The following is a 111,157-nucleotide window of genomic DNA, read 5'->3' on the forward strand; positions in this document are numbered from 1 at the left end:
CTAGAAAAGTACAGAGATCCTGGAGTAGTTGACAAACAACAACAACAACAACAAAACCACAAGAAAGAATAGGTGAAGAAAGTTCTGTAACAAATCTAATGCTTTCTGTGCATCCTTGAGTGATGTTTCTCCTCTTCTGCTTTCACAGCTGCTGATTTTCCAGATGTTCTCTCCTATGAAGCTCTATCTTTTAAGGGATACGTGTTCGTTCCATGAAAAGTCAGTCTTTTCCTTTCCCTGAAGCATTACTTGCTCAGAGAAAGCCATTTTTCTAATCCTTCTGCAACCTTTCTTAAATTTAGGACATCTCTTCCAAACACCAAAATTGATAAAGGTTAAGCTTTGGTGGAAGGCAGAATTTGGCTGTCCACTGTGGATGCCAAATGGACCAATCTTCCCTCTCAGTGCATTCAGTAAAATGCTCCTGCTTGAGTCTTTGAACCCAGGGGAACCAAGGTAAAGAACAGGGATAGTAGAGCGGTGCCTGGAGGGCTCAGTCAGTTAAGCATCGACTCTTGATTTGGCTCAGGTCATGATCTCATGGTTCATGAGTTTGAACCCTGCGTCGGGTTCCGTGCTGCCAGTGCAGAGCCTGCTTGGGATTCTCTCTCTCGCTCTGTCCCTCCCCTGCTCATTCTCTCAAAATAAATAAATAAACTAAAAAGAAAAAGAAAGATAGGCATAGTAGAGACAGTCTTCCCGGAGGCAGTGCTGGGAGTCCAGCTGCAGTGACAACATCGAGAACTCAGTGGCTGTGACCATTGCTGTTGGCATCAGCCGTCTCGCGGTGATGGCGCTGGTACCGTGACCTTGAACCAGGTTGCCCCGAAATGTGATATTCTTTGGGTTTTCCTACCGCCTAACTTCTGGTTCCTGACTACTTTCTGAGACTAGGTGTTTAGCGTTTCCGGCATTTCGGTGAGTTCACCAATATCTTTACGGTAAAGGATTTTGCCGCCGCCAGATTTGACTTCTACTACGTCAGCCAAGGCTGCTTTGTAATCTACAAAACAATTCTTTGAATGAAGTTTTGGCTTGTGTGAGTGGGACCCTTCTTGAGTTGCTGTTGACGACACAAAGCTAGGTATGTACTTATCCACGAGTCATTGTATAGATCAGTTAGCGATGGGAACACCTCCGGGCAAGAATGCCACGTTCACCGTTGTTCTAGCAGGTACAGGAGCACTTCTCCAGGAGGCACATCTTCATAATTTGTTGTCTTCACCATCATTTTCACTTAAAATCGTTGTCTTGAGCAATTTTATCCAGTTTTATACTTGTTTTCTGTGAAGGAGAATTATCTGCTCTGTGAAGCTTTTATTGGAAGTAACTTACAGTCGCTCTTTGGCTTATGAAACAGGACAAATGAATTTCCACGTGACTTCAAGCTCTCATATACCACTGTCGACGCTTTGGACAGAAAATATAAAGTTTCTTAATAGAATGTCGTCATTATGGAAGTATTTTCTTATCTATCTACAAGGGCAATTTAGTTTCCCCTTTGTTTTGTGGAATGTTCCAGGCGGATACAGCTCACTCTCCCAGAGGTCTTTTGCAGCTGCAGTATTTTCAAGTGTTCCTTTGTTGTGAAATCTGGCTGGCCAGATTAGATGAATTCCTTTGAGATACAGCTGCAGCCATTTTTAATGATGAAAAATTGTTCCGTTCCCTTGTAAGCCCATTTGCACAAATGGTGTATCATTTTATGTGTGCCTCCATTTTTATCCTTCCGTTTCCTTCTCCTACTGTGTATTTTCTTGGTATTCTGGGTTTTCTTGGTTGTTCTAGCTTTTCTGTTCTTTTACCCTTATCCTAATAGTCTGATTGCATTTTGTTTAGTGTAAGCAATCTCAACTCCTTTTATCGGTGTGAGATGGTGTGAAAAATAAGTAATAATGCTTGAGAATATGATATTCAACAATTCAGTCGTTTTCTTCTGAAAGTTTTGGACATTTAAGAGGCACATTCATTACACGGGTCACTAAAATGTGTTAAATACGGGCATTATGCTTCCTGCATCTGATACGAACCAAAATCTCAACAGCACATATCACTGACAAGGAACAAGTAACCTGTCTTTCAGAGTCTTTTAAAACGAAGTTCCCCTCTTTTTTTTTTTTAATGTTTATTTATTTATTGAGGGACAGAAAGAGAGAGAGAGAGAGAATCCGAAGCAGGCTCCACACTGTCGGTATAGAGCCCTACTCGGGGCTCAATCCCATGACCTTGGGATCATGACCTGAGCCAAAATCAAGAGTTGGACACTTAACCAACTGAAGCCTGCTTCGGATTCTGTGTCTCCCTGTCTCTCTGCTCCTTCTCCACTCTCACTCTCTCTTTCTGTCTCAAAAATAAATAAGTGTTACAAAAAAAAATTAAAAAAAAATCTTGTCTAATTTGAGGATACATCTGTCTACCAGGTTAAATATCTTTGAACCCCAGTGGAGGAGATAGAGTTTTAATATTCTGTTAGAACACTTCTCAGCTTCTATTTTAATTTACAAATGTAATTAGATGCTCTGAGAAAAAAAAAAATTAGCGAATTAACTTCATAGCATCAAAGGTCTAAATGTAACATGAATCCATGGGGAAGGGCAGACAGCCCAGATCCCCACCTGCTCAAATGACCTGTGACATTATTGCTATTAACTGTATAATCACCTCTTACTGCAACCAGAAGGTATGGGAACAGTATCTGACCAAGCCCTTCTAAAATTCTTGCCCAGAAGTTTAGAGCATACAATTGAGCAGTATTTAATAAAAATAAAAACAAAAGCAGTGTTATTTTTGAAGTTCTGGTAGTCAGAGGTAGCTTGCAAAGTGGCTTTGAGTATGAAAATAATGCTAACATAGTTTTATCTTGAATGAAGATATTTGTGTTAATTGCTGTTTCTCACTAGTCTTTTTTTTTAATTTTTAAAAAAATGTTTATTCATTTTTGAGAGAGAGACAGAGCAGAGACATGAGCAGGGGAAGGGCAGAGAGAAAGGGAGGCACAGAATGTGAAGCAGGCTCCAGGCTCCGAGCTGTCAGCACAGAGCCCGACGTGGGGCTTGAACCCACGAACTGTGAGATCATGACCTGAGGCAAAGTTGGACGCTTAACCAACTGAGCCACCCAGGGCCCCAATCTTGTATTTGAGAATCTTCAGAGGAAATAAAGGAAATGGCCATTTATAAGGGGATCTACAGAGTCCCCAACAAGCACAGAGTCAATGTGTCACTGCTTAGACAGCTATCACAAAACGCCCAGCTGCTGCAGTTGGCAGGCAGAAAATACATTGAATGGCCACAGACCATGGCCATGGCCATGATACAAAAAATAGTCAAAAGGACCTTGGGTTCAGGGCTCAGGTCTGAAAAAAGTGGCTCTCAGAACTTTTTTGGTCTCCCCTTCTCGATTGCCCTCCTTCAATTCTCTAGGCACCAAAACAATTATCTTACAGGTTATTGGGCTTGGTCTTCTCCAAATTGGAATGGCACCTGGCTGAGTCACCTTCATGACTCCCTACCACTCCACCTGCTTTTTATCCTCCCCCTTGAAACTTGGCATAGACCTACCTCCTCATCCATTAGGACCTCACTTCAAGGAAACCTTGAAGTTTTCCTTGCTTCCGACTTTAAACTCACTACCAGGAAGGCCCAAGAGTCAATTGCCCTCCTCTGCTACCATTTTGGTTTTCAGTAATTATGTTTGCATGGCATCTGTCAGATTCTGTTTGCATTCTAGATACACTGGAACGGGGGCTTTGGAACCAGAAAAACTTGGGTCCGAATTCCAGCTCTACCAAACCGTGTGATTATAGGTGATTTACTCCCACTGCCGATCAGTTTCCTTACTGTAAAACGGTAATAATCAGCCTCTTAAGATTGTAGCCTGAAACAAACAAAACAAAACAAAACAAAAAAGAAAGAAAAGATTGTAGCCTGAGTGTCTGGCATAGGAAAGATGATTAATTAATATAAATCCTCTTTCTTCCCTTTCCTGATGGTATTTTACTTATTGTGCTTTTCCTAGAAGTGTGTCAGTCAGTGTTTGGCACATAAGGAGCTCGTAAGTATCCAGCATTGGAGACATGACTCAGACCTCTCTATGAGAATAGATTGTACGTCGTGTATTTTTCATCTTGACAGAAGCAAACCACTCATCTCAACTTTGATCTATTTTTCCTGGCCAGTAATTTTGTCATTTTCATTTGTTATTCAATTTTCAAGTGGTTTGGGTCTCAGAAGCTCACAGGTCATAAATAACGAAAAGAATCAGTGACTATTGCTCAAATGTCCATAGCCCTTGGGTCCAGCAATGTTCAGGTTATTTTCAGCCACATATCTTATTCTGAAGTAGGAACAATTTGTCTCCAATAATCTTTCCCTTCCTCTCTCAGATATTCTCTGCTCTTGGAGTACTCATCTGACATTTACTGAGCATCCACTATGTATCAGGAACTGGGGATACCACGACAAACGAGACGTGGCCCTTCCCCTTTGTCAGGGAGCAACATAAACTACCCCAAAATATGCCTTTGTAATGTAGGGATTATTTTGAGCTGCTCATTTTTAAGAAAGAGCTGACACAGAAAAATCTCTGAAAACTAAGAAGTTAGCCTTCCTTTCGTAAGGGAAATTTACATTTATAAGGGACATTTCCATGTGTAAGGGTGTCTCCCTTACTGTACCGGGAAGGTACTCTAAATCTATAGAAACTGTTGTCAGTGGAGAAGACATGGGCTTAAAGCTACACAACTCCAACCTTCTTTACTGTGCTTTTCCTGAAAATCTCCCATACCTGGCTCTCCCTCACCACCCAACATCTTTTGTTTTTAGCTGGAAATGGCACTTAGGGTGATGGCTTGGGCCATTTCAGGGAGTTACTCAGTTTTTCTGGGTATTTCTCTCTCTCTCTCTCTTTAATATAAGAGATACAGATGTTATGTTTATTTTTCTCCCATGAATCTGTCTTTTTATTACAGAGGGATCTCAGCCAAGAACCTAGAAAGGTAGAGGAAAAATTATTTTTCTTCCCCCACACCTCAAAAAGTGATAGTTTGATGGAAAAAAAAGTTGTGACCGATGATCACATTTCACAGTAGTAAATGCTAGAACAGAGAAATGGGACCTCTATTTAGTTAACGAACCCAATAATTGTTTAGTGGTGGCTTATTATGGTATGAGCACGGTTCCAGTCCACGGGGAAACAAGGGTTAACAAGACAGATAAGATGCCTACACTTACACAGATTGTCTTTAATTGGTGGGAGGAGGGTAGGGAGGAAGGGTGGCGGGTCATCTACAAATAAATAAACAAGCTACCTAATTTCTGAAGAATAGAGCAGGGCAAGTAGTGAGAGTGACTGGGAACTACTTTAGATTGGGTGGTCAGGGTGATATTTTAGAAGAGGAGACATTTGAGCTGAGGCCCGAAGGACAGTCATGAGCCAAGCAGGTGAATGTCTGGGGGAAGGAAGTTTGGCAGAGGAAAAAGTAGATGCAAAGGTCCTGAAGTAGGCACAATTGTTGGGGGAGCAGAATTCTTGTCCCTTCAAAGGTGTTTATAGCTAGAATAAGAATCGAACTGACACGAGGCAGAGTATGAGGAGAAAATGGAATTTAATAGGCATACGTACTGGGAATCCACATAGACATGGAAATTCCAAAGACAGGCCAGCAAAATGAGGTATATAGGTCATTCTGAACTGGGGAGAAGGTGGGTAGGGGTCTGGGACTTTGGAGGAAAGAAATGCACCTCACAGGACAATAAGAAGACCAGATGTTTGGTAATTAGACATTTGTCCTGCCAAACAGATGGGTCACTCAGATGAAATTTATCTCTGTTAATAACCCTTGTTCTTGGAAAGACCCCCAGTTTAGATTCTTCTGTGTGGTTAAGGGGAGACAAAATTTCTCTTGAGCCCATGGGGACGCAAGCGTCTCCAGTTCAAAACAATCCACATTCCGACGTGGCCCATTCGGGGAAGAGGGCACATCTGTCCCAAGCCCCACTGTAATCTCGATGTGTATATGGAACAGAAAGTCTCCATGTGGCTGGAGTCTCAGAGTGGTGGGCAGAGGCCACGTCATACGAGGATCTGTAGGTCTGAACGGGGAGTCTGAATTTTATTTGAGTGTGGTGGTGGGTTATAAAAGATGGGGACATGATAGAAATTGTAGCCACTGTGCAGAAAATGAAATATGGGACGCAAGGCCAGATGCGGGAATGACAACCGGAGGCCAATGCAGAACGTTGGGCGAGAGGCAATGGCAGCTCGTGCGGTGGTTGTAGCAGCACAAGGAAAGAAGAGGATGGACTGGGGTGCAATTTGGGGCTAGAGTCAATAGAACCACCAGCTCAACTGACCCGAAGGAGGACACAGAGCAGTCAAGGGTGGCCCTCCAGGTTGGCAACTGAGATGTTGCTACTATTGAGATGGAGAAGTCCAAGGGAAATGCTAGGAGTTCTGTTTTGGACACATTTTGAGTTTCCAACTGGACACTCAACTGGTTCGTACGTTTATAAGTTCTCAAAGGAAAGGTGTGGGTGGAGACATTGGAGCGTTTCATTGCATTTGATAGACTGGATTCCAACATCGACTCCACTCTCCTTCCTGGGCACATTCCAGTATCGTAAAGGCTGGAGATCTAAACTGCTATGGCCCCTTGACCTTCCCTTCAGGGCCACCCTGACCAGTGCAGGGAGTCCGATTTCAACTAATTAGGACAATAAGAAATTTGGGCCATTTGTATGCTCTGTCCTCATGAGTTCTCTGACAACACAGCAGCATCGACCTATTTAGAACCCGGGTACAAGCTACCTCTCTCAATCTCCAAAGCGAGACGGAGATCACTCGGGCTTCCACGGGCTAAGACCTCAACTCTAGAATCTCTATTTAATTGAGGTCTCGTGTATTTCTTTTCTTGGATGTGAAGCGTAGGATGAAGACACGAATTGTAAATCACTGGAAAAACAGGGACATTTTGGAATTTATAAGAAGAATATGAAGGCTCCCCCCCCTTCAAAATGTTGCCATTTCCTGTGTGTGACGTGATGATTCTGCATTAGTCTATCCCTCCAACCCTTTCACAGCTGTGTGTGTTCTCCACGGGTCAAGTAGACAAAGGATGTCTCCTGAGACACTTGGTTCCCACCATCTTCAAGTCGTCGTCTATTTTTCCTGATGCCTTTATCATTTGTTGCTCAATATAATATATCACTTGACCTCTCTGGGATCTTGGAAGACTGTACATTTTGTTTTTTTTAATAGTGGGAAAAATTCTCCCCCCTCCCAGTTTTACTTCAACATCTCAGGAAAGGCTTTGAAAGTGGCATAGATCTGAGGCACCTGGGTGGCTCGGTCAGTTAAGCGTCTGACATTGGCCCAGGTCACGATCTCACAGTTTGTGAGTTCGAGCCCTGCATTGGGCTGTCTGCTGTTGGCACGGAGCCTGCCTCAGATCCTCTGTCCTCCTCTCTCTCTGCCCCTCTCCTGCTTGCGCTCTTTCTCTGTCTCTCTCAAAATAAACAAACAACCTTAAAAGAAAACAGGTGTGGAAAACCCTGCAGATCACTAGAGGAGGCGTGGATGCAGGAAAATATATTAAATAAATAAATAAATAAATAAATAAGTAGGCATAGACCTGGATAGAAGGAGAGGAAACCAACAAGTGAGCAGGAAAGCAATCAAGCATGGAAACTGGATTAAGACAGAGCCTGGGGCAGGAAGCCATGTCCCCTCGACCTCGTACATCTGATTGGAAAATAGCGATATTGGTCCACTAGCTGGGGTATTGTTTCCACTGTGCCAATCAATTTCCTTGAACTGAATGTTTTTCCCTTGAATATGATTTCGTAGGATCTCTACACAACCAAAAGAGAGGCAAAAAACCCAACCCCCCCCAACCCAAACCAAAGGAGGTTAGAAGACTATTAGAGGATACTAATGAGATTAGAAAAAGGATGGGTAGGGTAAGACTGACGGTAAGAAACAAAGAGAATTACTTTTAGCACAGCAATGCTCCGTGTCCTCTGGGGCCTGTGGATGTAAGGGGCTGTTACAGGTTGGGGGTAAAATGCGCAGAGCTAGTCTGTGACTTTAGGTTCCCTCGATGGCTTCCGAAATGTCAACATCCGCCACGTGGTCATCAGACCCTTCACAGTTCACCAGGCGCCGGGCAGCACCCTGCTGGCGATACGTTGGGTTTCCTCTGCAGATGGATCAGGGGAAGCCAACGCCACACGTGGGTCCCACATGAAGCCACGTGAAGAGCGGGCAGGCTTTTCCTGGCAGAATCCGAAGCAGAGTCCAGGCTCCCAGCTGTCAGCGCAGACAAGAGCCCGACGTGGGGCTCAAACCCACGAACCGCGAGATCATGCCCTTAGTGGATGGAGGACGCTTAACTGACTGAGCCCCCCACCCCCACCCCCAGGCACCCCTGCGTTACTCCTCTGGGCTGCAGCATGAAGTCCTCCGTGCCCAGAAGTCTGTTCAGGGATTATTTACAGACGCCTCGGCTGGCCCTTAGGAAACAAGGTGACACAGGAGCAGGTTGATATGCCCCGGAGAACCCAGGGGATAAAAACAAGAGGGAGCCCCCTGGAGTGCACCGGATGCTGGTCACAGCCAGCAGCTCAGGACTGTTGTTGACTTTTGGTGGTCACGGCAACCCTCGGAGGCGGGCTCTGCTGTCTCGAAGCGAGGGGCGCGCGGACAGTAAATGGTAGAACCCACATTGAACTTAGGCCAAGCTCCAGACTAGTGGTCTGGACACGCAGCAACGGGTTGCTGAAGGCAGGCGCGGAGTTGCGTTCACCCAGTGGCTCCCAGCCGTGGCTCTGTAGACTCTAAGCGGAGGGTGGGAGAGGGCCCAGCGAGGCCGAAGAAATGACCGGAGACAGCGGTGGAGGTGGTTGGTTGGGGGAACTTACGTACCAGGCGTCCAGGAGTGGGGACCGGATCCCCCTGCGTGCGGGGCTCCACACGCAGCAGGTGGACAGAGTAGCAACCGGCCTGGTGACTACCCGTAGCCTCTCCCCTTTCTTGCGCGGCCAGCGGTCCAAGGGGATCCGGGCCTGTCACGTGGACCTTCATGGTTACAAAGGACGCGCTCCAGGTTGGCCGCCCCCAGAGCCCCTGACCCGGAACGCTGAGCAGCACGTTTTCTTTACGTTATCTTGCTTCATGGGAATGCAGAGGGGGAATGCGAGCCCTGTCTTCTCAAGACAGTGACTGGCAGGGGACTCGGGGTGTGTTTGCACCGACCGGCCTTCCGGCACATCCCGCGCACCAGAACAAGATGAACAAACGGACCTTGGGAAGGGAGGGGAGGGGGTGCCGCCTGGAACAGAACTTTCCGGGCTGCTAAAAAGGATCTGAGTCTGGGAGGGTCAGGGCTTTCCGAGGGAAGAAAAGATAAGGCAGAGAGAACTGGCAGGGAAATCTGCTCAGGGAAGCCTCTCCACAGCTCAGAAAAATCTTGTTTAACTACATGTTATGCATGGTGGCCATACCTGGGATTTTTTTTTTTTTTTTAATTTTTTTTAATGCTTATTCATTTTTGAGAGACAGAGAGAGACAGAGCATGAATGGGGAAGGGGCAGAGAGGGAGACGCAGAATCCAAAGCAGGCTCCAGGCTCTGAGCCATCAGCACAGAGCCCAACGCAGGGCTCGAACTCACGGACTGCGAGATCGTGACCTGAGCCGAAGTCGGACGCTCAACCGACTGAGCCACCCAGGCGCCCCACCATACCCGGGATTTTTAAAAAAGATTGTTCTAGGAGATGTTTGCCACCACCGTTTACTTCCTTAACCACGGTGTGTTTTTTCTTTCTTTGCATTTAGCAACACGTTGATTATAGCACACCAGCTCTTACGATAGAATTTTTTTTCAATTTGATTTCAATGAATTTGTAAATAGGCCACTTAGTCAAGAAAGAGACACGCGAGAATCCTTGAAGTAGAAAACATATTTCAGGGCACTTGGGTGGCTCAGTCACTTGAGCGTCCGACTTCGGCTCAGGTCGTGATCTCACGGTTGGTGACTTCGAGCCCTGCGTCGGGCTCGCTGCCGACAACCTGCTTCGGATCCTCTGTCCCTTTCTCTCTCTGCCCCTCCCTTGCTCGTGCTCTCTCAAAAAATAAATTAATTAAAAAAATAAATTAATTAAAAAAAATTCAAAACGGCACATATGAGATTTATTTTATATTTTCCACCAACTTGGTCATTTATCAACTTTCTCAGACCAGGCGGCAAATATCCACGAACGATCCGTGGCAAAACGGGCAACTCTGAAGCCTCGATTTTAAAATACAGTGAAAAGGGGACTTCAATGGTTTACCGGCATTTAAAAAGTTCAGTAAACTGCTAATCACACGTACGTGTGTATGCTACTCATAGCATTACCAGGGGATGTGTTCTCAAATATGTTGGTATCAGATATTAGAACGAATGATGCCGTCATATTTTTAGCCATAAGAATATACAAAAAAAAAAGTATTTCGAAAAGTATGACACCTTTGACATGGGCACTTAAATTCTTATTAAAATATCAGCTTCACAAAGTCTACGTGAGAGGGTATTTTAAGGTTTTGATAAACAAACAAACAATTGAACCCAATGTGTTTATTATACTCAGAAAAGGAAACAGTCTTGTAAGAGTGAGTTTGCTTATTCAGTATTATGCAGAAATAGGGAATCAGGGCCACCTGCAGAGACACAGAGGCTGTGACCAGGAGGCGGGCTCAGCCATGTGCTTCTGTCCACGCGGTCACTGCAATTGCCCAGCGCTTGCTTCTTCTCTACACCACAGGAAGAATCATGTTGTGTTTACAATATAGTTTCTAGAAATCTGACATTGAAGCTATAAAAATAAATGTCTCAAAAAAGCACAACTGCAGGCTTGAAAGGAAATAGAGGTTTTGGCGCGTCAAGGGTCCTCCTGGGGGAGGAGCTTCCATCTAACTGAGGGGTCAAGTTCTTCGTCAAAGTCATCCAGCTCCTGCTCCTTGGAGAGCTCCAGGAACACCTGAGAGGGGCAAGAAATGAAGAGACGGGGAGGTCACGCTGCCTCCCGCAGCTCCGAACGAGTGCAAAGCACGGGCACAGCTTGTACACTTCTGTCCCACGGATGGAACAAAGTCCCTAAAACGGACCCACCTGCTCCAGGCTGGACTGCGAGAGGCTGTACTCCTCCAGGTCGAAGCTCTGTTTAACTGCAGAAGGATGGGTGCACGTGAGGAGTTCATAGATAACATATTTTAATGTTTACTTATTTTGGAGAGAAACAGAGAGACAGAGTTTGAGCAGGGGAGGGGCAGAGAGAGAGAGGGAGCCACAGAATCCAAAGCAGGCTCCAGGCTCCGAGCCGTCGGCACAGAGCCCGACGCGGGGCTCGTACTCACGAGCTGCGAGATCATGACCGGAGCTGAAGTTGATCACTTAACCGACTGAGGCACCCAAGGCGCCCCAGGAGTTCATGTATTTTTATATCTGGACAGTTCAGCATCCAGTACAAACAACAACTTTTAAAAACTTGTTGAATAAAAAAGTTTCAATGACAACGTTCCTAGTTTAAGGATTGCATTCAGTTAAAAATACGCCAATGCCGGGGCGCCTGGGTGGCTCAGTCGGCTGAGCGTCCGACTTCAGCTCAGGTCACGATCTGGTGGCTCGTGGGTTCGAGCCCCGCGTCGGGCTCTGTGCCGACGGCTCGGAGCCTGGAGCCTGCTTCGGATTCTGTGTCTCCCTCTCTCTCTCCGCTCCTCCCCCGCTCGCACTCTCTCTCTCTCAAAAATAAACATTAAAAAAAAAAAATTAAAAATAAAATACACCAATGCATTCACTTGGCTCTGGGGAGAAAAGTGCTCACGCAATGCTCATTTAGCACAGTGTTCGCAATGTCTGTTTAATGGAGGAAACGGTGCTGCAAAGGCCTCCTTCCCTGTGTGTGATCCAAGGCTTTTGCACACTCAGCACAGGAAGAAGTGGAAGGAAGACACATTTGGCAAAGGGAAGCATCAGAAGATGATATGGAAAGATGTTTGAGGGTTTCTGGGGAGCAGATATCTTTTGTGGGCCTCTCTCTCCAGGGACAGCTTGCTCCTAATTGAGTTGAAAACCCTTGTCCTTAACCAAAATGGGACTAGTCCCAGCCCCGATGGGAGGGCAGTAGACTGGAAATAGGTCACCAGCAGAACCTCCAGGCCAGTACTGGGCACAGTGTCAATCCGGAAGTGACTGCACGAACACATGGTCCAGAGAGTTGGGGTCCTCAGCTCGGAGAATGGAAAGGGGGCACTGCTGTGACCATGAATGTTATCGGTAGGAGTAAAAAAAGTCTTCTCGAAGGAGCCTTAAATGTCTTCCCTAGGGAAGGTGGCAAGCCAGCAAAAAGATCACTGAGCCGTGACAATGGAAAGAGCAGAGGGAGGGAGTTGCGGCTAGCACAGTTCAGAGAAGCAGAGCTAATGAGCTCTGATGGCAAGAAAAAGATGGGGCGGTGATGACAGACGCAGCGTGGTCACTTTCGAAGTGCAACAGACAAGGGAAGATTGTTCTAATGACCAAACGGGAGCCAGTTTCTTAATCCCCAGCCTAAGGCAATAAAATAAGATGTAAGTCCATATAAAAATTGAATTGTAAATATGCATGCGTCAATGTTCCCAAAGAAAGCATCCTCCTTGAATGCATACACAACTGAATTTTGCCTTAGGTTGTTCCTGTGTGTGTGTGTGTGTGTGTGTGTATACACACACAGAAAAACCCCACCAAAGGTAAAATCACTCCCATTAACCCCCTGCCCCTCCTCCAACACCCAACACACACAGAATCTGTCCACCTCTTTGATCCCGTGCCCATAAGATTCAACTGGAGATTTGAACTTTGAAAACGAACACCTTAGGTCACATTCCGTTCTTGACGTGCCGATGGATTCATCTAGGATCTGGAATTACCTGCTTTCCGGGGGATCTTATTTCAAAGTGTGTCGCTCTTACCCTTCTCTAACATGAAGAAAGCTCGTGCTAAAGGTCGAACATCTTCCACTGGCACTTTATAGATCATCACCGAAGAGAACCTGGGGGGAGAGGGGCGGGGCTGAGGCCGGTACCACCTGCGCAGGTGCAAGCTGGCTGCGACCCTCTCTCTGGTCGCTGTCCTCCTAAGAGTCAGTTTGGGCCAGCGAAATGCCCAGGCTGAGGCCGTCCACAAGGACAAGTGGGAGGCAGGAGGGCGTCGTGCCCTTGGCTTCTGGGATGAAGGGGTGCAGTGCAGGTAAAAGGTGGACATGTGCCAGAGTCGCCTGTCACCTTATCTTTTCAGCTGAACACTGGCTCCTCAAACATCACCTTCCAGCCAGGGACTGACGCCTGGTAGTTGCTTGACATCATCCAATTCACGTGGGGACTCTGGGTCTTTTCTCCAGAGAACTCATCTCTCTCTGACCTTGCCCCATGTTCTCCTAATTTGGGATAATATAATTGAATCCTGAATCTAAAACTGCAAATATAATCGAAATTGAATTGAATCGCATTTTTTAAAAATAATTTGTTTCTCAGACGAACACTTGTCTTTTTACCATTTGAAAATCAGGAGGATTTAGATTTCATTTTGTTAAGATACTATTTGCGCGGGGCACCTGGGTGGCTCAGTCAGTTGAGCGTCCGACCTCGGCTCAGGGCATGATCTCACGGTTCGCGAGTTCGAGCCCTGCGTGGGGCTCTGTGCTGACAGCTCGGAGCCTGGAGCCTGCTTCGGATTCTGTGTCTCCCTCTCTCTCTCTCTCTCTCAAAATAAATATTTAAAAATTTTTAATTTTTAATAGCTAATGCTATTAGCTCGCTTTATGGGGCAATCGTTCTCATCTATTCTCATTCCTTGTGACTTTATGACCTATTTCTATTCAGTCGTGGGCTGCACACAAGGTACAGCATTGCTGTGATACTTATACTCCACTGTAGAAATAGTATTTTCCCACCGTATTGTTGTGACTTATCACCCTTTCCTGTTTTCTCCCCCAACTCCTAAATCATCTGTCTTCTGTCATCATGTCTAGCTGATAAAAATGCCCCTAAAGTTAATCTCTTGATTTTTACTGTATTATGCTCCTGAGAACTGTGCCATTACTAGACTGTTTATAAAATAGATTTGAAGCGAAATAATTAGGTTTATATTCTTGTGCCACTTGTTAGCTGTCATGTGACCTCACTTACCAGTTTCCTATTCTTTTTTTTTAATGTGCATTTATTTTTGAAAGACAGAGAGACAGAGAGAGAGAGAGAGAGAGAGAGAGAAAGCAGGGGAGGGGCAGAGACAGAGGGAGACACAGAATCCGAAGCAGGCTCCAGGCTCCGAGCTGTCGGCGCAAAACCCGACATGGGGCTCGAACCCATGGACGGTGAGATCATGAGCCGAGTTGAAGTCGGATGCTTAACCCTGAGCCACCCAGGCGTCCCTCAGTTTCCTATTCTTAAAGGTAACAATCAATTCCACTCATTAAGGTCCTTGTAGTGGCCAGACTCTCACAACGCTCTTTTGAAACCATCCCAGGAAAAATGGAAAAACGGCGTCTTCCTTGGCAAGTCTCGGGGCGGATGAAGTAGAATAACGCAAGATCAGGACAGTACCGGGCACTTAGCACTTAGTCCCTCTGATTTTACACCAGCCCTTCTCTTCTCCAATTTAGGTTCTTGGGTGTCCAGCAAATAACTTCTTGGAGGTTTCCTTTGGGGCTCACTGTGGACTCCGAGGGCCATAAATCAATGAAACCGGCAAGGAAACGTTTGGTATCAGATCAAAACCCGCAAGCGCCCAGCTTTACCTTTCCTGCCGAGCAGCCTGGGGGAAAACCCTGAGGATTTCGCGGTGGAGGCTTTCCCTTTGCTCGAGGGCCTTCAGTTTCATCTCCAGCAGGTAATTCTTGCCAAATTTGCTCTTCAGGTGCTGGATGGAACCGATACACCTGGAGGTGGGAGGAGGATGAGGTCGTAAGAGACAGGGGAACGGGACAGAAAACACCACGCTTGAGACCCTTGGTGTCCAAAGGACCTCACTGGTGGACCCAGATGCAGTAGCTACAGCCGCGCGGAGACCTCCCTCTGTCCACAGACTCCTCCGGCCGTGCACCTGGGTGCCCAGCGCGGGCGTGGACGGGCACCCACCTCAGCCTTCCAGACACCATGATGGCCACGCGGTCACACACGGCCTCCGCCTCTGCCATGTAGTGGGTCGTCAGGAGGGCGCCTCTCTCCGTGTTCTTGAAGGTGGCCCGGATTGCCTGCCTGCAGCGTCAAAGGACCATGTGCAATTGCAAAAGGCTTCTCATGAATCGTAAGCGGGCAGAGAGAAGAATTTGTAACTGGCACGAAGGTGGAGTCATTTGCAAAAAGAGCTTAAGCAAGGGAGGGACCCGTACGGGGTGGGGTTGGGGGTGGTGTGGGGAGGCAGGTGGGAGGAGGGGGGGGAGCCAGGCGTTGGAAGAGGAGCGGGCACAGAACACCGTGTCGATCACGAGGTGGCATTGAAAGAGAAATGCTGAGCAGGAGACTGGTTACGAAAAGGCTGCGCGAAGGAGCAGGGAGAATCCAGCAACAGAGGTGTCACAGCCTCGTAGGAGGAAATACATCCCTAAGAAATATACAAGGCGACACAGAGGACCCGATCCCACCTCGACAACCTAATACTGGGCCCTCGCTCTAAAACACCAGCCTGGCGTGGTTATCACCGCGGCGATCAACGATGCCTACTCTTTCTTCAGTGATGGACTATCATCGGGGAGAGGTTTCCTTTTTGGTTTGCCAAATATCGGTGGCCCTAACGATCCTGAGAGGTGTCTCCTTTAAGAGACAGTTTAAGGGGCCATTCTTTCAGCAGGAAAGCAATTTGCAGATTTCCTACGGGGCACTGGAGCTGGCCCAGACGGGGTCGTGCCTCCTCACCACATGTGCTGCTGCCCCTCGGGGTCTATCCCCGTGGACGGCTCGTCCAGAAGCACCACCGATGGGTTTCCCAGGATGCTCAGCGCGAAGCACAGCTGGAACGAGAGGAACAGTGTGTCTGGGGCCGACATGTGGGGTGTGCAGAGGAACGCTGAGCCCCCCCTCTTACCTTCCTCTTTATTCCCTCGGATAAGGTCTTCACGGGCAGCTTCAGCTGGTCCTGAAGCTTGAGTGCATCCACCAGCCTGAAGGAGGGAAACACGATGGGGCATCACAGTGAGGAAGGTGGAAGGAGGGCAGACCCGCAGCCCAAGGATGCAGAGCGGAGCTCAGAAATGCGGTTCTGAAAATAGACGCCAGGCGATCTTTTCTTTTTTTTTTAATTTTTAAAAATGTTTTAATTTATTTCTGAGAGCGAGAGAGAGAGAGAGAGGCCCAGAGTGTGAGCAGGGGGAGAGGCAGAGAGAGAGAGGGAGACACGGAATCTGCGGCACGCTCCAGGCTCTGAGCCATCAGCACAGAGCCCGATGCGGGGCTCGAACTCACAGACCGCGAGATCATGACCTGAGCCGAAGTCGGATGCCCAACCGACTGAGCCACTCAGGCGGCCCTACGTGCTAGGCATTTTTAAACTGGTTGGTCTGATCCCCTCAGAGAGACAGTTTTCTCTTTTAAAAGAATAGAAGCACATTTCATGATTTCTAAATAGTTGTGCCAAAATAAATACTTTATACTGAATTGTACTTATATTTTGCTTTTTAAAAAATATTTATTAAAAATTTTTTTTTAATGTTTATCTATTTTTGAGAGAGACAGAGACAGAATGCGAGTGGGTTGGGGCAGAGAGAGAGGGAGGCACAGAATCCGAAGCAGGGTCCCGGCTCCGAGCTGTCAGCACAGAGCCTGATGCGGGGCTCGAACCCACGAGCTGGGAGATCATTACCTGAGCTGAAGTCAGACACTCAACCAACTGAGCCACCCAGGCGCCCCCAAAAAATGTTTATTTATTTTTGAGAGAGAGAGAGAGAGAGAAAGAGAGAGAAGCCTAAGCAGGATCCGTGCTGTCAGCAGAGTCTGATACCGGGCTCGAACTCACGAACCGTGAGATCATGATCTGAGCCGAAGTTGGGCGCTTAACTGAGGCAGGTGCCCTATGCTTAATTTTAGTATTTTTGGTAACTTTCACTGATGGTTACTTTTTAATTTTCATATTCAGTATGAGAGGAAAATGAACACTTTGAAATACAGGCAACGGGTTTCTAGTGGGGAATCCACCCAGTGTGGTCTGGGTCAGGGGTTGATCGCTCGCTCTCCCTCTCGCTCTCCCTCTTTCTCTCTTCCTCTCGAGAGAGGAGTCTTCCGTCCAGAATGACAGTGAAGCTCGTGGCTCCCAACTGTCCCGCGCCCTCAGGCATAGAACACCTGTGGCTCCCGCCTACCTTGTGATGGTGACTGCCGCATCGGCTTTCCTGAGCCCTTTCACAGCAGCGAACACCTCCAAGTGTTCCTTCGTGGTCAGGTTGGGCCACAGCACGTTCTCCTGAGGACAGTACCCTAGGAAACCCAGGGAGTCCTCTTCACGACTCCCTTTTAGTAACACCTGCAGAGGAAAGTTCACGCTCAGAGCCTACCCTCTGGGTTTGTTTGCTTCCCCTGCATATTTCAATGGCATCTTTCTCTTACAAACCTAGAAAAACTAGAGACTCTCTAAGTCCTAATCGGGTTGACCAATCTGTCCTCAATCTGCGTTGGAGAAAGGTCGTCAGAGAGCAAGCCCATGAAAACAAGTTGAGTGCCCCACCTAACCGGAGCCGAAAAATCAAAAATTTCACCAACGGGACCGTCTTGCCATCGTGGCCAACAGTTTATATACAATTTCCTCGTCGCAGTCAGGAAGAAAGTATATGAATTGGTGAATTTAATTACTCACTATTGGATCCGGGATCCAATGTTTTTTGAGAGTCACCCATGTAACAGCCAGCACCCCTCTTGTTTTGGGGGGTTTTCCTTCTACCAAGTGAATCGGGCAATAAAGAAGTAGCAAAATGAATGGATGGAATACAGGCAGCTCGTAAGGGGTGCCGTAGCGGGAGCAGTCCGGAAGCTGGGTTGGGGAATACCAGCGGAGATGAGTAGGTAGGGTCATCAGAGAAAGCCTGTTTGCTGAGGGGCCATTGTGGGGGGAGAGCAAGAGGGCACCTGCCGTGGAAAAGCCCAGAGGAAAGGAATCTAGAGCAGAGGAAAGAGCCAGAGCAAAGCCCTGCGCCATAATGAAGCTTGATATGTTCTTCGACCCTAGACAAAGCTGGGAGCCTGGGGCCGAGTGAGAAAGCAAAGAAAGGCGAACGGAGAAGGAACATGATAATCGGTCCCTGCAGCTGCCAGCAGGTGGGGGGTCCGGGGTGGGGGTGGGGGGGGGGTCCTTCAGCCTTAGTGCAGTAAGAGGTTGTTGAAAATATTTAAGTAGGACAATGACATTGTTTATAAAGATCACACTGGCTGATCTGATGACAGCTAGTTTCATGACACCCAAATAGCTGACTTTGTAACTCAGATCTTACTTTAAAAAAAAAAATGCTTAGTATGTTTTATTCTCAGGATTTTTATTTTATTATACTTTTTAAAGTTTATTTATTTATTTATTTGGAGAGCGCGGGAGAGCGAGAGCAGGGAAGGGGCAGAGAGAGAGGGAGAAAGAATCCCAGGCAGGCTCCGCACTGTCAGCACAGAGCCTGATGCGGGGCTCGAACCCATGAACCGCGAGATCATGACCTGAACTGAAATCAAGAGTCAGATGCTTAACCGACTGAGCCACCCAGACGCCCCTATCCTTTTTAAGTAATCTCTACACCCAACATGGGGCTCGAACTCACAACCTGAGATCAAGAGTTGCACGCTCTACCAACTGAGCCAGCCAGGTGCCCCAGAACGTACCTACCTTTGAAAATATTTCATCGCCATGTATCTACGAACAGTTACTTCCTCCTTTTGTACTCATGTGTGATGAGAAATAAAATAATGATTTAGGGTCCAGGTGGTGACTGAATTGAAGCATGGTCTCAACTGAAGGAGTCCAGTTAGAGTTGACCAAGCCACCAACCTCCCTGAGTGGCCCCCTTCACAGACACCTGCTCTCAGCTCAGCTTCAGAGGGATTGTGGATATGTTTTCTCTTCCGTCTTTAGTGGGTTGTCAATCACTTTACAGGAGGTCTTTTCCCTTCAGGCTTACCACCAACCCCTTTCCCACGGTGCAATCCCCTAGACCTCTGCGTTATATTCTGTTCTCCACAACCCTGGACATACTTTCCAAAGGAGCGAGCTCTTAAAGTTTTCTTTTTTTCTGCCAAGGAGTTTGGGGGGAAATGTTTTCTCTATACGTCATGTTGTCTCTCTCTTTGATAAATCTGAGCCCCTTTGTTTTTTCAGACCACTTTATACGGTTCAATTGCATGTACAATTCAAGTTGACTTCATATCCCTCAACTTTGAGCCATTCCTTACAAATACTCCCAAGAAATAGTGGATCTGTACAAAAATATACGTTCCAGTGTCCAAGCACGTTGTGTAGGACAATGAATATAATTACTTAATAAAGGTGTTTTTTTTTTTAACATTTTAATTTGATGTTAAAGCATTACATGCAGGGAAAACAATGATCATTGAATGTGCAAATCCTGTATGTCTACTATATTTCAATTTAAGAAAGTCTAAAACAGGGGCACCTCGGATGGCTCAGCCAGTTGGGCATCTGACTTGGGCTAAGGTCATGATCTTGCGGTTTGTGGGTTCAAGCCCCACATCGGGCTCACTGCTGTCAGCGCAGAGCCCTCTTGGGATCCTTTGTCCCCCTCTCTCTGCCCCTCCCCTGCTCGTGCTCTCTCAAAAATAAATAAAACATGAAAAATAAATACATAAATTTTTAAAACTCTAAAACAAAAAAGTAATGTGTTACACTGCACTCACTGTTAGTAAATGGAAGCAAATAGTTTGTCAAGAAAAACAAAGTGTAAATGCGTGTGTTCTATGGTATTGTAAATAAGACTTGTACGGATTCTGATATTGATTTCTGATCGGATACTGAACATTCCCTCTAAATGTCTTTGAAGGCATAAGTAATTGCTCCCTGGCAGCGATTAATTTTTCTGTGTATGAACACATTAATTTGTGAATGTACTTTTCTGCTACTTTACTTCAATCATCTAATGATTAAATGATATTTGCTGTTTACAAAGTTTTAACATCTTATTAAAAAAAAATTAATGTTTGTTTATTTTTGGGAGAGAGAGACAGAAGGCAAGCAGGGGGAAGGCAGATAGAGAGGGAGACACAGAATCTACAGCAGGCTCTAGGCTCTGAGCTGTCAGCACGGAGCGTGATGCGGGGCTCGAACTCATGAGATCGTGACCCGAGCCAAAGTCGGATACTTAATCGACTGAGCCACCCACGCACCCCAACATCTTATAAATTTATTAGCATAATTATATTATAATTATAACATATTATAATTATATAAGATATAATACGTTATAATTATATGTGATATATAACCATTTAATTATATTAAAATATGATACATTAAAGTATATCATAATTATAACTATAATATATATTAAAATTAATGTAAATTATTAGCCTAATTCACTTACCTGTCCAGCAGTTGGTTTTGTGTCTCCAGTTATCACCTTAATGGATGTACTTTTACCAGCTCCATTGTGTCCTAATAATCCTAAAACCTCACCTGAAAAAAAATGGTTACACTTAATATTGACTTTCTCTCTCAAAATAAATAAATAAACAAAAAAATTAAAAAAAAACGTAACAGAGCCTGAAGTCTTGCCATGTGACAAGTATCGTGCTATGTGCTTTATACACAGTATCTCATTGACTTGTCAACCCTGAGAAGTTGTTACCATAATCCCTTCTTACGTATCTGGGGCCGGCTCTCAGAGATTAGGTTAGCTGCCCACGGTCACACTGATGGGAAGGGGTAAAGCCACTCTTGGAAACCAGCGTGTCATACTCTTGTCTCCTGCGACCCTAAGCACTCCATGATAATGACACACAATGAGGTCCTCTGACAGCGGCTGGTCAAATCTTCTGGCTGGATGGGTACAACCCCAGTTAGTTCTCTTGTGAAGAAGAACGCTAGGAAATCAATCATGTTCATTACATAGAAATGTCACAGCTCCAGTGGTTCATTTTAATAGACTGCTCATGGTTTCCACGTAGATGTGACTGTGCCCCCTCCGTGGGGTGAGTTAATTAATTTCACTTAGAAATGGAACAGGTCAAAGGAGCTGTCACAGTCACCTGCTGATGAGTCTGTGTGTGAAACTAAGAGGTGATGCATCAGATTCTCATCAGGAACCATAAAGCTAATGAGGGCCCCAAGCCAACAGGGGATGAGCCATTGGGGGCAAACCTTTTCTAACACAGAAAGAGACATTTCTCGTGGCGATTTTCTTCTTCCTCTTGGAAAAGCAGTGCCTCCTCTTCTCTGCATACTCCTTGCGCAGACAGCTGGCAATAATGACCGGTCTCTGTAAAGAACAAATAAATCACATCAGACCTTAATTCTCTCCGTTAACTTTGAAGAAACTCTGTCTTCCCGCTGGGTTGGTGCCTCATGGAACAAGCCACGCATCACAGAAGACCTTCTCCTAAGTGACATGTTTACTGGCCAGTCTCCAATCCTAGTCCTTATTTTTGGTCACGTGAACCCCCGACAAAGGCGGTTACTCAGCAGCACGTTATTTTGTGCAGAACAGGAGCAAAGAAACTTGGAGAAGTACGGAGTCGTCCTTAAGCATCCAAAACAACAGGCTGTGGACCAGACTTTGCCTTGAAGCCCGCACCGTGCACTTTCTCCAAGACGCATTGCCACCCTATCGCTTTCTTCCGGTTCTAAAGTTCACTAGGTCTTTCTTGGCTTTTGCAATTTTAATTGTTCCCTACTTGTTCTTTAAACCGTGAATGACAAACTGAGGTGACATGACTCTTAATCTGCTTCTTTAGACGTAATCATATGACCACTTCCTAAACTGGAGTTGTGGTCTTTGCCTGTATGTATTAGAGAAACTCAAAATTCTATGAGCATTAGACTCGTAGCCTGACCACTTTGACTGACAGATGTTTGTGGTTTTGACGGAATCATTACCACGTATGTTTTACCTCATCAAAGTTCGTGGAATTCAAGGCATCTGCTGTCCTCACTCTTTCCATTTGGACATCTTCATCCTCCCCTTCTGGATCTTCTGGATTTTGGTACACGTTGTTGCTTCTTGGAGAAATTCTGGAGTCGAAAGCCACCCATTAATCACTGATTTGCAGCTTCATTCTTGTATTCAGAATACTGCATTCTTTAAACCTGATGCTTTGAGTAGTAGGCTGGGTACTTAATAAATTGTCACTCTCTCCTTTTAGTGCCGTGCCTCCTCCACCTTTCCTCACCTTATTCCTGTCCATGGTACTGCTATACTTAGTGACCATTGCTTCTCACGTATCTTTCGCTCTGCTTACCTATGGGACGTTATTTTTTCATTATCGCTGGGCAACTTAGTATCTATTGTCTAACATAGGACTTTAGTATCCTAGTTTAGTGATGCAATTTTTCTAGAAACCCTATCTTTACCACCACCTCCATGTTGGCATTATTGCATTTCCGTGGGGAGAATGAGTTGACATATTTGGAGTCAGGATGGTCTCAGAAAATACAAGTTCGATGCTTGGTCTCCTACTGAGCCTGGCCATTTCTTGGGAATCTGTGCCAGATTCACTTTCTCCTCTATTTTAAGTCTGGTCCTTCATAGCTAGCCAGCTAGCTAGCTAGTTATGTCATTTTAGTCTCTCTTACCTCTGCCCTAATCCCACATACCGATCTTAGATTTCTTTTTTTTTAAGCATATTTATTTATTATTTATTTTGAGAGAGAGCATGAGCGGGGGAGGGGCAGAGAGAGAGGGAGAGACAGAATCCCAAGCAGGCTCCATGTTATCTGTGCAGAGCCCGACTCGGGGCTCGAACTCATGAACCATGAGATCGTGACCTGAGCCAAAGCAAAGTGGGATGCTTAACTGACAGGGCCACCCAGGCGCCTCGACCTTAGATTTCCTAAAGGTCATCTTTTACCTTGTGAGTCACCCACTCAACTGTCTGTCATAGTTAAAGATGAAACCAAGGTGGCATGGAAGACAGGGAATAAGATGCTTATGGACGTGTCCTTGTATGCCACAAAAAGACAATCTCAGCTTCTAAGTCCCATTATGACCGGACCAGTCTGCAATCTACCAGCTGGGCTTCTCGGCACCACAGGAAAAGAGCATAATTATTGCGGTCTTTGGCTTATTCATCATTCTAGTCTTCCTCCCTAGACTGGTAGCATTCCTTCAACTACCAATCTATTTAAACCGATTGTTGTTTAAACTGAACCAGTGGCGGAGCCCCTGGGTGGCTCGGGTGGTTAAGCACCTAGCTTCTGATTTCAGTTCAGGTCATGATCTCGCTGGTTCATGAGTTTGAATCCTGCATCAAGCTCTGTGCTGACAGTGCAGATCCTACTTGGGGTTCTCTCTCCCTCTCACCCTCTGCCCCTCCCCTGCTCGTTGTTTCTGTCTGTCTGTCTCTCTCTCTCAAAATAAAGAAATAAACATTAAAAAGCAAACAAAAAAACCTGAACTAGCAGCATATAACTTTTCCCACCCTCTCACTTCACATCACGTCAGACAGAGCCCTTAACAGTGAGTGTTTCAGATCTCTTTTCCTCCTCTACTTATAAGCCTCTGATTTAGGTACTCAGATCTCTATATTTTGTCTTGGCATATAGCTGCGACCCCAGCCTGTTCCAGGACTTGGCCGTTCTTTGCTAAATCGTTACTTTATGCATGAAAAAAATTAACCACTGATAACTGAAGTGAAAGAATCCAATTTGATTTCTCCCAACCTAAAGAAAGGATCTTTCCTCATTGACGTCTTTCCGAACTTCCATTCCAGACACCGAAGAATAAAAAGGAAGATGATAAAATGAAGGAAAGGCTAGGAATAAAGAGAGAGATGCATGGTTAGAAGCACTCAAAGAGAAATGTTTCACATCAGAAGTGAACTAGGAATGGTCGGACTTCTCCAAAGGTATGGTTGGAAAAACCATTTCAAATTTCCAATAATCTATTTGTCAAATCGTGCCACTATCAAGCTCCTTTTCAATCTTGTTTATGGAAACATTAGAAGCAAATACAATTAGGTAATACCATTACTTTATGTCATTTCGTCTAAATACTGGTATAGTGTTTTCAAAATTTGGGAAGCAGATTATCTAATCAGTGAGTCTTTATAGAAAAATTTGTTCCATATTTTACTAATATTTTATCTCCATGGGCTACACATACCCATACATCTACCTTAATAAAAAGCTTCACCCTGTATACAGGAATTAAAATGGTTCGTATAGGAAAAGACAACAATTTTGAAAGACAGGTGTGTTCTTACAATTAAGAATACCAGAAATGGCTCTGCACTTGTCAGTTCTTGAGTCCAAAGAGAAGACTCGACTTGCTGCAAAAGGAAAAACAATGGTTACATAGGAAGGTTTTTGGTTTTGTGCATTTTTATCCATATAAACGTGAATTTGCCCACTGAACAGCCCTACTGGTATGTCCCCTGATTTCGCCATGAGTATTGGGTAGGTGTCCATTCCAAAATGTGTATCAAAGGGTTGTATTCCTTCCTCCCAAGGTCTAAGAGGCACTGTGCTTTTATTTGAAGCAATAGGATTTAGCAAGTACTCACCACCTGGTGAGAGGAACTTGGGCATGCGTTAGCCTCTCCAAGGAAGGAGAGAGAAACAGGGTTTATCCTTATCCCGCAGAGCTTCACACACCTTCCTGTGCCCGTTGATCCTTCATAAGCCCCTCCCCTCCCCTCCCTTCCCTTCCCCTCCCCTCCCCCCTCCCCTCCCCCCTCCCCTCCCTTCCCCTTCCCTCCCATTCTCTTCCCTTCCCTTTCCCCATCTTCACGCATGCACTGTATCTTTCTTCCTTTTGTAGAAGTCGATTAGCTAGAAGAAAAGGATTTTATTCCTATGGAGTGCCTCTCGAGAATCGCAAGATCCCAAAGATCGGGGGTATTTCATTTGCCTTCTTCTAAAGCTGAGCATGCCTACGAGTACATAGAGACTGCTCTGTTTCCCACCACCTGTTACCCCCCCCTCCCGATGCACGGACCAGGGGCAGGTTTTCTAATGCAGTTCAGCTGGAGCACATGGGCCTATCTGGGAGGAATTCAGCTGGTATCCATGCGGTAGAAATATTTCAATGTCATGTATACTCAACATGATGTAGAACCCCAACCCCCAGCATAACATTCACAATTGGCCAAGAGTTCTAGGACACTGGGGCAGATGGTGGCACTACTTACGTAAAGAAACAAGAACATGCAGCCAATTAAGGTGGCTTGTGGTATTAAAAAGGTGATGTAATACAGCACACCATATCCAAAGTGATCCAATAGCATAAATAAAAACAAAGAGAAGGTGGCGATCTAAAGAAGATAACAGACATGCATATTAACACTTCGAATTTCAACATATATTCCAAATTGAGATGGCTCATCTTGAAGATAACCCTAATTTCAGCCCCAGCTTCAGAAACCCAACTGAAATCAGCATTATTGCTATTGACCTGTTCTCTTAGTGACTTAGCCAAATTCCTTTCACCTAGAGTATCATGAGTGAGACACGACTGGGTAAATCTAACATATGGAATATTTTCGTTACGGAAAAGTAAAAAAGTTGGCCTTCTTTTCAGAGGTAAAACGGGTAGAAAAGCAATGATCATGGGGAACACAAACTGATATCTAGTAGGAATGACATAACAACAACAGAGAGAGAGAGAGAGACTTCTGTTAGTTATACTGATGGAGAAACAGAGGCACAGAAAAACCCAGAGCGGCTTCAGGAGAATTCAGGGATAAGAGATGGTGAGAGGTCCAACAGAGACATTCAGACTTTTTCTTCCAGAACACTGCAATGATAAAAGTTCCCTAAAAGTTTTTGTACTTCCGGCTTCTTTGTGTTACAAGCTACCATTTTTATGGCACTGGGCATGTTCCTCCTAAAAGTATATTTCGGACCACGTTTCATGTCTACACTAGAAGCTTCCATAGCTTCCCACAGCCTGTAGAATCAATTCTGGAGCACATCACCAAAGGCCAGCATGGTTCCAACCAATATTTTTACCATAACTAAGGCCACGCCCATGGTGCACGGTGTTTTTTTTCCCTTCCCTAAGCCAGATGATTACCAGTTCTTAGGATAAGCCTGGACTTTCTCCCCTCTGGGTTTCTCTTTCTTCACTGCATCATTCTTCTTCAGCTAGTAAAATCTTATTCTCCAGGTTTCAATTCCTAAAGGAAATTTCTGCTCTCATTTTCACGAGTTAATCTTTCCCTTCTCTGGTTTTCATAGAGGCAATCTTTTAAAAAGAGATCATCTTGAGTATAGTAAAAGAGGTGAGGTCTGAGCTGCTATTTGTCATTTGATTTTAGCTAATGCCAAGGATTTTAGTGCTCACTTAACAGACCTATGCCCATCATGAAATAGACAAAATATGAATTCCTTTAAAATACCTTGGAATTTTGTCAACAGTGGTTATTACGAAAACCCTAAAAAAAAGGCAATAAATAAAATTTGTAAATTAAAAAAAAAAAAAGAGATCATCTTTTCCTTGTCACTTTGTTCTCGTAAGTGGCTGTTTACTTCTCTTTTACTCTCTGAGTGCCCTTTCAGGGTTGAAACTATTTTTTATTTATTATCAGTCTTACTTTTTTTTTTTTAATTTTTTTTTTTAACGTTTATTTATTTTTTGAGACAGAGAGAGACAGAGCATGAAAGGGGGAGGGGCAGAGAGAGAGGGAGACACAGAATCGGAAACAGGCTCCAGGCTCTGAGCCATCAGCCCAGAGCCCGACGCGGGGCTCGAACTCACGGACCGCGAGATCGTGACCTGAGCTGAAGTCAGACGCTTAACCGACTGCGCCACCCAGGCGCCCCCAGTCTTACTTTTTGACATATTGTTGGAAGGCAACTAATACACATTTTTTTAAAGCTGATTTATTTATTTTGAGATAGAGAGAGTGAGCAGGGGAGGGGCAGAGAGAGAAAGAGAGACAGAGAATCCTAAGCAAGCTCTGCACTCTTAGTGCAGAGCCTGACATTGGGCTCAAATTCACGAACTGTGAGATTATGACCTGAGCCGAAATTAAGAATAGGACGCTTAACTGACTGAGCTACCCAGGTGTCCTGAAGTCAACTAGTCTTTGTTGAATTAATAATTTACTTTTTGGCAACCAGAATGACAGGAAATTAGAATAGGTGATAGGAGATAACATGTACTTTTCCTTCCTAATTTAGATAAAATAAATGTTGCTTTTGTGGAATTAATTCTAGTAGAATTTGGAGAAGTAGTTTCTAGTTTTAACCAGGCTAGCAACAACATTCGTGATGTAGTGGAGGTCTGTGGGCTTCTTTGTTTCTCAGTAAAGAAGATACAAATGGATTCCTGGTTTCCTTCTAGCAAATACTTTATGGTTCTAGAAACAATTTGGCTACTTTTAAAAGAGAGGAGGGTAGGGGTGCCTGCGTGGCTCAGTTGGTTAATCATCTTGACTTCGGCTCAGGTCACGATCTCACGGTTTGTGAGTTCGAGCCCCGTGTTGGGCTCTGTGCTGACGGCGTGGAGCCTGGAGCCTGCTTTGGATTCTGGGTCTCCCTCTCTCTCTGCCGCCCTCCCCCTGCTCTCTCTCAAAAATAAATAAACATTAAAAAGAGAGAGAGAGAGAGAGAGACAAGGGTAGGAATTAGGAAGAGAAAAACACACAGAGTTTGAAAAGGATCATGCATAAGGAAAACAAAATATTTTAGATTATGATATTAATTTATCATTCTACTGAGGGCAAACTTTAAGTACTGGCTCAGAATTGTACACAAAAATATACTTACCATAAAGAAGGAAAAAGACCAAATGCCACTATTTTTCCTCCCCTTGCGAAAAATGAACGAAATCACGTATGTCAAGAAGATAAGTGAGAAGGCATAGCCAATAGAACAGGGGATCTGAAATCAACAGGAATGTGACGTTCAGCCAAAGGCAAATGCAATCCGAGAAACACATCAGGAGCCAAAAGAGTGCTGTAGCACAGAGTTTTACAGCGATTTAATTGATGACAATACAAATATCATTTGCGTCTTCAATTTTTCTCATGAAATCATTCAACGGTATTTGTTCTATGAATATCGTCACTTACTTGTATAGTCTGATTTACAGTTACAAACGCAGAATCTTCGAAGTTTAAGCCGTAGTCTAATAAATACATAAGAAGTAAGATCAGGGAGTACATTGGGACATCCACCAGCGCCTGCCCAAACCAGTAAGCAGAAGGGAAGAGGCCTGAAATCCGGAGCTGGGACTGAGCTTTGTTCTGATTACAAAACAGCAAAGACACAAAGAGCTAGTTCAGTTGGAGCTTTCAGAAAACGTGGATTATGTAAGAAAACATTTGATCAGAATTTTCCTTTGTAATAATTCTGCATCATGGCCAGAAGCATTATGGGGACCAAGGGATACGGATAGTTCCAAACACAGATGGTCAATTTGTTGCTTTCATTAACAATGTTGATGTTCGTCACGCACCCAGTGGAAATACGTGTAAGAAGGTCTCAGTGTAATTAAGGTATTAACACTGCAGTAAACAAAACAGTGATTAACAATCTATGGGAACAGGGTGGTTTATTTAAGCAGCTAGCCTTCCATCAGGGTGATTCTGCTTTGACTCACTGTGAAGTCTTGTGCTGTCTCTCTCTACACATGTCTATATACATATAAAGATTATACGTAAAATATTATGTTTCATTTACAATTATACATAAATACATAACACGATATGTACCTTATATACATATGAAATGGCTTTATTCCTTTCATTCTAACTAAAGGATACATTAGGGTAGTTTTGGCATAGCACACATTCAAATATTTATTACCCATCCAAATATTTATGCACCCGTACATGAATATTATCACATTCATAAATACTACGTGTCTTGCCTTCCTGCCCGTCTCTGAATAAGCATACTAAATTACATATTTTAAAACTACTTATCAAGTGATGAGGGGTTGGGCACCAATGAAGCAATCACAATAAACCGTTAAGCAATTTTGAATATGTTTCTTTTCTTTCAAAAATAGTTCATTTGCTGATGGTCTCTGGTTGGCTAAAATAGGCCCCTGTCAGACATGGAATTTGACCTAAGGACGCGTGTCAAAATCTCTGAGCACCGGCCCAGTCAGTTGGCACGACTGAAAAGGATTTGGCGATGGACGGATCTGTGGTGAAGCCCGGAGAGGGGTGAATGGTGGTTTTAGGTTGCTGACCGAGTGAGTGCCCAGCACTGCCAGCTCTGGAGGGCAGGAAATGCAGAAAGGGGGTACACGTTCAACAATATCATAAATTCAGCTTTGGAGATGTGGTTACGTTGGAGAGTCTGTGATTCTCCCAGTGGCAACCCCGGAGAAGGGGGTTTGGATCCGCACTGGAGGTAACATGAGAAATTAGAGATCTTGGGGCGCCTGGGTGACTCCGTCAGTTAAGCGTCTGACTCTTGATTTCGGCTCCGGTCATGATCCTACGGCGGTGGGACTGGCCCTGCACTGGGCTCTGTGCTGATAGCACTGGGCCTGCTTGGGATTCTCTCTCTTCTCTCTGTCCCCTTCCCCCACCCCCGCACAGGCACACTCTTTCTCTCTCTCTCTCAAACTAAAAAAAAAAAAAAAAAAAAAGAAGAAGAAAGACATTAGAGATCAAGTCTGTTGAGTGATGGGTAGGTAAAAGGGGTTTGAAGCCATAAGGTTAGATGAGTTTGCCTAGGACAGAATGACATCAAGAATGATGAGAGAGCCTAGGACTGAGATGTAAGGAGTTCAGAATTTAGAGACAATGGAGAAGAATGAGGAGTTCCAAAGGAGACAGACAGTGGCCAAAGGGTTGGGAGGAACATGGTGGGATTGAGGCGTTTCACAGACCAGAGAAAGAAAACGTCCGCATTTCCTACGGGAGGCATTTTTTTTTTTAAGTTTATTTATTTATTTTGAGAGGGAGAGAGAGAGAGAGAGTGAATCCCAAGCAGGCTCTGTTCAGGGCAGAGCCCGATGTGGGGCTCCATCCCACAAAACGGGAGATCAGGACCTGAGCCGATACCAAGAGTCTGAGGCTTAACTGACTGAGCCACCCAGGTGCTCCTGGGAGTCATTTTAAGTTAGGACAATGTTAAGTACAAGATGTCTGACAGTTACCTCAGGCCAGCAAATGGTGTTTCCCAAGATTCCCCGGAGGTTCTACACTAGGAAGAGAACAGAACAGCCAGTGCTCCCTTCCCTTGGACAACAGAATCACTTTGGAGAGGAACAGATCAAGACCCTTATGCACGGTCACTCTGTGCAGTCAAGTTACAAAAATGGAGCCATTAAAAGACATTCTATTGAGATTTGCAAGTAAAGCTAACGCGAGTTGGCCTGGGTTGATGAGTCATATGAATCCATCCCCCATGACTGCCACTCAAAATCTGTCTCTACTCCAGAACTACTGAATCAGTCTTCATCTTAAAAGATGCTCCAAATATCTGTAGATACATCAAAAATTCATGGCAATTAACGAAAGAGTGTCTGTGAATGAAAATGTATAGTCAGTTAAACATGAAATTTTTTTTGTTCTCACGTTTTCAACATACCACGTTCCTTTATTTCAATTCTAATTAACTTTTTTGAAATGTGATTTTGAAACCATAAAAAATGTCCCTATGAAGTATTCAGTTGTACAGGGTTTGACACATGTATGGATTCCTGTATCACAATCATAATCAGAGTATAGACCATTTACATTACCCCCCCCCCCCAATTTCCCATGCTCCTTTGCAGTTAATAGCCTTTATCAGGGGTTACAAGAAACCACAGGTCTCCTTTCTGTCACTGCGAATTTATTTTACCTTTCCGAGAATTTCATATAAATGAAATCATTCAGTATTGACTCTTTCCTGTCTTCATTGCCTCAGTGTAATGGTTGTGACCCGTATCCATGCTGATGCATTTGTCAGTTGTTCCTTCTTTTGTACTGCTCAGTAACATCCCCTGGTCTGGCCACCCAAGAATTTCTATCAATTCACAGCTTGATGGAAATCTGGGCTGTTTCAGAGAGTTGGCTGTCATGAATAAAGCTGCCAAGAACGTGAATGTACCAGTCTGTATGTGGAAAGAGGTTTTCTTTTCTCCCTGGTAAATACTTAGGAGAGACATTCCGGGCCACACCATAAGTGTATTTTTCACTTTGTAAGACAGCGCCGAATGGCTTAGCAAAGTGACTGTGCATTTTATGTTCCTGCTGATGACGCATTACAGTTCCAGTTTCTCCATATCCTCCCAAACGTGGTTATTTTCGGTCATGTTCATTTACTCATTTTCGTTCGTGTGTAGAGCTATCTCATGGGGGCTCTTTTCCTGATTACCCATGATATTAGCCATCTTTTCATGGGAGCATTTTCCTTCCACATATCTTCAGTGAAGTATTTGTTCAAATATTTTGCCCATCTTTAAAATTTAGGCTATCTTTTACTACTGAGCTGTAAGAGTTCTTTATCTTCTTAGTACAAAAATTTTTTTTTTAATATGGAATGCTTCACAAATTTTTGTCTTTTCCTTGTGCAGGGACCATGCAACCCTTCAATTTTCATTTATGTGCGATACAAATCTTTTGTTAGATGTACGAGTGTTGTGGATATTTTTTCTTCCCAGCCCGAAGCTTTTTATTTTCTTATTGGTGCTTTACAAAGAGCAAAAGGTTTTAACTTTGACGAATTTCAAGTTCTCATTTTCCTTTATGGTATATATGCTCATTCTGCCCCATCTAAGCAAGAAATAATTGCTTACCACAAAACCGACGATTCATTTCAAATAAAACCTGTGTATGGTGGGGGGTGAGTGTTGAGAACACTATTTTTTTTCCTCATACCAATATCAAGTCGTTCCGGTACAATTTGCTGAATTCTCTGGCAGATTTTACTGAAAGTCAACTGATAATCTCTGAAATGTCTATTTTGTTTCCTACGCCTATATGACTATCCTAAATAAATACAACACATTCTTCACTCCTATAACTTTGTAGTAAGCCTTGAGGGCAGAAACACAACCCTTCCAACTTTGTTTTTTCTTTTTCAAATTTATTTGGTCTATTCTAGGGTGCTGCACATCCATGCAACTTTTAGAATCTTCTCTATCTGTAACCTCTTTTTTTTTTTTTTAATTTTTTTTAACGTTTATTTTATTTTTGAGACAGAGAGAGACAGAGCATGAACGGGGGAGGGGCAGAGAGAGAGGGAGACACAGAATCGGAAGCAGGCTCCAGGCTCTGAGCCATCAGCCCAGAGCCCAACGCGGGGCTCGAACTCATGGACCGTGAGATCGTGACCTGAGCTGAAGTCGGACGCTCAACCGACTGAGCCACCCAAGCGCCCCAGTAACCTCTTTATTTATCTCTGTATTTATAAAGACGTAAAAAAAAATTTTATATCTTAGGATTTATTGCTGAATTGGCTGCTCTATGAAGCATGTATAAACGGACGGGAGGGTGGTACCTGGGTAGCTCAGTCGGTGAAGCATCCGACTTCAGCTCACGTCACGATCTCACGGTTCATGAGTTCAAGCCCTCCATCGGGCTCTCCGCTGTCAGCATGGAGCCCGTTTTGGATCCTCTGTCTCCCTCTCTCTCTGCCCCTCCCCTGCTCGTATGCTCTCTCTCTCAAAAATAAATAAGCATTTAGGAAATGTATAAATAGCCTTGTGAAAAGGCTTGTATAAAAGCCTTGTGGAAGGACTTTCACCTTCACCTTCTAGTTATACAAAGTAATGAAGAAGTTTTCATTATTACCTTATAATCATCGAAGCTGCTCATTGCAATATAAGGAGTACAAGAGGATGCCAAAATCGCCCATAATATGGTATGTTCCCAAAATACAAACGAATTTCTCTCTGACTCCTGAAAATGCAAATATAACGAGCTGAGTAACAAATTCAAAATTTGCTTTCTGGAACACATTAAAAAAAGTATTAAACTGATGACATATACTCCCTCCTTAGGTCCCCACTGAGGTTCCCAAACTCTTTCATTTTCCATCCAATTATGCAGCATGACTCTTGGCTCTATACCCAATTACAGGGATAAGGAAAGTGACTCCAAGCATGAGACTGAACTGGTAAGTATTATACCGTTGGGAAACAAAAGAGGAGTAAGATTTTACATTTTCTTATTTTAGGATTCTAAAATGTATTCTGATGTGAAAACAGTAAATAATGACAAGTCACAGTTGGAACATTTCATTTTTCACGGGTATTTAATTACGTCAAATGCGACAGCCTGATTCAAAAATCCTCTCGGATGGTTTGCGGGCACAGTGATGGTAAGTGTCTTTCTAGGTACACCGTGAGACCAGAAAAATATTGGTTGAGGCTTCCAAAGTAGAGATAAAGTACAGTACTAGAAAGGGAAGTGGAATCTCCATGAAAAACCTGGGCTCTTGCTCACACACAATGTCGCTCCTGTTTGGAACGGTCTTTAGCGACAGAAGATGCACTGACTGCCCTGAAAACAGTTCCCACGTTACTTTCGTGATCCACAAAGGTGTTTAGTTACACACATTGCTGAGAAAAGTTATAACCGGGGGTGTCTGGGTGGCTCAGTTGGTTGGGCAGCCAACTTCAGCTCAGGTCATGATCTCATGGTCCATGAGTCTGTGAGTTCGAGCCTCACATAGGGCTCTGTGCTGACAGCTTGGAGCCTGGAGCCTGCTTCGAGTTCTGTGTCTCCCTCTCTCTCTGCCCTTCCCATGCTCTCTCTCTCTCTCTCTCTCTCTCTCTCAGAAATAAACATTAAAAAAATTTTTTTTTTTAAAGTTATGACCAGAGTCTGGTTATCTTCAGCTTGGCCATCAGAGACACCCTTTCTCACGACAGAAAGGTGAGATTTAAGGTTATTGACAGAATCTTTTTTTTTTTTTTAATTCTTTTTTTTCCCAACGTTTATTTATTTATTTTTGGGACAGAGAGAGACAGAGCATGAATGGGGGAGGGGCAGAGAGAGAGGGAGACACAGAATCGGAAACAGGCTCCAGGCTCTGAGCCATCAGCCCAGAGCCCGACGCGGGGCTCGAACTCACGGACCGCGAGATCGTGACCTGGCTGCAGTCGGACGCTTAACCGACTGTGCCACCCAGGCGCCCCGGTTATTGACAGAATCTTTTAAGAACACCCTGCATGCGGGGTGGGCTCAGTACTCAGTGGTAAATCCTTTGGCTTGAGCAGGACAGAAGCAAGGTCTGAAACTCCCAAAAACTCTTACCTGAGCAACGAACAGGTAAATCCAAATAGAGTATAACCTGAGTTGCTGGAGATATTAAAGTTCAGATGTTGAGCACATGAAACAAGGTCAAGTAAGGTAGTTAGTTGGTATCGAACTCATCATAGCTAAAACGGAATGTTTCTATTGATGGAAATTTGCTCAACTATGGTATCCTCCCTCAGAAACCAGAAAATGGATAGGAGGTTAATTACATGAACTACAGCATAGTCTAAAATTAGTACCTGATGAATGACTAAAACTTTTTGCTTTAGTGATTAAGCTTCTTACACACCCTTACTGAAAGGAATTTTTATTTGCTGAATGTACCATGAGGTATGTTGTGAGAAGTCAACTCAAAATCTTACAGGAGTGTGTGAAAATGATGGAGACAAGGTCCATTTCTATACCCATGGGTAAATGGTCTTTAGCCATATATATATTATTCTAAAACCCTAGATTTGAATGGAATATAGATAATTTGCTGACCTCTGACTTTCATTTATACATTTAACAAATAAGTTACTTGGTGCTTATCATGTTCTCAGCCTTATCTCAAGGTATAAAGTATTGTGTAGGGTTAAAAATACACGGTCTCTGGGTTCAAAGAACTCTCTAAGTGGAAGCAATATATTTAGGAAATCATCAAAAAGGAACAATTACAAACTCTAATATGTATTCTGGTTTCCAAACTTACGAGGCTGTGTACACAATCCAATCACATGGGACTTTTTTTAGAAATAAGGATTTTTTTTTTTTTCTTTTGCCCCAGGTATGAAAAAGCTGGCAGGCCCAAACAATGAATATTTATTACAAGGAACTGGAATAATTCTAGTGTAACCAGTCTGCAATGTTGGTCTGAACTTTGTCCTAAATTTTTTTCTCTGTAGTATTTCTAAAAGTAATAAGACTTCAATTTCTTCCTTTCCCTCCCCTCCCCTCCCCTCCCCTTCCTTTCTCTTTCCTTTTCTTCTTTCTGTCTCTCTCCCTCCTTCCTACTTTTTTTATTTTTGTGTTAGTCTCAGTGCTTCCTGACTTCACTTTCATTACCTCACATTCCCTTTGAAAAAGAGTTCTGTTTTGCATTTAAAAAATTAAAGCTCTGGGCACCTGGGTGGCTCAGTCCCTTAAGCATCCGACGTCGGATCAGGTCATGATTTTGCAGTTCATGAGTTCGAGCCCCGTGTTGGGCTCTGAGCTGTCAGAGCCTGGGGCCTGTTTCGGATTCTGTGTCTCCCTCTCTCTCTGCACCTCCCCATGCTCATTCTCTGTCTCTGTCTGTCTCTCAAAAATAAATAAAACATTAAAAAAACGTTAAAAAAAATAAAGCTCCAGGGGCCCCTGGGTGGCTCAGTCGGTAGAGCGTGCGACTCTTATCTTGGGGTTGCGAATTTGAGCCCCGTGCTGGGTATAGAGATTACTGAAAACATTGAAGCTCTAAAAAGTGTACTGATTTCTTAAAACCAGAGAGCTAGCATGAACCAAGTCGTGATTTATTATGCAGCCATTTACTCAATAAGAACGAGATTGCAGCACTTAAAAGAGTGACCTGGGACATTCTTGGTGCAGGAGAGACCTGATTCCTGATGGAGGAGAGAGAGTCAGTATACTTACCCTTGAAAATGTACTTCTATCAGTTTGGATGTGTGCTGATGGCTTAACCATTCCAAGTAGTGCATTACTAATAATATCCATGAGAACTGGGAAGCAATTTAGTCTTTTGGTATTGCATACTAATGAAAATCTGTAACACTAAAATATAAAAAGCAAAATTATAAATTCTCAAAGGTCTTTTTTTTTTTTTTTTTTTTTTTTTTGCTGAAGAGGTCAAATTTCAATATCTAAAATTTAAAAAATCCTGTTTTTAAAATGGTGCCCAATAGGGGCGCCTGGGTGGCTCAGTCAGTGAAGCATCCGACTTCGGCTCAGGTCATGATCTTGCGGTTTGTGAGTTCGAGCCCCACGTCGGGCTCTGTGCTGACAGCTCAGAGCCTGGAGCCTGTTTCCGATTCTGTGTCTCCCTCTCTCTCTGCCCCTCCCTCACTTGTGCTCTATCTCTCTCTATCAAAAATAAATAAATGTAAAAAAAAATTTTTTTTTAAATGGTGTCAAATAAAGCAAAACACAAACACTGTGTAAGTAAAACAGAACAAGTATATAGACTGAATCTAATTTTCAGGACACCAGACATCTGGGTGAAGGCTAGCATCAAGTATTATTGTTTAAGAATAAAACAGAAGTTTCCGAAAATATGTATTCCAAAATCCTTGAGAGGAAATCTGAGTTCTTTGGACTTAAATATGCACTTGACAGGGGGTATTATATAGTGTTTATTTTGCTAATACACACAGCTTGGGTTGGTAGACAATGATTAAAATATGAATTATTCATCATATTAATAACTACAATTCACTGAGTAATAAATGCAAGCATTCTTTGTTTTTCATTTCATTTCCTGAAGTGGAAGGCTGAGTACATCGATATCGTATTGGTTTTCCACATCTTGGGGAAAAATTATGAAACAGAGACCAACATACCTTTTCATTACCAGACACTATGATGGCTCCATTATAAGATGGGTCATCTAGGGCATTTTTAGTTCCAAATGTATCCACTTCCAAAGCTATGTTTTGATGCTCCACAGAATGTATAAAGTCATCAATGCTTGCCCCTGCGTTGCAGTTAAATATATTAGGTGTGTCATAAAACTAAGAAAATCAATGTCAAGTTGTACAATAAAATTTTAATTAATGTCATTATGTGATCCTTACCGTCATATGTGATCCTTACCATCTTACGTTTCCACGTAAGAACATACTTGTTACTGTGAATTAAAAATCTATTCACTTGTGATGGAGTTTAGTTCATAATATATTTATTTGCTTCTGATTACTGCTAATGTGAAAGGTGAAAGTCTTTTTTTGAGCACCATATGGCATTTGGAATGATGTTTTTATCTAGAATATTGCAATCAGTGGCCATAAACATTAAGGGTTTAATGACACGGATAATCGCTACTAATCAACTACGAAAATCGCGAAATCTCACTTCACTACTGCTAGATTATTAATTGACTTTCAAAATGTGTCTTGATAACAGCTGTTTGAATGAGGGTAGGAAGAGCTTCATGGACCTTCTCCCAGAAAAGCAACCGGATTGTAAAAATTACTAAAAATCCAACAAGTTAAAAATCTCTTGATTGTCTTAATGGCACACAGAAAGTGCAAAAAAAATTTAAGAAAATCTAGTAAGTTTGGGTAAGAACACTAAAAAACTGGCATTTGAGCTAAAAATCCATACCGTTAGTCCCTATCCTCAATTAGCTTGATAGAAGCTTCACTCTGGATATAGCCAAGAACTCAAGAATCCTTCATCATGCCACGTCTAGGGCTACAGTATCTTCTTGGGAAGAACTGGGATAGGGATGATTTGGCCTTGTTATTTTTGGCCTCACGTGCCTATGATAGAGCTTTCATCTCATAAGTAGGGAGTGGATGGACCGGGACTCCAGTCCTCTCACTACCTGGGGGGATGGAGTTTATGCAACATGGGACTGAAAGGAATAAGAAAGGTTGGTGGCCACTCAGTCCCCTGAAGAGAACTGAATAGCCATTGAAGTTGTGTCCCTTCCTCACACCATACACAAAAATTACTCAAACTGGATCACAGACCTACATGGAAGAACTAAGAGTAAAAACACCTTAGAAGAAAATATAGAAGTAAATCCTTGTGATCTCGGGTTACGTAAAGCTTACCTAGATATGAGACCAAAAGCACAAGCCAGGGAAAAATAATAAGTTGGACCTTGTAAGAATTAAAACATTATAGAGTGTCTGGGTGGCTCAGTTGGTTGAGCATCCAACTCTTGATTTCGGCTCAGGTCACGATCTCAATGGTTGGTGAGTTCAAGGCCCACAACGGGCTCTACGCTGACAGTGCAAAGTCTGCTTGGGATTTTCTCTCTCCCTCTCTCTGCCCCTCCGCCACTCACACTGCCTTTGTCTCAGAAAAAAAAAAAAAGAACTTAAAAAAATTAAAACATTATGCTTCAAAGGACACTAATGAGACAATGAAAAGGCAATCTACAGGACGAAGCAAAATATTTGCAGAAAACTTGCAACTGATTCTTATTATTCATGGTACATATATTCTATAAAGTCACCACAAACACCGAATTAGTGAATTCTTTATTTTTTTTAACTTTTTTTATGTTTATTCATTTTTGAAAGACAGAGAGAGACAGAGCACAAGCAGAGGTGGGGCAGAGAGAAAGGGCGACACAGAATCTGAAGCAGGCTCCGGGCTCTGAGCTGTCAGCAACAGAGCCCGATGCGGGGCTCGAACTCATGAACCGCGAGATCATGACCCGAGCCGAAGTCGGACACTCAGACGACTGAGCCACCCAGGCGCCCCAAGTGAATTCTTAATTATGGCTTAGGTTCCTGTGAGCCTCTGGTTGCAACAATTTCTTTGACCAATCAAGAGATTGCCATATCTTATATATGTTTTGGTATATATATTGTTGACTTGTAACAGTGATCTCAAAGCCAACGACACTAATGTATACCTGAACGAAGCTTATTTAACACACATATTTCCTCTGGAAGGTATCTCATGGCCTTCTTGACTCAGGGACACTAGAAAGCACTTGTGCACTCTACTTGGGTGGAAAACGTAGCATTCAATAGACTACAGAAAGGATATTTAGTTACAGTATGAGAGCTGAACAAGGAAACAGAGTATCATCTCAGCTGGAAAGTGTGTATCAGGTGACTCAAACTGTCCACTGATCTGAGCATGTGTGTGAATGATTACAAAAGAGCCATGAGTATTGGTTTTGGGGTCACAAATAAGTTTTACTGACTAGAGAAGTCTGCAAGTACATAACCTGTGAATGATGAGGATCTATTGCATGCGATAAGAGACTTGTATCTAGGATATATAAAGAACACTTAGGATTCAATAAAAAGGACATATGATTCATTGTTTAAATAGGAAGAAAAAAGGCACTTCTGCAAAGACAGATATACAACTGGCCAGTAAGCACATGGACAGATGCCTAAGGTCAGTAGCTATTAGCAAAATGCAAATCAAACTACAAGATACTACTTGATTCATACGAAGATGAGTATGACAAAAAAAAAAAAAAAAAGTCAGGAAATAACAAGTTTGGGTGAAAATGTGTAGAGATTGGAACCCTCACAAATTGCTGGCATAAACGTAAATTGGGGCAGCCCGTTCAAAGAACTTTGGCCTTTCCTCAAAAGGTTATAGTCACCATATGACCCAACAATTCCATTTCTGGGTTTTATACCCCAAAGAAGTGAAAAAAATATGTATGTTCATACAAAAACCTGTATATGGACATTTATAGCAGCATTACTCATAATAACCAATAATCTGGAGAAACTATCCATCATCTGATGAAAAATAAAATGTAGCATATTCCCACAATGGAATTCTTCCACAATTAAAAAAATACTGAAACATGCTACAACATAGATGAACCTGGAAAATATCACGCTAAGGGAACGAAGTCGGTCATAAAAGATCATATGTTGTGTAATTCTACTTATATTAAATGTCCAGGGTAACAGAGATCTGTAGAAACAGAAATTTTGTGTTTTCTCAGAGCTGGGGAAGAGTAAATGGCAATGAGTACTCATGAGCATGGGATTTCTTTTTGAGATAAAAATCTTCTTGAAAAAAATTTTTAAAAAAAAATTTTGATATAAAAATATTCCAAAAACATGAATTGTACTGAGAGTTACACAATTCTGTGAAATACACTGAAAACCACTGGACTGTATCCTTGGAATAAATGGAATAGCACATGAATTCTAGCTCCAGCTGTTACAAATGTGTCTTTTTTAATGTTTATTTATTCCGAGAGAGAAAGATAAAGGTTGAGCAGGGGAGGGGCAGAGAGAGAGAGAGAGAGAGAGAGAGAGAGAGGGAAACAGAGAATCCCAAGCAGGCTCTGCGCTGTCAGCACAGAACCCAACACGGGGCTTGAACTCATGAACTGTGAGATCATGACCTGAGCTGAAATCAAGAGTTGGATGCTTAACTGACTGAGCCATCCAGGTGCCCCACAAATGTGTTTTTTTGATACAAATGCTTTCATTTTGCCCACAGCCACCAGAAAGTTTACGTCTCCTTGGCAAGTCCTTTCCTAGTCCCTTTACCTTCCTGGACTTGCATTCACCCCCCTCAAGCCTCATAAACAGTTTTATACAGAGGAAGTCAAAAGTTTCTTTTTCTCTCTCACATGCTTTATGTTTCTCTTAACCGTGAATGCACTTGGGAATGGAGTATTCGCCACATTATTACCTGTTTTGTTGATGATCAGTAATCCGGTGAGAGGATCACGTGGCTGTTGTCCAGGAGCCAGGAAGTACAAACGAGGAGAAAGTTCCCAAGTGTAGCTTTGTTGATACACTTTCATGGTGATGATCTCCGTGAGAAGAGGGCAAACTCCAAATCCGAGAATCAAGAGCCTACCCAGAAGAAAAGTGCCAGTGTGAATGCACAGTCATTTCTTAACCTTTAAAGCTGCCTGAGCAGATTAGAACGGGATACCATCAAGAATTTATGGAAATTCAACACAGAGCTCTCGGACTCTTTTCTTGAGTATTTTGCCCTTTGCCTACCCCTAAAATTACATTTTTTTAAAGGTTTATTCATTTTTCAGAGACAGAGAGAGACAAAGCGTGAGTGGGGGAGGGGCAGAGCGAGAGGGAGACCCAGAATCCAAAGCAGGCTCCAGGCTCTGAGCTGTCAGCACAGAGCCTGAAGTGAGCCTCGAACCCACAAACCGTGAGATGATGACCTGAGCCAAAGTCGGACCCTTAACGGACTGAAACACCCAGGCGCCCCTCCCACCTTATTTTTATTTTTTATTTTTCGATTGTCTTCTCTCGCTTTTACATCTTAGATTTGTTTTCTTAATGTATCGACCGAAAAAAACCCCCATGGCACTCTGACACTCACAGTGATAAAAGAGCTTTCCTTTCATGCTTTAATTTTAAGAAGCGAACCCTTGCGATCGCACAGATTTGCTGTCTCCAAAGAGCCATTCCGCCTATGGTCTGGCTTATCTCATTAAGCGAACTGAGAACTTGCTCTGTCTCAACAAGCGTCTCTGTATCTCCAGCTCTTTCTGACGGGGCTTCTCCCCACGTGGCAATATCTGCAAAATACGAAAAAACGCAATTCATAAAACTGGGCTCCGGTTGGACGTTATGGAGCCTACTGCATGTAGGAGCTTGTGTCGTCCACACTGCTAGAGTCTTCTGCGTAACTGTGGGCATTGTGTGGTGCTACTGGCAGCCGCCATGAGCGAGACACATGAATGGAAGTTTGATGCCTTGAACAAAAGGAGTAGAAAGGAGATCTTAGATCATTTGGCTACAGACAACACATTCAAGAGGTCAGGGCAAATACGCGAGATCGTAGCGTGCCTATAGGTGTCACTTGCAAGGGAAAAATAATCTCAGGTGTTCGCCTAGAGAAACAACCTACGAACTGACATGCTACAAACGGGATTAACCGTTAATTGTTGGCACTGGTGGGATTTCAAATCTGTTCGCACCACTGGAGGCTGCACTCTCGTATATGCCCTACAGTCTTTGGAGACTCAGGACGCCGTCCATTGTATGGTGTTAAAACAAGCCTGATATCCAACCTCAGAAAGCACGCACCCATAAATGTCCAACCACAGACAAAAACACACCATTCCAGTTACTATTGAAGAAGATGTAAAGATCTTATACAAGGTAGTGGTCAACAGTATATTAAAAGAATAATTCAGGGGCGCCTGGGTGGCGCGGTCGGTTAAGCGTCCGACTTCAGCCAGGTCACAATCTCGCGGTCCGTGAGTTCGAGCCCTGCGTCAGGCCTGGAGCCTGTTTCCGATTCTGTGTCTCCCTCTCTCTCTGCCCCTCCCCCGTTCATGCTCTGTCTCTCTCTGTCCCCCCCCCAAAAAAAGAATAATTTAGGGATCTCCTGCTTCCAAGAGACTGTCACCTCTCTTACCAAGAGAATATACCAGTTATTTTTAACCTATCAGATAAGAGCATAAAGAAAGTAAAAAAAAAAAAAAAATTTTTTTTTCCATAAAGGGAAGACTCATTCGGAGGGAGATGACACCCATGGCTCCTTTCATCCTAGGGGCATGGGAAAAGGAAAGAACCACTTTAGATATGAATAAGGAGAGGGCATTGAACAAACTCTTATGGTCACATATGGGCTGGTAGGACAGACTAGAGTCACGTGGTACTCAAGTCCCAAAATGAATTTACCAATCCTTTCCCATGAGAACTTCACCAAATACATGGGAACAGCACACCAAAGGCTGGAGATGGGAAGGAAAAGCTGAGAAAGATCCACGCTAAAGTGCAGAGACTCTTTACTTGTGGAAGACATCGGCAAGGTACATGGGGCCTTCCTCTGTGAAGGAAATCCACCAGGGGCTGGCTACAGGACACATGAGCAGAAAGAGATATGCTGAGGTAGAATGGATCTTGCCTGGGTACAATACACTGGCATGCTGACATCTGGGTGTAGGGTGGAAAGGTGGAGAGATCTCCCAAGGCATGGTAAGCCATGGTCAAGGATGGAGAGTCAGGTTGACTCCCCAGTAGCAGAAAAGCCGAAAACCCCCCAAAACAAGTAAACAAAAAGTGATAGCAAGCTGAAAATCAGGTAGGTATCATTTCTTGTTGAGAAATTTGGGGCTGTATAACAGAGGGAACTCTAGAATTTTGCCTGTGCTGGAATATGATCTATGTGTCAACAGCAATAACATCTAGGAAATCCACAAATGTTCGTACATCGAATGACGCATTTATAAATCACCAAGTACAGGAAAACCTTGGATTGCAAGTAACTTGTTTAGTGAGACAAGCAAACGTTTCCAATAAATTTTAACTTGATACATGAGTGGTGCCTTGCAGTACGAATACAATGTGGTGCCAAGCGTCACATGATCACAACTGAGCCAATGGTTCCTGAAATTCGCTTTGAAAGATGAGTGCTTTGGATTACAAGTACGTTACCGAAACAAATTATGCTCACAAACCAAAGTTTTACTGTATTTCAATAATGTCTCATCAAATAGGGGATATAATTAGAGATGTAAAAATTATTTAAGATAACTAAATAGAGATTTGAGTTGAAAAGTGCATGAACCAATTTTATTTTATTTTTATTTATTTATTAAAAAAATTTTTTTTCAACGTTTATTTATTTTTGGGACAGAGAGAGACAGAGCATGAACGGGGGAGGGGCAGAGAGAGAGGGAGACACAGAATGGGAAACAGGCTCCAGGCTCTGAGCCATCAGCCCAGAGCCTGACGCGGGGCTCGAACTCACGGACCACGAGATCGTGACCTGAGCTGAAGTCGGACGCTTAACTGACTGCGCCACCCAGGCGCCCCGTGAACCAATTTTAAAAGTTCACTGAAGGGGCCCCTGGGTGGGTCAGTTGGTTAAGCGTCCGACTTCGGCTCAGGCCGTGATCTCACAGTTTGTGAGTTTGAGCCCCACGTTGGGCTCTGTGCTGACGGCTCAGAGCCTGGAGCTTGCTTCGGATTCTGTGTCTCCCTCTCTCTCTCTGACCCTCCCCCGTTCATGCTCCGTCTCTCTCTGTCTCAAAAATAAACAACCATTAAAAAAAAGTTCACTGAAAAAAATAAAAGCTCCACAGATTTCTTTCGGCGGAAGAAAGAAATCAGTGAACATGACCCAAAAGAAGTGAGATAATTTAGTTTAAAGAACAGAAAGAAAACATAATGAAAAAAAAAAAGTCTCAGAGAAATGGGAGACACAATCAAGCATTCTAACATGCACGACCACATATACTGGGTTAATGGGAGTTCCAGATGCAGAGTTTAGAGAAAAAGGGTCAGAAATTATAGTTGAGAAAATAATGGCTAACAACTTCCCACATTGGATGAAAAACATTCACTACACATATAAGAAACTCACTAGACTCCCAGTGGGATAAATGTGAGATCGACACCTAAAGACATCACAGTCAAGGTGTCAAAAGCCAAGGACAAAAAAAAAAAAAAAAAAAAAAAAAGGATCTTGAAAGCAGCAGGGGGAAAAAACAAGTTATCGCCCACAAGATATTCTCTGTAAAATCTAAAGCTGGCTTCTCATCAGAAACCAGGGAGGCCATATTCAGAATGCTTGAAGAGAGGGATTTCACCTAAATACATTTAAAATAAATTTAATAAATTTAAAATAAATAAAATAAATGTGCTGACAGCTCAGAGGCTGGAGCCTGCTTCGGATTCTGTGTCTCCCTCTCTCTGCTCCTCCCTTGCTGATGCTCTGTCTCTCTTTCTCTCTCAAAAATAAATAAACATTGGGGCGCCTGGGTGGCTCAGTCGGTTAAGCGTCCACTTCGGCTCAGGTCACGATCTCGCGGTCCGTGAGTTCGAGCCCTGCGTCAGGCTCTGGGCTGACCGCTCGGAGCCTGGAGCCTGTTTCGGATTCTGTGTCTCCCTCTCTCTCTGCCCTTCCCCCACTCACACTCTATCTCTCTCTGTCTCTCAGAAATGAATAAATGTAAAAAAAAAAAAAATTTAAAAAAACATTAAAAACAAAGTTTTAAAAAATAATACATGTTTTGTCTGAAATTGCTCTTGGGAAATGGGATGAAGGCAGCAGTGAGCCTTGGATAGAAGAAAATGGGCCAGATATAATAATAAGGCAATATTGGCAGGAAAGGTATAATGTGACAGGAATGCAGTCTGGCTCCATATATCCTTGCCTAGGAAAGGCCTTGATCATCACGGAACCCCACATTTCGTAATCACATCTATGTAACAGTGTTTTACGGAAACATATACTGCCCTAGGTGCTGTGAACACCTTGACATGATCAGTCACGCATTTCATTTACCTGATTCATCAACAGCTGATTTTCCTTCTAGTTTCAGGAACACTTCGTTCAAGGTTGTCATGGAAACACCATAATTCTCGATTCCAAGGCCAGGACACCTATCCAGATCCTCGTAAAGTGCTAAAGAACACGTACAGTAGCAAATCAAAACTATGAAAATCACAAGGGAACTGAAGACAACTTTTCATGCGAAAAGGTACAAAGGTATGAAATTAAAACTATACATTTAAAAGCTAACATTTCATAGTAAGTACTTACTCTTCAAATACTGTATTTTAAAATGTATATATTTAAAAAAAATTTTTTTTTTAACCTTTATTTATTTTTTTGGCACAGACAACGGACGGGAGAGAGTCAGACAGAGCGGCAGGCACAGAATCCGAAACAGGCTCCGAGCGACGGGCACGGAGCCTGACGTGGGGCTCGAACTCACAGACCGCGAGACATCGACCTGAGATACAGTCAGACGCGCAACCAACTGAGCCACCCAGGCGCCCCTTAAAATGTATATTGTGACAGCTCATATATTAACCTCCTTTGATCAAATAATAATTTATATTCATTTATATTTATGTTAAAATTTCATTTTAGGGGTGCCCAGGTTGGTCAGTTGAGCTGACTTTGGCTCAGGTCATGATCTCGTGGTTTTTGAGTTCGAGCCCCGGCGTTGGGCTCTGTGCTGACAGCTCAGAGCCTGGAAGGAGCCTGCTTCAAATCCTGTGTCTCCCTCTCTCTGTGCCCCTCCGCTGTTCATGCTCTGCCTCTCTTTCTCTCTCTCTCTCAAAACTAAACAAACATTTAAAAAATTAAAAAAAAAATTTTAAGTTTGTTTTTAACTTAATTATGGTAACTTTTAACATTTAATGAACAGGGGAACTTCGGGTTTTTTCAACTCTAATTAACTGAAGACTCTTTTCAGGGCCATTTGTGCTTTAGCCAACAAAACGGAGAGAACTAATTATTTGAGGATTGGTACGACGGTACAGAACCTTCTTCAGTTCCAAAAAACTATATTAAAGGAAGGACACGAATAATAAATCTTTTATTTTTTTTTTTAATTTTTTTTATTTCTGCTTTTGACTGTGGAAGACAATCACAAGATGTCATCGAGAACGCAGAATGGACTCAGGGCATCTTGTCGTAGTGGGAAACTGGAGGTCGGTGCCTCCTCCAGCGATGCTCTGTCCCTGCACCCTTTAGTTCGTTGACCAAAGCCACTTTTGCATCATCCACTGTTCTTAATATAATGAACACTGTCTCTGCCTGTCTGGATCTGAATAATAGCAGATAATTAAATGAAGCCTGAATTGAAACCTAATTTTAAATCCTAGCAGGATTACAGAAGTCCTGAGCCTTCCACCTACAGTTTCTCCCTGGGCAAAAGGAGAAGTTAAAAGCTTTCTGTCTTGACCAGAGTTGTATGTATGGAAGGGCAGGAAAGAGGTGAGATTCAAACTGCTAATGAGTGGTTTGTGTCATTCTTCACTTTCCCTAAAATTGGACAAACCTCCTCCAAATTGTAACGACTGTGAAAACACATCAATCAGGATTTGATTAACATCTCGCCCCATGGCTCTTAGGAACGTCTGTGCTGTCGCCATAAAATGTATATGTGAATGACTTCGTGGGGTTAATCTATGTGTCTGTTAACCACACGTATGGCCCAGTTAATTTCTTCCACCATCCAGTGTGGCCCTCCTAGAGGGCCTCTCTACCAGGGAGCAGGTTTTCTGAATGACATATATAATAAGTACACTTTTTCTTTCTGTTTTAATTCAACTTGTTATGTTGAGCTCATTTTAGATTCCCAAGCAGTTGTAAAAAAAACAATACAGAGAGATCTGTACCCTTCACTCCGTGTCCCCCAACGGTAATATCTTAAAAAGCCACAGTACAATGATCACAACCACCCTAGTGAAAATACAATCAAGATACAGCACATTTCCAGGGTGCCTGGGGGGGCTCCGTTGGTTAAGTGTCCGACTCTCGGTTTTGGCTCAGGTCATGATCTCACGGTTCGCGGGTTTGAGCCGCACGTCAGGCCCTGTCTGCACTGACGGTGCAGAGCCTGCTTGGGATTCTCTCTCTCTCCCCCCCTCTCTCTCTGCCCCTCCCCTGCTCGTGCTCGATATCTCTCCCTCTCAAAATAAATAAATAGACATTTAAGAAAAAGATACAGAATATTCCCATCCCCACAAAGATCATGCTACCCATTTATAGCTGCAACCATCTCTCCTGATTCCGTCTTTTCCCAACCCTATGGCAACTATTAATCCCTTCTCTATTTTTATAATTCTGCTATTTCAAGAACGTTCTACAAACTGAGTCATAGTATGTTTTCATTTAGGATTGGCTATTTCCACTGAGGATGATTCTCTGAATATTCATCCAGGTTGTTGCATATGCCAGTCGGTGGCTTGTTCCTTTTTACTGCTGAGTGGCAATGCAATGTCACGACAGTTCTAGAATTGAACCCTTTACTTGTTAAAGGGCATCTGGGTGGTTTCGGCTGCTGTCTGTTCCAGATAAAGCTGCTATAAACATTCACGTACAGGGGTTCTGTGTGCATATGTTTTCATGGCTTGAAGATTTTCCTCTTATTTATTTTTAAAACATTTTATGGCTTTACATTTTCCTTTTAAGTCCATGATTTATATTAAGCTGATTTCTATCTAAGGTAGAAGATTTATTTATTTATTTATTTTATTTTATTTATTTTTTTTTCAACGTTTATTTATTTTTGGGACAGAGAGAGACAGAGCATGAACGGGGGAGGGGCAGAGAGAGAGGGAGACACAGAATCGGAAACAGGCTCCAGGCTCTGAGCCATCAGCCCAGAGCCCGACGCGGGGCTCGAACTCACGGACCGTGAGATCGTGACCTGGCTGAAGTCGGACGCTTAACCGACTGCGCCACCCAGGCGCCCCTAAGGTAGAAGATTTAGATAAAGGTTCACGTTTATGCCTGTGGGTCCACGTGTTCCATTTGTTGAAAAGGTTATCTTTCCTCCATTGAATTGCTTTTCCACTTCTGTCGAAAATTGGCCTGGCGTATCTCTGTGGGTCTGTTTCTGGATTCTCTATTCCGTTCTGTCTACGTGTCTATCACTCCGCCAATATCACACAAACCTGATTATTATAGTTTACGTGGTGCCATTACTCACTCTCTGGCTCAGCACAGACAAAAACCACAGCTGCCTGCTTCAAAAGAGTTGATGGCAGCCCTCTGAATCTCTGACCAGGCTGATCGCTGGTGTCCCCTTTCCTGCAGAAAGCCAGCCTGTGAAGCCTGGGAGAGGTGCCCGCTTTACGTAATGTGCAGGCATCCACACAGAGTGTGAAGGAAGAGGAGACATCAGTGGGAGATGCCCCCAACAAAGAAACAAGACAAACTTCCAGAAACAGACCTTCGTAAATGAAGCTTTATGATTTACCCGACAAAGAATTCAAAATGGCGGTCCTAAAGTAAACTTTTATGTATTGGCATAAAAACCCCAAAGCTATCACAAAAATCCTGTCGAGAACGAAAAGGACCAATCACGGGGCTGTTTAACGTAATGGCTAAGCCAGACGTTTTCAACCACTTGTGTTCATTCACAGTTACGAACACTAGAAGATTCTGCTATGCACCACAGAAGGAATGAACGACTTAAAGAGTTCCCTAGAATGCCCAGACATTGCAATGCAACTACTGAAATATAATATTTCTTACAATCGATAAAATCATCCAACCACTGTCTTCTTCTTTGCATCATGTTTCAAATGCCTGAACACATTGTAAGCTCTCAATATATGCTGTAAGAATTATCATTATGATTATAAATATTATTTACACGTTTCATTTCACAGTGTGCTTACCTGGAAATTTACTTGTTCTTTCCAAGGGCAATGTGTAGACAAGTTTTCCTTCACTTTCGGCTGATAATTTGGCATCGGGGATGTGCTGTTTAACCAGCGATGTTATTTTTTCCTGAACACACATTTCATTCAACTGCAAACTGGTGTTTGAAAAATAAAAAAGAAAGATATATGTTATTTGACACAGTCTTCAATAGCATGAAGAAAATGACTTCTATGCAAGAGATAGGCCATTCAAACATGAAATAAAGGGGAAAAAATCTCAGATTGTATAAATGTAATAGGAGAAGGCAGAGGGAGCTAATCAGAACCACTGGTCAGGTTATTTAGAGATGATGCCCAGAACAAGTTAATATTGACTTAAGTCCTTAAAAGGAGAACAGTGGCAGAGTAGAGACAGCAGGGACACAGCAGGACTACACAAAGTGGAAAATGGTGAAGATTTTTCAAAGGGAGTTTAATTTGGCTGAATAGGATTACTGTATTGGGAAAACAGAAGGGAATTTTGATAGGCAGGGACAAAACAGTTTCCGTTCTTCAACTGGCTCTTCCATACAAATTTATTAAGTTCTTAGTATGTGACAAAAAACTTCCCTAAATGCTGAGGGTGTACAGCGGTGAATAAAAACGCTGCCCTGTTCTTACGGAGTTTACTGTCGGGTGGGGAGACAGGGAGAAAACAAGTCAACAAACAGAAAAATAAATGATTAGTAGTAAATGCGGTAGGAGTAAATGCTCTGAAGGAAATGGGGCACAGACAGAAATGAATTGTGGACGAATGTGGGTGTGAGTCGTTGAGATCACTAATTTTTGCTCTCTTTGCAGTGTTAACCCCAGAACTTTGACCAAGAACACAGAATCATAGAGAAGAACAGTCTAGCCATTAAAAAATACCATGGGTAGTTCCGTAATGTAGAAAAACAAAAACATATGAATCCAGGTTTTAAAGTATACAATAGACAAATACCAGTAGTGACTTGCCTTCTAAACTCGGTTTTGCCGTTTGAAGTGTGCTGCTTGCCCTATCTGGACAGTCTGCTCATTAGCAAAATGGAATAATGATTCCTGATGTTTAAGGCTGTCCGAAGAACTGGGTAATAGTGATGCCTGTACTTAGTAAGTCCTTTAAACAAGGCTTTTTTAGGGGCACCTTGGTGGCTCAGTCGGTTGAGCATCCAACTCTTGATTTCGGCTGAGGTCACGGTCTCACGGTTTGTGGGTTTGAGCCCCGCACCAAGTTCTGCGCTGACGGCACGGAGCCTGCTTGGGCTTCTGTTTCTCCTCTCTGCCCCTCACCTGCCTGTATTCGCTCTATCTCAACATAAACAAATAAACTTTCTTTTTAAAAAAATGGCTACTTTATTTGATCAAATGCTTACATAGAAACTACGCCTACTGGTGCGTATTAAGAACAAATGAGAATCCCTTTCATTTTTAGAGGCAGTGAAACTCACTGAGAGAATGAAGCAAAAAAAAACCCAAAAACTAAATAACACCCCCCAAATCGTAACTGTTCTCCATGGTGCTGCTGCCCCCTGAAATAAAAACAATGTAATAGATACTTCTTGGTTACTTACAACAACTTGTGCTGGGCACCAGAGAGGACTGAGGGAGCAGAAAATGTACCCTCCTCGGGGGGCCTATAGCTTAGAAATGGAGGGCAGTAGGCTCGTTTCTGAAAACGGAATACGTGGTAAATGTTTTAGGCTTTGCGGCCAGTGGGTCTCTACTGCAAATCTTCAACATTGCTGCTGCAATGTGGAAGCAGGCCACGGGCGATACCTCAATACCCGGGGATGCAGGGATCCTGACCAGCGTTTTTTACTTAGAGAACACGTTCTGTTTCGATGCTCTGTACGAGGCGCGACGTCGTTTGCTCGTCTCTGACCTTTACTTGCAACTGGGAATTGTTATGCCCACTTGGTAAGCGAGGAAACAGAGTTGCAGAGAGCTTAATTCATTTCCAAGAAGCAACTCAAACAATGTGCCTGGAGAAATGAAACACCGGGACGACACACGGAGCTGGAAGATTAGCAAAAGCTACACGAGACAGCATTCAAATAACTCCATAGGACGAAAACAGGCGGGAATCGACCCAAGAAAACTGCCAGCCTCTGGAAATAACCTCGGACAAGGGGAAATGTAGGTCACGACAGGCGCGTGCAATGAACAATGTGTATTTCTTTCTTTTTTTCTTGAGAGACAGGGAGAGAACAGGAGCGGGGGAGGGGCAGAGGGAGGCAGAGAGAAAATCTTAAGCAGGCTCCATCCACCCTCAGTGCCGTGCCGGACATGGGGCTCGATCCCACGACCGTGAGATCAGTCTGAGCCAAAATAAAGAGTCAGACACTCAACCAACTGAGCCACCCAGGCGCCCTGCATATTTAATTTTTAACTAAAGGCGAGTAATATGGAAGTCACAATAGGGTGGGCCACACCAGTTTCATATGACAGCAAAATTTGGATTATGATAGATAAAATGGAGCCATTAATGTTTTTTTTTGTTTCTTGTGTCATATACATATATATATATATATATATATATATATATATATATATATAATTTAAGTTACAGATGCCATAAGTTAGAGTTATACTTTTGACAAACCGACCAATTCACGAATAAAGAAACATTAATTTAAAATACAGATCTGGATATTAGCCTTCAAAGCTAAAAATATCCAGATTCCATTCCTGGCTCTCTCACTTACGAACCCAGGGGCACTCTACGTTTATTTGTAGAATAAAAATAGCAATAGTTTCTATCTCAAAAAACTCAAGATTTAAATAAAACGATGGTACGCATCTTCTCTCTGAATGACTCCATCAACCCCAGTTGATTGAAAATAATGATAAAAATAAAATGAAGAGGACGGAGAGAAGAGGAAGCACACGAACAGCCCCGCTGAGAGATCAAGTAGAAGCAAGGAGCCGACTCAAGAAACGATGTTAACATGTGGGTGAGGGGGAGAAGGGTGGATAATACCACGTGTCAGCCGTGAAAGTTCCTTCAATCCAAACCTTCCTTAACAGCGTGCTGTGGATGGATTTTCTATCACATTTATCTCGGCTTTTTTGTTATCTTGTATTTTCAGTCTCTAAAATCTACCCGTCAACCTCTCTCCTATATACAGACCAATTCCATATATGTGTGTAAATACCTCCACATATGCACATGCAAATATCGGTGTGGGACAAATAAAGCGTTTCACCTGTGCTGTAATGTATTCATTCCATCAAACATCGTGCTTACATCATGTGCCTTTCTCAGTTTCCCAGCCTCCTCATGTGGCTCTACCTTAAGTGATATCCAATGCCCCATTTCTTCTTGAGGAACAGAGAAGAGCCTGCACACTTCAGCTTCCCGCTGGAGAGAAACACTTTCCGATCTGAAAAGCAAGAAGCAAAGAAGAAAGTTTCGTAAGAAGTCGTCCACTCTTTCCCACTCTATGATTCTACTCTAATTTAGGAGCTTCCACATTTTCTTTATTGTGTGTGTTTGAAGTTTATTTATTTATTTGTTTGTTGGTTTGTTGGTTTAGAGAGCATGGGAGTGACAGCAAGAGAGGGAGAGAATCCCAAGCAGGTTCCACGCTGTTAGAGCAGAGCCTGAAGCAGGGTTTGACCTCATGAACCGTGAGATCATGACCTGCGCTGAAATCAAGAGTCGGACGCTTAACGGACTGAGCCACCCAGGCACCCCTGCATTTTCAAATACAGCGCTTCATAAAAACTCATTGAAACAGGCACACTTTAATCTTACTTGTAGACTTTAGCCTACTGTTTTGCCATCTAACCACTCCGGGAGGTTATGTGGATACGTCTTCTAATATAGACTGTTGTTGCACTATCTATTTTAACGGACCAAACCATTATTCGAATATGTCAAGTCAGTGTACCTTAACTTTGAGTAAAAGGATTAAGGTATTAGAATACAGACTCTCACTTCACAATAATTGAGTTTCCTGGCAGATGATGCCCTTGTAACATCAAATGATAGAAAATTCTAGGAGACACACGGAAAAGGTTGGGAGTGAGACTCGTCGGGCCCAGTTCATATCATTACCAGCTGTTCGGATTGCTAGGTACAACTAGATGACCAGATTATAAAACACAGCGGCTCAGGATACAAATCCATATTTCCCAAGTCTCATAAAGACCTCACGATGACACTTAAAGGAAATCGGCAGTTACCAGCCAGGATGTCAGCCTCATCCATGAACTGGGTACTAAAGAGGACCACACGGTCTGCTTTCCACTCCTTCAGGAGGTTCCACACAAGGTGCCTTGAAAAGGGATCCAGTCCCGCAGTTGGTTCGTCCAATAGGAAAACCTACCGAGGAGGGATGTATATAAAGTGTGTTTACAGTAAAGCACAGTTCTTCCAGAAAACACGCAGAAACCACATGACTTACATATTTAAAAGGATATGGTAGTTAAGATTTTGTTCTTATATTTCATGTTCTATCATCAATCCCTTGGCACAGATGTCCTTTTGCAAATAAAAGGTTTGAACCACTACCAAAGTTTCATTTTTGAAATTTTGAATTCATCTCCAAATTTAGTCTGACTTACTTACCTGAGGATCTCCTAAAATGGCAATCGCAAAGCTGAGTTTTCTTTTCTGTCCGCCACTTAAGTTTTGAGCAAGGACGTTCTGGATGTTTTTCATCTCCAACTCCAGCAAAACTCTTTGTATCTAACCGAATAAGAAGCTTTATGTCACAAATCAAGATTTTGTTTCTTTTCTTGTTAAATTTGAAAACGCAAGGCTGGGGGCGCCTGGGTGGCTCAGTCGGTTAAGCATCCGACTTCAGCTCAGGTCACGATCTCACGGTCCGTGAGTTCGAGCCCCGCGCCGGGCTCTGGGCTGACGGCCCGGAGCCTGGAGCCTGCTTCCGATTCTGTGTCTCCCTCTCTCTCTGACCCTCCCCCGTTCATGCTCTGTCTCTCTCTGTCTCAAAAATAAATAAAACATTAAAAAAAAAAAAAAAAAAGAAAACGCAAGGCTGTAAGGTGTAATGGCTGAAAGCATGGAACCTGAGGCAGGCTGCCTGGATTTGAATACCACTCCACTTTAACTAGCTGCATAATCTTGATCGTGAACCTCAGTTTCCACATGTATAAAATGGGGATGGTAACAGTACTTATTTCTGAGAGTGGTTGTGAGGAATCAGCCAATTATTCTCTTTGAAGTTAAGGATACTGCTTGGCACACTGGAAGTTACACATAAATATTAGATGTTATCTAAGTTCGATTTCGTCGAACACTTATACGTGATTTGCACCAATATAATTTAATGAAAGCATAAAGAACTCAGTACAAATAGAGTTCACAATCTCTTTTTGACCCCTACATTAATTCTAACATGTTTCTGTACCTCTTTGTCCAGTTCATGCGGCCGAATTCCTTTTATTTTAGCAAACAGCCTGAGATTTTCCTTCACGGTGAGGAAATCAAAGTGCACGTTGGATTGCGGACAAATCCCAGTGAGCTTGCTGATATTATCGAGGTCAGCCATGTCTGAAAGCTTATTATTATAAATGGTGACTGAACCTGTAATAAAGGCTAAGAGTTAATATCAGAGGAATGCTTGAATTGAGATCTTTCTAGACAGACTCTTAATTATAGAGAACAAACTGATGGTTACCAGAGGGGAGGTGGGGGGGGGTGGGTGAAACAGGTGATGGGGATTCAGGGGTGCAGCTGCCGTAAGGAGTACTGGGTGTTGTATGAAGTGTCGAATCACTATATTGTATACCTGAAACTCACTTTACACTGTATGTGAACTAACTGGAAATGAAACAAAAACTTAAGAAAAGGAAGATCTATCTAGATGAAAAATCACTATATATTTATCAATTACATTTTAGATACACGATTTTCTCTCCAAGGTTTATATAACGTAGGCATTATGAACTTCTGTTTTGGTCGTGTGGTATACTGGAAGAAAACAGAAAGTCCCATCTGCAGCTTTATCATCAAGATGTTATCTATTTTTCCACCCTTCACATTTAGGCTTGGCGATATAATAAACGATCTTAGGAAATGTGATCCAGGCAGAGGCTGTGAATTTGCCTCCACCCTGGGATGTATTTGCCCTCTCTTGGCTTCTGGGCTCATGGACCCCCGGCTGAAGAATCCTGACCAGACTCCTGGAAGATGAAAGTCCGTGTAAACAGAGAAGAGCAGCATTCTTAACTGAAGCCCCACATACGTGGGTGAGGCTATGCCAAAACATCCGGCACCAGACAACTCAGTCCAGGCGGAAACACGAGCCAGTCAACCCACTGAATCGTGAGAAATGATAAAACATCTTTATATTAAGCCATTCATTTTGAGGATGCTTGTTATGCAGCAAAAGCTAACAGGTACAAGTTCGAATGCCAAAGGGTAACTTATGATCAAGAAACTGATTCTCACGAAAGACTCAAATTTCATATATGTATCAATCCAGTATCGCATACCTCTGTAGACTAACACTATGAACTAACTTCCATTTGTCCACAGTTATTTGTGTTTGTGATTAACGATCAGAAGGACTTTATAGTAAGAGCTGATATCTATATATATACATCGACCTGACTTTGGGAAAAACCTCTTACCTTTGGTGGGAACTGAGAGCCCACTAAGAATGTTTAACAGTGTTGATTTCCCGGCTCCACTGTGACCAAGTATTGCAGTGATCTGGCCTTCATATATGTCTAATACCAGACCTAGATAGAAAAAAGAAAGGAAAAAAGAATGGGAGAAAGGAAGGAAGGGAAAAAAGTAGGGCGACAGGAAGGAAGATAAAATTACAAACAAAACTATATTATGGAACTAATGGACTGCCTTTTTATTTCCTTGAATGGCCATGTTTTCTAAATATGAATGCTCTGGGTTGTCACATTCAAAATAAAAATAATAAAACACGCATTTGGAAGTTTACAGGTCTACCCTGTTCTGAAATTTTGAAATTACTTGGTTTCACAGCAGGAAACATGTCTCATACTCCTAGGTTTATTGACATTGCCCGGCATAAAGTAGATGGATGTGAATATTTATGGACTAAACAACAGATTAATCATTCAGTCGATCACTATGTGACTAATGTTCCTTTGAGATACATTGCTTTTTTGTTTGCACAGCAGAAGAATATATAATCCCTGCAACAGTTTTGGAATTACAGAAGAAACGTTTGGATTTGTAGGAAAAAAAAAAAACCCAGGATTTCCTTACAGTACCTCAGTATTACACAATACATCTTTCAAGTACATACATTCTAACGTATCATCAATCTTTTTTCTAACTTTTATGCAAAGTAATGTATTAGAAGGGAAATTTTATCGTGTGGCTCAAATGACTCATTACTTTTTTTTTTTTTTTACATTTTATTTATTTTTGAGACAGAGAGAGACAGAGCGCGAGTAAGGGAGGGGCAGAGAGAGGGAGACACAGAATCCGAAGCAGGCTCCAGGCTCTGAGCTGTCAGCACAGAGCCCGACGCAGGGCTCGAACCCATGAACCGTGAGATCGTGACCTGAGCCGAAGTCAGTTGCTTAACCGACTGAGCCACCCCGGGCGCCCCTCAAATGACTCATTTCAAATCTGAAATGCCACCAGTGATTGCCCACCACCACCACCACAACCAACAAAATTGAATTAAAAGGAGGAAATCAGTATCAACATTATAACGAAGCGTTCTTCTTTTCTTACCCTTCAAAGCCTCTATTTTACCCGACTTTCCTTTAAATTCTTTGGTAACATTTCTGATTCTGGAAAAACAAAAAAGAAAAGAAAATATATTTCAAGGTGTGACAATTTTCTTCAGCTTGTCATTCTTGGTTTGGTTGCTGGGACTGGATGAATCTTATCTTCAGGGTACAAGAAGGTATGAGATTTCACCCTCATAAAGTCATGCTTGTGTGAGAGAGAATCGGCTAGAATACTGCTTCCCAGTCCGGGCTGCACATGAGCCTCACCTGATCAGTTTTATACATTTACCTATGCTTGGATCTCATTACCAGTCCTTCTGATTTCAAAGATTAGGGTATGGCCCGACATTAGTACTGAAAGCAGGGATCATCTCTAAACTGCAAAGCCAAGGAAGCTAGACCGACAGGTAACATGGGCATCTGATACTGAAAGGTTCATTATGCAATACTGGCACAGGTTATGGGTATCTTTGGTTATCTTGAGTCAAGGTCTCCAGGAGTAGGTTAAGAGGCACAAGGGTGGAGGAAGGAAGACAGGCAAAGATTGTAACAGTGATGGCATGGGTTTTACAGTCTTATACAGAATTTAGTAGCTGTTGCCTTAGTCAACGTACTTGTTCCAGGTAAGTTTCAGCTTTTGCAACCTCAAACTTTTGAGTGTTTTAGGGTTGTGGTGGAGGTTGAGTAACATAGTTCATCTTGTATGCATTGTGCTTGGTTCATGGTAAACGGTCAATAAGCATAAAATGATATTGGTTAGATTATGTTGATTATGATAATAGGAAGGAATACAATCAACATATTCTGGGTGCTATTACAGATCTGGAATGCTAGGCACTTTATCTGTTTTATTCTATTGGGTAGTAAATATATAATCCATCAACTAAATCAAATTTATGTTTCTTATTGTATCATCTACTATTCTTCAAGTGACTCAGGTTCCATTCATATTGAATTGTTTGATTAGCTTCTTCATCTCTATTTTCACCCCATTTACTATCACTCCATAGCACTTTTAGTTGGGTGAGATGCTAAAGAGATAGAAGAAATACAAAAAGAAATTGAATAAAGATTAAACAAATAGAAAACAGATTAAATTAAGCAGATTAAAGAAAGCCATTGCTCTGCTCCCTCCCAGCCGCTCTGCTGGAAGTTCAACCCAGCTTAAACCATAGGACAGACGTAAGGATAGAAGAAAAAAATGGAACAGGCTGAAATAAAAACTGGAACAGGTTCTAGAAGCTCTGTAGGCTGAGGTCATCTGAGACCATTCACAAAGGACTGACAGGTGGGGGGTCACTGATGGACGAGTAAGATGTGAACAGTCAGGGATCTGGAGGACTCTCTTCCTATTTTCTTATTTGGAAAGAAAAGTTGCTAGCACCAAGCAAAACACACATTTGGAATGAAGACGTGCAGGACACTCTAAGGCACATCTTCCTCAATTCTCCTTGGGTCTATCTCCAGATCCTTTCTCCCTACCTCTCCCCTATTCTTTCATTCTCTTTGAAAAGGCAATACGTAGAAGAGGAAAGAAGTTAAAACAAGAAAAAAGAACAGAGAAGAACACAAGGAGTATAAAAAATGAGGTAGGGCAAAGTGTGAATAAATGAGACCGGGCAAAGAAATGGGACAGGCTACGGATGGAGGGGAGAAACAACAGATAAAAGATGGAGAATACAGGCAGGGTTTTCATTGAATTATTTTTGTTGGTGCAATCTAAATTCGAATTTATTAATTTTTTAAGTTTATTTACTTATTTTTTGAGAGAGAGAGAGAGAGAGAGAGAGCGTGCATGCACACTAGCATGAGTGTAGGGGGGGGGGCAGAGAGAGGAAGAGAGAGAATCCCAAGCAGGTTCCACGCTCAGCACGGAGCCCAACGCGAGGCTTGAACTGAGGAACTGTGAGATCATGACCTGGGCTGAAATCAAGAGTCAGACGCTTAACCAACTGAGCCACCCAGGCGCCCCCTGTTAGTATTTAATGTAAAAGCCAACGATATAAGATAAAAAGGGTTAAACGTGAACTGGGAAATGACGAAGGTAGCATGGAGGTTAGGTCGGAGCCGTCTAGAGGGCACAGAAGAGAACTGTGCTTGCTTTAGGTGCTGTTAGTGTCTCGGTCTTGGCCCTGTTCATTTGCATCCTTGTTACCTGATGGCTTCTTTGCCATGGAATTCTGGAGACACTGGCTCAAAAGAGTCATTAGATGAAGGATCAGAACGTATTTCATCTTCAAGGGCCACACAATCAGCTTTTGGTTGCCGTGACCAGTAGGAAGACTTCAGGAAAAACAAGGGGGGATATTGATGTCCGTATTTATCTACATGGCCAGGAGACAATTAAATCTTGGGTCAGTCATCAGTTTAAGGGAAAGAGTCGCCCTAATAAGGCAGAGCAATAGGACCCCTTTGCCCATAAACCTGAACGTGTCATCAACACAGGTAATGAACATATTTTCCTTGACATGTGTAGTTTCGTCAGGAGAAAAAAAATCACCAAGATGTCTCTATTATGATCATTGTTCCCATCAGAGGATTTGAAAAAGTCCAGGAGGAATTTAAGTAAATGTGAGGACTTTTCTTAATCCCCAGAAAGCCAGACACTAGAATACAAATGCGAGATATGCTAAGCATCCTGAGTGCTACGTTAGGAGTCCAGGTATCGTGCCCCCCACGCCCCCCACAAAGGGAGAAGAGACTCGGAAGCCACTACTGGATACGAATATTCCGGGAGAAAACAGAACAGGATTATAGGAATTAACGAAAATAGGGGACACGCTGTAAGAAAGGGCGAGAAAAGGGGCAAAACAATTTACTGAAATTTAACAGAGTGGAATTTTTCAAAAAGCTACTTTGGGGTTATCCTCTATTTCATCCCCAGATAATAACTTTCCTCTGAAGCAAATTTACTATGCACGAACCTCTTTCTGGAAATTAATCCACGGTGTATTTGCATTCAATGATCACCTCTGTTTCCCTACGTGTTAGGAGACATTATGAAATACAAAAATTGTATTTCCCTAATATTCTGCAAGTGACCTCCAGTGTAATGATGATGGGCTGTCAAATTATGTGTACTTTTCACGTGTTGTCATTCATTCATTCATTCAATATTGACCGAACACTCTCTATTCACCTGCCATTTGATATATAATTAATCGTATCTCTTTCCTTTGATTAGGAAATCTAACCAACGAAAGCACGTAGCTGTACTGGGTTCCTTCTACCACCAGATTTACCATTACAGAATTCTGTCATTTTAGCCAGTTAGTTTTCCTTTCTCTCATTCATATTTCTTATCTTTAAAAGAATTTTGAACAAAGTCACCATTTGGATTCAGGCTTACATTCAGGCTTAATGAATGATGATGCAAATAATTCTAACCATATAACAAATGTTTTAGCCAAAATTGTAGATCCTGGCATCTACTATTCTGGACTCTTCTAAAGGGCAGAGACAGTTATTGTTATTAAGGGATTATCTAAGCGCAACAACATGATCAATTCACTGCCTCAAGACGTTTCTCTGCACCTTTGCCCTCCTTCTTTCCCCTTTGTCCCTTTGTACAAGTGATTAATCCTGGCCTTTTTAAAAGAGAGAGACAGCGCATGCGGGGGAGGGGCAGAGAGAGGGAGAGAGAGAATCCCAAGCAGGCCCCTCACTGTTAGTGCAGAGCCCGACACGGGGCTCGAACCCATGAAACCACGAGATCATGACCTGAGCCCAAATTAAGAGTTGGACGCTTAACTTACTGAGCCTCCCAGGCAACCCCGTTGACTTTTTAAAAACCTATTCGATGTGTTGATTTCATCAGTAACTTTCATAATTTTTGCAGCTTTATTGAAGTATGATTGACAAATAAAAATTGTATACATATACAATGTGATGTTTTGATATATGCATACATTGTGAGGTATTACCACCATCGAGCTAATTAACATATCATCACCTCACATGGTGATCATTTTTTCTACGTGCGTGCGTGTGTGTGTGTGTGTGTGTGTGTCCTGAAAATACTTGAGACCTATTATCTTAGCAAATTCCAAGCATACAATACATTATTATTAACTACAGTCACCACACTGTATGTTAGGTGTCCAGAACTTAGTCATGTTATACCTGAGAGTTTGTACCCCGTGACTATCATCTCCCATTCCTCCTACTCCCCCAGCCCTCGGTAACCATCATTCTATTCTCTGGTACCATTCTTTTGACTTCTTTAGATGTCACGTATAAATTAGATCCTGCAGTGTTTGTCTTTCTGTGTCTGCTTTCTTTCACCAAGCATAATGTCCTCCATAAGGTTCATCCACGTTGCTGCAAATGGCAGAATTTCCTTCTTTCCTAAAGACTTAAATAAGATTCCCTATATCTCACATTTTCTTTATCCATTCCCCCGCTGATGGATACTTAGGTTGTTTCCATATCTTGGTTACTGTGAATCATGGCCACAATGTACGCAGGAGTGCAGAGAGTGATTTTCTTTCCTTTGGATATGTAACCACAAGTGGGAATGCTGGATTATGTGGGGTGAAGAAAGCCTTGGCATTCGGTTTTGAACAGCAGATGCACAGGTACAAGACACAAACCCCGCCTGTGACTGACTATAAAAGGAGGGAGAAGAAAATGAGCTAGCATTTCGACCCCAACTATTTATGAGTCCCTTGTGTGCGTCAGATACTGGGGTGGGTGCTTTGCTGCCTCTGTGAATAACACAGATCATTGCTTTTATGAACTCATATTCTTTTAACTTGCAAGGTGATAAAAATTAAAATTTACGACCTACTGACTTCCCTATTGTGACACTCTGGGCAGATTTTTAAAAATATAGATGCCCTGGTCCCACCACTGGCGAACTGAATCAGAATCTCTCAGAGTTGAATTGTGCTTGGTATTTTTAAAGTTCTCCAGGTCCTTTTTACATACAGCCAGGGCTAAGAACTGCTGAGCTAAGTGAGTATCACGCCAGACCCATTTAGGAAATAGCTTTCTAAGCAAGTCTTTAAAAAGAAACCAACTATAAGCTTAAACCATAGTGGAGTTCAAAGATCAGTGATCCTATAAACAAAATTTAAGCTGTAGTTCTGACCAGTCAAGTAGCAAGAAATAACTAATTGGGCCATTGGCAATGACCTTGTTTATTTCCTTCCTGTTGATGCCCCAAATAGTTTTTCAAATATAAATAACACGTGTGTTAGGAGATTTGTTTTAGGAAACAATGTTCGTTGTGTCACTACTCACTTGGCAAAATTTTCTCAAAATAAATCGTCAGTGCCATATAGAGGAAAAGATCAAAAGCCAACATGAAATTTGTTGCTACGATCAGATTTGAATAGTCTGATGGATCAGGAAATGCATTAGAATTCAAGTCATTCTCCAAACGTAAGAGCTGAAAATTAAAAAGAAATTAATTTAAGGAACTTAGGTTGATGATAAATTTTGAACAGTTCAGTTTGGCAGAAATATAAAATAGCTACTTTTTGCCCTATCCTGGGAGTTCAAAGTTGAATGAAACTGCATACGTTAAAATTCTCAAATCTTTGGAAGGCATAGGCATGTGACCAAGTATAACGAAATTTAGTAATTACTGTGATTCAACTATGTACCAAGTGAAAATGGAGCATTAGGAGGAGGAAGGGAAGTATGGGAAAAAATGACATTTGAGCTTAACCTTAGATAAATTTTTACAAATAGGACAAAAGTATGGTCTGCTCGAAAATTACTACATAAGAAGGAGTTCATGCTCTTGGGGAAAAAAAAAAAAAAGAAACCCACACAAAAAAATTGGTGTGTTTAAGGAGAACCAGTGGAAAAAGTGGGCTTGTCTATAATGTTCAAGTTAATGGGTCTTCTATAATTAATAATCCTTTCCTTAAGAATTATGTATGTAATGATCAACATTGCCATTTAATTGGAGGGACAGCAAAGTGAGTTCACGGTGAGAATCAGATAAAGACAAAGGACATTTGATGAACAGAAACGTAATTCACTGGTCAATTCATGTATTTTCAAGAGGTTTTTAACTTTTAATTTTCTTTTACATGGTGCTTTGGACCATCAATCACTAAGCTATTCAATTACTAAGTCAAAGTACAAACTGGAATAATGATTTAGACTTAGATTTGCAGCATCAGATACATATTTAATTAATAGTCAAAGGAAATGCTTTAGATTGTTGTCTTTAATGAATTATATATTGATCTTCCATTTTTTCACTCACCAAATGGCTTATTTTGCTGAGCTCAGTGTATCCAAAGCTTTACAAGTTCACCTTTGCAATTTCCAAGTGTTGTGCACTGGGGCTTTAAATCTTACAATGCTCATCATAGAGACGATGATAGACAACTGAATTCCAGAGGGGAAAGATGCTTAGGAAATGCCATCAATAAACAATCAGACTGTTTCTCACCTGGGCCATTCCAAGTGTGAAGGCAAAGGGGCTCAGAAAACTTAAAATCCACTCCAAGGATGTCGGAAGGTGCCTGTACAATGCCGTGAATCCCAAACTCCCCCAAAAGACGGTAAGAAGGAACACGATCAGACCAGTGAGGAAAGATTTCTTTATCAAGACGCTCATGAGAAAAGCCAAAGCTATCTAAAATGAGAGAAGATCCATTTGCTTGATATTTCTCTAAGGATTATCATTAGCATAACAAAATAAAGGATTTAATACACAAAATTAGAGTTACATCTTTTTTGTCTATAATACAAAACTATTCTCTACAAATCGCGCTATATACTGGCACTACAAAACACTATAGATCACATATATAGATGTTCTCAGGCAAATAGCAGACAATGATGAAAAGGGATATGGAGAATAATTAACCTAATTGGAAACCAACACTTGATCCTTAGGGTCAGAGTTGAATGGAAAGCAATTTAATTCACCAACTCACCAGAGACAGTCCATAGAGGAAAAAAAGGATAAAGATCGCCACGAAGCCAGTCAGAATGACAAACTGGACAGATTTTATAACAAGTGCCAAGAAAAGCGCCATAATGAAGATGGAGACAGCATAGAGTAAACCCCAGGAGAGCCTAATGTGGAAACAAGATTTTATTTTAGTATTTCCTGTTTCATTGAAAGGAGGACCGGGGATCGATTCTAACATTATTCATTGATTCACTCATTCTTTCAGTAGATATTTATTGAGTTTTAGGATATGTAAATACAAGGAAAATGTGTTGGGAAGAATTCTTTAGGAATTAGGAATATTCGTCTTCCTAAAAATTAATTTCATAAATACACACCCATAAATACATGCACACACACGTAGCATTGTGGAGAAAGGGAGAAAATAGTCTTCCAATCTGATTGATTTTGGTTCAAACATTTTTCTCTGCTGTACTCATACTCTGTGACCTCGGGCAAACTTTGTAACCCCTCATTGTTTTGTTATTGCTCTGGACAATAGGAATAATATTACAGTATTAGATCAATGAAGTCATGTCTATGTGGGACCCTGTCCTAGTACAGAGTAACCCCTCCATGCATCTCAGATCTTTTTTTTTTTTAGTTTTAGTTTATTTATTTACTTTGAGAAAGAGAGGGAGAGACAGAATCCCAAGCAGGTTCCGCGTTGTCAGCACAGAACCCAACACGGGGCTTGAACTCATGAACCGTGAGATCATGACCTGACCCGAAATCAGGAGCTGGATGCTTAACTGACTGAGCCACCCAGGCGCCCTGAATCTCAGATCTTTTCTCCTCTCTGGGGCCTGTCTAGGGGTGAGGAGCTTTATGAATTTCCTCAGAGTTAAAAAAAATTCCTCCTATGTGTAGTGCTGTCACTTTCTCTTTTTGCGGAAGCTTTCTTCTTTCTCTGGATGCGTACACCAAAAAGTCTACATACTTGGTCTCTAACTCCATCCATTTACTGTTAGGATAGTTCACTTTCCTTTCTTCAATTCTTTTCTCACGTGGATTAATATTCTTTGAAGGAGGGGCGCCTGGGTGGCGCAGTCGGTTAAGCGTCCGACTTCAGCCAGGTCACGATCTCGCGGTCCGTGAGTTCGAGCCCCGCGTCGGGCTCTGGGCTGATGGCTCGGAGCCTGGAGCCTGTTTCCGATTCTGTGTCTCCCTCTCTCTCTGCCCCTCCCCCGTTCATGCTCTGTCTCTCTCTGTCCCAAAAATAAATAAACGTTGAAAAAAAAATTAAAAAAAAATATTCTTTGAAGGATATAATGAAATAATGAAAGACAAAGATAGCAGCAAAACCAAAAAAATAATAGCCCACACATACAGCAATTACTCCATGCTGGACCGTGTTTTACAAACTTAGCAAGTATCGAATCACGTTATGCCCACCACAGCTCTACGCAGAAACACCATTATTTATTTCCTTCATTTTATACACAAAGAACTTACTGAACAAAGATGTCAAGTAACTATGTTTCAAGTCCAGGCATCGGGCTCTAGAGTCATTAGATTTCACTGCTTGGCCATACTTCCCTCCAATATTAACTCAATAAAGAGTTCAATAGGGGTGCCTGGGTGGCTCGGTTAAGCATCAGACTCTTGGTTTCGGCTCAGGTCATCATCTCACGGTATGGAGTTCAAGCCCGGCATCAGGCTCTCTCTCTCTCTCTCTCTCTCCTCCTCCCTTGCTCGCATGCTCTCTTTCTCTCAAAATAAACAAACTTACTTAAGAAAGAGTTCAATATTAATCTATAGGATTTTCTTCCAGATTCCAAATTTGTCGCCCTTCCCATATTCCGCCTGGCCTCCTAGTGTCTCTGTTATTTTACCTTCTCCTCGTGATGAACATCACGCCTATGCTTTTTCAGTCATGCTCAGGTTCTCTCTCAACACAGGGCTTTGTCCATCCTTGGAATTACCCAGCTTCCAAGATTTTAAATTCAAACTACACAGCCCCTATTCGCCGTCTCATACAGCTGACTTGTTCCCTCAAATATATCCATCATGCTAGATCTTTAGTCTCAAGAGAGCTCTAATCCTTGACTTCTTTTTTCCCCTTTCAGTTCCGTCCTGGCTTGAATTCCACTGCCGCCTGGCTTAGATACCCAAATCTACCATTTCTACCTTGAGTCTCTTACCAGTAGACTCAACGGCCATCCCTCACTATTTCCACCTCACAGCCACCTCACAAACCCAACCCTGATGTTTCTTCTTCAGTCCAAAAAGGCTAGTAATCCACAGCCTTATCCTGACAAGCATTACATCAAGGAGAATTTACCCCATTCATAGGGAAGAGCTGGAAAATCACTAAGTTTGAATGCTGATGCTTTGAAGAAGCCCACTTTCCCCGAATCCCGACATTTACTCATTTGTGCTACACTTTACTCACCAGAATGCCGAATCTCGAAGACCCATCATCCTCATCAAGCCCTTCATCTTCTTCCTCTCCCTTGTAACGTTAATAGACGCATAATAAATGAATGAGGAAAAGGAAATGATGCAGAAGAAAATGAAGAAATCAGTGGCAACACCTCCTTGATAAACAAAAGGATGTATCTTCATATTTTTTCCAGTGACAGACATCAATTCCTCCATTACTGAATGATTTGTTGTGGTCTGAGGAAATACATCAGTAAACAAAATTTGTATTTTAATGGATAGCATGTTCGTTTCCTTTTCAATCGTCTGTTTTCCTCTGAATACGTAACTGGTCGGTCTGGCTGTGACGCTAGCCTAACTTTTTACTCCCTTCTTCCACCACTGGCCCACTTGGAGCCTTGATTCCAGGCATTCTGAGGTTCTCAGAGTTCTCCAAATTTACTGTGTGTTTTATCACCTCCCCGCCTAACACTGCCCTACACTGTGCTTGAAGTGCCTTTATGACCTTACGTACTTGGCAAATCTTACCTTAAGCTTAAGTTTTAATGTTACTTCGATTAGGAATTCTTCCATGGCATTCTAGGCTGAGAAGTTTTACTTGTTTACTTACAGGGACTTTATTTAGATCTCCTTCTCCCATTCTACTAAGATTCTTATTAAATGCCTGGCTTCCTGACAAGGTTGAGTCCTTGGGAGAGAAAATTTCTCTTCCATGTATGTCTATTGTCCCCATGGCATATCAACTTAAATACACTTCGATCTAAAGAAACCAGTGATCAGAGCACCTGGGTGGCTCAATCAGTTGAGCATCAGGCTCTTGATTTCGGCTCAGGTCATGATCTCACAGCTTGCGGGTTCGAGTCCCTCATTGGGCTCCATGCTGTTAGTGTGGGATTCCCTCCTGGGTTTCTCGGGATTCTCTCTGTCTCACTGTCTCTCTGCCCCTCCCCCCACTTGCATACACATACTCTGTCTCAAAAATAAATAAATAAAACTTAGGAGAAAAAAAAGAAAGAAAACGAAACCAGGGATCAAGCGAAAGAATAAGGCTACCCATTTCTGTATTCTTCCATGAAACTTTTGAGGCTTCTCATACCGTTAATCTGCACGGAACGTTAGTTAGCTGGGAACATTTGTACTCACTTCTATAATAGCAGCATTGATCGCGGCTTGAAGAGCCAGAAAACCTTTTTCCCAGTATTGTGAAACTTGGCAGCTAACCTCTTCAGTACTCATTTCAAAACAATGACCTTTAAGGAAAAAAGATGATGGGTGGTTTCAGCTCTGATCGCAGGAGACAGTGCACTTTACAATGGCTACAGATTCCAAATGTTATTTTGACTCAAAGCCTAAGAAAATATAAATTGGGGGGGCGCCTGGGTGGCTCAGTCGGTTAAGTGTCTGACTTCGGCTCAGGTCATGATCTCGCAATTCGTGATTTCAAGCCCCACATTGGGCTCTGTGCTGACAGCTCAGAGCCTGGATCCCGCTTCGGATTCTGTATCTCCCTTCCTCTCTCTCTGTTCCTCTCCCACTCATACTCTGTCTCACTGTCTCTCTCTGTCAAAAATAAAGAATAAAAAAAAAAAGAAAATATAAATGGGAGTAATGATTCTCAAAGCAGGGCAGGCAGAGTACTTGTAGGGAACATTCTGCATTAAATGAGAATTCACCGTGCTTTCTTCCACTACCTTCCATGCTTCTTCACCCATCGAGAATCTTGTTGAGGGGCTACCTGGGTGGCCAAGTCACTTAAGTGTCTGACTTCAGCTCAGGTCACGATCTCGTGGTTTGTGAGTTCAAGCCCTGCATCAGCTCTGTACTGACATCTCAGAGCCTTGAGCCTGTTTCAGATTCTATGTCTCCCTCTGTCTCTCTGCCCCTCCCCTGTGCTCTCTCTCTCTCTCTCTCAAAACTAAACATTAAAAAATTAAAAAAAAAAAAAAAGAATCTTGTTGAGCTCTTCTCTTCACGATTTTGTATTGTCAAAACAAAATCTTTTTGTGTTTCCAAAGATTAGTAGGTCTCACACGGATTGAGACCTAAAGCTTTGCCTAGCATTAAATACACCACAGGCAGTAATGAGCAACTGGGAGTTTGGAGGGCATGACCTACTATGTTTAAATCAGGTCAATCAGAACATCTTTTGAAGAAAAAACTCTTACCAAAAAAAAAAAAAAAAAAAAGAAAAAGAAAAAAAAGCCTATCAGTCCATTGAGTATGAAACTGCATTAAAGAGACACTATTTATGGGGCACCTGGGTGGCTTAGTCACTTAAGCGTCCGACTTCGGCTTGGGTCATGATCTCACAGTTTGTGAGTTTGAACCCTGCATTGGGTTTTGCGCTGATAGCTTAGAGCCTGGAGCCTGGAGCCTACTTTGGATTTTGTGTCTCTCTTTCTCTGTCAAAACTAAATAAACATTTAAAAAAAGAGACATTATTTAATATGAAAAATTAAAATTGAATATTGGAATTATGTGTGAGTTTCATTAAAATTTTAACCGTTTAAAAATCATTTCAAAATAGTTCAGGCCTAAAGTGATGAACACATAGGTACCCGTGGCCAAATTTTAAAAATAAATAAATCATTACAAATACAATTGCAAACCCCAGTATATTGCCTAGGATCTCATTGCTTTTCCTAGCACCAAGTTCCTAATTGGCTCACTGCTTTCCTGAACTTTGTGCTCACGTATGCCTTTAAGCTTTTACAATGTATCTCAAAACTATACATGTAAGTTAAAACTTTTGGGGCATCTGGGTGGCACAGTCGGTTAAATGTCTGACTTCTGCTCAGGTCATGATCTCATGGTCTGTGAGTTCAAGCCCTGCATTGGGCTCTATGCTGGCAGCCAGAGCCTGGAGCCTGCTTCTGATTCTGGGTCTCCCCCTCTCTCTCTGCCCCTCCCCTACTAGCAATCTGTCTCTCTCTCTCAAAAAAATAAATAAATATTAATTTTTAAAAAATTATTTATATCTTGCATCTTATTACAGTGATCATTCTGTATTTTGTTTCATTTATTCTATATTATGATTTTGAAATTTATGGCCTTATTTTTTCTTCTTATGATTGTGTAGAACCACATTGAAAGAAAATAATTCAATGTATTTATCCATTCTCTTATTGATAATTTGGTTAGGTTTTTTTTTTTCTTTTTACTATTGGAAAGAAAAAAAAAGGTTACTGCTATGAAAGTCCTTATATACGTCTTCTCATACATAATATGTGTGTATCAGTCAGGATAGTCTACAATATGCCTAGTAACAAACAACCCTCAGATCTCAATGTCTTTTCACAGCAAAAGTTTACTTCTCAGACTATAGATTCAGCACAGATATTTGGAAGGAGGGGTGCAAGGTCCTCTGTTTCACATCTAAGGGTCCCAAGGTGACAGGGTTTCTATCTAGCTTGCAGAAGTATGTGAGGAACGGTTGTAGAGAACTCACATCTGCTTTTCAATGCCTTGAGTCTAGGTATCTAATTATAGCTAAAAACAATTATTCTATGCCCTAAGGAAGGAGAGGAGAATAGGCTGCAAATCTTCAATAGGCATGAGATTTTCCCTAATAAAATTCCTATGATGCTGGGTTACAGGTTATACACATCTTCAAAGTAATAATAAAATTTCTCAATTTTTGTGGAATTAAAATACTTTATAACAATTGGATTTTCTTTGTTACAGATCCTTGTCAATACTTTGTATTGTTCTATTTACTGTTCTTTGCCAATCTGGTTAAACGTGGTTTCAAAATGCATTTGCCTGAATGCTAATGCAGGTAAACATCTGTCCATGTGTTTATTCTGGATCTGTGTTTCTCCTTCTACAAAGTTCCTATTTATATCTTTCACTCCTTTCCTATTTCTACGTTTTTTCCCCCTTATTTATCCAAAGAAAATCTTTCTATATTCTGGTTATTGACCTTTTGTTAGTTTTGTATTTTTTAAAAAAATTTTTTAACGTTTTATTTATTATTAAGAGACAGACACAGAGCGTGAGCAGGGGAGGGGCAGAGAGAGAGACACAGAATCTGAAGCAGGCTCTAGGCTCCGAGCTGTCAGCACAGAGCCTGACGCAGGGCTCGAACTCAAAAACCACAAGATCATGACCTGAGCCGAAGTCAGATGCTTAACCAACGGAGCCACCCAGGCGCCCCATTGTTAGTTTTATTTGTATAAACATTTCATCACAAGTTTTGCCTTTACTTTTCACTCTCTCTCTGAGGTCTTTTGGTGAAGGTAATTCTTTAATTTTTATCTAGTCGAATTTAGCCGTCTTTTCTTTTATAGTTGATGCATTTTTTGCTTTAAGAATTCTATTTTATCCAACAGTTATACTCTTCTATATTGACTTCTAGACAGTTTATAATAATTTGTTTTCCATTGAGTTCTGTACTTGGAATTGACTGTTAAGTATGAGATAATTTCATTTTATTCTTTATGGAGAGAGAATTTTCCCAGCACTGATCACAATGTCTTCTGAGTCATATGTTAGTTTTCATGTTTAGGTGAGAGTTTTCCAGGTTTCCTTCTGTTTCATTGGTCTTTTACTATGGCAATAGCATACTGTGTTAATTACTTATAATTTCACTCTTTTAAAGACCATCTTGGCTTTTTTTCTTGTCCACTTCTTCACTGAGTATATAGTCTCCTCAAGTTCCACATTAATATAGAAATTTTCATCTCATTTAAACCCCAGATCTTCTCACTTGTCCTCATGCAGCTAAAACTTAAATCTCTTCATTACTGAGACTGGCAAAACCATACAGCATTAATAATAACCAATCAGTTTGGATTTGGTGACTTCTTCATTTTGGGCCCTCAAGAATAAACTTACTCAGACACTTGAAGAGAAGTTCATTCTATTTTATCCATAAACAAATATACTTTCCTTTAAAATTAATATATTACAACTGCATATTACATATAATACATATGTATACATATACATGCATGTGTATACATATACACGTATCTGTGTAAATATGTTATATATGTACACACAATACATGTGTATATAATGTACATATATGTGTATATGTACATATGTGTATATGTACATATAATACATGCGTGTAATACATGTGTATAATACATGTATATATAATACATGTGTATAATACATGTATAAATATATGTACATATGTATAACCATATATAATAACCATCTAATACAGTACATTAATAAACCCCAAAACCACTATACATTTTTAAAATGTGTTGATTATCCTACTGACATCACATCACAGGCAGGGGTTTTTAAATTTGCTGCGCTAACATATGTTCCCATGTACAGCCTATAACATAATTGTAATAGAGAGCAGTGGAACTGGGTAGCTAGCTAGTTACCTGTATGGTCCCTGTGTTCCTTGATTGTTGGGATTCTGTATCCCAGCGAGAATTTCAAATGATACGAGAATGTATTAGAAAAGCTGACTTGTATTATTTCTGCAAGATAATGTGTCCTTAATTCTTGAATATCTTCTTCACTGGACAGTCCCAAGACTTCTCTATCTGCCATTACAAGAAAGGAATATATTGATTAGTAAATTACAAGAGATCAACTTTAGGAAGCCATGTTAAATTGCTTATTAGAGCTTTCACTGGAAATAAAACAAAATCAAATATCACCGTTGAGTAAGTCAGGAGGAGTAAAATTTGGGAATAGACATTGCTAACATTCATCTAGACACATTCGGAAGGACTCCATGAAAATTAGTTATTTTATTTTCATTTGTAGTTCTTGAACCAATTTCGATCACATATAATATTACTCCATTCCAATTAAACTATTCACATAAGAATTAGCTTTGCAATAAATCTCCAATGGTAGTAAACACATGTATGTATCTTTTTTTTAACTCACAGTTAGTCTCTGGCTTAGTCTCTGGTTTACAGCAGGTAGAAATGATTATAAAAATTCTTTTTCCTTTAATAATCCTGACAGTATGCTAAATAGACTAAAAACAAGAGTGAGAAATTTAAAAAATATGTCGACTATGTTGACATCACTAAAATAATCTCTCTTTTCTGCAGATAGTGTATTCAACACCATACAGATGTCTCATTAAGACTGAAAAGATGAGAAGGAATACAAAGAGAGTCCTGGGTTGGATGGGAGTGTTGAAGATGAAGTCAAAAAAGAAGGCAGCATGTATTTTGATAAAACTACTTTTTTTTCCTGGAATCTATTCCTTACACCCATGTGATCCTGAGCAAGTCACATAACCTTTATTAGTCAATCTCCACTGTTTGTAAAATAAACATAATAATATCTATTTTTAGTAGTACAGAATATTACTAGAGTATAAAAAAGTAAAATACATAATAACAATATGATAGAATCATATTCTATTACTACAGAATAAAGTCTCTATAAAAATCTAGCACACGATAGCATTTAATGAATATTTACAATTTTAGTTACATTATTTATGACACAAAGATAACAACGCGTTCATTGTAAAGATAAACTTGATGTAAAGACCCTGTGCGCAGTAGTCATTTAATGAATATTTAGTAACTGTTGCAGGGGACTTTGAACCAGGGTGTTGCTGAGAGGCACAAATTCATAGCATTGTGACTTCCTAGGAGGACATCTGTGAACCAAGGCAAACATGTGTTGGGATAGACAAGGAGACTACACCTTAGGTGGAGAGCGATCAGGCTATGATCTTGAATCAGAAGTGGGGTCAGTGTTTGCAGGCGAGATGCACAGTGTAAACATTCCAATTTGGAGGGAAGTAAGGCGGAGGTGGTTGGTGAGGCGTGATGGGAAAACAAGTTTGGCTGTAAACCATCCACCTGTCCTGGAAGTGTGCAGCGAAGCATGGACAGGAAGGAAAAGCCCAACATAATTTGGGAACTGTGACCACAGAACCTCCAAATATAGATTACAGACAGGTGGACTTCTGGATAGTCAATACAGTTAAGGAGTCAGAATCCAAGCACAAAATTAATGGTTACATAAGCTGTACCAGCATCATGGACATAAAGTGACAAAGAGAAGAGACATTTTATGGATTTCCAGGGACTGGGCAGAAAAAGATCCAAAAGTTCTCCTCACAGTAATACTCGTGGTGGAGAGTTATGGTGTTCAAAATTAACATGAAGTACCTTCCAAGGCAGATTTTTATGTTCTTTTTAAAAACTGAGATATAATTCATAGAACACAAAATTCATCCTTTAAACTGAACAACTTCATGATTTCTAGCATATTCACAAAGTTGTGCAAGCTCTGATCCATTTTTAAATTATAACTCAACTCACAATTATAGGGCAATCACCATAGATTCCCCTTGGAGGTATGCATTTATATTCGCAAAGAATTGTTTTTAGTTGCCTGACATTCAGTCCCCCTTCTAGTAAACACTCCAAAATTCATCTGGGATACTGCCACTCTCCCACTCACATACCACGTGGTTTGGATGTGGTTTGCAAAGTGATGTAGGAACTCAGCCAACGGGCAATGACAATAGTATATTCTTCTATCCAATGAGATTAGTTCTTGGTAGACCGAGACCAACATTAATCCATAGTAGACCATTTTTCCAACGGGTCTAATCTCTGAAATTATTTTGAACTGTTCTGTACGCTTTTCACAGGGGTTGTTTGTGGTAGGGTTTAAATCTGGAGATTCTACAGACTAAGTCAGCTTCTGTTTGGGGGGAGCCAACCTGAGAATGAGGCCAGCACACAATACTACAGACCTAAGAATTGGAGACGTATTTCTTCCTTTGTTGTTGACACATCTCTATCCATACTCTTTTCCTTTAAGCGTCTAGCACCCCCCTTTTTTTTGAGACAAGCTGAATTGGGATTCTCTCGTTCTCAACTGAAATAGTCATGAAAACCATAGCATTGTTTATCGTATCTTGACTAGGGTGATAATGTGGCTCAGAGAAGTTGATGACTTGCAAAACGCAATGCAAACCCAGTCATAGAAACACTTTTAGTCAAGCGTTCTTTGACTCTAAGACTAGTGCTGTTGCCTCTGCACCAGGCTGCTTCTCCTCTGATTTAAAAAAAATTAGTTTTCAGCGAAGTGATCCTGACAGTAATAATACTCTTATTTTTTTTTCTTTTTTTAATATACGAAATTTATCGCCAAATTGGTTTCCATACAACACCCAGTGCTCATCCCAAAAGATGCCCTCTTCAATACCCATCACCCACCCTCCCTTCCCTCTCACCCCCCATCAACCCTCAGTTTGTTCTCAGTTTTTAAGAGTCTCTTATGCTTTGGCTCTCTCCCACTCTAACCTCTTTTTTTTTTCCTTCCCCTCCCCCATGGGTTTCTGTTAAGTTTCTCAGGATCCACATATTTACTCTTATTTTTCATTGATAAGTATCTTAACACGGAAGCGTGGAAATCTGAAACACACAATGAATACTCACTCCTCCATAGAATCCTCAAATATAGTAAAGCTGTTTTTTGGTAGTAAAAAGGTGGAGAAAGAATTCCTATAATCAAACTCAAGGAAAGACTAGCTGTTTTTGTCACTCATCACAAGCAAACGGTGGAGGGAGAGCCTCATTTTAGTAATAGTGCTTCCACGGCAATGTCAACGATTTCCTTAACACTCCTGCTTTTCAAAGTCTGCCAAACTCTATATTCCATGCTTCCCCAAATCCTATGCGAGATCAAGAGTTCTCTCTTGAGAGACTGTGCACTCCAATTTCACATAATCTAGAAAATCTGACAAGTAATGTGGTTTATCCACTGAAATGCAAATTAAATGCATGCATCTGAAGTCACTTGAACCAAATATTGCCATCAGAAATATTTCTCTTTGGTTGCCAGAAAACTCACCTTTCATGAAGGAGGCTAAGGCTACTTTGTCCATGATCTGCTGGGTTACGTTGGTGACCGGTGTGAATGCAATAGCAAATGTAGTATCATTGAATGAATCTACTGGTCCCAGGTCCATGGTGGGCAGTGAAGAAAAATCATGAGCTTCATGATAAATAGGATATTCATACAAAAAAAGCAGTAGGAGCAATGAGCTTAGCCATTCCTACACAATCCAAGACAAAGAATAAAGAAAATTATGAGTTTGAATCAGTTATCCACAATCATTTGGGCATACAGTTTGTCTCATTCAGCTTTCTGGTCTCAACGTATGCCACATTAGGAACTGTTTAAAATATGTACCTTACAAATGTCAGCAGTCTAATTCCATTGAGTTATTCGTAGGAATTCAAATGTATTGATCCACAGCACCAGTCTAAAGCATGCACTGATCATGGACGTATGAGACACAACAGTGGCGACCTACCATAAATTATTACCAGTGGGCAGGAACTACTCACACTGTATCTGATTCTGCTCAAAGCCTAGCGTTACATGAGATAGTTCGAGGACACCTCTTCCTTAGCAATAATACATTGGCTACAAGGCAAGAGTCTGGTATTGGAAACTCCATACGATTCAGGCAACCGGAGAAGCTGTAACTACCTGATTTTAAAAAGACCCTGGAGTTTAACCAGGATTTTTGTTGTATGGTAGAATTATAGGGGCTAATACTAATTTTGTTCTTGGCACTAACGGCATTTCCAAGTTTTCCACTTGTTTGAAGAGAATAATGTATTTTTAAAAAGAGAAAGAGATTCAAAACCGAAAATACCCGCCAGCTACTTCCGGGGGTTGATTTACCATGCCTTCAGAATCTCAGCATCTAGACCTGATGACTCATGACTAGGAACACTAGCAAAAATGTGACCACTGACTTAAAATTTTTTTTTAATTTTTTTTTTGAGACAGACAGCATGAGTGGGGGAAGGGCAGAGAAAGAGGGAGACACAGAATCTGAAGCAGGCTCCAGGCTCTGAGCAGTCCGCACAGAGCCTGACGTGGGGCTCAAACCCACCAACCGCGAGATCATGACCTGAGCCGAAGTCGGACGCTCAACCGACTGAGCCACCCAGGCGCCCTTGACCGTTGACTTTTAAAACATTTATTGGATTTTGTATTGTTGGCCAGCTTCAGTGCTTTAAGACCTCAATTTAGGGTCTATGTCAAGTGAAATGTCTGCAGACAGACTGCAGTTTGAGGAACAGCTTCTTTTGCAACAGAAAGGTTGTTGTGTTTTGTTTTTGGAAGGGGAGATAAAGTATAGCTATTCCCCAAAGAATATACATTTTCATCCTGTAAATACAAAGGGACAGGCATACCATTAAGGGCTCTCTCTTCATTCTCCATTTTTTAAGAAGGTTCTTGCATAATAATGCGCATGTTTGTTGACACACACTTATCTCCCTCTTAATCATTTTGCCCTGTTTAATAAGAAAGACAAGACAATCACGTAAATGCAATGGCCTTAATGAGAAGAAATCTCCCCACAAACAAACAATCAAAACAGAGCAGGCTGATCATTGCAGCGCTAGGAATTGAGAGTTCGAAAGTTAGCTTTTCATAACCTGCCGCCCTGGATTTCTTTGCCTCCCACGTCCAAACTCTTTACTTCCTCATTTGTTCATCATGCATTGTGTCCATCATCATTTTCTTGCCTCTCAGCTCAAAAGTCATCCTTTGCAGCCCACTCTGTGAACGTGGATGTGGACCCTAGACATATTTTCCTTTGCCAGCCGCCATGATGTAAAACTGTCAGGAGAAAGGACTGAAGAGGCATTTCGGGAAGAAGAGACTCTTCTTTTTGGTGTCAGAGGGGTTCATTTTCCTGGTTCTTACAGAATGTATCCCCCCCCCCACCCCACCTCACTGCTCAGAGGAAATGATTTCCTCCAGCACAAAGCATCTGGATGGTACAGGTTTCACTGTGTGTTTCCAACAGCTCTTGACCACAGAGCAGTAATGCATCTGGGAGCCTGAGACAGCTGGAGCCTTTCCCCCAGACTTTTGTTTCCTTCTGCTCTCTACTGCAAAGACAGAGCACTCCAGTCCTTGTGCCCATAGCCTGACATTCAGGCTTCCCTGTCATCCCGTGGGCTGCAACAACATCCATCCAAACACACCTTATTTGACACAACATGACCCTTGCATGGAGTTAGCAATGGCCATCTACCATCAAGAATGCGGTGGGAAACCTCTCTGCCCCCGTTCTTAAGCAAAGGTGAGTTATTGCTGAGGTTTGCTTGGGAATCCAGCACTGATACAAAGCAGAGACAGGCTATCATCCAAGGAGGAGAGAGGATGCTTTCCCATATCCAAGATCTCCCAACAGATACAAGGATAGATCATACAACAGGCAACAAACCAAGTTTCAACAAACTGAAATTATACTAAGTTTCTTTTCTGACCGTGAGAATAGGAAACTAGAAATGAGTAACAAAAGAAAAGCTGGAAGGACATCGAATCAGTGACCAAAAACCTCCCAACAGGGGTGCCTTCGTGGCTCCGTTGGTTAAGCATCTAACTCTTAATTTTGGCTCAGGTCATGATCCCACGATTTTGGGATCAAGCCCCACAGTGGGCTCTGCACTGAGCATGGGGCCTGCTTGAGATTCTCTCTCTCTCTCTCTCTCTCTCTCTCTCTCCCTCTGCCCCTCACTCGCTCATGTGCACACACCCTCCCTCTCTCCCTCAAATAAAAAAATAAAAAATTAAAATTAAACAACTTCCCAAAAAAGAAAAGTCCAGGACCACACAGCTTCACTGAATTCTACCAAACATTCAAAAAAGAATGAATGCCAGTCCTTCTCAAAGACTTCAAAAACCTGAAGGGGAGGGTACACTTGCGGAATCATTCTATGAGGTCAGCATTACCCCAAGGCCAACGCCAGATATGGATACTATAAGAAGAGAAAATTACAGACCAATATCCCTAAGGAACATAGGTGTAAAAACCCTCAACAAAATTTTAGCAAACTGAACACAACCACACATTAAAAATATCATACACCAAAACCAAATGGGATTCACCCCCAAGATGCAAGGATGGTTCAATATATGCAAATCAATGAATGTAATACAGCACACGAGTAGAACGGTAAAAATCATACGGTCATCTCAATAGATGCAAAGCATTTCACAGAATACACATCCTTTCATGATAAAAACTTTCAAAAAAGTAAGCATAGAAAGAATAAATCTCAGCATGATAAAGGCCATATACCACATGCCCATGGCTGACGTCATACTCAATGGTGAAAGGTTGAAAGCTTTTCCTCTAAGATCGGGAACAAGACAAGGGCACTCACTCCTACCACTCCTATTCAACATAGAAGTTCCAATTCTTCACCTCTACTTTTGTCCATACCTTTTGTCTGAGAACTCTGGAGTTCCTTCCTTGAGGGCAGATGATAACTTTGACTGTAGAGAGGGATGGGAGCACTCTGTTACCAGAATTGTGCCAGTTCTGAGCCTAGACCTTATGAGACCTTGAATCTATCTTCTTGTTCCTGTGGCTCTGCCATTGCTATCAGAGCACACCTGGGCTAGCCTCTGGGATGAAAAGCACATGAAACAGCGGACTCATCCCAGTCATCCGAGTATAGAGTAGCCGACATCAAAGGACGGCCAGCCAGACCCCAGAGATCTGAGCAAGCTTATCCAAGATCAGCAGAACCACCTAAAAACTACCCCACACATCCCAGCCGTATATGTTTATTGTTGTGTGTTATTTGTTGCCTTTTTTTTTGTTTTGCTATGCAATATAAATACAGCTACAGGCAAGATATGTTACTTAGGATCCTCTACTTAGCTCCTACAATATTGCATTTCTTTGGTTTTAGTGGTTTTTTAATTTTTGGTCTCTAACTTGATCATGCTGTAGTCTGAGGAAGTGCTGCTCTGTAAGATATTGCTTCATTGAAATTCCTTGAGATTTCCTTGGTGGTTCAGCATATTTTAATATTTGGAAATACTCCATGTATGCTTGAAATAGCCATACGTCACCCTTTAGTTTGTTTTGTACGTATCTTTCATAATTGTGTTCTTTGAACCTTCAGCATCCTTTTGAATGTTATTTGCTAAAGCAATCATTTTATGATAGAATTCTATTAAAATTTTCCACCAATCATGGACTTGCCAATTTTTTATTGTCTGTTACATTAAAAAAAATTTTTTTTAATGTTTATTTATTTTTGAGAGAGAGAGAGAGAGAGAGAGCAGGGGAGGGGCAGAGAGAGAAGGAGACAGAGTATCCAAAGCAGGATTTGTGCTGATAGCAGAGAGCCTGACGTGGGGCTCAAACTCATGAACCATGAGATCATGACCTGAGCTGAAGTTGGATGCTTAATTGACTGAGCCACCCAGGTGCCCCTCTGTTACTTTTTACTGTGTATTTATTATTTTATTTATTAAACTTTTAAAAAATTGTTTATTTTTATTTATTTATTTTTTTGAGAGAGAGGACAAGCACGGAGGGTCAGAGAGAGAGGGAGACAGGGGTGCCTGGGTGAGTCAGTTGGTTAAGCGTCCGACTTTAGCTCAGGTCATGATCTCATTATTCATGAGTTCGAGCCCCGCATCGGGCTCTGTGCTGACAGCTCAGAGCCTGAAGCCTGCTTCACATTCTGTGTCTCCCTCTCTCTCTGCCCCTACCCAGCTCATGCTCTGTCTCTCTCTCTCTTAAAAATATATAATAAATATTTTAAAAAGTTTAAGAAAAAAAGAGAGGGAGACAGAATTGAAATTGAAAGCAGGCTCCAGGATCTGAGCTGTCAGCACAAAGCCCAGGCTCGAATATACAAACTGGGGCTCAAATACACAGACTGTCGGGTCATGACCTGAACCGAAGTCCAATTCTTAATTGACTGAGCCACCCAGGTGCCCCTGTTTATTTTATAGAGCAAGAGAGAGCAAGTGTGAGTGGGGGAGAGGGACAGGGAGAGGGGAGAAGGAGGGAGGGAGAGGGAGAGAGAGAGAGGGAGAGAGAGAGAGGGAGAGAGAGAGAGGGAGAGAGAGAGAGAGAGAGAGACAGAGAGAGAGACAGAGAGAGAGAGAGAGAGAGAGAGAGAGAATCTTGAGCAGGCTCTGCGCTGAACGTGGAGCCCGACCCAGGGCTCAATTCCCTGGCCCCGGCATCATGACCTGAGTCAAAATCAAGTCAGACAGATGCTCAACTGACTGAACCACCGAGGTGCCCCTAGTCAATGCATTTAAATTTAAAAAAAAAAAAAATTTTTTTTTTCAACGTTTATTTTTATTTTTGGGACAGAGAGAGACAGAGCATGAACGGGGGAGGGGCAGAGAGAGAGGGAGACACAGAATCGGAAACAGGCTCCAGGCTCTGAGCCACCAGCCCAGAGCCTGACGCGGGGCTCGAACTCACGGACCGCGAGATCGTGACCTGGCTGAAGTCGGACGCCCAACCGACTGCGCCACCCAGGCGCCCCTTAGTGCATTTAAAGGCTAAGTGGTTAGGTGCATAAAACCTTGCTCTATTGATCTTTTTATTTTATTTTTTTGATTTTTTTTGTTTATTTATTTATTTATTTATTATTTTTTTTTTTAATTTTTTTTTTCAACGTTTATTTATTTTTGGGACAGAGAGAGACAGAGCATGAACGGGGGAGGGGCAGAGAGAGAGGGAGACACAGAATCGGAAACAGGCTCCAGGCTCTGAGCCACCAGCCCAGAGCCTGACGCGGGGCTCGAACTCACGGACCGCGAGATCGTGACCTGGCTGAAGTCGGACGCCCAACCGACTGCGCCACCCAGGCGCCCCTTAGTGCATTTAAAGGCTAAGTGGTTAGGTGCATAAAACCTTGCTCTATTGATCTTTTTATTTTATTTTTTTGATTTTTTTTGTTTATTTATTTATTTATTTATTATTTTTTTTTTTAATTTTTTTTTTCAACGTTTATTTATTTTTGGGACAGAGAGAGACAGAGCATGAACGGGGGAGGGGCAGAGAGAGAGGGAGACACAGAATCGGAAACAGGCTCCAGGCTCTGAGCCATCAGCCCAGAGCCTGACGCGGGGCTCGAACTCCAGGACCGCGAGATCGTGACCTGGCTGAAGTCGGACACCTAACCGACTGCGCCACCCAGGCGCCCCTGTTTATTTATTTTTGAGAGACAGAGAGAGACAGAGCATGAGCAGGGGTGGGGCTGAGAGAGAGGGAGACCCAGAATCCGAAGCAGGCTCCAGGCTCCGAGCTGTCAGCACAGAGCCCGACGCGGGGCTTAAACTCACGAACCGTGAAATCGTGACCTGGGCTGAAGTCAGACGCTCAACCACCTGAGCCACCCAGGTGCCCCTACTCTTATTTTAATGGTAGGTTGTTTTTACTTCTGAGAGCAGCATAGGGACAGGAAGTTTCTTTAGCTTAATATTTTGCCTCATGTCGCTTTATCCTTCTCTTTATTTTAGCCTTTTGCCAAATTTTAAGATGTGTGATTAAGGTAGGAAAGATTCATCATTTTTTTTAGAAATTCAAACTCATAGATACTATACTTTTAAGAGGTGAATTTAGTCACGTATGAATGTTTGTTTCGGATGATCTTCCATTGTGTTTTATTGTCTGCTTCTAGTCCCGTCTCAATAACCTTCTATTGAAGTTTATCAAGGTACCCCCCCACCACTATGTTTCCTTTCCTGTCCCAAAGATATAAAAGATATTTATATTCTTTTAATGATGACTACTAATTTTTGGACTTTCCTAGGAAAATATCTTTCTTTTTTAAGTGGAAACTCCACATCATCTGTTATCACGACCCTCTTACAAACAGAGACTTTCCAGACAATGATCTCTCAGCTGAATTTCAAACCCTATCATTCTGGTTATTGCTATAGAGATTTGGTTCAATTTTTAATATAAAAAATACATATAATTTAAAGGATACATAAAGTGGATTGAGTTTAGCCGCCCAGAGTTAATTAAAGCTGCCAATGGATTGCATAAGGTTACTATGGGAAGGCTGTGATGTATTTGAACTTATTCTTGAGGTGGGGGATAGAAAGTCTACCTGAACGAGGCTTGGATAGACGTTAGCCAGATTAAGAACCCAGGACTCTGACTTGTACGTGGGCTAGTTCACTGTGAAAACAGCCCATGGACTCTACCTAAAACTGCCTGCAGAGGGCAGTATTCTTCCCGACATACCCTATCAGCAACCAGAGAACAGTATAGCATTACCCCAGGCCATTCCCCTGGGCAAAGAGCATCTATGAACGTGTATGTGTGTGTGTGCACCTGTGTGCATATGTGAGAGCTAGTGGTGGTGGTGAGGATTAGGCAGGGAAATTTATACTTTTTTTTTTTTTTTTTGCAGTGACCCAAAATACCTCCCAGAAGGAAGCTTCTCAGTGCATAATAGTAATACCACATCGTTCCAGAGCCCTAATCAGCCAATACTACACAAATACGATTTGCTGAGGTTCTCCCGAAAACCGTGGAAACTGAGGGCTTTCAAAAGGTCCTCACTGTAGGAGCAAGTAGTATATATCTAAGCTGGATTAAAGAGAGTAAAGATATTCTGGAATGATCATCAGTGTTCTGGAAAGCATGCCAGGGACGTGACTTGGGAGAATGAGTGGAGACTTTTGAGAACACAGAGTCAGCAGCAGGTGAAATCCAGTCACCTTGGATTTGGCTCTTAAGTCCTGAATTTGGTGCAAGCATTTTCCTCCTCCCATGTGCATCTCATGCCAGCCAGGGACAGAAACCACACGGTTGCCATGAACTTCTCCACAGTGATGAGGAATGGTTGTGCCTTTGCCCAAAGCTGTCATTCCATTCATGCCACGGGATGACGCTTAAGGCTGTGCTATATCCTAGAGACCAAACTCATAGAAGATGTCCAGAAGCCAGTTCCAATGGGAGGCCAAGAAAGCCTCAGAGAGCCCTGGGGAAAACCCTACACATGTCTTGCTAATGAGCCTGAGGGGCTAGTCTAGGTGGAAGCAGGTTGGGTGAAGAGGTTAGAAAGCCCAGGGAATGGCAGGTGATGGGAGGAAGACAGTTCCCGGGCGGGGGGGTGGGGGAAGCATTAGGTCAGGTATCCAGTGATAACAAGAATGAGGATCCCATAGGCTGTCCCTAGTGCAGAGAATTCAGTGTGGACACTTTTAAGGGGACTGTGCATGGCTGCGTAGGAGGGTAAGCTGCCAAAAAGTGATCTCGCTGTGGAATCAGCTGCAGCCCAATTCAGCCTGGAAACATCAGTGTGGCTCCAATCCCTTAGATTTTCCATTGGAAATTAGTACTGCCTACTTCCCTCCGCGCCCCCCCCCCCCGCCCCAATTCACGTATGTTCTGTAGTTTATCAAAAGACTAACAATAACATGAATTCCTCATTATACATGCAGTAGATAGTTTCATTTTGTAAGGGCTCTAATTTTCCTCCTTTTATACGGTTGTTACATTCAGGGCAAAACGCTTATACTAGAGCAGCTTGAAATCTCTGTTTATAGAAGTAATGCACATTTGAAATAATACTGTGATAAGGAAATGCTGCAGTCAATTTTGATTCAACACACCGTGTGCACAGAAAGCATCTTCCGCTTCCAAAATTCTCACAGCGTAAGAGAGCCAGAGACAGTAAAAATATTTCTGTAAATGCTTTTGGTCAACAGTCTAAAAGTCATGCAACAGTTTATCCACAATAGCCCCAAATTATTATGCAATAAAAGCAAAGAACCATCACTTCAAAAACAATTCAGGTTTACAAATCCGTTCTCAATATCCCTACTTCTTCCCGATCAACATGTTAAGCAAAGTTCAGCTTATTTCCACACTCAGTTTCTGGTTAAAAATCATATTAAGAGTTGTATGATTTTTACAACTTTGTATTTTAACTCAATGCCGTCCCTTCCATCATGTTAAACACGGAGTACTCAAAACATCAACACAGCCCATTAATTTTCAAAATAATTCCCCCACAGACGGGTAGCATCCAAATTTATAAATGTGTGATAAGGGGAAAAGAAAAAAGAAAGAAAGAAAACCCCGAAACACAAGTCACAGACCAGAAAAAATAAAAACGAACTTACTCTCGAGAAATCTGAAGCAAGGAATCCAGAATCACACTTTATCCACTGACGTGGATCCTTGTTTAGAAGAAAACAGTTCACATGTTCCCCCCCGGTCTCTACCGCCTCTCTGCAATTTGCTTTAACTGTTTGACTTCTGTGAAAAGTTCCTGCGAAGACAGCCTCAGAAGTTCTGACCTCAGTCCCGCAGGTCCTGCCAAACCTCACATTCACATGATCTCTCTTGGACTGTTGGGGTGTTTTCACTTCTTTTCAGCCAGTTCCTGTAGAGCAGGGAGTGACATTTACACTCTGTTTCCTGGACGTATCATATTATGAAGAGCAATCTTATCAAGGAGGTCCGATATTTCTAAGCTTTCGTCTGGTATGGCCAAGATAACTGTGGGCTAATACCAAAATCTAAAGCAGTGCCTTTGAAGAAAAGTCAACCGTTTAATCCGAGAAAAGCTCCTCTCTACACGGCTCTATGCTGCCTGATTGACATCATCACTTGGATAATCAGGGTTTTCATTTCTCTGTGTCTCATTTTTATTCGGTTCAGAATATTTCTAGTCTCCCTTGCGATTTACTCTTTGGCCTGTGAATCATCTCAAAGTGTGTTGTTTAATTTCCAAATGCCTGGAGATGTTCCTATTATCTTTCGGTTACTGATTTCTGGTTTCATTCTTTTTTTGTTTCTAAATTTTTTTAACGTTTATTTTTTAGGGAGAGAGAGAGAGAGAGAGAGGGCAGGAGTGGGGAGGGGCAGAGAGAGAGAGGGAGACACAGAATCCGAAGCAGGCTCCAGGCTCTGAGCTGTCAGCACAGAGCCCGACACGGGGCTCGAACTGACAACCTGTGAGGTCATGATGTGAACTGAAGTCAGACGCATAACCGACTGAGCCACGCAGGCACCCTGATTTCCAGTTTAATTCTACTGCGGTCAGAAAATTTACTGTGTATGTCAAATTTGTTAGGACTTGTTTTATGACCCAGGATATGATTTATCTTGGTGAATATTCCTTATGCACTTGAAGAGAGGTGCGTTCTACTGTTGAGTGGGGTATTACATAAATATCTATGAGCTCTAGTAGGTCGATGGTGTCTTTCGGTTTTTCTATATTTTTGTTGGTTTTCTGTTTACTGGGTCTGTTGATTACTGAGAGAGGAGTATTGAAGACTTTAACAACAATCATGGACTCGTCCGTTTTTCCTTTCAGGTCTAACAAGTCTTGTGTCATGCACTTTGAAGCTGTCGTTTGGTGCATACATAGTTAGGACTGCTATGTCTTCCTTGCAAATTGGCTTTTTATCATTATGTAATAACGCCCATCTTCATTCCTGGTGACTTTCCGTGTTCTGAAGTCTACCTTGCCTGCTTTTAATAGGACCATTCCCACTTCCTTTTGATTAGTGTTTCCATGGTATATTTTTCCCATTTTTTAATTTTCAATGATCTATATCATTATATTTGAAGTGACCTTCTTTTAGACAGCTCAAGTGAGGTCCTTTTTGTTCATTTGTTTGTTTAATTCCAACCTGATAATATATGTCTTTTAATGGGTGTCTTTAGAGCAGCTACATTTCATCTAACTACTACTATTTTAGGATTCAGGTCTCCCGTTTTGTTATTTGTTTTCTCTGACTTTCATCCTTCTGTTTCCCATTTCCTGCCTTCTTTTGTCTTCTCTGAACATTTTTAGTTTTCCAATTTACCCACTGCGATGGCAAACTACATATATTTGTATACTTATTTCAGTGATTGCCCTAGGGATTATAAAAGACACATTTAACTTTACACAGTCTATTAGAAGAAGCAATATTTTACCACTTTAAGTAGAATATAGAAGTCTTACCATCACATAGGGGCAAAACAGGTAGGCAGCCAACAGGGTGTTGCTTAATAGCTAAAACCGGGAGTCAAGAATGGAGAGTAAGAGGCTAAGGGCACTCACTATCACCCCAGTTAAAAGTTCTTATCACTTGTGTAGTTCCCAGCTCTGAGCTAATCTTAAGGTCCAGAATCTATTGTCTGAAGAAGCAGTCAGAAGAATCCCCAAACATCTTGACAAGTATATACTGTGATGATTTCCCCTGGGCCTTACTCAGAGGGACCTACAGCCATTTACTTGGATGACTGTGCACTGGAGAAAGAAAAATCCTCAGACATTTCAAGAGCTATTGGGCATAGGACCTAAATGGACATTGATACCTAGAAAACCAAAATGTCACTATGGCCCCATTGTTAGAATGGGTGCATGAAATTAAGGTAATCCATGGAGTTGTGGTTAAAACCCAGCTTCATGGGGTCCCACTGAGTCTATGAACACAAACACACCCAGTGGCCAGTTCTCTAACACCAGGTATAGCATCAGAACTAATACACTTGGTATTTGGAATAATTCCCATGTTGGGTCCTTGGCCTATGGGTAAGAAGTCTCATAAGGGGGTAGAGAAAGTGGATACTTCTGACAATTCCTTCAACCCCACTCCCACCCATGACACTGAATCAAGAACAATACTGTATCTTGAGGAGGGGGAAAGTAGAGACCATTAATGACATAAAGGATACAAAGAGGGCTTCTGGGTGGCTCAGTCGTTAAGCATCTGCTCAGGTCATGATCTCACAGTTTGTGAGTTCAAGTTCCACGAGATTTGCTTCCAGTGAGTCCCGCTTCTCTCTCTCTTTCTCTCTCTGTCCCTCTCTCTCTTCCTCTCTCTCTTTCTCTGACTTTCGCTCACTTGTCCCCCCCCCCCCCCGCAAAAAAAAAAAGAATACAAAGAGAGTGTATCTATCTTCATTTAATTTGCCAGTCTCATCCCTCCAGAAACCAGATGGGTCCTGAACAACAACCAGATTGTTGTAAACTCAAACAGGTAGTGACAGCTGCTCTGTCAGACATGGTATGTGTTTCTAGAACAGGTCCATGACATTCCGCTGGTGACTAACCAGATGCCTTGTTTTCTATTCTGATTAGAAAAGAGTTCACACTCAGGTGAATTACACAATAATATTCCTTTATAGTTTTGCCTCAGGGCTATGTTAACTCTCTCACTTCTGTTATAGTCGTAAGAGACCTAGAGTGTCTCACAGAACATCATATTGATACATCGATAACTGATCTATCAGGCCGAGAGATGACATGGGTAAGACACAAATGCTCCAGACAGTAGGGGACAAATCCCGTGGAGGATAAGGAACCCATCACCCATGACCCATCACTTGAAGGCTTGATGGCTCCAGTGATCAGGGGCGCTCTACATATCTCCTCCAAAGTAAAAGACAATTTGACATATCTTGTATCCCCTACCGATAGAAGACCAGCACCTAGTATGTCTCTTTGGATTCTGGAGGCAACACATTCAACACCTAGTAATACTTCTCTGGTCCATACACTGCCTGACAGGGAAGGATGCCATCTTTGAGTGAGGCCTGGAGTAGGAATGGACTTTCCAGCAGGCACGTAGTGTCCTGCAAATCGTTGCCATTCTGTCACGTGGTCTACAGGCCCTATGGTAGAAGAAGGGTCAAGGGCGGGAAAATTCTGTTAAAATGAGAAAGTTCCATTGTGTGGGCTTCCGGTCCTTGGGGAATACATCTGAGACTTACCAGTCTGTGACCTCTTTACCAATGAAGATTTTAGGAGTCAATGGAAATCATTTTGCTCAGTCAACTTCACACATTGTATGAACGTGCATTCTGCTTCTGTAGATAATTTGCATAAAGAGCTTTATGGGTTTATAAAAGCTCCCACCTGCAGCTTCCCATTTGACTTCCATACAACCTAGCGTGTAAACAGGACTAAGAGGCCCCTAGGCTCAGTAAGGTTACGGGATTTACTCTCAACCACGCATCTCCGGAGAAGCCAATGCAGTCTCAGATGACCTGGGATTCCAAATTCCAACCTCTTTCCCAAATGACACAAAGGCATCTTAGATGCATAATCTTCTGCCTTAGCAAATAGATCACTGAGGGTTGTACTCAAAACTGATCAACCGTTCATTTTATTTTATTTTTGCTTTTCTCATAAACCAAAAGGGTGTCCAGGAAATAACCAGAATTGGTGTTTAGTTTTTATATTTGGCACCGAGTATAACAATCAGGCCAAGATCCAACATTGGCCTAAATGAGAGCTGCAATGCTTTTATAGTCCAGTCCCTGTGCATTTCCCAGTTTAACGTGTTATCAAAGATAACTATCTGTTATCTGTCTGTCTGTTAGCTCTCTTTCTCTCCCTCCCCACCCATCCATGTCTATCCATCTTGGCTATGCCCCGGAAATCTTCTCAATGTCATCACTGACTTTACTTCTGGACTTGCCCATCTTCTGCCATGAAGACTCATTCCAGCATTTCCACGTAAAATTCTAACATGAGTTCCACGATAGTTTATACCAAAGAATTGGTATGACTGTTAAACATTAAGGCATAATAGTAAAGCTACGAAAACAACTCTCCTAGAAAATGGCAGACACTTAAACAAAACCATAGGGTACATGGGCTTTATGCGTTTTCCTACGGGAGCTTCCCCGTCACCGAGCAATCACCTTCCTCATCAAAATTAGCCAAGTCCTGCTATGTGGAGAGCTCTGTCCCTGCTGTCCTCTTCCAGGGTGAATTTCCAACTCCAAAAGGGTAGAATTATTGTACGTCTTGGTACATTCTTATATCCAGATGGTCTGAAAAACCGACCAAGTACAAGTAACAAAGTCAAGGAACAAGATAAAGTAATAAACATTCACGGACTGACTTTGTCCCAGGGTTGAAATGTATAATGCGTTTGCTTACGTTTGAGAAAACAATAAGTGCTTACCCACTGCACATCAAGGGAAGGAAATACTGCTTAGGGAGCTCTTCCCTGTACACGACCCAGTGTTTTTAACACATTCAGCACAGCAGCAGGAAACAGTAGGAAGCAGGAGGAAGGGACATTTGGAAAAGTTTACATCAGAAGATCATACAGCTGGATATCTGTGGTTTTCTAGGGAACAGATACCCTTCTCTGTCTCTTTCAAGAAACCACTGCCCTAAGCTGAGTTGAACGCCCTTGTTGTTGACCAAAATATTGGCTCGGTAAGGCAGTGAGAACCCAAAGTGGAGCCCAACAGACCAAAAATACACCACCAACAGTGGTGGGCCAGTCCTGCCACAGTGCCAGTCGGAGAGTGACCAATGACCACGTCACTGAGAAAGTCGAGGTGCTCAGCTTAATTAAAGAATGAAGACAAGATGTGTCACTGTGACCCCAGCTGCTGTCAACAGTAGTCATCAGAGTCTCCCAGGACCAGGAAACCTGAACATTTTCCTTAGAATAGGTGACAAGCAAGGATCCCACTGAACAACGAGAAGGAAAACAGCACAAAGAGGAAGTCGTGAACAGCAAAGCTCGTGAGCTCGAGGAGCAAGAAACACAAAAAAGCAGAAGACTGAGCTGGAGGGAATGATGCAGGATGTCCAGATGTAAAGTGTGACCAACCAAAGGAGAATGTGTTATTCACGCTTAGATGAATGGCCTGTTTCTTAATCCATAGTGTAAACCAATAAAATAATATTGGGAACAAAGGGATGTATCTTATATTTTGTCCTTAATGTGTGTGTGTCTATGCTCTAAAAAAGATAATCTCCTCTGACAAAAATACATACAGGTATGTAATTGGGTTTTGTCTTATCTTGGACCAAAAAAATACGCAAAACAATGAAAAATCAAATGCAAAAACAAAAAGCACAAAGCAAGAGACAAAGCCATCCCAACAACAACGTACACATGGGTGAACAGAATACCTCACCTCCTTGATTCACGCTCTTGAATTTCAATTTAAGATTGTTTTTTTTTTTTTTAATGTTTATCTGTTTTTGAGAGAGGGAGAGAGACGGAGACCGAGAGACAGGGTGTGACAGGGGGAGGGGCAGAGACAGAGGGAGACACAGAAATCTGAAGCAGGCTCCAGGCTCTGAGCTGTCAAGACAGCCCTGACGCGGGGCTCAAACTCACGAACCACAAGACCATGACCTGAGCCGAAGTCGGACACCCAACCAACTAAGCCACCCAGGCACCCCTCAATTTGAGGTTTTAACATTTGCCATATGATGGCCAAATCCAATAGATCATATACATGGATTATTTTAATGCTTGAAATTCTCTGCTTCCCAAAGTCTAATTTCAACATTCCATTACTTATTTTTTTTTTAATGTTTATTTATGTCTGAGAGAGGGAGAGAAAGAGAGAGAGGATGAGTGGGGGAGGGCCAGAGAGAGAAGGAGACAGATAATCTAAAGCGGGCTCTGAGCTCCTTCGGCTGTCGGTTCCTTCTGGATCTGCTTTCCTTGCACAAGGTCACCTTCTTCCTTGGGGCCACTTGCATCCAGTGGCGACTGAGTGAGGCTAGGATACAAAGCCCAACTGTTCCAACCTGATATGGACAACCCTGGATGGCAGAACTCGTCTAGAGCTCTCCACCAGGTTGCCTGAGGCTTTCTCGTTCTTACATCACCACTCCCACCCTCTTTCTTCTAAGAGATATTCGTCTCTTATTATCTTGCACTCAAAATTCCAATGTCGTGCACCAGAGAGTCTAACATTTAAGAGCAGAAACGGTCCCAGAAAAGAAATGCACGGGTAGAAACGAAGGCACTAGCAAGTACATATCTATGAGGCATTTGAGACTATGGTGTCTCAGCAAGTAAATACGAGAATGACGATATCGGATGGCTATCGCTAAACACCGTTAACGCACCAGAGCTGGGGCCCAGCAATACACAACTGGAAACCAGGCCTGAAAGCCCCAAGGACGCTTCAATTACACACAAGAGCCCACACCTGTAATAAAGGTCTCCTGTTCTCACACATGCAGATAAGTTTCTTCACGCGTAAAGTTAGCCAATGATGGTATGACGTCTACGGACAATTTCAGGTCTGTATACAATGACTATATTCTAGCACTGGCTAAAATGCACTCTTAACCGTTAGGTGAGGAGTTTGTATTTAATCGGGCTACCAAAGGGGCGCCTGGGTGGCTCCGTCGGTAAAGTGTCCAACTTCGGCTCAGGTCATGACCCCGTGGCGGGCTCTGTGTTGACAGCTGGGAGCCTGGAGCCTGCTTCTGATGCTGGGTCCCTCTCTCGCTCTGCCCCTCCCCTGCTCGGGCTGTCTCTCTCTCTCTCTCAAGAATAAATAAAACATTTTTAAAAAGTTAAAAAAAAAAAATCAGGCTACTAAAATCAGGTGCATTATCTCACAGTAAACACCTGATAACTTTTCAATAATTCTTTTTCTGGCTAAACTATTGAAAGGAGAGCCTTCTGCAGCTGTTCATGGAGGAGCTCCAGCTGACCACATGACTCCTCCACGTTTTCCATTCTCTGCTACAATTAAATTTTCAGAGATCACACAAATAGCATATGCCACTATTCGTTTGTTTTGATTCTTTCCTTTCTCATGTGTGAATGATTTACAGGTGATCGAGCCACTCAGTTCTGAGTCCTGTGCCCTTTTGCAAATACTCATGGGCTCATGAACTTCAAGCAGAAGTTTGCTGGACCCATCCGATTTTAGACAGGAAGCAGGAGACTGTGTCGGAGAACTGTTTCTACTACAACTCTGCAAAAAAGGCTGGCTAATTTCTTATCCGAAACCATGCAACCATTGCAAAACAAAAATGAAAAGTACCTAATGTCAGCCCTAGAATAGCCACTGAAAATAAATAGATAAATGTAACTAATATGACAAGTGTGTAGAGAAAGTGGAATACTAACGGTATAAAATCAGTAAAAAAAAAAAAAAAAAAAAAAAAGTAGGAGTAGTAACAAATGGACATAGTGACTGATGTGGAAAACAAAGACAAAAGGAAATGGTAGAAAATCAAATTTCCTGGGGCGCCTGGGTGGCTCAGTCAGTTAAGCATCTGACTTTGGCTCAGGTCACGATCTTGTGGCTCAGGGGTTCGAGCCCTGTGTTGTGGGCTCTGTGCTGACAGGTCAGGGCCCGGAGCCTTCTTCGGATTCTGTGTGTCCCCCTCTCTTTGCCCCTCCCCTGCTCATGCTCTGTCTCTCTCATTCTCTCTCAAAAATAAATAAACATTAAAAACTTCAAAAATAAAAACAAAAGAAAATTAAATTTCCTTATAACCTGCAGCCCATTGACAAATACTTGGGGCAGGCCGAGTATAACTTTTCTCTAGGAACTCCCTACTGTCTTAATATTAATGCTTTGCTGGAGGGAAAAACAACCTTGGCTTGACAACAGCTGGACCTCCAGGATCCTGGGAGTCTTCTTTAGCACGTGAAAATCTTTTTGGAAACTTCCCCTTACCTTTATCTACCCCAACTCCCAAGTATATAATCAGTAACTTCTCACAATTCCCTGGGCAGCTTTTTCTGGCCACGGGTCCTGTCCCTGTGCTTTACTAAAGCCATCTTTTTGCACCCAAGACGTCTCAAGAATTCTTTCTTGGCCTTCGGCTCCAAATTCCCATCATCACCCCAAAACCACATCAGTGAGTAGATAGGAAATACAAAATCATGGTAGCTTGAATTCAACCAATGTCAATAATGACACCAAATACAAATTATGAAAACATTCCAATTATAAGAGAGTTTTCCGGACTTAATTTGAAAAGTCTGCCATAAATACATGCGATCCGCAAAGAAAGAAAACACACTTTAAAGACCCAAAGATGAGAACTCAAACGCTGGGAAAGAAACACCATGGGAAGACTCGTCACAGAAAACTGGTGTGGCTCTACTAACTTCAAGACAAGAATGATTGCTGGTGAGGGAGGGGTCTTTCCTAATCATGCAGAGGTCAATTCATTAAAAGACATGAAAACTAAGTGTATATAGACCTAAGAGCAGAGCTTGAAAACTCATGAGTGAAAAAAAAAAACAGGACTACTAGCAGCCATATTTATTTAATAAAAAAATGAGTGGAAAGAGAAAAAAAGAAGAAAAGAAAAAAAACAGAACAGAAAAGGCCAACAAACAAGCCCACAGATTTCAACAGCTGTAGCTCAGTAGCTGATAAAATCATTAGATAAAAAGTAACTATATAGGAAATTTGAATACAACCAAGCTTCTTAAACTGACTCCTATTGAGCACTCTAGGCAAAAAAAAAAAAAAAAAAAAAAAGAACAGATTTAAAAAAAAGATTTTTTTTTTTTATCGTTTTATTCTTTTTTTTTTTTTTAATTTTTTTTTTTTTTTTTTCAACGTCTTATTTTATCTTTGGGACAGAGAGAGACAGAGCATGAACGGGGGAGGGGCAGAGAGAGAGGGAGACACAGAATCAGAAACAGGCTCCAGGCTCTGAGCCATCAGCCCAGAGCCTGACGCGGGGCCCGAACCCACGGACCGCGAGATCGTGACCTGGCTGAAGTCGGACGCTTAACCGACTGCGCCACCCAGGCGCCCCGATTTTATTCATTTTTAAGAGAGACTGAGAGCGAGCAGAGGTGGGGCAGAGAAAGAGGGAGACACAGAATCCAAAGCAGGTTCCAGGCTCTGAGCTATCAGCACAGAGCCTGATGTGGGGTTCAAACCCACGAACTATGAGATCATGACCTAAGCTGAAGTCGGATGCTTAACTGACTGAGCCACCCAGGTGCCCCCAGAACACTTAAAAAAAAAAATAAATGCACATCGACTATTCATCATAGTAGATATATATTAAACACAAAACAAATCTCAATAAGCTTAATAAATTAAAAATATCTTCCCTTTGACCAAAAGGGAATTAGATTGAAAATAATAATAGCAATATACCTGGAAAATCCCCAAATAATTGGAAATTAAACAACATACTTATAATAATGCATTTTTCAAAGAATATATTAAAAAGAAAAATATTTTGAAGAGATAAAAATGAAATGCAATATATCAAAATTTGTGAGAAGCAGCTAAAACAGTACTTAGAGGACAACTTATAGTTTTGGTGACTAGAATAAAATAGGAAAATAATAAAGAAATTCAATGAAACTAGAATTTGTAGTCTTTGCGAAGACTGGTAACATCGTTGAGCTCTAGCTAACCTAACCATTAATAAACACACAAACACGCAAATTGTCACTAGCAGGAATGAAAGATTGGCAAAAATACACCGGGTGATTAGTAATAAGAAATCCTATGTAGGTGGGCACCTGGGTGGCTCAGTCGGTTGAGTGTCTGACTTTGACCCAGGTCGTGATCCTGTGCTTTGTGGGCTCCAGTCCAGCATAGGGCTCTGTGCTGACAGCTCAGAGCCTGGATGGAGTCTGCTTCAGGTTCTATGTCTCCCTCTCTCTCTACTGATCCCCCACTCTATCTCCCCAAAATAAACATTAAAAAAATTATTAAGAAATCCTATGTAGGAATACTGATATCAAGCAAAATACAACTCAAGGAAAAACTGAACATGACAATTAATTTATAATAATTATGATTTTTAAAAAATATTTATTTTGGGGAGAGCGCCAACAGGTGATGGGCAGAGAGAGAGGGGGACATAGGATCGGAAGTGGGCAATGGGCTGACAGGCTGACAGCAGTGAGCCCGATGTGGGGCTCGAACTCACGGAACAGTGGGATCATGACCTGAGTTTCAGTCTGACGCTTAACTGACTGAGCCACTCGGACGCCCCGTATAATAATTATGATATTTATTCACCAAAAACCCAGGAACCAATTTTATAAAATAAAAATTACAGAGATGCAAGGAGACAGAAAAAGGGCATCACAATAGTAGAATACTTTAACACACCACCTTGAGCACAAGACAGAGGAAATGGACAAAACATAGGAAGGATCCAGAAGATGGGAACACCATAATTAAAAAGGTACTATATATAGGGGCGCCTGGGTGGCTGAGTCGCTTGAGACTGGACTTTGGCTCAGGTCATGATCTCCTGGTTCATGAATTGGAGCCCCGCATCGGGCTTACTGTTGCCAGTACAGAGCCCGCTTTGCTCCTCTGACCCCCTCTCTCAGCCCCTCCCCCACTCTCTCTCTCTCAAAAAGAAATACACATTCTATATTGATATATAGATATCAATGCATAAAACTATAGTCATTCCTATACAAAGTTCTATCTGTTTTAAAAATCACAATGAACAAGTTACTGCATGTACTATGTACCTACGTACGTATGTATGGCTGGGCCAGTGTTTGTGTATTTTGCATGTGTTAAAATATTCCTGCAACCTTTCCGTAAATCTGAATTAATGTCAAAATGTATCCTACATCACTATAAGTAACTTTACACCCTGATTACAGAGAATACAGCTTCACCTCTCATGCACAGGAACCAGTCACATATAGTGATCCTCTACTGGGTCACAAAAATCAGTCACCGAGTTCTCTATCAAATAGAAATATTATATAAACAACGTTCTCAGAAAGCGATGTGATAAAACTAAGAAGTAGCAGCAGAATTTAAAAAGCATTCCACATGGAAACTGCCCAACCTTCTATTAAACATCTCTTGAGTGGAAAGGGAAATAAAAATTGAAGTTAAACATTTTATAAAATGAAATGATAACAAAACACTATGTATCAGAATCGGTGGCATATATTAGGTTTAAGAAGCAAAGGGACTTACTTATAAGGCTTGTGTCCCACACCTCCAGACGAGTAGATGTCTGCACCCATGTCTGCACCCAGGCCAGAATCTTAAATGTTTACCCAGAGTCCTTAACGGGGTTCGATCACATAAACCCTCCAAATGGTCTCAGCAGCACATTGCTCTCTCACGGTTGTGACCTTCAAAATGGCTCCCGTGGTGGGCGTGGTGGATGGGGCCTACGTTCCAGGGACAGGGGAGGGGCGAGCAGCCTCTGACTGCTGCGGCCAACCCCAGGTCTTCCTGATAGCCCCCTCCAACAAATATTCCTATCTGAAAAAAAAAAATAAAATAAAATACAAATTTAATGTCCAGCACAGAAAGTCAGAAAAAATAACAAGAAAACAAACGAAAAAGAAAGCCAAATCAAAGAGCCAAAAAAACAAAAGTAAAAATTAGTAAGTGCACAACAGGAAGACAGATCTCACTAATTAACTGAAACTTTTAAATAAATAAATATTTAAAAATATGTTGGGGCTCCTGGGTGGCTCAGTTGGTTGTCTGACTTCGGCTCAGGTCATGATCTCCCGGTTCATGGGTTCTACCCCTGCTTGGGGCTCTGGGCTGACAGCTCAGAGCCTGGAGCCTGCCTCAGATTCTGTGTCTCCCTCTCTCTCTGCCCCTGCCCCGCTCGCACTCTGTCTCTCTCTCAAAAATAAAAACATTAAAAAAAAATTTTTTTAAAGATGTAAACCACTAACTAACTTAATTATTTGGGGGGGGGGCCTAAAAGAAAATATAGATTAAAATGAAATATTTTCTAAAATATAATAGTAATGCGGGCACATGTGTATATGTACATGTATGTGTTTGCACAAATGTAATGCAATTCTAAATAAGAAATGGTACCAAAAAAAAATCAAAGTGTTACTAAAAAAGATATCAAAATGAAAAATTAGAAAACATTATTTCTTTAAAAATTTTTTTAATGTTTATTTATTTTTGAGAGACAGAGACAGAGCACAAGTGGGGGAGGGGCAGAGAGAGAGAGAGGGAGACACAGAATCTGAGGCAGGCTCCAGGCTCTGAACTCTCAGCAAAGAGCCTGATGCGGGGCTCAAACCCGCAAACCGCGAGATCATGACCTGAGCTGGAGTTGGATGTTTAACTGACTGAGCCACCCAGGTGCCCCAACGTTATTTCTTAATGATAATGAAAATACAACATATCAGACTTGTGACTATATCCACTTGTGACTATATCCTAAGTAATGATTAGGGGGCAATTTGTAGCTCTAAATGGATATATTAGAAAAGAAAAAGTTTGAAAATCAGTGATTGAAGCTTCAGTCTTAAGAAGCCAGAAATACAACAGTAAGTTCAACCCGACAGAGAAGTTTAGTTGCCCCAAAGAGAAAGACCGACAAAGTCAGCATTTGATTCTTGAAAAATAATAATAAAATTTTATAATCTACTAGGTCGACTAAGAAAATAAGAGACAAATTACTTATCAGGAATGAAAAGGAAAGTTTCTTTATCAATCCTGCTAATATAGAAAAGGAACAAGGGGGCGCCCAATGGCTCAGTTGGTTAAGCATCTGACTCTTGATTTTGGCTCAGGTCATGACCTCACGGTTCGTGAGTTCGAGCCCCGAATGGGGCTCTGCACTGACAGTGTCCAGTCAGCTCGAGATTCTCTCTCTCCCTCTCTCTGCCCTCACCCACTTGCACTGTCTGTCTCTCTCTCAAAACAAATAAACAAACTCCATTAAAAAAAAAAAAAAGGAACAGGGTGTTATAAACTACCATGTCTTAATAAATTTGAAAATTTGGATTAAATGAGAAATCCTTTAAAACACACACACACGCACACTTACCCAAAGTAACGCAAGAAGATATTTTCAAAATTGAATCATTCTTTCACAATGTAAGGAGTTGAATGTATCACCACAAACCTTTCCCTGGAGGAGAAGAGGGACACATCCAGGTCTCGATGGAAAATTTTTCTAAGAAGTTAACTACTGACACTTGGCCAAGAGAACACTAGAAGGGCCAGCTAGTAATTTGCAATGTGCCGCTTAAAGTGTGAAACGCCCCTGCCAGTACCTGGGGCCACCTTGTCTTCATTGTATAGCGATGTTGGGTTGATAGTTTACTTCTAATTTAACCAGTTACACAGCCTGGTTTGGATAAATCACCAGCGGGGGGTACACATGCGGCTATATACTTTTACCTGGGCTTTCCTGGAACGAGTATTCCTTGCAGTATTATCTTGGTGGCTGATAATTCAAATACAAACAGTTACCTGTGTGATTGAAAAAGGACGATGGGGATCTACTTCTGGAATTTTCTCAGGCCCCCGATACTTTCCCTGCCCCTCCTTTATTTTCTCCTGCTGTACCTTACAGAATTACACACCCCAAAGGGTCTTGTGAGTCCTTTCAATTATCTGCCTCTATACAATTTATGGAATTAGCCCCGTGGTAGAAGGTTTTTTAAAGTCTCTCTGGCTCCACGGTTTTAATAATGGCCGTGGCTCTGTTTGGGAGAGAGACAAATACAAAAGTTTGCAGAAGAAAGACCTGTTGAAGAACTACCGTTGCCAGCTGGGTTTTGTAACCATCCCTGGGGGTTGTCGCTAAAGCACCGTAGCCATGGACAAAAGAAAAAGTTTATCTGGGGTTTTGGTGTTGGTATATCTCTATGAATTACAAGTACATTACAAAAGAAATTCTGGCTGAGGTCAGCCAAGAAAATGGTACCCTGGCTGCTTTGGGTTCATTCACCAAAAATGAAAGTAACTAAGAAATAGTGTGGGCTGCTAGAATTGCTGAGTTACGGCTGGCGATTCAGTCTGTAAGAAAGGGACATAACATCGTAAGGAGTTTGGGGGAAATCTGTTTTGATGGCTTGGGTCCCTGTCCCATCAATGATCACCAAAAAAATTATATAGGTAGCAGGCGGTTGGAGGAGAATCGAGACTACCCAAACATGGGGAGATGTGGTCAAAGAGTTAGGGTGTTTTGTGAACGATCTTAAGGAACTCCCTCTTTTTATTTATTTGTTTATTTATTTATATTTATTTATTTAGAGAAAGAGAGCATGAACACTGAAGAGGCAGAGAGAGAGGGAGGGAGAGAGAATCCCAAGCAGGCTCTGCACCGTCAGCACAGAGCCCGATGCAGAGCTCAGTCCCCCGAAGTGTGAGATCATGACCTGAGCTGAAACCAAGAGTCAGATGCTTAACCAACTGAGCCACCCAGGGGCCCCAAGGAACTCCTTGGACCCTCTACTGAAGTGGATTTTACACACGAATGTCAAAGATACACCCAAGTGGAAGGGAAGGTTAGGGTCTCAATCAGACCCTCAGGTCGCAGCAGCTTTTGCAGAGATGTGTATAAAGGGACAGACTCCCCATCCCCAGCTTATTAGCCAGGGTAAATGTGGGGTTGTATAACGCATAACGAAAAAAGAATTGTACAACGCCAGTCATACATAGGAAGTGGAAGGCTCCTTCTGAGGCCGTCGACCGTGTAGAAGCTTAATTAAAAATGACTTGAAAGTGGAAGAAATGAATAGAGTAATTGCTAACATTTTAACGGAAAACTAAAGAGAGTAGATGATCCAGATGTTCCAGCAACCTGTAGAGCTGCAACTGAACCGGTGAAGGTTCCTCATTATGCTGCCATCAGGGACTTTTTAAATATTTGATGAGTACTCAAAGGAGGACTCTACAGTTCCTGCAAAGCCAGAGTCACCTGATATGGTGGGAGACAAAGGAGAGAATTATGATCCCGACTGATGGGAGGGCCAGGGTCTCTTGGCCCAATTCCTGAAGATAGCTTGGCCTCACTGAAGATAGCAGTGAGGTGTCGACGATCTTGCTGGAAACTTTTTCCCAGACTTCCCTGATGTCACATTTCTTGCACACATCTTGGTGGATCTTCAGGCAAAGAAGCATATTCCATGTGATGGAGAAAGAAGCCTAGGGCACTATTTCCAGAGCCCAATGCTTGCCTATGCTTTTCTCTGACCTAGCATATCCTTTACCATTAAAAGCTTATGTGAGGAGTCTGAGCGTCCCTTCCGACATCTGACCTGGTGTGATCCACCCAAGTTTCCGACGTGTTTTAGGAGGCCAGCACTATTTGCATACCAAAGTCAGACAAGGGCATGTCAAGAAATGAAAATGATAGAGCAACATGCCTCGTAAGCATGGATGCAAAGTCCTAACCAAATGTTACCAAATCAAATCCAGGTAACCATGGCTTAATTGGCCATGAACTGGTCCGAGAAGGCAAGGCTGGCTAGCATTCCAAAATCCAACCATTTAATTAATCATCATAACCACTAATGATGAATGAGTATTTCACTAGAAGAAAAAAATCATTTCGTAACGTTACCTACGCATTCATAATAAAAACTATCTGTAGATTAAGAAAAGAAGGGAATCTTTAAAAGAAGGATTAAAAAAAAAACACAGCTAATATCGCTCTTCATGGTGAAATAGAGAATGCTTTACCTCTGTGAGTGGGAAAAAGAAGGATGTCCACAATCAATATAGGTATTCAGCATTGTTGTCTTAGCAGTTCACAAATGGAGAAAAATGACTTAGAAGTCATAATTTTTAGAAAGGAAAAGTTAAAACTTATTCAGAGGAATATTTTCATAACCTTGGGAAAAACAAAGTATTTTTCAAGCAGGACCATCTAGGGGTGCCTGGGTGGCCCAGTCAGTTGAGCGTCCGACTCTGGTTCAGGTCATGATCTCACAGTTTGTGAGTTCGAGCCCCGCGTCGGGCTTGCTGCTGTCGGCACAGAGCCCACTTCGGATCCTCTGTCTCCCCACCCCCCCCCCGCCCCTCCCCTTCTTGCGCTGTCTCTCAAAAATAAAACATTAAAACAACATAAAGCAGGACTATCCACGAATGAAATTCCGTTTGTGAAAAGGAAGAGTGAGAAACTAAAACTCGCAAAATAAGAGAACACCCGTTGTGTACGTCCACCGTAGATCTATCTATTCAGCAAAGGACTCATATTAATAATATATGTGAAATACCACAGGTCAATAAACGAAAAGCATACAATTTGATTTTTTTAATGGGTAAAAGATCTCAATAGGTATTCAAGCAAAAGAACTTCCAAATGGCCAATACGTATGAAAAGATGTTTAACGTCATTAGTCGTCTGGAAACGTAAATTAAAATCATAATGAGATACTCATGTACACACACCAGAATGACTGTTATTAAACCGAGAACAATGTGGGCGGCTCGGAATTCTCACGTACTATTGATATGACTGTAAATTTGTACGACCACTTTTCATAACTGTTTGATAGTATCTACTACGGGTAGGTAAGTGCCTACCCTAAGACCAGCACTTGGAGTGAAGGCATCGATACACAGAAATGAGTGCTGACGTCCATCGGAAGACCTATAAAAGGATGTTCACAGCAGGTTTATTCATAATAGCCTGAATGGATACATAAATTATGGTATATTTATACAGTGGAATACCACACGACAACCAATAAAAGTGACCCATTGCCATGCCGATTTCACAGATAATGTTGAGTTAAAAAAAAAAAAAAAAAGAAAAATATGATGTGCAGAGACACAACACAGAGGCTGTGACCCTGGGGTGGGCTCGGCCATGTGCCTCTGTTCACGTGGTCACTGCCATTGTCCAGCCCTTACTCTGCCTCTCCACTACAGGAAGAACTATGCTGTGCTTCTCGGAGAACTTACAACATTATAATTATAATATTGCAGCTTTATCATTCCAAAACATTTTCAGTAAGTTAAAACAGCATAATTCTTTTTTAGAATCAGAGGGTATTTGAGGCTTCCGGGCTGTTCCAGCAGGAGCTTGCACTTGGCTGAGGGCTGAAGTTCCTCCTCAAAATCATCCAGTTCCTGCTCTTTGGAGAGGTCCAAGAAAACCTCTTCTGGAAACGAATAGATAGAAGGAGGCCACACGTCCTTCAGTAGTTCTGGACTGAGTGCAGTGTCTATGCACAGATGGTACTTTTATATTCACGGCTGATATAAAATCACAGATCCTGGGGCACGTGGGTGGCTCAGTCAGTTGAGCGTTCAACTTGGGCTCAGGTCACGATCTCGAGGTTCGTGAGTTTGAGCCTTGTGTTGGGCTCGCTGCTCTCAGACAGTCCGTGCAGAGCTCGCCTCGGATCCTCTGACCCTCTCTTTCTGCCCCTCCCCTGCGTGCATGCTCCCCAAAATAAAACCAAATGCTTAAAAATTAATAAGTAAACAAATAAAATCACGGAGACCGACCCACCTGCTCCAGGGTGGGCTGCGAGAGGCCGTATTCCTCCAGGCCGAAGCTCTGTTTAACTGTGGAAGGGTGGGCACACTTTAGGAGTTGGTATATTTTAAATCTGGATGGTTGACTACATCACCTTAGGACACAAACAGAAAATACGGGCAAACCTCAAATGAGGTGAGGCGACTGGCCCCATCTTTCAAAGTTTACTGTTTTTTAATGTATTTTTTTTTGTTTGTTTGTTTTGAGGGAGACAGAGAGGGCACAGGTGGGGGAGAGAGAGAGAGAGGGAGAGAGAGAATCCCAAGCAGGCTCCACACTGTCAGTGCAGGGCCCGACGCGGGGCTTGAGCCCACAGACCCGTGAGATAGTGCCCTGAGCCGAAATCAAGAGCATGCTGATTTGCTTAGCCAATGGAGCCACCCACATACCCCGGTAGTGAACACATCTTCTAGCTAACAGACACACGTCTGCTTAGGTCTGGGGGATGGAAGGCACTTGTGTGACGCTTGCGTGGTGCCCACTTTTTGAGATCTCTGAGGGGGGAAACAGCCCCAAGGTTTCCGTCCCCGCACGTGAGCCAGTGCTTAGCAGAGCTGACGCGGCAGCCAGAAGGAAGGAAGGGAGGAAACGACACGTAGAAAAGGGAAGCGTCGGAAGATTGCAGAGAGGGTGGCTCAGTCGGTTGAGCCTCCGACTTTGGCTCAGGTCATGATCTCATGGTTGGTGAGTTCGAGCCCCGCGTTGGGCTCTGTGCAGAGCCTGCTTCATTCAGATTCTGTGTCTCCCTGCCTCTGCCCCTCCCCCTCCCCCACTCACACTCTATTTTTCTCAAAAATAAACATTAAAAATAAATAAATACATACATAAATAAATAAGTTTATAAAAGACCGCTATGGCTATCGAAGGAACAGATAGATGGCTCTCGGGCTTTTTTTTTTTTTTTTTTTCCCAAAAGCCATTACAACTTGCCCCTAATCGAGTTGAAAATATCCTTGGAGTTTAACAAAATAGACAGGCTAGTGCAGGTATGGTCCCTCTAGGAGCCCAGCAGATTGGAAATGTGCCGCCACACGTCCCAGGCCAAGAGTGGTCTCAGCGTCGATCCGGGGAGCGCTGTGAATGACCACATGGCCCAGAAAGTCGGGGTGCTCAGTCTGGAGAAGACAATGGTGTCACAGCGACCACAGATACTGTCCCCAGAGGTGAGAAGAGTATCTCTCTTCCCGCCGGATGGGATGCTGCCCAGTAAAGCCAATTACATCTCCAAATTTACCCTTGCATTTTGTTTTTTAACAAGGGGAAAATATGTTGTCTCTGTCCTGTGATCTCTGTCCCTCTGGCAACCCTGAGCTTTCTGATGGTTTGGCCTCATTGCCTTTTTTTCTTTTTATGTTTATTTATTTTGAGAGAGAGAGAGAGAGAGGGAGGGAGAGGGAGAGGGAGAGAAAGAAAGAGTGGGGGAGGGGCAGAGAGAGAGGGAGACACAGAATCCGAAGCAGGCTCCACGCCCTGAGCCTGGACTTGGGGCTCGAACCCATGAAACTTAAGATCATGACCTGAGCCGAAGTCTGACAATTAACCGACTGAGCCACCCAGGCGCCCCTGGACTCCTTGCTTCTGATGTGGGCAATGAAGGTGGCAAAACCCTGGTTCCTCAATGTCCTGTCAATCAAAGAAGCACCTTATCGGGGCGCCTGGGTGGCTCAGTCGGTTGAGCAGCCGACTTCGGCTCAGGTCATGATCTCGCGGTCCGTGAGTTCGAGCCCCACATCGGGCTCTGTGCTGACAGCTCAGAGCCTGGAGCCTGTTTCCGATTCTGTGTCTCCCTCTCTCTCTGACCCTCCCCCATTCATGCTCTGTCTCTCTCTGTCTCAAAAATAAATAAACGTAAAAAAAAAAAAAAGGACCTTATCCATTTGTACCAGAAAAGCTTCTGGTAAGATTGTATATGCTCAAAGATCCATGTACCAATAACAGCATTTCTTGAAAGCCAGTAAGAGATTTTATCTTTTATACAATTCTACTCAAGATTAAACTATAGTATACTCCAATGGTACTGCTCATTGAAAGTTATACTTTATGAATTGTGTGGCCCAATATATAGGATTTATCATGATTTTGATAATTATTCTTGGTCTTGTCCTGGATAAGCCCCAATCCCTCTTAATTTACTTACAGGGGAAAAAAGACTTACTAAGTATTCCCATTGAGTGACTAATATTTGTGTCTTTCAAGTAAGAATTTTTCTATTTATTCAGCAATCTATTGTCCAAATTGCTTTAAGCATCTAATGAGTGGCAAGATTTTTAAATTTTATTTTAATTTTAAGTTTTATTATTTTAATGTTTTTTATTTATTTTTGAGAGAGACAGAGACAGAGGGAGAGACAGAACATGAGCGGGGGAGGGGCAGAGCAAGAGAGGGAGACACAGAATCCGAAGCAGGTTCCAGGCTCTGAGCTGTCAGCACAGAGCCCGACGCCAGGCTCGAACTCACAAGCCGTGAGATCATGACCTGAGCCAAAGTCAGACGCTCAGCCGACTAAGCCACCCAGGTGCCCGAGTGTCAACATCATTGTTTTAGAGTGTCATATCTTATAAGCTTATCCTGGGTGTTGTTAGATTACATATTATTTATCTCATCCATCTACCTGTCCTGTACTTGGTTTGTGTCTCCAGTTAACATTCTAATGGATGTGCTTTTATTGGCTCTGTTGTGTCCTAATAACCCTAAAAGCTCACCTGGAAAAAATATGTTAATGATAATGGAAAGATTCGAAGTCTCAGTATGTGGCAAGAGCTATGTTACGTGCTTTATATATAGTATCTCATTTAGTTCTCAAGCTGAGAGGTATAATTATGATTTCTTTCTTTCTTTCTTTCTTTCTTTCTTTCTTCCTTTCTTTCTTTCCTAATAACCCTAAAAGCTCTCCTGAAAAAAATATATTGATAATTTAAAGATTACAAGTCTCAGTATGTGGCAAATGCTGTTACATGCTTTATATATAGTATCTCATACAGTTGTCAAGCTGAGAGGTAAGATTCCGATCCTTCCTTCTTTTCTCTCTCTCTCTCTCTCCTTCTTTCTTTCCTCATTTACTACTTATTTTAAGTAGGCTTCATGCCCAGCATGGAGCCCAATGCGGGGCTCAAACTCACAACCCCAAGATCAAGAGTCAGATGCTTAACAAACTAAGTCACCCAGGCGCCCGTATGATCCCTTCTTTACAGATTCGGGGACAGAAGCTCTCAGGGTTAGGATTACTTTCCCAAGTTTGCACACTTGGGGAATGACAGCCACATTTGCAAAGCCAGCTTTGTTGAACGGAGGCAGGCAGAAGTTAGCAAAATAGGCTCTTTCTTCTTGTAACGGTTGGTCAACATTTCAGCATGTACTCGCAAGGCCTCAAGGCAATTTCCTCGTGAACAGTGCTAAGAAGAAAACCACAGGCCCCACATAGTGACCCTCGGGGCATGTACAGAAAACCAGGCTTTTTCTCTTAATTAATTTTTTAATTTAAATCCAAGTGAGTTAACGTATAGCATAATCACGATTTCAGGAATAGAATTCAGCGATTCATCACTTACTCGCAACACCCAGTGCTCAGCCCAACAAGTGCCCTCCCGAACGCCCATCCCCCATTTAGCTCATCCCTCCCCCCCACCTCCCCTCCAGCAGCCCTCATTTTGTTCTCTGTATTTAAGAGTCTCTGATGGTTTGTCTCCCAGTAAACCAGACTTAATCTGTAACCTCCCTGCAGTTTCAACTTCCCCGGAATGTAACCTTTAAGCAATGTAGAATTTCTTGGTCAGGGCTTGGAAATTTACTGACAGGCCCCTTCCCCTCTCCTTAAGAGGGCAGCCTCTCCTCAGCAAGGCATTCCTTGCTACTAAATTCCTTTGTTTTTTTCTTCCTTCCTTCCTTCTTTTCTTTCTTTTCTTGATGTCCCCTCTCTGCCTTTGAAAGCTTTCTTTCTTTTAGCTCAGCAGAAGGCTCCTTCCCCTCCCCCCCCACTTGTTCAATGATTCCAATTCACGAATTGTTTAATAAGGCCAATTAGACTTTCACATTTACCCACTGAATTTAGTTTTTTAACGGCAGTACTGACCATTAGGGAGTCAATTGCGTTAGTGAGGTCGAAAGGCTGTGGTTTCCATGGTTTCTTTTAAAAGAAAGCTTGTGCTTTTGCTGTCCAGGGTAACTAGGTCCCTAGTGGAGGAGACAATGTTCCCTGGAAAAGAAACAGTCGGTGACAGGCTTGCACATTACATGAGAGATCGCAGTAGCTTCTGAGAGCGTGGAGCTCTTTGTTCAAGGACCTGAACTCGCAGAGGAAATTTCTAGCCAAAAGTGGAAGCGACACGAAATATCTTCCGGTGCTGGAAAATATCGTTCTGGTCGGTATGCTCCTTTGCAGGCAGCTGGCAAGAATGACCAGTGTCTGTAAATGACCAGCACATCGTACGAAGTGGTGATTTTTAGGGACGTGCTCTGAAAAAACACAACATATATGTGTTTTAGAAATTAAGTCACTTTGTGGGGCGCCGGGGTGGCTCAGTCGGTTCAGCGGCCGACTTCAGCTCAGGTCACGATCTCACGGTCCGTGAGTTCGAGCCCCGCATCGGGCTCTGGGCTGATGGCTGAGAGCCTGGAGCCCGCTTCCCATTCTGTGTCTCCCTCTCTCTCTGCCCCGCCACCGTTCATGCTGTGTCTCTCTCTGTCTCAAAAATAAAAAAAACGTTAAAAAAAAATTAAAAAAAAAAAAGAAATTAAGTCACTTTGTCCTTAGCGCTAACTCTGTGTGTTCACTAGCTGCCTTCAGTTATATCGTCTATAAGCCCCATAACCTCTTTACTGTCCAGTGAGGTGATTTTGAACCCCCAGAGCTTTCCCCGCTCGCGCATGAAAACATAGTGCGAGATAATTGTTCTCACTTGTTAAAAAAGTTTGGAAAACTCACCTAAACTTTCACTTTTATAAAATTTCTTATTCTTTTAGAGTTTAATGATATTTTATTCCAAAATGATAAATATTCATAATTTTGAAAATATTTTTATGTTTAAAAAAGGGAGATTAACCTTGCTTTCTCACCTCATAGCTAAGCTCCTTGATTGGCGGGTGGGAAGAATCTACTTTAAAAACACCAAAGTAGGGGCGCCTGGGTGGCTTGGTCGGTTAAGCGTCCGACTTCGGCTCGGGTCATGATCTCACGGTCCGTGAGTTCAAGCCCCGCGTCGGGCTCTGTGCTGACAGCTCAGAGCCTGGAGCCTGCTTCAGATTCTGTGCCTCCCTCTCTCTCTGCCCCTCCCCTGTTCATGCTCTGTCTCTCTCTGTCTCAAAAATAAATAAACGTTAAAAGAAAATAAATAAATAAAAAATAAAAACAACAACAACAACAACAAAAAAAACACCAAAGTAGGGGCACCTGGGTGGCTCAGTCAGTTGTGCCTCTGACTTTGGCTCAGGTCATGGTCTCACGGTCCATGAGTTCGAGCCCTGCGTTGAGCTCTGTGTTGACAGCTTAGAGCCTGGAACCTGCTTCGGATTCTGTGTCTCTCTCTCTCTGCCCGTCCCCTGCTCACGCTCTGTCTCTCTCTCTCAAAAATAAACGTTAAAAAAAAATTTTTTTTTTAAACGCAAAAATTAAAAACAGCTGAAGGAAGCTTTTCTTAAGAAACCAAGTATAACAAAGGCTATCTTTCCTGCTGGGCTCTGTAATTGTTTTTCTTATTGTGCCTTATCCTGAAGAACATTTTTAAGAGAATTCAGGTGCCAGGCAAGTGATGGTATCTTTCTGAGAACAATCATCCAGAGCTTAAAGGAAAATAATCCCGTGTTTTAAACATAGATGCCACAAGCAGTTTAAAATCCAAAAACCGTGGCAGCTTTTTCCACAACAAAGGAAAAATCCACCCAGGACAGTTTTGAGTCAACCTTTTATGAATGGGGTTTGCCCAATTCACCTTGTTTTCCTGGATACCACAGCAGATGACTGAGCCAGCAAGTGGGCGGGTCTGCTTCTTGAAATCACCGCTGCAGCAGAGATATCCATGGGCCAGAAATAGCCACCTGGGATTCTTTTGTGAGGAAGAATAATCTCGTTTGTTTGAGCCATTCTACTCTTCTGGGCTGATCCGATATCGCAGCCAAACTTGTCCTAATATACCTTTCCACATCTTCCAAATCTTAACATCTCAGAAACCTTCTTCGACAAGAAAAATCTTAGCAACATTTCAGTAATGAATCATCTCATTCCTTCAGTGTTTAATCCTGACATTTTGGAATGTTCCTTCACACCTGTAACTTGTTCCATCAAAGCCTGACATGACTTACTGTCTTTGTCATCTTGTACGAGAAAGCAGCTCCAACATACCTTAACTCTTTGTGGAAGTTCCAATCACCATCATCCGTGCTATTGCTGCATGGAATTTGAGTCCCACCTTTTCTGTTTATAATACACAAGAGGAGATGGTTTGTTAAAATCAGAAGCTGAGTTGATTCGTAAACCAATGGCCACCGGTGGCCATGGGAAGGCCGTGATATACTTGAGGGAATGGGAATTCTCGCCCTGAAATTGAGATTTAGACACATTTTAGCTGGATTCAAAACCCAAGACCTGTTGATCTATTTCCTGAAGCTTCCTGTCTTTGATCATCTGGGAGAATCACAATGGCGTGGTTATAAAGTGAGTGATTGTAATCTGAGTCTGGAAGGCATACTAGAGATAATCGAGTTGAGCATGCTTGGACAGGAGAAACCGGATGTGGGGAGAAATGTTATTTACTATTTTGGAGTCTTGGTTAGTAGCAAGACTGGGGATGAAGGTATGATATGAGCCAGACTAAGGTATAGTATATATGCTACTTTATAATCTTCCTTGATGAGGGGTGCTTTTTGCTCTAGACACCATCCTCAAGCACTGTATGTCATGCACTTAGGCGATACTACTCAAGGTCAAAATAGCAAAGGATGTGAGAGTGTGCTTTAGAAGCTTTTATAGAAATTTAACATTTCTACAACCTCTCATAACATGTTTTGGTATTTCGGAAAGTATTGATCTGTAGTCAGTTTCAATTACTGCCTTTGAGTGGATTGTCTTAGGTATCTCGTGGCAGTAATGACACCACAGCAATAGCTTTCACCTGCAGCACATGTGACTCCAGAGGCGTTCTTAAAATTCCCTATGGTCTCGATCTTCCTTCGGGTAGAAGTGGGACATATTTTCTATTTCTTCGTTATCTTACTGTTCATAAACGTAGCACATGTTCAGTTGGGCATTCAGAATACCCGTCTTCTGGGGTGCCTGGGTGGCTCAGTCAGTTAAGTGCCCAATTCTTGATTTTGGCTCAGCTCATGATCTCACGGTCATGAGATTGAGCCCCACATCAGGCTCTGCACTGAACATGGGGCCTGCTTCGGGTTCTCTCTCCTTCTCCTTTTGCCCCCCCCCCCCCCACACTGCGTGCTATCTCTCAAAAAAAAAAAATATATATATATATATATATAGGGTATCAGTCTTCTAATCAGGAACGTAGAACACCTTAGAGTATTGAGAAAGATTTTAAATTCGAGTAATAGATCCAAATTTTAATCAAAGTCCTGGTTGAGAAACATGTACACATGAGGAGTTTTTACAAGATTTTAGGGTCTATTTTTTCAATGCTAAAACAACATGAAAATATGCAATTTTCTTACATGTCTGGAATGCCCAAGAATATTGAGTCTACAGTATGTTGAGGGACATAAGCGGAATGAGTATACACACTGTTCTCTTGCATTTGGTGAGCAAGGTAACTGATTTTCTCTGGCAGTGCTCAGTCTCCCAGATGGAAGCTCATGGGTCCAGGTTTGGGAGTTTAGAATGGGTGTGGGTAGGAGATCATGGTTGTAAGGGAAAACTGCCCAATGAATGTGATTCAAATGATAAAGAAAGGGGTGGGTGGAAGGCAGGTCAAAGTATGGGCGGGCCTTGAAACTATACATTATCTTATGATCATCCAAATAAATGACCTAGAGAATTTCTAGGACAGAGTTTGAAAATAGTGAGAAAATAAGCAAATATAGAACAAGGTGTTCAAGCAAAGTGATAGATAGCACCTGAGTTCCAATAGCTGGAAATGAATGATGAGCAGGACAATAGAAAATCTGCCTTAAGGGATAGGAATGTTTTTTTTTGCTTACTTTTTCCTTCTTTTTGGGGACACTCTTTGTCACTTTTCCAGCTCATCCTTTTCTCAACTCAACATCACAAGTCAACGGGGTCCACCTTAAAGTTTTGTTCAGTATCAAGGGTTTTCAACTTCTTCACTCGGTTTTGTCAGTTTGTGAAAACCGGGCAATGTAGTTCAAGATCAGCACGAACTACGCAGAAGAGACTGAACATCCAAAGTAATCCATAAAGAAGAATTTTCCTGTAGCCAAACAGGTTACAATATAGTTGGTGTCCATTAGTGAGAGAAGAGCTGCAAACCAGAATTCAACCTACCGGTACAATCCTATATTCCGTTATATAGAATTAGCGATATAAACAGTGAGTTTTCATCCTATCATGCATTTTCAAAAAGTTAAGTCTATAAAAATTTATGATGACCAACGATCAAATTCTCTGAATGCTCTATAAGCAAGCCATGTAATCTGTCACTTCCTACGTTTATAAAATAAGCAAATGATGGTAGGATCTCTGAGGTCATGTTCAGCTCTGAATTTTACTGTTAATTTGCCCTGATGGTTAAGATGTGCTTTTAAACCCCAGGCGAGGAGTCGGTGCTGAGTAAGGATATTTTTCCATATATGGTGATGTGTCTGCCTCAAAATTTACCTTTCCTATCAAGATACCACCCAAAGGAAAGGCTTTCCATCTATACTTGGGGAAGCATATTAAAAAATACACCAAACCGGGGGCACCTCAGTGGCTCAGTTAAGCATCCGACTCTTAATTTTGGCTCAGGTCATGATCTCATGGTTCATGAGTTCGAGCCCTGCCTTGGGCTCTGTGCTGACCATGTGGAGCCTGCTTGGGATCCTCTCTCCCCCTCTCTCTCTGCCCCTTCCTCTCTCTGCTTCTGTCTCTCTCTCAAAATAAATAAATAAACTTAAAAAAAAATAATTTAAAATACACCAAACAGAGGAATCTCATTTAGTTTTCAGTATTTTTTGCCATGCTTGTGTTTTCAGAGGCTGCACTGATTCAGGACATACCAGGGTGCTGAGTTCTTTATTTTCCCTCCCTGAAATAGTTTACAGACCATTGTGCAACACAGCACTGAAGCTTGTGCTCTCTAAAAAGTTCAAAGAGACGTGAACTTCAAACAGAAGCTACACCAAGGCCCACACATTTTAA

At 42.2% G+C, this 111,157-nt stretch overlaps 1 protein-coding gene and 1 long non-coding RNA gene across 8 annotated transcripts; both read right to left on the reverse strand.

The window, feature by feature from the left end:
* Positions 1-10,598: 10,598 nt before the first annotated feature.
* LOC123603977 (ABC-type organic anion transporter ABCA8-like) lies at positions 10,599-106,180 on the reverse strand. 7 transcript variants are annotated; one of them, XM_045489547.1, is made up of 42 exons: positions 105,926-106,180; positions 101,830-101,950; positions 99,169-99,285; positions 95,568-95,861; positions 76,297-76,398; positions 74,936-75,140; positions 71,473-71,637; positions 67,268-67,374; positions 66,135-66,361; positions 63,723-63,864; positions 63,233-63,418; positions 62,065-62,212; positions 58,976-59,144; positions 56,822-56,880; positions 55,729-55,839; positions 54,504-54,679; positions 53,702-53,821; positions 53,317-53,455; positions 52,421-52,511; positions 49,123-49,262; positions 45,266-45,385; positions 41,345-41,543; positions 40,685-40,851; positions 36,889-37,022; positions 35,966-36,103; positions 32,888-32,995; positions 28,220-28,393; positions 27,915-28,028; positions 25,334-25,456; positions 24,407-24,472; positions 23,865-23,956; positions 22,097-22,217; positions 21,348-21,465; positions 20,572-20,663; positions 17,365-17,525; positions 16,095-16,170; positions 15,926-16,020; positions 15,149-15,268; positions 14,809-14,949; positions 12,986-13,065; positions 11,148-11,203; positions 10,599-11,016 (listed from the first exon to the last, which is right to left on the reverse strand). In XM_045489547.1, the coding sequence occupies exons 5-42, from the start codon at positions 76,390-76,392 to the stop codon at positions 10,918-10,920; spliced, it is 4,875 nt and encodes a 1,624-aa protein (XP_045345503.1). In that variant the 5' UTR covers positions 76,393-76,398; positions 95,568-95,861; positions 99,169-99,285; positions 101,830-101,950; positions 105,926-106,180; the 3' UTR covers positions 10,599-10,917. The 7 variants fall into 7 exon arrangements, 6 of the variants coding, with proteins under 6 accessions (XP_045345503.1, XP_045345502.1, XP_045345504.1 ...); XM_045489546.1 differs by lacking the exons at positions 95,568-95,861; positions 99,169-99,285; positions 101,830-101,950; positions 105,926-106,180 and adding an exon at positions 84,023-84,228; XM_045489548.1 differs by lacking the exons at positions 95,568-95,861; positions 99,169-99,285; positions 101,830-101,950; positions 105,926-106,180 and adding an exon at positions 84,023-84,157 and having other exon boundaries at positions 28,220-28,330.
* Positions 32,177-32,688, reverse strand: LOC123603980. Its single transcript, XR_006715151.1, has 2 exons — positions 32,482-32,688; positions 32,177-32,244 (listed from the first exon to the last, which is right to left on the reverse strand). It is a non-coding gene; the product is annotated as an uncharacterized LOC123603980 (long non-coding RNA).
* Positions 106,181-111,157: the final 4,977 nt, after the last annotated feature.

Source organism: Leopardus geoffroyi, chromosome E1, assembly GCF_018350155.1.
Source record: "Leopardus geoffroyi isolate Oge1 chromosome E1, O.geoffroyi_Oge1_pat1.0, whole genome shotgun sequence".
NCBI lineage: Eukaryota > Metazoa > Chordata > Mammalia > Carnivora > Felidae > Leopardus > Leopardus geoffroyi.

Excerpts from the sequence above, each read along its gene's own strand:
- LOC123603977 (XM_045489547.1), bottom strand. The coding sequence starts at position 76,392 with ATGATTAAGAGGGAGATAAGTGTGTGTCAACAAACATGCGCATTATTA. Across the intron at positions 54,680-55,728 it reads GCTCTCAGTTCCCACCAAAG|GTTCAGTCACCATTTATAAT; the intron begins GTAAGAGGTTTT and ends CCTTTATTACAG. Across the intron at positions 11,204-12,985 it reads TTTCTTCATGTTAGAGAAGG|TTAAACAGAGCTTCGACCTG; the intron begins GTAAGAGCGACA and ends ATCCTTCTGCAG.